Source organism: Ovis canadensis, chromosome 3 (genome assembly GCF_042477335.2).
Source record: "Ovis canadensis isolate MfBH-ARS-UI-01 breed Bighorn chromosome 3, ARS-UI_OviCan_v2, whole genome shotgun sequence".
NCBI classification, from domain to species: domain Eukaryota; kingdom Metazoa; phylum Chordata; class Mammalia; order Artiodactyla; family Bovidae; genus Ovis; species Ovis canadensis.
In genome coordinates this window covers 104,233,288-104,357,486 of record NC_091247.1, presented here as the reverse complement: position 1 = coordinate 104,357,486, position 124,199 = coordinate 104,233,288, and the positions used below count along the sequence as shown (strand labels likewise).

The 124,199-nt window shown below is 49.4% G+C and overlaps 4 protein-coding genes, 2 long non-coding RNA genes and 1 other non-coding gene across 9 annotated transcripts; 3 read left to right on the top strand and 4 right to left on the bottom strand.

The window, feature by feature from the left end:
* Positions 1-720: 720 nt before the first annotated feature.
* On the bottom strand, positions 721-9,378 carry LOC138437161 (uncharacterized). Its single transcript, XR_011255795.1, has 3 exons — positions 9,097-9,378; positions 1,674-1,757; positions 721-1,295 (listed from the first exon to the last, which is right to left on the bottom strand). It is a non-coding gene; the product is annotated as an uncharacterized lncRNA (long non-coding RNA).
* An 11,454-nt stretch (positions 9,379-20,832) lies between these two features.
* On the bottom strand, positions 20,833-41,207 carry STARD7 (StAR related lipid transfer domain containing 7). Its single transcript, XM_069583953.1, has 8 exons — positions 40,396-41,207; positions 31,998-32,206; positions 30,956-31,005; positions 29,622-29,732; positions 29,457-29,539; positions 28,953-29,052; positions 23,682-23,766; positions 20,833-22,705 (listed from the first exon to the last, which is right to left on the bottom strand). The coding sequence occupies exons 1-8, from the start codon at positions 40,722-40,724 to the stop codon at positions 22,521-22,523; spliced, it is 1,152 nt and encodes a 383-aa protein (XP_069440054.1). The 5' UTR covers positions 40,725-41,207; the 3' UTR covers positions 20,833-22,520.
* A 78-nt stretch (positions 41,208-41,285) lies between these two features.
* Positions 41,286-47,616, top strand: LOC138437160 (uncharacterized). Of its 2 annotated transcripts, none has more exons than XR_011255794.1 (3): positions 41,286-41,398; positions 43,013-43,150; positions 47,183-47,616. It is a non-coding gene; the product is annotated as an uncharacterized lncRNA (long non-coding RNA). The 2 variants fall into 2 exon arrangements; XR_011255793.1 differs by having other exon boundaries at positions 41,286-41,880.
* A 9,740-nt stretch (positions 47,617-57,356) lies between these two features.
* On the bottom strand, positions 57,357-70,154 carry TMEM127 (transmembrane protein 127). Of its 2 annotated transcripts, none has more exons than XM_069583951.1 (4): positions 69,934-70,154; positions 69,193-69,510; positions 60,446-60,610; positions 57,357-59,761 (listed from the first exon to the last, which is right to left on the bottom strand). In XM_069583951.1, the coding sequence occupies exons 2-4, from the start codon at positions 69,434-69,436 to the stop codon at positions 59,454-59,456; spliced, it is 717 nt and encodes a 238-aa protein (XP_069440052.1). In that variant the 5' UTR covers positions 69,437-69,510; positions 69,934-70,154; the 3' UTR covers positions 57,357-59,453. The 2 variants fall into 2 exon arrangements, with proteins under 2 accessions (XP_069440052.1, XP_069440053.1); XM_069583952.1 differs by having other exon boundaries at positions 69,193-69,506; positions 69,934-70,085.
* Positions 70,155-70,186: 32 nt separating this feature from the next.
* Positions 70,187-77,072, top strand: CIAO1 (cytosolic iron-sulfur assembly component 1). Its single transcript, XM_069583949.1, has 7 exons — positions 70,187-70,540; positions 71,454-71,602; positions 72,052-72,163; positions 72,274-72,362; positions 72,607-72,808; positions 73,880-73,967; positions 74,765-77,072. Exons 1-7 carry the CDS (start codon positions 70,402-70,404, stop codon positions 75,003-75,005), a joined length of 1,020 nt encoding a protein of 339 aa, XP_069440050.1. The 5' UTR covers positions 70,187-70,401; the 3' UTR covers positions 75,006-77,072.
* A 972-nt stretch (positions 77,073-78,044) lies between these two features.
* SNRNP200 (small nuclear ribonucleoprotein U5 subunit 200) lies at positions 78,045-104,192 on the bottom strand. Its single transcript, XM_069580600.1, has 45 exons — positions 103,576-104,192; positions 102,888-103,051; positions 101,200-101,371; positions 100,153-100,345; positions 99,619-99,674; positions 98,385-98,483; positions 97,605-97,757; positions 97,400-97,499; positions 97,035-97,171; positions 96,366-96,449; positions 96,095-96,268; positions 95,639-95,776; positions 95,273-95,428; positions 94,407-94,577; positions 93,200-93,393; positions 92,863-92,986; positions 91,731-91,880; positions 91,385-91,495; positions 90,473-90,604; positions 90,121-90,309; positions 89,625-89,822; positions 88,839-88,991; positions 88,646-88,726; positions 88,293-88,376; positions 87,584-87,690; positions 87,317-87,435; positions 86,883-87,037; positions 86,577-86,766; positions 86,231-86,404; positions 85,160-85,320; positions 84,665-84,892; positions 84,175-84,366; positions 83,915-84,093; positions 83,628-83,779; positions 82,677-82,785; positions 81,838-81,946; positions 81,162-81,351; positions 80,900-81,064; positions 80,606-80,727; positions 80,195-80,338; positions 79,926-80,102; positions 79,401-79,561; positions 79,238-79,319; positions 78,519-78,611; positions 78,045-78,436 (listed from the first exon to the last, which is right to left on the bottom strand). The coding sequence occupies exons 1-45, from the start codon at positions 103,618-103,620 to the stop codon at positions 78,293-78,295; spliced, it is 6,411 nt and encodes a 2,136-aa protein (XP_069436701.1). The 5' UTR covers positions 103,621-104,192; the 3' UTR covers positions 78,045-78,292.
* Positions 104,193-106,544: 2,352 nt separating this feature from the next.
* TRNAR-CCU (transfer RNA arginine (anticodon CCU)) lies at positions 106,545-106,617 on the top strand. The gene has a single exon. It is a non-coding gene; the product is annotated as a tRNA-Arg (tRNA).
* Positions 106,618-124,199: the final 17,582 nt, after the last annotated feature.

Below are 124,199 nucleotides of genomic sequence, written 5' to 3'. Positions count from 1 at the left end.
GCGGCGGGTGTCTTCCCCTTTGCAAAGAGCGCCGCAGGGCAGCCCCTTGAGGGCGCGCTGATGGGCAGACGCACTGAGTCACGCCACCCCAGTCTCAGCCGCCTCCTGGGGAAGGGCTCTCGTCCGGCTGTTGTGGGAACTGAATGAGCCACCATCCGAGAAAGCGATTTGGAAACTATGAAGGGCTGTCGCTGCGTAATAATGTAAATAATGAAGGGAGAGCAGGCTCCCGAGTGCGGGCGAGTGGGCTCCCTCTGCTCAGGCTCCCTTCTCTTCGGGGAAGTTGCAGTTACTTCTGCCGATACCCCAGTGGCCGGAGGTGGCCACCTGGACACACCGGACCGCCAGGAGGGCTTTGTCCATCCCGCGCAGACATGGGCTCAGCTAACACCCCAGACTTGTCAAAAACCTGATACCGGGCTTCCCTGGGACAGAGTCTGCCTGTCAAGGCAAGAGACCCGGGTTTGACCCCTGGTCTGGGAGGACCCTACGTGGCACGGAGAGGCTGAGCCTGTGCTCCAGGGCCTGGGGGCACAACCACTGAAGCCCTGTGCCCTGGAGCCAGTGCTCCACAGTGGGAGACCACCAGCGTGAGAAACTGCACGGCGAGAGAGCAGCCCCTGCTCGACTTGCTGGAGAAAAGCCGCGCAGCCATGAAGGCCCAGCACGGCGGCCCAGCACGGCCACAAACGCGCAAATAAATCAAGTGGTTACAACTGATACCGTTTAACATTCGTCCTAAGTTATAGAAAATTCTTAGAACAATACAAATAGAAAACCAGAAGCCTTCGTAACTCCGGCAAGCCTCACAGGGAACAGTGAAACTTGGGATCATCTCCGCGAAGGAGGAGCAGGATAAGGGAGCCCACAAGAACGGGCACGGTGCCGTGTTCTGGGGGCACCCATGTTTCCACGCAGCAAGAGAGAGATGCAGGGGCTTCCCTGGTGGTCCAGCGGCTAAGACTCCGTGCTTCCAGTGCGATGGGCATGGGCTCGACCACTGGTCGAGCTAAGATCGTGCATGCTATGTAGCAAAAAAAAAAAAAAAAGTAAAAAAGAAAGAGATACAGAAGCGAATGCATGCGTGCCTGCTCACTCTCTCTGTCGTGCCCGACTCTTTGTGACCCCACGGACTGTGGCCAGCCAGGCTCCTCTGTCTCTGGCATTTTTCAGGCAGGAATACTGGAATGGGTTGCTGTTTCCTCCTCCTCCAGGGGATCTTCCCGACCCAGAGATCCAACCTTCATCTCCTGTGTCTCCTGCATTGGTAGGCAGATGATTTATCACTGAGCCACCTGGGAAGCCCAGAGAAGAGAATAAATCATCATTATTTGCAGAAAATATGACACCTTGTCAGAAAATCCTAAGAGAATCATCTCACAAATACTGGGACCAAAAAGGGAAACCAATAAGGTAACTAGATACATGATCAGCATACAACAACTGTTTTTCTACACGCCAGACAAACCAGCGAGAAATTGTAACAGAATTTGGCCGTTCAAAATATTAACAAAAAACTGTAGGATACCTGGAACTGAGTCTAACGGGAATGTGTAAGACCTATATGAAGACAGCTATAAAATTTGGATGAAGGAGGTGATAAAGCTAATTATACAGATGATCACGTCATGCCCTGTAATAGGCATGTCTGACATAAAAATATTGGACCCTACCTGACTGGATCTGTGAATGATCACAACACAATCAAAATCACAAGATGTTCTCATGGGACCTAACAAGCTGGTTTTCATATTCACCTGAAAGAAAAATGTACAAAAATAGTGAAGAAAGTTTTAAAAATTAAAAGCAGAGAGGGGAGGACTTCTCTGGTGGTCCCATGGTTAAGACTCTAAGTTCCCAATGCAGGGGGCCTGGGTTCAATCCCTGGCAGGGAAACTAGGGTCCCACATGCCACATGGTATGACCAAGAAAGGGAAAAAAAAAGAACAGAGGTGGGAGACCTGTCTCACTTGATAGAAAAATAAACTAAAAAAGTCTAATGATTTTTAAAGAGTTGTTCTGGCCTCAGTTTAGTTCAATTCAGTCGCTCAGTCGTGTCCGACTCTTTGTGACCCCATGAATTGCAGCATGCCAGGCCTCCCTGTCCATCACCAACTCCCGGAGTTCACTCAGACTCACATCCATCAAGTCAGTGATGCCATCCAGCCATCTCATCCTCTGTTGTCCCCTTCTCCTCCTGCCCCCAATCCCTCCCAGCATCAGAGTCTTTTCCAATGAGTCAACTCTTCGCATGAGGTGGCCAAAGTACTGGAGTTTCAGCTTGAGCATCATTCCTTCCAAAGAAATCCCAGGGCTGATCTCCTTTAGGATGGACTGGTTGGATCTCCTTGCAGTCCAAGGGACTCTCAAGAGTCTTCAACACCACAATTGAAAAGCATCAATTCTTCAGCGCTCAGCTTTCTTCACAGTCCAACTCTCACATCCATACATGACCACTGGAAAAACCATAGCCTTGACTAGACGGACATTAGTTGGCAAAGTAATGTTTCTACTTTTGAATATGCTATCTAGGTTGGTCATAACTTTCCTTCCAAGGAGTAAGTGTCCTTTAGTTTCATGGCTGCAGTCACCATCTGCAGTGATTTTGAAGCCCAAAAATATAAAGTCTGCCACTGTTTCCATTGTTTCCCCATTTATTTCCCATGAAGTGATGGGACCAGATGCCATGATCTTCGTTTTCTGAATGTTGAGCTTTAAGCCAACTTTTTCACTCTCCTCTTTCACTTTCATCAAGAGGCTTTTTAGTTCCTCTTCACTTTCTGCCATAAGGGTGGTGTCATCTGCCAATCTGAGGTTATTGATATTTCTCCCGGCAATCTTGATTCCAGCTTGTGCTCCTTCCAACCCAGCATTTCTGCCTCTTGATGGAAGTGAAAGAGGAGAGTGAAAAAGTTGGCTTAAAGCTCAACATTCAGAAAACGAAGATCATGGCATCCGGTCCCATCACTTCATGGGAAATAGATGGAGAAACAATGGAAACAGTGGCAGACTTTATTTTTTGGGGCTCCAAAATCACTGCAGATGGTGATTGCAGCCATGAAATTAAAAGACACTTACTCCTTGGAAGGAAAGTTATGACCGACCTAGATAGCATATTCAAAAACAGAGACATTACTTTGCCAACAAAGGTCCATCTAGGCATAGTAATATACAAAAGGAACCAGTTAGAAATTCAAAGACCCAGTAATGATAAGGGCAACATTTCAAACCAACAGAGTGAAGACTGGCCTTTTTAACGTACAGCAAGAGTATATTGTTCATTAAAAAAAATTTTACCTATATCTCCTATCAGTCACAAATATATACTTCATGGGAAATAAACCATTTAAATAAGATCCAAAAATACAAGACTTAAGGAAAATATATACCACAATGTGTTTATAACTTGGGGTAAAAAAAAGCCTGAAGCAAAATTCAGAACACAAAAGCCACGTGTGAAAAAACCAAAAGATCTGACCTCATATTTACTAAAATTTTCTGTACAATTAAACTTTACCATAAATGAAGCTAAAGAGCAAGTGACAGACATGGAGAAAGTATTTGAAAAACAAATAACAGACAAAAGATTATTATTCATTCATTCATAGGCTAATTAGGCATGCATACTGTGGCCAGGCACTGTTCTGGACGCTGGAAATGCTGGCATGGAAAACGGCAGAACCAGTGCTCTCCTGGTTCTGACATTTTCTAGGGGGTGAGGAGGGACCGGCATGAGGAAACAGACATACAACAAGTCAGATGGTGGTTATGGAAAAAAATAATACAGGGAAGGAGAAAAGGGAGTGTGGGGAAGGCGAGGCACACGTCTTTATGTGAGCGTCTCCACAAGTGAGCAAGAACAGGCAAAGAACAGCAGCACAGGATTCTCAGACGAAGGGGACTTCCCCAGAGGCCCAGCGGCTGAGACACTGCACTCCCCATGCAGGGGCCCAGGCGTGATCCCGGGTCAGGGAACTAGGGCCCCCATGCCAAACTGACAGAGATCAAAGGTCTCATATGCCAAAACTAAGACCCTGCACAGCTAAATAATTTTTTTAATTTTTAAATAAAATTTTCAAAAATAAAATAAAGTAATTCAGGGGCTAAGAAGTGCAAATGCCCAAGAGGCATGAGAAACCCGCTGTCCCCACGGAAAGGGTGTCAGGGCACATTCTCCCACCCGCTTGGCACACATTCAGTGCTGGGAGTGGGGTGGGTAGACGAGTAACCTAGTGCCTTCTTGGGGGAGCACAGCTTGGTATTTTCAGAGGGTGACTGGGAAGAACCTATCCAAATGTGGGAAGCACATGCCCTTTGACTCCAACCCCTCTTCTGGATGTCACTCTGAAAAAAGAACTGTACAAAGATTTCCAGCTCAGCGAGTATTTATACTGGGTGAAGCGGGACACTCAGCTTGTATGATTGCTAAGCATTGAAAGACCAGTGAGGTTAATCTACCACAGTAATACGGAACAAGCTTCCAGGGACTTCCCTGGTGGTCTAATAATTGAGTCTGCCTTCCAATGTATGGGACATGGGTTCGATCCCTGGCCAGGGAGCCAGGATCCCACATGCCAGGGGGTAACTAAGACATCGTGCCACAACCAGAGCGCCCACTGGCTGCACAGAAAACCCTCACACGCCACAACGAAGAGATCTGTGGCCCACCACTAAACCTAACACAGCCAAGAATCAAATAAACAGGTAAGAAGGAGCAAGCTCCAAGACGACGTGAAACAAGTGAATTGCAAATGAAGGGTCATGCAACATGATACCATTTCTATAAAAAACGAGAAAGTCCTGTATGCTCTATGAACATAAATATGTACGAAACACTCTAGGAGCCAAAGTCTGGTTATAAACCAAGGAAAGGTGCTGAGCCACCAGGAGGCTGATGCGGCTTAGCAGGAGCCTCAGAGATGACACTCCCACGGCTGCCAAGTGGAGTGGTGGGTGGGGCAGTACGTGCTGGGGGGAGGCCCAGGGTTTGCTAGGGTTTGCCGGGGTATGCGGGAGTGGGCAAAGAGAATGCTGGTGTTAATGCTAGTGAGTGACCAGGCCAGAGAGGAGCCCGAAGGCCCTGAGCAGGCCAAGCAGGGAGACTCTGGCCACATGGGCAGAAAGAGGCCCCCGGTGACACTGAGCCACACAGCTCCGCGCCCTGTGAGGGCTGACCCTGCCTGGGATGCCTCTAACCTGCCTTCCAGACGCCTCTGAGCTCTCACCTCTTCCAGGAAGCCTTCCCAGATTCTCAGGCTAAACCCAGGGTCTCACAGAGCCGGGGCTCACTTCTGCCCTCCCAAAGCCTGGGCCTCCCTGGAATCAGCGTGGGCCCTGCAGCTTCACCTTCCCTGCTCCCTGCTCAGGCCTGGCCCTGGCGGGTCCTCCATCAGTGTGGGCTGGGGGGACCAGTGAGCTGTCTGCCCTGTTCTGCCTTCATTTTTGCTTTTACCATTGGATACCAGGCCTCCCTGGGGATCTAGGAGCCCTTGTTAAGACTGAATCCCCATCCCTCCACAGGGCAAGGCCCTGTCCTTTGCCCGCAGGCCCCCTACCCCCAGCCGAGGAGCCAGGTGGGCGGGGGAGGCCTGGCAGGGAGCAGGATGTGACCACTCCCACACAGCCCAGGCTCTTTTTCCGTGATCAGAACACAGTGCGCCAGGTGGCTGCTTTTGCTGGGAGCCACCTTGCTTCTCACAGCCCCCTCTCTGCTCACATCCTGTTTCCACCCGCTGACACCCGGGGCCCCAAGCACTGGGCCCCCACCCCCGCCTCCTGGGTTTTCACATCGCGTTTCCTGGGTTGCTCTAGGGGCACAGGGCCTCTCGTTTTCCCCTTCTGGGGGCTTGAGGGATTTTACACTTGATTTTGCTCTCCTGACAGTGTCCACTGTGGCAGGCTCAGCTGAGGACACGCCAAGGTGGAGGGGGTGGAGCCAGTGACCTTGGGCCAGGCCCTTCAATGACCCAAGCCCCACTTTCCTCAGCTACCAAGTGGGAATCCAAGGGGGTGACCTCACATGGAAAAGCCAGTGACAACAGGGCCGGCGGTGGGGGGGGGCGGTCCTGGCAACCCCAAGTCCTGTCTCCCCAGGGACAGGGGCCTCGTCCCCCACACCCACCCTGCACACACTTAGCGCACACCATTTGCTACTTTCCTGATGGCCCCAGATACCCACCCACACTGTACAGAACGTGGGATGAACAGAAGAGAAGGGAGAAGTCGGTGAAACATTGCCCCCAACCCATCTTGGTTCATTCTTAGGGTCCCTTCCTCTCTCTGGATGGGTCTTATGCAAAGCTCTTAGTGAGAAGGGGCAGAAAGGGAAACTCACTGCAGCTACAAGGCATGGAGGGGGCCCAGAGTGGCGTGTGGCCCCTCCTCAGGCAGCGTGGGGGCCCCTAACCCTCCTCCCCCTCTCTCATCCCTAGTCAGTCCTGCCAGCCCCACAGTGTGCCTGCAGTCTCCCCTCCTCCAGGGCAGGCCCGGGGGGCAGCCAGTCCTGAATGGGGACACAGCCCCTCACACCCTGCGTGGATAAGCCCTGCCCACCAGGTGCCCTCCAGCCCGCCCCACCCCTCCCCTTTCCCTCTGCCTCCCCCTCCCTGGAGGCAGAGCCACGTGACTCCACGCAGACAAAGAAATGTCACTTCTGGGTGAAGGCGGGACTTTCCAGTCTCGCCCTCTCTTCCTCTGCCTCTCCCTGGTGGAGATGTTCTCCGGCAGCGTCACCACACAAGGCAGTCTTCGAGGAGCCCAGCCTGTCTGTCACCATGTCATCTCCTGAGCAGCCAGGCAGCCGGCCACAGCTGGCGAGCTCACCATCCGCTTCCACTGGGACAAACCCACTCTGGGTGGCTTCCCTGCCCGATCCCTGCACTCCATCCCAGGGCAGGATCTATCCAATCCCTCTGCTTCCTGCCCCTGGCCACTGTGGCCTGGGGTGAAGGGGCTCCACCTGCCTGACCTGAGAGGCCCGTTCAGGACAACCCAACCTTCCCCTGTGGAAGGGCGGCTGCCGCTGGACCTAACTCCAACAGGCATCCCAAGCACCTCCTCTGCCATCAGGCTGACCTGGCCTGTGTGTGAGCGTCACACTCACACTGGGTGAGAGCCCACACACTCAGCTGCCCACTCACAGTGTCACTTATTATAACCGAAGTCTGTTCCTGTGTCTCCAGCACCTGCCCACACCTGTAGGAACCAAAGACCCTTGCTTCCGCCCCGCAGCACTGCGGGCCCAGCTGGCGCACTTCCGCCCCTGCAAAGCCCTGAACACCCTTCCCTCCTGGCCCTTCCAACTCCGACACCTGACAAGTCCTCATGTCCTCTTTATCCAACTCTCAGCCCTGGCAGCTAAGGGTTGCTGGAGAAAACCGCCACCAGGTCAGACTCAGGGGCCCCCAACCCCCGCGGCCCTCTGCTGATCCCTGGCCTCCTTGCTGCCATGCTGGTGACGTTTAGCACCTAGAGCTGGGAAACCAGGGTAGGAAATTTCAGGTCGGATCCCCATCCCACAGCCCTTACCTAACAGTAAATTGTTGCGGTTTAGTCGCTCAGCCGTGTCCGACCCTCTGCAACCCCATGGACTGTAGGCTTCCAGGCTCCTCTGTCCAAGGGATTTCCCAGGTAAGGATACTGGAGTGGGTTGCCATTTCCTTCTCCAGGGGATCTACATGTGTAAAATAAAACTCTAAAGCCAAGAGATGAATATGTAGGAGACATCTTTTTTACTTTGAGGGAGTAACGGTTTAAAAGTATAGATTATAGGTGAAAAAATTATAGATTCAACCACATAAAAATGAAAGCACTCAGGACTTCCCTGATGATTCAGTGGTTAGGGCTCAGCAATTCCACTGCCGTGGCCCCGGGTTCAATCCCTGATCAGGGAACTAAGATCTTGCAAGCTGCATGGCACAGCGAGAAAAAGAGACTTTTGTTTAATAAACAAGACCATTAACAGACGGGGGAGAAGTTGGGAGAAAGTATTTGCAATGTCTAAAACTGATAAGAATTGGAACTTCCCTGGCAGTCCAGTGGTTAAGATCACATCCAATGCAGGGGTTATGATAAGGGAATTAAGATCCCACGTGCTGTGTAGCACAAAGATAAAAATTAAAAAATAAAACTGACAAACTGAAATTGAATATAATATTTAATTTCATGAATAAAATAATCAATTAAGGAATTCTAATGTAGCATATACGAGGAATTTTTGCAAAGCAGGGAGAAAAATAGAGGAATTATAGAAAAATGTCAATAGAGAAATGTATACAGCCATGATTGGCAACTCATACAAGGGTAATCTGAATGGTTAACAAGTCTGTGAAGAAACACTTAAACTCTCTAGCAATTAGAGAAATCAAAAATAAAATGATGACACATTCTTTTACAGGTTGGCCAAAAAAATTAAAATCAAAATCAAAGTTAGATAATACCAATTGTTGGCAAGGATATAGGGAAAGCAATGTGGCAGGATTGAGTCAAAAGTATATCCTGTATTAACAAAATCTCTATGTATCTTTTCTCTCAAAAAAAAAAAGAAAGAAAGAAAGAAAGAAAAGGACAGAAAACAAAAGCCATAAAACCATTCCTATAAGGGGTATAGGATAGTGTGGAATAGAGTGGAGAGGAGGGAAAAAAGCAGGGAAAGAAGGGGAATGACATTCCCACTCTTCCTCATACGAAATATGAAATGAACATGAAGCATGGATCTATATGCAATAATACAGAACAAAAAATAATTGGAAATATACTCAGTGTCAAACATGACTCATACCACATACCTTATATAAAAATTAACCTGAGCAGATCACAATCCTAAATGTAAAAACCTGAAACCATAAAAAGTCTAGAAGAACACACGGGAGAACACCTCTGCATCCTTGCGTTAGGCAAAGGTTTCTTAGAACATAAGAGCATGAAATGCAAAAGAGAAAACTGATACACTGGGTTACAGCAACACTATAAACTTGTGTCTTCTTTCAGAGACACCATTACAAAAAACAAAAGGCCAGTCACAGACAAGGACAAAATATTCCCAACAAACGTATCAGACAAAGGACTCCATCTAAAATAAACAAATACACAGCTTACCAGTAAAGTGACAAATAATCCAATTAAAAGTGAGCAAAGGTTTTTGGTAGACATTCCTCCAAAGAAGATATGCAGATGGCCAATAAGCATTAGAAAGAATGCTCAACATCCTCAGTCACCGAGGTGAGGCACACCAGAACCACAATGAGATACCACATCGCACCCACCGGGATGGCTAACATTAAAAAACCATAACAAGTGCTGTTCAGCATGTGAAGAAATTGGAACTCTCAGAAGCTGCTAGTGGGAATACAAAATGGTACAGCTGCTTTCGGAAACCATTTGGTGGTTTCTCAAAAAGTTAAACATAGAATTACCGCATGACCCACCAATTCCACTACAAGGTACATACTCAGGAGAACTGTAAACATAGGTTCATACAAAAACTTGTACCTGGATGCTCATAACCCCATTGTTTATAAGAGCCAAAAAGTGAGAGGGGGGATATTCCAAGTGTCCAGCAGCTGATGAGCAGATAAATAAAATGCAGTATATCCATGAAGTGGAATACTACTCGGGCATAAGACGGAATGAAGGGACTTGCCTGGTGGTCCAGTGGCCAAGACCCCATACTCACAATGCAAAGGGCCCAGACTTGATTCCTGGGCGAGGAACTAGATCCCCCATGCCACAACTAACACCAGGCACAGCCAAATAAGCAAAGGAAAATAAATATTTTTTTAAAAAGGGAATGAGGTGCTGATTCATATGATAGCATAGCTGAAACTTGAAAACATTATGCTAAATGGAAGGAGCCAGTCACAAGATATCACATACTGTATGATTCCATTTATATAAAAGGTCCATTTGATATAGTAGACACAGGAAGTAGATTACTGATTGGTTGTCTGGGGTTGGGAGGAAGAGGATGGGGGAGTGCTTGCTAATGAGTCTGGGAATTTTTTTTGCAGGGTAATGAAAACATTTCGAGTTAAATAGTTGTGGCAGTTTCCACAACTTTGTGAATATGCTAAAAACCACTGAACTGTACTCATTAAAAGTGTGAATTTGATGATATAAGTATAATGATTCAATTATTAAAGGGAAAAAATAAATGTCTTACATTGCAAAAACTCCTATAGTGTAACAAGAAGACAAAAAACCCCCCAAAAAAATGAGCAAAAGATTTCAAATAGTACTTTAGAGAAGACTCATGGATGCCAGTAAACACATAAAGATGCTAAATATCATTACTTATTCAGTTCAGTTCAGTTCAGTCGTGTCTGACTCTTTGTGACCCTATGAACCACAGCACACCAGGCCTCCCTGTCCATCACCAACTCCCGAAGTCCACATGAAGCCACGTCCATCAGTTCGGTGATGCCATCCAACCATCTCATCCCCTTCTCCTCCTGCCCTCAATCTTTCCCAGCATCAGGGTCTTCTCAAGTGAGTCAGCTCTTCGCATCAGGTGGCCAAAGTATTGGAGTTTCAGCTTCAACATCAGTCCTTCCAATGAACACCCAGGACTGATCTCCTTTAGGATGGACTGGCTGGATGTCCTTGCAGTCCAAGGGACTCTCAAGAGTAAAGCATAATAAAAAGACTGGCCACAACAAGTGTTAGCAAGAAAATGGAGCAATTAGAATGCTTATACACTGCTGTTGGGAATATAAAATGTTACGACCACTTTGGACAATGGTCTGGTGGTTACCTAAGCATATTTAAACATGCAACTACCATTTGACTCAGCCATTCCTCTCCCAGGCATTTACCTAAAAAAAAAAAAAAAGGAAAACAAACCTTGAAAACATATTCACGCAAAGACTCGTACACAGGGAATTCCCTGGTGGTCCAGTGGCTAAGAATCTGCCTGCCAATGTAGGGGACACGGACTCCACCCCGGTTCAGGAATTGAGATCCCACATGCCTTGGGGCAACTAGGCCAGTGTGCCTCAGCGACTGAGCCCACGCACTTCCAGAGTCTGCATGCCGCAGCCGCTGAAGCCCATGCTCCACAACAAGAAAAGCCACCGCAACGAGAAGCCTGAGACCGCAGCTAGAGCGTAGCCCTCGCTTCCTGCAGCTGGAGAAAGCCCAGGCACAGGAACAAAGAGCCTCTGCGCCTCATCAAAGACTCACCACTGCCGACATTTTTTTCAAATTTTGAAGACTTGCACATAAATGTTTATAGCAGCTCTATTTGTAACAGCCAAAAACTGGGAGCAATCCAAATGTTCCTCAGCAGGTGAACAAACTGATCCATCCGTTCAATGAACTAATTCTCAGTAATTCAAAGAAATGAACCATTAATAAGTGCAACACAGACAAATCTCAGAATCATTATGGTGAATAAAAGGAAAAAGCAGTACTTACTGTATGATTTCATTTATGAAAAATCCTAGACAACATAGTCTACTTTATGGACACAGCAGGTCAGTGGTTGCTTGGGGATGGGGGAAGTAACAAGGGACACAAGGAAACTTTTGTGGATGATGATATATTCATTATCTTAATTGTGACAATGATGTCACAGGTGTATCAGTTCAATTTAGTCGCTCAGTCGTGTCCAACTCTTTGCGACCCCATGAGTCACAGCACACCAGGCCTCCGTGTCCATCACCAACTCCCAGAGTTCACTCAGACTCACGTCCATCGAGTCAGTGATGCCATCCAGCCATCTCATCCTCTGTCATCCCCTTGTTCTCCTGCCCCCAATCCCTCCCAGCATCACAGTCTTTTCCAATGAGTCAACTCTTTGCATGAGGTGGCCAAAGTACTGGAGTTTCAGCTTTAGCATCATTCCTTCCAAAGAAATCCCAGGGTTGATCTCCTTCAGAATGGACTGGTTGGATCTCCTTGCAGTCCAAGGGACTCTCAAGAGTCTTCTCCAACACCACAGTTCAAAAGCATCAATTCTTCAGCACTCAGCTTTCTTCACAGTCCAACTCTCACATCCATACATGACCACTGGAAAAACAATAACCTTGACTTTGTTGGCAAAGTAATGTCTCTGCTTTTGAATATGCTATCTAGGTTGGTCATAACTTTCCTTCCAAGGAGTAACCATCTTTTAATTTCATGGCTGCAATCACCATCTGCAGTGATTTTGGAGCCCCCAAAATAAAGTCTGCCACTGTTTTCACTGTTTCGCCATCTATTTCCCATGAAGTGATGGGACCAGATGCCATGATCTTAGTTTTCTGAATGTTGAGCTTTAAGCAGTTCACTGTACTTTGATTACATTTCAGTGAAGTGCCAGCAGGAGGAAATACGTAACGAAACAAAAACAGACCAGGTAAAGATGTCACAGACTGAAACACGTTTACCTTTTTTTTTTTTTAAAGGGTCTCACATTTATGTGATTTTTTAAATACAGATTTTTAGAACTATTATTTGGCTGTGTCAGGCCTTAGCGGCAGCAAGCAGGGTCTTCCTTGTGCCATGTGGGGTCTTTCGTTGCGGTCCACAGCCTCAGTGGTTGTAGCACACAGGCTTTAGTTGCCCCACAGCCTGTGGGATCTTAGTTCCCTGATCAGGAATCGAACCCATGTTCCCTGCAGTGGAAGTATACAGCCTTAATCCAGGGAAGTCCCTGGAATTTTTTTTTTTTTTTTTTTTTACATTTTCAATCCATTGTTGATTGATTCCATGGTTGCGGAACCCTGGCGATGTGGAGGACCAAGTGTAATGCCTAAATGAAAAATCAGGGTATGGTAATATAAGCCCATTATTTAGAGACCTGGAGGAAAATACCAACATAATCCGCTGTGAGAGATGAGCCTGGCTGTTCCTAGATAGAGGGAAATGGTAGGAGAGAGGTTTTCACAACAAACTTGGTAAGAACTATTTTTGATTCTTTATATATGCAAACAACCTACGAGTCCACTGATGGATTGATGGATAAGGAAGATGTGGTATATTCATACAATGGATTACGATTATTCAGCCATTACTGACATCATTCATCCATAAAGAAGAATGAAATCCTGCCATCTGCAATAACTTGAATGGACTTTGAAGGTGTTATGCTAGGTGAGATGTCAGATGGAGAAAGACAAATACCATACGGTCTCACTCATACATGGAAACTAAAAAAACAGCAACAAACTGACACAGAGAACAGCTTGCTGTTTATCAGAGGAGAGAGCCTGGGAGGCGGTGAAATGGGTAAAAGGGTCGTCTGGATGGTGACAGATCATTCTGGAGTACAGACAGATGTTGAACTACAATACTGTACACCTGAAACTTATACAATAAGGATTTCAAAAGCAAAAAAGAGAAGGATTATTTGACTTTTTAAACTATATGCATGAAAGCTTCAGATAAAACTACAAAAAATTATAATGTACAGATACAAGTAAGCAGGGAAGAGACACTGAACCTTTGACTTGTAAGGATTCTAGATAATTTTTCTTCATAGTTTCATGTATAAAATAAATTCAATACCTTTTTAGTCACATAGTTATTACTTTGGAAAATAAAAGAGTATGAAGGCAAAACCCAAAGCGTGTCAAGAATAGTCTGTGGGGGAAGGGGATAACTGGGAGGTTGGAATTGCCATATGCACACTGTTACACATAAAATGGATAACTGATAAGAACCTCCTGTATAGCATAGGGAACTCTATTCAATCTGCAATGAAAGAGTGGATATATGTATGTATATATGTATATATATATGACTGAATCAGTGTGCTCCAAAGTGGAAACTAATACACTGTAAATCAACTGTACTCCAATGAAAGTTTTTATTTATTCATTTATTTTTTTTTTCAATGAAAGTTTTTAAAAAGAACAGGCCACACAGAGGGGCAGACCCTTGGTCCTCGGTGCTGAGCTGTTTAATTCTGTCCACTCCAGTGCAGTGGCCATGTACAGGTATAAGAGTTGGACCACAAAGAAGGCTGAGCACCAAAGAACTGATGCTTTCAACCTGTGTGGTGCTGGAGAAGACTCTTGAGAGTTCCTTGGACTTCGAGGAGCTCCAACTAGTCAATCCTAAAGGAAACCAGTACTGAATATTCATTAGAAGGACTGATGCTGAAGCTCCAATACTTTGGCTACCTGATGCCACCTGAGCCGACTCACTGGCAAAAAACCCTGATGCTGGGAAAAAACGAGGGCAAGGGGAGAAGGAGGTGGCAGAGGATGAGATGGTTGGATGGCATCACTGACTCAACGGACGTAAGTCTGCACAAACTCAGGAAGATGATAGTGAAGAACACGGAAGGCTGGCGAGCTGCAGTTCACTGGGCTGGAAAGAGTTGGACAGGAACTTAGCGACTGAACAACTAGCAGTGGCGTCTGCCCGGCCGCTTCACAGTTCTTTTGAAAGTCACAGCACACAGCGGGCCTTCAGCAATTCCTTGCTAACTATCTCCACACCCTGCCTTCTTTCTAGGTGCAGAAAAACAGCGATCGCACAAGAATCACAACAGGAAATGCAGGAATGATGGCTGGAAGCTGGGACATCCAGCAGTTGGGCCCTCCATCAGCCTGCCCACCCGGCTGGGTCTGGGGGAGCCGAGCCTCCTCCTAGACTGGGATCAGGATTGGCCCCTCGAAGCAGAAAGGCTGGAGGGAGCCGGCAGCAAAGCTGAGCTCGGCCCCCTTTATCTGCCCTCCCCTCCCCCCCACCTTCCGTCTCTCCCGGGCACTCTCCCCCCGAGAGCTGGGGCCCTAAGCCCTCCTTCCTCCTCGGCCTCCTCTTCTCACCAACCTGCTGTGCACACCCACGCAGCCGTGCTTGTCTGACCCACTTCCTCTCTCCTTGATTCATAGGTCTTGATGCCAGTGAAGGCTCTGAGGAGGGGTGGGGATGCCCAAGGAGACCGCAGGGAACCTTCCGCGGTTTTGATGGGCTTCCAGCAGCCATGGGTGGCCTGAGCGCGAGCTCCAGCAGGCGGTGCAGCCCTGCCCCCTGCTGCCGCTACAGTGAAGTGCAGGGCAGGTGACCCAGGCCAGGCAGGGCAGTCACTCTGGACGCCCTAAGGGGCCATTGCTTTCCCATGGGTTGTGTTTAAGATTTCCTTTTCTTGGCGTGGACCACTTTAAAAGACTTGTTGAATTTGTTACAATATTGCTTCTGCTTTATGTTTTGGTTTTGTGGCCGAGAGGCACGTGGGACCTTATTTTCCTGACCAGGGATCAAACCCACACCCTGCCCGCACTGGAAGGGACTGGACAGTCAGGGAAGCCCCCGGAGGACCGCTGCTTTTGAAGTCATTCTGAAGTTGAGTTCTCTGCAATCTTCCCTTGTTTTGGGTTGAACTGCGGCCCCTCAAGGTTCCAATGTTGACGTCCTAACCCGCAGCACCAGGGAAGGTGATCCCCTGTGGAAATAGTGCCATTGAGATGTCCTCAGTTAGGTTAAGATGAGATCATACTGGAACAGAATGGGCCTGCCACCAATACAACCCGTGTCCTTACAAAAAGGGGAAATCTGGACCTGAACACACGCACAGGGAGGAGGGAACACGAACATGAGGGCCAAGCGAGGCGGGGGGTGGGAGGGTTGCATCTTCAAGCCCAAGGAGGCCAGAGAGGGCCGCTGACCACCGGGGCCCGGGAGAGGCTCACCCTCCTGACACCTTGCTCCCAGACTTCTGGCCTCTTGAGCTGGGAGGCCATGCCTTTCTTGTTGTTTAAGCCACTAGTTCATGATACCTTTTTTCTTTTTTTGAGGTTGGGGGCGGGTTAGGATTTTTTTTTTAGATTTACTAATTTTTTGGCTGCGGTGGGTCTTCGTTGCTATACACGGGCCTTCTTTAGTTGCGTGAGTGAGGACTATTCTCCAGGTGGGTGCACAGGCTTCTCATTGCGGTGGCTTCTCTTGCTGCGGAACACAGTCTCTAGGCCCTCGTGCTTCAACAGTTGCGGCACATGGGCTCAACTGACGCGCAGGCATGTGGGATCTTCCCGGACCAGGGATCGAACCGGTGTGCCTTGCACTGTAAGGCAGATTCTCAACCACCAGACCACCAGGGAAGCCCGATACTTTGCTTGTTTGCTTTGCTTTGGTTTCTTTGGCCACACTGCAAGGCATGCAGGACCTTAGTGCCGTGGGATCTTGTGAGAATAAACAAGGATGGCTCTAATTCTTTTGTGCGGCAAAGGGATCTCAGTTCACCAACCAGGGATCAAACTGGGGTCCTCTGCAGTGGAAGCATGGAGTCCTAACCACTGGCCTGCCAGGGATTTCCGTGGTACTTTGTTAGAGCAGCCTTAGCAAACTAGAATATCTCCTGCCATTATTGCCTTTTTAACAAAGTCCTGAGTCTTGGGAGTGACTGTAGCTCTATTTCAGCTATAAATTGGCAAAGCCTGCCAAATGCCCCCATTTCCGCTCACTCCTTCTTCCTCAGCAAAATGACCTCTGAATTTTTACTGGGCACATGGCTGCTCAAAGAATAGCCTACTTGTCAGCAGTGGGGCGTGGTCTTTGGCCTAAGTTCTGGTCCCCAGCCTGTAAGTAGAAATGGTGTGCCACCCTGGAAAGTGTCCTCAGGGAAAAGATGGTCTCTTTTGCCCCTGCTGCCTCCTGCTGGCAGAGCACAGCCACAGTGGCTGGAGGAGGAACGGGCCTACAGGCAGTGAGCGGAGGCAGCCCCCTGCTCGGGAAGAGACTCGCGCCATTCTGGACTCCTCCTTTTACGATGAGCACTGACAAACTGTAATACATTCAGAAGGATAACACAATACTCGGCCTCACCCTCCAGATTCTGACGTAACTGATTTCAACCCCCTGTGAGGCAGGAGCCTGGGTCTGGGAGGACCCACGGGACTCACGGGGAGTCACCGTGTCTGGACCAGCGACATTCAGAAAAGAATATCAACATCAGTCTTTTCCCTCAAACCTGAACATAATGCTAACTCATGTGCTCAGCAGTTTTAAGACATGATAAAATGTGTTAACCATAAAAACATCCACACACTACTGCTTTCAAACAACCATGCTCTTTTTAGGTGAGGTTAGGCTCTTTAAAAATTAGGCTTCCCTGGTGGCTCAGATGATAAAAGAATCTGTCTGCAATGCAGGAGATCCCCTGAAGAAGGGAATAGCAACCCACTCCCGTATTCCTGCCTGGAGAATTCTGTGGACAGAGGAGCCTGGGGGGCTACAGTCCATGGGGTCCCAAAGAGTTGGACACAACTGTGTGACTAACACTTTTCACTTTCAGGCTCTTTAAAAACAGATGATAAAGTTAGATCATTTATAAGTTATCTGTCTGAAAAAGTTTTTAAGTTCATCTGCGGACCAGAATCAACTAGAATGAGGTCATTAAAGCAGCTGTGTGTGTAGCCTGGGAGTTCCTTTGAAATGACACTCTTCCAAGTACTACTGAGGTTTATAAAAATAAGCACATTTTACATCAAAATCACTTCCATACAGAGCTCGTAATTTTTAAAATTTATTTATGGCTACACTGGGTCTTCATCGCTGCGCACAGGCTTCTCATTGCAGTGGCTTCTCTGGTTGTGGACCACGGGATCTAAGCACGAGGGCTTCAGGAGCTGTGGCCCACAGACTCAGTTGCTCCAAGGCATGTGAGACCTTCCCCAACCAGGGATCAAACCTGGGTCCCCCGCACTCGCCAGCGGATTCCCAACCACTGGACTACCAGGAAGTCCCTTTCTTTAATTTTTAAAGATACTTCTTAAGGCTATTTGTTAGAAATCAGAGTTCTCAGGTTTTGTGAAGGAGGTTTTCATTTTGAAAAGAATTTCCAAACTCCTGTCATACTACACTGGATTCAGAGACTAGTTTCTTTGCGAGTAGACATTTTTAGAAAATGCTACCTCACAAGGACCCCAAGAAAACTGCCCCACCTCTTCATATTAACCCATGTCTCACCCTAGTGGTGTACGTCCTGAAATTTCCAGAGGAGAAATTATATTTATTGCTTCTAATACTCATAGAAAGAGCACCATCAAACAACTGGTAACTGGATAATGGAGCTGACGGTAGGGCAAGACTAAAACCACATAAAATTGAACACAGGGGGATGAAAAGAAAGCCCACAATCCAGGTTCCAAGGTAAGTCAACAGCCCTGGGAAGGATTTGAACATGCCACCTATGAGAACTAGCCCAGTTTGAAGCCATTTGCCAGAGGAGTCTTTGTAGGGTCAAAATTAGGTCCACACCCTGGCTCTGTCACTTCCTGTGCGACTTTGAGCAGGGAAATTACTTAACCTCTGACGCCATTTCCTGCTTATAAAACAGGGACACCTACATCCTCGCAGAGCTGTCCTAGGTAGATTATAAGGGATCTTGCACGAAAGCATGGAGCACCGTGCTGGGCACAGCAGGTGCTCAGCAACCGTGCTATCCCAGCACAGCAGAAGCCAGCGGCGTGGCGAGGCAGGCGACAAGCTAACGGCACTTTAGCTTGTTAGTAGCGTGCAGACCAAGGGAGCTTCCGCCCATGCCGCGTCCTCTGGGCTGCGTGACGGCTGTCAGCGCCTGCAGTTCTGGGGCAAGTAGCCCGGGGTGGGGGCCAGCTATGGGAGTTCCCCAACAATTTGAAAACTACATTTCACTAAGGATTTCCCAGCGGGCGCGGTGGTAAAGAATCCGCCTGCCAGTGCAGAAGACACAAGAGACATGGGTTCAGTCCCTGGGTAGGGAAGATGCCCTGGAGGAGGAAATGGCAACCCTCTCCAGTATTCTTGCCTGGAGAATTTTCAAGGACAGAGGAGCCTGGGGGGTCTACAGCCCACAGGGTCACAAAAAGTTGGACGGGACTCAGCATGGGACAGGCAGGCACTAAATTATCTTAAGCACCCATGAAACTACATTACAAAGGGCAGACTGCCAACTTAGCTACTTAGCTGCTCTTGACAAATGCAACAGATACTTAACAGGATACTGATCTGGAGGGTGGGTTGCTAGAGTCATTTAGGGAGCAACCAAGAAAACTCTAATATGAACTATTAGATATTATGTACAACAGTTGATCTGTATGCTATCTGCAACGTAGTTTACACAGAGTATCTTTATTATTTAAAAAAAAGGCATGCTCAGGCGCTTCCCGGGCAGTCCAGTGGTTAGAACCCCATGCTTCCACTGCATGGGGCACAGGTTCAATCCCCGGTCCGGAAACTAAGACGCGGCATGCTGCACAGCAAGGCCAAAAAAAAACACCCATGCTCAAGTATTTAATGAAGTGTCTGCAATTTACTTTCAGATGGTCATGAAAAAGTGCTAGTCTAATCGGGCCACTGTAATGAAATGCCACAGACAAGAGTGACTTAGACAAGATTTCTCACAACTCCGGAGGCTCAACCACCGAGGCTGAGATGCTGGTCTATTCTGTCCCTGGTGAGAGCTCTCCAGCTTTTCATGCTCCTCACATGGTGGAGAGGGAGATCACCTTTGGCAGCAATTAGCATAAGGGGCACCAATCCCATCACGGGGACCCACCCTCATGACCTCATCTAAACTAATCACTTCCCAAAGACCTATCCCCATCACTGTTGAGGGTTAGGGCCCCGGCATGCACACACATTTTAGGACACAGTCCAGTCATAGCCAAGTGTATACAAGGAAGATAAAGCACACACTACGATCGGGCTACCAACCAGCAAAGGCAAGCGAAGGGTATACCAGGTTTTATTATTAGTTCTCTTTCAACTTTTCTGTATGTATAGAATCGTTCAAAATAAAAAGTTGAATTTTTAAAAACATTTTTTTGATGTGGACCATTTTCAAAGTCTCTAATGAATTGTTACAAAACTGCTTCTGCCTCTGTTTCATGTTTTTTGGTTATAAGGTGTGGGGGATCTTAGCTCCCCACCAGGCATCAAATCCACACGCCCTGCATTGGAAGGCAGAGTCGACCACTGGACCACCAGAGAAGTACCAGAAAGTTGGAGGAATTTTAAAGTTCTGGTGACATAAAGCCTCAGAAAAGCAGGCACATGAGCAAAGCCTTCAAGAAAATGAAGGGTTCTTCCGCGGGAGTTTTCCAGTGTTGCTTCAAGCTCAGGGCTTGACCCTTCAGTAGACAGGATGAGGCCCACTTGGCGTCAATGTAAAGAACTTCCTGAAAGCTGGAGCTGTCTGTCTGCTCTCAGTTAGGAACCCAACCGCTTCTCCGTGCAAGTGTTCATGCGTAGCCTGGACAGCGGGCAGGGTGCCAAGCAGGGCGCAGGCCAGCACCCAGCTCTGTACGTGAGCGTTGCAGAGGCCCACGTGTACCCACAGTCCATGCCCTCTAACAGGAGGCCTGCTAGCTGAGGGCTTCCCAGCACTGTGGAGGAGCCGCCGCGGTCTTGGGCGTGCATTCGTGTTCACCTCGTCTCCCACAGGCAACATCACACACACACTCAAAACTCATCGTGTGCTCGGAGTCTTCAATGGAGCTGTCACCCGCACCAACCTGCATCCCAGCAGAACCGCCTGTGACCTCACTTCCCACCACGCCCTGGGCTTTGGGGCCCACTGCCCCTCTTCGGCTCCAGGGCTCCAGACCCAGGCCAGAGGCCCTGACGCTCTTCTACCACTGCTCCCACCAAGTCCATCCTTTTAAAGCAGAGGGTGTGGGTTACCAGTGGACCCAGACAAGGAAGTGGAAATGGGTGGTTTGTTTTCAACTGCCAATCTGGTCACCTGGAAAGGCCTTACAGTCTATAGACAAGGTGGTGGGTGGTGTGCCAGTTACTGCCAGGGAAGACCGAACCTTGCTGCTTCCATATGCCAACTCTGCTGGCGGGAACACTCTTTCTGATCAGGAGAAATAACAAGCCCAGTATGCAAGACTTCCTTGACAAGGTACGTCCGAAGACACATTGTTTCATACCAATCCTTATGTATTTATTCACGCATTTGGTAAAAACGTCAGTCAGGAGTGAAATCATTACAATGACCTAAGTACTGTACAATCCAACACCAAGTGCAGAGTCAAACTGCCAAAAAGCACACGAGCAACGCAGAGCTCCTTTGCTCAAGTGTACTCACGGCACTCGCCCATTACCACCCGTCCCAACAGTCACAGGCGCTCAGTTCCAACGCAACCAGGGACTCATCCCTGGGGATGAGGAGGGAGACACAACCGATGAAGAGAAGCGGGACTGTCCGAGGCACCCCTCTGGTCTGCCAACGATGCAGAGACTGCAAGACCTCAAAGAGTGGGGCAGGCATTTCCTTGGCACAAAACTTAGGCCACAAAAAGGTTAAGGGGCTTAATCTCCGCTTTTGCTCCTCTTTCAGCAACACAAAAGGGTAGCAAGTGGGGGTGGGGGAAATCTAGTCATTCATATTCTAAGAAATAAGGGGGAGGAGGAGGATCTGAAGCCCTGAAGCCCATCCCGATGCTCCAAGTCAGACTGCAGTATGACCATAAGCCCCATTAGCCAGGCCAGGCTGATCCCATCTGATTGTGACTTTATCGGAACAGCGTGGTTTGCCTTAATTTTAGCTCAGAAGACGACGAAAAGTTTTTCACAGGGTCACATTAAGTCACATCCCCCTTATATGAGCATTTGGGACCGACTGCATCTGTCTGCTCACACAGCTTGTCTGTAGCTCTGAGAGCTTCCAGGGAGGTGCCCAACCCCCACCTCTCTGCCTTCAGCCTTCCAAGATGGCCTATTTGCAGGCATCAAATCAAACCCAAAGTGTAAAAATAATGCTTGAATCAAAACGGTGCTGTCTATACAGTCCAGACTATGGGAAAAAAATCCTATTCCATTCCCTAATTCCACCCCCCGTCTTTAACACAAAAGTTAAAAAAAACACAACACACAAAGCTAAACTGGATAATGTTTTGAGCATCTCCACTGATCCTATCAAAAACATTGATGACAGAGTCACTGTCTGACAGCGTTAGCTTCCCGGCGTTCTTGGCAAATGGGCTACAGGGGAGGCAGTGGCCCAGACGGACACAGCACATGAACACCGAAGAACTGGCTGACTCAGGGAAACTGCTTTGCGTGGGAACGGCAACGGGAGGCGGAGATCGACATTTCTTGGAACAAACTTTATGTCCCTAGAGACGGGAAGGTGAGGACAAGGCACTTACGCTGCCAAGCGACAGTTCACACCCCCCTTGACACCAGGACTGTGGCCCAGAGTGCCCCTGGCCACGACCCCTCACTGGAGACTCAACCATCCATGTAGTCCAGCTGGACCTTCAGAACCAAAGGAAACCCACCCAAAGTGCTGCAGAACCGAGGATGAGAACGGAATGTGGGCAGAGAAAGCAAAGGATGCTGTCCCCTCCGGCCTGAGGCAAGGCTGGCTCCAGAGGAGCTCCAGGAAACACCAGTTTCAAAACGCGCGGCCCAAGACTGTGACCAGGCCCTTTCGATGCCTCCTCCTTCTGTCCCGATACAGAGCAGCAGGGCTCTGAGCAGTACTGAATCAGCCCGCAGTGGTGGCCACAGCAGACCCCTTCAAACCCACCCTGTTTCACAGCAGAGGGCGTGATGACGCCGAGACAGGACTGGAACCCGCCTGGCCCCGCTTCCCCCAGGGCCTGTCAAGCGTACTCGATGCGGGCAGGCCCACAGCTGCCCTCACTCTTGCGCTCAGAAGATGGGGCGGCAGCTTTGGCCTCATTCCCCACTTCCAAAGGCTTAGATGAGATATAGTCCTTCACTTTGATCTCCATGTTCTTGGCTTTCAGAGTGGCCGTGTGCAGCTTCTCCAGGAAATCTGGCATGCCTGTTGGGAGAGAGGGCAATCTGGGTGGGCGAGCACACAAACCAGCAGGCTCACTATGTTTTCACTGTTCTAGTCACTCAGTCGTGTCTGACTCTTTGCAACCCCATGGACTGTAAGTCTGTCCGTGGGATTTCCAGGCAAGAACACTGGAGTGAGTTTCCGTTTCCCCATCTCCTTCTCTAGGGGATCTTCCAGACCAGGGATCAAGCCTGAGTCTCGGACTCTCTACCACTGAGCCACAGGCTCAAAGTGAGCAGGGCCTGCTTCTTTCCAGGTAGGAAGTCAGTGCCTCCTTATAGAGATCACAGCCTCGCTAATAAACAACCAACGTACAGGAAGTGAAAACCACCCAGGACCTCTGGGATCCTTTGAAAAGGGCTATTGATCAAGCCACCTAAGTCCCCAAAGGCTCTCTTTTATGTGATTCAAACATCACTTATCAGTGGCACAGCCAATTTTGCTGAAAAAATGTCGAACAGTAGAAATACCTAATCTCCTCTCCATTCCCCGCTGAAGGGTAAGACACCGCTTACAGAGAACAAGAGAGAAAATCTCATGAAGCTGTTTCTAAGGGAAGAGACTGGCCAGGAAAAATGCAATCACAGCAGTCACGTGCTGTTGCCTTTGTTAAGAAGGGTGGTGGCCCCTTTCTCCAGTGGACTGTCCTATAACCACATGTTTTAAGGCTTCCAACACGACCTAAGAAGAAAATTTGTAAATGCATTAATGTACACAGTGTGTATTAAGCAAACGTTCTTCGATTCACCTCTGGGCATAGGTTTCATTTTGGGACTCCAGAATGCTCATCCCTCCAAACTGCAGCCGGAGGCTTCACTACCTTCAAGACAGTATTCAACAATGAACTTGGAAGGCCTCCTGGGAGATAAGTGTTAACCTCCCTGAAGCCACTGAGAAGCTAGAGAAAAATGACACGTTCAGCCCAGATACCCAGCCCCGTGCACAAGCACCCACTCACCACTGGAAACCATCCAACTAACGCAGTAGCGAGGAAACACGGTCTGGGGGTTGTCACTATATGTCAGCAAGTAGTCAAAGCCGTTCTGGAAAAGAAAAACAGCAAAGATGAAGGTACCCAAATTAGCCCTCACAGCCTCCGTACCCAGTGCCACAGAATAACCAAGATCGGACTCTGGGGTGGAGAGCGACATTTTTTTTTTAACCCTGAGCAGAAAAGAGTTAACACTGAAGGCCTGAGAGGTTACTATCTAGTGAGGTTGGCCCAACGGTGTCCGGGAACTTGGTGCCTGCCTGACCCCGGTCAATAGTTAAGTACTCCAGGGCTCCCCGTGCCTCCTCTGTGCAAACAATGTGCTTCCTGCTGAGCCCCTGCTCTCCTGCTGTGGTCTGGGATTGTAGGACGTGCTAGGCCTGTGTTGGTGCCTGTGTGACCAGAGCCCAGTACGGACTTTGGGCGCCGAGTCTCCGCTGGGCTTCTCCAGGCAGAATCATCACACGTGTTGCTGCTTTTCTGTGGCTGGAAGAGGGTGTATTCCAAGAGCCCTCAGGGGACAGGGAGTGTGGGGAGCCCGCAGGGACTCCTCCAGACCCTGCCTGCATCTACCCCTTTTCATCCAGCTGTGCATCCTCCCATCTCGGGGATAAATCTTATCCGTGAGTACACTGTCAGCTGGGTCCTATGTGTCTTTCTAGTCAATCTTAGAATGTGGGGGTAGACCTCAACACCTACCCCACCATGTTTAAATATCTTAATCTCTATCGAAACGACATTAACTCTTACTATTATCACTATTAACACTAGCATCAAACATTTACATGGCACTTTCAACTACATGTGAGGAACTGCTTCAGCTCCTCACAACAATCCTATAATGTAGACGCTGCTAATCCCCATTTTACAGATGAGGAAACTGAGCACAAAAAGGCGAAGGGACTTTGCTCAAGCTCATCCACATATTCAACCAGAGCCAAGATGAACCCAGAATCCTGACCACAGGGCCAGGCACCCATTCTCGCTGACTCAGCCCTCTCACTGGTACTGAAGACAAAGATTAAGGAGATTTACAGGGGTCCTGATCCCCGGAGAGGTCTGAAGCAAATATGCTCCACCCAAAAGGTAAGAGAGAACCACTTTTAAAAACTTCTTATTAAATTTGTTATTGTTTCTGTTTTATGTTCTGGCTTTTTGGCTACAGGATCTTAGCTCTCCAGTCAGGGGTCAAACCCAAATCCCTTACACTGGAAGGCAAAATCTTAACCAACAGACTGCCACGGAGGCCCCAAGTTTGCACTTTTCAAAGCAGACTGGCCACAGCTGTAGACAGCAGCACTGTGACTCAAGCCTTTACACCAAAGCCCACCTTCTTCATTCCCTGGGTGAAATGCTGAGTCCTTTATGCACCTACTCAACAGCTCTCTGAACGTCTGCTATGTGTCCGGGCACCGTGCTAGGCACTATACGGGAAATAAGAACACGCCAGTCCTTGCCCTCGGGAGCTTGCAATTAATAGGATAGACAGGTGCTGTAACAGAGATACAGACTGGACACCACAGAAGTAAAGGGGAAGGAGAGGTGAAGCCTGCAGTGGGAACAGTGGCTGGGAGACTGTCTGAGCTAATACACATAAAAAACTTGAAATGATCCTTCCCATAAAACACTTGCACTGAAAAGTCGAAGTCCTCAGCTCTCACACACTACTGCCTGTACTGGAAAAAGTCAAAACCGAAAGCAGCTGCCATCAGGAAGAAGGAATTAAATGGGTAGAAAGAACAGGGATGTAAGCTAAATTCCTCTTGAGAGCGAACAGGCCCAGAAATATGAGAACTTCTAAACGCTGAAGAATGGTATTAAGACTCCTAGAAGCAATGCTCACTTTCAGATTCACACCTGAAACTATATAAGGTGAGCCTGAAATGCAGCACCAGGAGACAGGGGAATTTCCGAGATTAAGTCAGGACTCTGGCCAATAAGAGGGTCCTAGGCAAAAGTGACTGTAAAACAAACCAGATATGCCTAAACTTTTGAGTTGCTGATAGCATCTCTTTTTTCTTTTGGCCGTACCGCAGCACAGCACGCGGGACTGAACCCAGGCCTCTTGAATTGGAAGTATGAGTCTTAACCACTGGACCACCAGGCAAGCCCCATCATTCCTTTAAAAAATAAAAACTTTAACCTTTGGAGGACTGCTTGTTGAAAGAACCAATTCAATATTTTAAAAACTAGTAAAATGAAGGAAACAGATCAGCATCTTTCTTATTTCCCTTTCCTCTGTGAACTACAGGAAATCAGATAGTCAATGTATAAACTTTCAAGTACTGGCTTCCCTGGGGGCTCAGCTGGTCAAGAATCCGCCTGCAATGCAGGAAACCTGTGTTCGATCTCTGGGTTGGGAAGATCCCCTGGAGAAGGGAAGGCTACCCATTCCAGTATTTTGGCCTGGAGAATTCCATGGACTATATAGGCCATGGGGTTGCAAAGAGTTGGACATGACTGAGTGACTTTCAAGTATGTCATCTAATAAATGGAAATAAGCGAAGAAAGAATGAAGAGTTCATACAAATAGTATTTTGTAACTTCTAATAAAATAGTTGAGCTGAGTAATATTCATCAATCACCTCCAAATTCACAAAGAAAGGGATCAGAGCCTTGTCGTGGCGAAGGGGCTTGCTAACTCAGTGAAGCTATGAGCCACGCCATGCAGGGCCGCAAGACCGTCGGTTCACAGTGGAGAGTTCTGACAAAACGTGACCCACTGGAGGAGGGAACGGCAGAACACTCCAGTATACTTGCCGTGAGAACCCCGCGAACTGTATAAAAAGGCAGTATCAGACATTATGTGCCTTTCAATAAAGCAGTCTTGCTCCAAGCAAATAACCTAAATCTGTTCAAGCCTCTAGCTCTAAGTACCCACATACAGGGAACACAGGGGACAGAAAAACACGTTAGACGACACTATGAGAACATAACCAGCAAAATCCAGGACAAAGAAACTGCTTCTTCAATAAACACAATTCCAAGGGGGGAAAAAGGAGGGAGAACTCAAGATATAGATGCAAAGCTATGGTGTGAACACATTTCAGTATCTGGATCTCATCTGAAATCCGGATTCAAATAAATACAAAAAAATTCATGGATCATCAGGAAAGCCTGAACACTACAGATATTAGATATTAGGGAATACGACATTATGTTTTCAAAAAATCTCTCTTCTTTTTGAGATAAATACTAAAATATGTATAGAGGAATTCTTCGGTTCTTGTACAGCAAAACCAGAATCTGCTTCAAAAAAAATCAGGGTTGTGGGAAAGTGACCAGAAAGAGTGCAGATAAAACAAGTCTGGCCAAGAGTGTGGTCACGGCCGGAGTCGGAGGAGGACAGGGTCCGTGGTGTTACTCTCTCCACTTCTCCATCTTTCGTCTACATCTCAAATTTTCCGTGATAAAAAGAGAAACTGGGGAGTTCCATGCTGGCCCGGCAGTGAGCATTCCAGGCTTTCACTGCCGTGGCCTGGGTTCAATCCTGGTCAGAGAACTGAGGTCCAGCAGAGCCACAGAGCACCACACCCTAGCTCAGGATCTGCTTTCCATCTGGCAAATCCAAGCTCAGCTGCCTGGCTCTCAAGTATCTTCTAAACCCGGTCAAGGTACTCACCACTCCTCCCTGAACTCTGCCTTCCTCTCTAAGCACTGAGTCTCTCAACATCCAAGCGTCCCTCCTTCCTTCGCCTGTGGCTGAATTGTACACTCTTGTCTTCTACCTCCAGGGTCTGTCCTGTTTTCCTCTACCTAGAGGCTGCTTTTTTACAAGAACCAACTCAAGTCTTACCTTTCTCCTAAGAGCTTGTCACAACGTGCTACAATACTTACACAGATAATTCATACTGTTCCCCCACCTCAGCTGAAAGAAGCTATTTACTGGTACAACACACTCCGCTGGGGGCCCAACTCTGCCTTAGCTATTTCACGGTCAGGGTTTCCAAAGGCAGTAAGGCTGGGACTCGAGGCACTTTTTTCCCCCCAAATAGGAAATACAAGGACAAGGTTCAGATTTCGCAGCAACATCAAAGAAAAGCATGAGGCATAATTCTAACTCCCACAGTCCCCAGCCTGCCCAGCAAGAGCAACATTATTGCTTCTAATGCAAGGACTTTGAAACATGTTTAACTATACTTACTACACACTGGAAACAACACTTTCTACATTGCCAACCAAGTGCTTTCTCTCTCAGCCTCTCTCTCACATATACTTGTACATATGTAATCAAACAACAGTTCCATAACATATGCGTACATTCAGTTTTTATTTATTCCTTTTCAAGCACTAATTAAGGCTGTCTTCCACTGGCAGGTAGCAACTCATGGTTTGAACAACACTGCTCTATGGAACTTCACCAGTGGTCCACTGGTTAAGACTCTGAGCTTCCAATGTAGGAGTTTGATCCCTGGTGGTGAAGATCCCATGTGCAAAAAAAACCCCACATTGCTCTAAAACAGTACAAACGTCAGCATACAGCTCCCCGTAAACCACCACACTGACTGAGGAAAACCACGGTTTCTGTCACACTTAGAAGAGTCCCATTATATAGGTGGTGTAAATAAAACAGTTGCTGAAAACAAAAGCATGGCTAAGAGAACAGTCATACAGCTCCAAAACACAAGTAACTGATGGGGAGAAACAGTGATTTCAAAGTAAACAGGACTAAAAACAGCAACCACCACAATCAATATGTACGCTCAACAGAGGTTTGGCTAAAACATCAAAAACAAAACGCCACACTAAGCTGAAGAAAATATTCTTTGCAAAGAAAGGTCATAAAATGTTTGAGAGAGCAGACAGCATTGATAAGGAAACAGGAGTCCAGAAGCGTGTCACGTGTTCTGCCCACTGCGGGGAATTCTGACGGAACGGTCGCTCACTCTGGCTCCTCAGAATGCTGCCAACAAGCCTGTATGAGTCAGGGCCGCCGTCTTCTCATGACTGCCCCCCAGGTAACAGGAGCCAAGGGGTCATCACTACTTTGTCTCAAGGGTTTTCCAGGTACACCACTCCACAGGAGGGGTCCTGAAGTGTGGTTCCCAGGCCAGCAGCACCAGCCTCCCCTGGGAGCTTAAGACATGCAAATTCTCAGGCCACAGCCCAGCACTGTTTAAGCAAGCTCCAGTGGATCCGATGCAAGCCAAGCTGGAGATGCCCTCCCCAGTTCAGACAAAAGGCATTCCTTGAGAAAATCCCACTAACCCATCACATCCCAGATGATGTACGACTCACCTCATCAAATGACTTGTGTGGACGGATAACCATCTGGGACTCGTATGATCGGACCCTGACAAATTCCGGAGACTCTGGCACACTCGGGTGCTCCACAGCACTGGCAAGGAGAGAAGAGAGAGAGACTGAGGACTGTCTATACACAGGACCACCGGAGCTGGGGCCACGAAGTAAAGGCAGCCTCTTGACTTTTAAATGGCTACATCAGAAAAGTCACGAATGAACACACACCAGCTTCTAAAGACAGAGTGCGTTTCAGTGTTTCCTGCCTCAGCAGGCTTTGTGTTGAAGAGGACAGTGTCTCTTTAATTATCAGCATTAAGGAACCGAAGGATTACTTTGATGAAAGGTTTGCATCCCTTCAACCCTCTGAGACAGTCACATTCTCACTGGGACGCACGGCGCCCCGGCTTCACTCACAAGACAAGCAGACTCCCACCAGACACGTGTGAATGAAGGCCAAGCTGCAGGAACTCGGCAGGAGCCCCCGCTCAGCACACATACCGTGACACCAACACCATCACGTTGTTTTCCTCATCCACGCTGTACCGCCGAACGTACACATAATCCCGTGAGTACATCGGGTACTAAAGAAGAGGAGAGGTGGGAGGATCAGGGCTCTGTCTCATGTGGGCGCGATCAAAGCAAAACCAGAGGGACAATACTCACAGGAAAATGGGTCACCCAGTGAAGAACCTCAGAGCCACTGACCACATCCCTCTCAATCACTTCCAGCTTGATCACCAGGGCGTCCCACTTTTTCCTATATTCTGTATCCAGCTACAGAAAGAGCAAAGACCATGGAGACCCAAGAAATCCAAAACAAAGCTACAGAAGACTTCTCGGAAGAGCGGGCCTCTTACCCAAGAGCCTTCTGAAACAGTGATCTGACCTAAGGGCGGTGCCCAAGTGTCAAAGACACAGCTGTGTTACTACTACAGATGAGTCCTTTAATAAAATCCCTTCCTGTAGGCCAATCCCATTACTTTGAAAGTGAATCTTAAAAAAAACAAAAACCCACAAGTGTAAGAAAAAAATATTGTCATAGACATGTCTAGAGAAAATACAGTAGACAGTGATAGAAATTTGTAAGGGTGAATTAATTCCAAAAGGTTTTAAACAGACAGAAAGTCCAAAAGTACGGGCAGACACCTCACACAAATACCAGTTGCATTATTTTTAAAATCTCTAACATCACTAAGAACCAAGGAATCTCAAAGTAAGACACGTCATACACATTCAAATCAACAAAAATTCAATACAGATTGACAGAATTCAGTGCTTAGCAGAAAAGCGTGCACTTGTGTGTTAGCAGTGGGTATTGTAATCACCAAACTAGTTACCCGAAGTCCAGTAAAACATGAGAACTCCAGGAAGGAAAAAACAATTTTTGTAGAACTCCAGGTGATCCCAGCTCCCCTTTTCTGTATTTCCCCGCAAGGAAGAACAGTTTTGAACACATACTCTTATCTTTATTAAACAAACACCTTTACTATGGACAAGTTCCAGACTGCTAAGTCTTGACTGCATCTGTACACGGCAGGGGAAGGACACTGCTAAGCCAACAGGTAAAACTGGAATACAAAGATTCTATCAGAGTTGCATCAGTTAAATTTGCTGACTTTGTTATAATGGTACCATGGCTAGTTAGGAGAATATGTCCAGTTTTTTAGGAAATACACACTGAAGGGTTTTGGAATAAAGGGTATGTAACTTCCCCTCAAATTGTTTAGGGGGAAAAAACTATAAAGTCTTATAAAATATATTAAAGCACTCAAATCCTTCCTCTATTTGATCTTCCCAACAGTGAGCAGAACTGGCCTCATCCCCAGCAGGCAAACTGTAAGTCAAAGGCTCACCCAGAGGCTATCTGACGTGAAATGAGGGGCAGAGGGATGGACTGAAGCCAACATCTTGTAAGTCAGAGAAATCACTCATGTGGACGATGGCAAGAGGACTTCTAGGCTTAGCCACTCCTCATCTGGGAGGAGAAACGTTCTCACCTGAACATTGAAGAACTGCCGTGGTGTCACGTCCGTGTAGGTTCCGAACACTAGAACAGAGAACAAGCAAGGTTTGCCACACTCATCACCGGCTCTATTCCTATCACGTGACTGCATTCCAAAGGCAGAGTACTGACGTGCACATCTTAAAGGCAGATTCAGAAACCAGAAGTCACACCGGGGCAGCAAAGTATGGCAGAGACAGTCGTTAGCAGAGCGTAACAAAGACAAGGAGACGCTTGTCATCAGTGCAGTCGCTCAGTCGTGTCTGACTCTCCGCGACCCCATGAACCAGCACGCCAGGCCTCCCTGTCCATCACCAACTCCCGGAGTCCAACCGAACTCATGTCCATTGAGTTGGTGATGCCATCCAGCCAGCTCACCCTCTCTCGTCCCCTTCTCCTCCTGCCCTCAATCTTTCCCAGCATCAGGGTCTTTTCAAACGAGTCAGTTCTTTGCATCAGGTGGCCAAAGTACTGGAGTCTCAGCTTCAACATCAGTCTCTCCAATGAACACCCAAGACTGATCTCCTTTAGGATGGACTGGTTGGGTCTCCTTGCAGTCCAAGGGACTCTCAGGAGTCTTCTCCAACACCACAGTTCAAAAGCATCAATTCTTTGGCGCTCAGCCTTCTTTATAGTCCAACTCTCACATCCATACATGACCACTGGAAAAACCATAGCCTTGACTAGACAGACGTCTGTTGGCAAAGTAATAGCTCTGCTTTTCAATATCCTGTCTAGGTTGGTCATAACTTTCCTTCCAAGGAGTAAGCGTCTTTTAAATTCATGGCTGCGATCACCATCTGCAGTGATTTTGGAGCCCAGAAAAATAAAGTCAGCCACTGTGTCCACTGTTTCCCCGTCTATCTGCCATGAAGTGATGGGACCGGGTGCCATGATCCCTGTCATCAGGGAGAGGAAAAACAGCAGCACACCAGGGCAGTGCTCCCGGGACAAAACCAGAATGGAGAGTGTAAGAGAACAGAGTGCCGGGCACCTGCCGGGGCGAAACACAGCCCCAGCAGCCGGGCGGGACTCACCTCGGTACTGGTAAAGGTGGGTGCCTGAAATGGGACGCCGCCACAGCTTGAAGTGTTTCTTATCCATCACCATCTCCCACGGCTGCTCTTTGCCTCCTGAATCTTCAACCCCTTCTGTCTGGGATTTTGGTTCTGGGGGGTGGCGCTCAGCTCCAGAGCTCCGAAACATACCTGACATTTCCTCCAACCGTTTCATCTCATCAATGGATCTGGACAGGAGAAAAACAGGCATGGTGGGGTGGTTGGAGTCAGCCCTAAAAAATGAACTAGCCACACAAAGACTTACACAGAGCAGTGTGGGTTTGAAACAGTATAAAGTGTAGGGAATAAAAATACAAGTTCCTGAGTCTGAATCCCAGTCTAACATTCATCAATGAGAATATTAAATCACTTAACAATCCCTATTTCTTAACCTATAAATTGAGGATGATAATAGTACCTACACTTCAAAGGTTGATTATAAAAATTAAATTTACGTGTAAAGTGCTTAATACTAGCCATATAATTAGCCCTCACATTTTATGCCTATGAAATGTCATTTGATATCCTTTGCCAGGTTTTAAATTTGGTTGTCTTCCTATCACATTGTAAGAGTACCCACATATTTTTCCTGCTTTATTTTAAAGAGAGATAATTCACTTGCTATAAAAAATTCCACTTTTACTGTATGGATATATCCTATGGATATATCACACTTTGTTTACCCATTCATCAGCTGATGGACATGCGGGTATTTTCTATTTTTTGGCTATTATGCATAATACTGCTACAGATATCTGCATACACCTTGCATACAGATGAAAGCTTTCAGTTTCTTTGGTAAATTCCTAGGGGCAGATTTACTGGGTCTGGGAAACTAACTTTTTGAGCAAGTGCCAAATTATTTTCCAAAGCAGTTTTTCCATTTCTAAATTCACACCAGCAATGTACGAAGGTTCCAACGGCTTCACATCATTGCCAACACTTGTTAATGTCCATATTTGTGATTCCAGCAATCCTAGTGAGTATAATGACTAATGACGTTGAGCATATTTTTATGTGCTTATGGACTATTTGTGTATCTTCTTCGGAGAAAAGATCTATTGAAATCTTTGTTTTAAATTGGGTTGTCTTTACTGTCAAGTTTTATTTATTTATTTTTTTGAACAGAAGCAATGATTTATTGGTAATGGAAATGAGTGAAATATTGAAAGTCTCTGGCGAGAATCAAGCAATTATCCAGGAGCTGTAGATCTGACTGCAATATGGTCTTCCAGTGTCTTTTGTACCTTTAGTGGCTTTCTCCTTTTTTGCCAACTACTCGTTTGAAGTCATGCATATTTGTTGCCTGGACTGGAGTCCCAATAAAAGTAAAATATGAAATTCTTGTTGTTGGCAGGACATTTACATATGTAAGCTCTGCATGATTTGGCATGATAATGTTGAAGGGTCAAAATTAAATTATTTACAGGGAATACTGAAAGAGTATGAAAATCAAGATTACAATGGGCAGAATGTCACTGAAATTTTACTAAAATTCTAATTTTTACTGAGGAAAATCTTGGCAGTTATATTTTCTGATACTCCATCATTCATTCTATTCCTTAAAATGTTAAAAGAAAACAAAGGCACGCTGGAAATCAGTCCCCAAAACTACCCTGCGCTTGGCATGTTTTTTTAAGCTCGTCTCTGTATGTGTTCAGTAGCTTCAATCGTGTCCAACTCTCTGCAACCCCGTAGACTGTAGTCCACCAGGCTCCTCTGTCCATGGGAGTCTCCAGGCAAGAGCCCAGGAGTGGGCTGCCATGTCCTTCTCCATACTGTCAAGTTTTAAAAGTTCTTCATATATGCTGAACCAAAGTCTCCTGTTAAATATTTACAAATATTTTCTGACTTTGTGGGCTGTCTTTCCACTTTCTTAAGAGTAACTTTTGCTGTACAGAAGTTTTCAATTTTGATGAAATCAAATTAATCTATTTTTTCTTTGACTGTTCACATTCTTGGTGTTATATCTAAGAAACCACTGCCTAGTCCAGTATCTTAAGAACTTATGCCTATATTTTCTTCCACAAGTTTTAGTTTACATTTAGGTCTTTGACACATTTTAATTTTTGTGTAGAGTGTGAAGTATGGGGTGTAAATTCACTATTTCGCAAATGCATCTCCAGTTGTCCCAGCACCATTTAAAAAAAAAAAAACAAACACGGTTTTCCCTTTAATCTTTAAACAGCAGTTAGCAAAGCAAGACTGCTGGCTGACTCTGTCACTTTTACAATTCAAGACTGAAGATACCACCTACTGATATGTTCTGTCTGAAACGCCCTTTCTTACTCCTCTTTAACCTTCAAAACCCGCACAAAGGGATTTGCCTGGTGGTGCAGTGGCTAAGTCTCTGTGCTCCCAATGCCAAGGGACACAGTTCAATCCCCGGTCAGGGAACTAGGTCCCACATATGAGTTCGTATGGCACAACTAAAGATACCATGTGCCGTAACCGAGACACAGTGCAGTCAATAACTAAAAATATTAAAAAAAAAAAAAAAACCAAAAACATAAAGTTCAAGGTTAACTCCAAGAAAGGGGTAACCACACACATTTCCTTTTGTTCCTCTACAGAAGCATACGCACTATATTATAATTAATCTATCTTTATGCCTATCCTCCTTACTAGAATGGCTCCTAGCAAGCAACTGGTAAACATTACACACTCAGTAAGCGTTTGCAGAATAAACTGAGTAAAATAAATGTGCAGGGAGCAACTTCACTTTCACTTTTCACTCTCATGCATTGGAGAAGGAAATGGCAACCCACTCCGGTTTCTTGCCTGGAGAATCCCAGGGACAGAAGAGCCTGGTAGGCTGCCATCTCTGGGGTCACACAGAGTCGGACACGACTGAAGCGACTTAGCCGCAGCAGCAGGCCTCAATAATTCAAATTCTTATTAAAAGATTACATTAATACACTGCTTTAGAAGTCGAAAATTCAAAATCATACCAGTAACCCCCGATTAAAACTTTAGAGCCATCCAGACGGCAGTGCAGAGATCTGGGTTCTAGTCCCAGCTCTGCCAACTCAAGCTGTGATTTACAAGTCATTTTACCTCCAAAGGCTCCCCCGTTCCACCTGTAACATGAACACATTATTCCTTGAAGGTTTATTCCAATTCTCTGATTTTTTAACTTTGAACTTCAATGAAAAGTATTTATGTACGAGGACATTTGTGTTTTGACCTCCTGAAATCTTTTCCTACTGAGGAGAACCCCCAAATAGGTGAGATACAGCCCAGTCTCTTCTGCCCTAGCAGTGATCACGTTAACGCCTAATCCAATGAGGTTAATCAGAGGCTTCTGGTAAGTCTTGAGGAAATCACCCGAGGCACAAGACCTTTCAGATTTCCTCACTCATCTGGAGGGAGAAATGCAACTGATCTGGGGAAACAAAGCCAGCAACACTGCCCACAGCAAGGCATTCCTGTAGCGGGCCTTGGCTATCCTCCAAGCCAACTTGGGTCCTCTTTGGCCTTGCAGCAATGCTCTGTGTGTCCTAACACCTTTCTGATTAAACCCTTTTTGAAGAAAGTTAACCAGTATCAGTTTCTCTGTTTGCAACTGATAACCCTAGCCAGTCCATTTATATTGATGTTCTGATGAAAAATGTTTAACCATTTTTTTAAAGTTTCAATGTGAATTAAACATTGCAAAACAGGACTGACTGCTACCGTTGCAAAAACCATAGAGAAATAGGGAAGGAAATTTAGAGTAGGCAATAAGGTCTTACAGAGGAGAAAGCAAAAGTAAAGACACAGCTAGCTTTGGCTGTGAGAACAAGAATGCAGGCATCACGTAGACCAATCGTGGCCTGCTGAGGACTAGTAAAGCACCCTTCAACGAAAGTTAAGCTGGACTCTTGAATGTCCTTACCACATAATGAAGAGGGACAGGAACGTCTTGAGAAAAATACATCAGAGGCTCATAAAATTATATAGTAATATGGTTTTAAGAAAATTAAACTATATGACTACAGGCAATATTTTTAATGGCCTTCTAAGACTTAAAGTGGTATGGAGTTTCTGACCCACTGCTTAATCAGCCTCTTAAGATTAAAGGTCACTAGGTGACCCTGAAAAAATCATGAGACTGAGTCCCTAGAGGGGATAGCAATGTCCTGGGAAGGCATGACACTCACTCTTTGTACAGCACAATAAAAACGCTAGAAGAAGGCTGCATCATGAAAACGTCAGTGATCACTGTCCCAGGTTTAAGAATCTCAGAGGGGTCTCAATTTCTAAATGCTGACATGCATTTAGCACATGCAACATCATCAGCACAGTCACTATTATTTGTGTGAAGGAAAAAAAAACAAAACCTCTATGTATCCCATTATTCTGCTGTGTCAAATCTCATTTGGAGGGGATGGTTGCCTACACCTTGTTATCTAAGAGGCTTAAGTAACAAGGGAGAAGTAAGGACAAAAGAGATTAAACCCAGAATAGCAGCAGAACCAGATTAGTAAGAGGATCAAAGAAAGATAGTCAATGCCTTCCTTTCTTCAAAACAGTCATTTCAACATTTAAGAAAGGCTGTATGGAAAGCTATGGAAACTGAAGGCATAAAATCATGAAAACAGAAAAAGAAGTATAATTATATTAGGCTCATCTAGGGGAATCCTACCCTAAGTGTAGAGTTTAATATAAGGCCGCAAAATGACTCACATGAAGCCATTCCTGTAATGAGTAATTTACCAAAGTAACACTGCTGTGTTTCAATGATCCCCTCCTCAAATTCCCAACTTATTGGGAATTCCCAATAATTCTCAAATTACTGTCAAAGTTAAAGACCTTGAAGAACAACTGTCATGGGACAAACCCAGAAATGAGACATCAGTAGCTCCTTGCAATTCTGACCCAACTGGATAACCATCAGATAATGAAGACAATCTCAAAAAAAAAACAACACCTCAGCTTTTACATAGTTCTGATTATCTAAGAATGTATGAGAGTAAAAACATCCTTAAGTGACAGCGGGGGGGGGGGGGGGGGGGAGTCCCTTTAAGTCAAAAGGACTTTTTCTTGGTCATTATTTATCTAATTAATAGCACAGTGAAAAGTTTAAAGGCTGAAATAGGAAAATGGCCAATTTTCTTCATGCAACTTTACTGGTACATATTTATTCAAATTTCTAGAGCAATGAATTGTAAGTTTTTTTAAAAAGAAGAGGGAAATTAACGGAACATCTTCCGCTAGTCTTTCATATTTCTTAACTTGCTTTTCGTTCCTGTAATTTTTTTTAATGTTCCAAAATAAAAAAAAATTACTATTAATATTTTTCCATAAGATTTGCCCTGTGCTCACAGAATGCCAGTCAACAGCAAACACAGTGGTTAAAAGTTATTTGTCTGGTCATTTAATTAAAGTCAATCAGGTAAGAAAGCATTAAAATAAGCGTTAAAATACCTGATTTCTATAGCTGGACCATCAATGAGCACAATTTACTTCTTTCCTCAAATTTTTGTGCTGATTCTCAATTAATGAGTTCCTATTTAAGATGTTCACATTCAAAAAGGGAGCCTTACAGCCCACCACTGCGTAACAGCCGCCGTATCAGAATGAGTGTGTACCAGGACAAGCTGGTACAGAAATGGCACAGAAGAGCCAAAGGCTGTGATTTAGGGGCCATGGGACAATCACGCTCTTCTTCCACGAACAATGAAAGAAATGCACATGTCCCGAAGCACAGTGGACTCTGCTCATTCTGGAGGCCACCCAAAATCATCTAACCAGCGCCAACAGAATCTAAGATCTTCCAGCCTCAGCAGCGCATCCTGTAAAGCACCAAGCCTAAGCGCGGACGGGAAGGGAGTCTGGGGGGAGAATGGCTATGTGTATATATATGTCTGAGTCCCTTTGCTGTTCACCTGAAACTACCGCAACATTGTTAGTTGGCTATACCAATACGAAAGTTTAAAATATACATAAAAACCCCACCAAACCTAAAAAGGCTAACCGGTACCCAGAATATCTTATTCAATAAAATACTGGGAATTCCCTAGTAGTCCAGTAGTTAAGATCCATTGCTTTCATTGCCAAGGGCGTGGTTTGGATCCCCAGCCAGAAAACTAAGACCCAGCAAGCCGCACACAGTGCGCTCAGAATTAATTAATAATAAAATACAAATATGACAAGCTAGGAGAACAAAGACCTTTGAAATCACCGTACAACCTACATACAGTTGACAGCATATCACCTGCCACCCCCCCAATCAAGATAACATTTTTTAAAATCCTCAAAATGGACTTGAACAAACTTTAAGTATATGACTGAACTCAAGCATGAACTGGACATGGAGAGTTAAATGAGGGCCTTTACTGGAACAAGGCTGGAGAGGGTCAAAAAGGGCACCTTAAATGCTCTTACTGGCCTTTGTCTAAGCTTCTGTATTAACCCCAAGTGGGTTAATACAGAACAATACCTCTTTAGGAGCTGGATTAGAATCAAGTGCTTCAACTGTCTGATTTCTTTCTCCCACAGCGGGTAGTTGACTATGGACTCAAATGTTTACCACATCTATTTCTTATCCTATTTCTCCCCTCCAGCTCCTGGAAACGGGAGACCTACTGAACAGAGAGGTTCTAAAACATATCATCAATAAAAATACATGATGAAAAAGTATGAAACCTATCACCCGGGCCCCAACACTATTCAACTCCTATTCCCAACAGGGCACCCAGAGGCCCTTTCCTGGTCTTTCTTTCCCAAACCAAATCCAACTAGGAATTTTTCCCTCAAACTTCATGACTGTGGAACATGGGTATTCCATCATCATCAAAAAATTCCATCATCATCAAAAACAGAATGCAAATTCAAACAGTTGATTGGTAATTTTACAACTAAAAAGTTACCTTCCCATATTTCTCACACCTGAGAACAAAATACCCCAAAACACTAACAGAAACTAGGCAGATCACCTCTCATGCTTTGATACCTTCACGTTTTTGAGTAAGGTTGTTCATGGTTATGAGTTTAAAATGCATCTGTAAAACAGTCCTTTTTACTGCTAGGAAAATTATTACCAGCTCTAAAGATACACTTTGCATTTACCGACAACTCACAATGTTGCCTGGCATCTGGGTGCTACACTTCCAGACAGATCACAGTATTAACTTTACTGAAATATTTCCACTTTCGCCTAACCAAAAGTGTGAAATAACATAAGAGAAGACTAGAACAGACTTGTATCGGAATTTATCTGAGGTAGGGGGACTATCCGAGGTTCTTGAAATCAGTTTCAGAGTTCAGGGGGCAGAATATGTGGAGAGACACACATTTTTTGTTAAAATATATATATACACACAGCAACACTGTAAAGCAAGACCCAAAGCAAGGTTTCCTCATGATTTTACATGAAAACTGTAAGGGCTCAGTTTAGAACCATAGATTAACAAATTCAACTAATGGTACCATACTTCTCACAGAAGTTTTTGATGATGACAACGTGATTACAGAGCCTAAGAAAACTGTCGGAGTTCTAGTGGAAGTAGCAAGAAAAACTGACCTAATTCTTCCAGGTTAAACTGTGTGGGTTACTGGTTTGTCCCCGGAGGGCAGAATCTCCAGTCTCATAATCCTGCCATGAGTCACAATGACAGAAGCGCTCTCCTGGCATTTCTCACGAAATCCCATTTGGAACAATGTAACTTTGTAAATTGGTTATCTACATCCTCAGGTCCATTTTAAAACCTGTTTGGTTTTTGCACCTTCTGTGCATGGGTGCTTGCTCAGTAGTCCTAATCTCTGCGACCCCAGGCCCCTCTGTCCATGCAATTTTCCAGGCAAGAATACTGGAGTGGGTTGCCATTTCCTCCTCCAGGGGATCTTCCCCAACCAGGGATCGAACCCACGTCTCATGCATTGGCAGGCGGATCTTTTACCACTGTGCCACCTGGGCAGCCTTTGCATCTTCCTGAAAGAATGAAAGATTACGTGAGCAATAGCTTACATGTCTTCAATACCAACTTCCCACGTTATTTTTAATTAGTCAAAAAAAAAAAAAATTGGCCGCACCCTGCGGCATATGAGATTTTAGTTCCCTGACCAGGGATGGAACCTGCGCCTCCCTGAATTAGAAACGCATTCTTCTTAATCACTGGACCACCAGGGAAGTCCCCTAAACGTTATTTCTATAGTGGCACGCTCCCCCAAAGTCCCCCTCTCCACTAGCCTACACCTGCAGTTATTTCTAATTCAACAAATCAAGTTAACCCGCAGAGGCAATGTAGAACGTAACTTGCATCGTCACTTCCAGTACCACCCGGTCAACGGGAGACAGTGATCACCAAGGCCGGCCCCAGGTTTCAAGGTTTCCACCTCCCAGCCCCCCCGCCCCCACCCCAGAGAGGAAGCACGACCTCGCCACCAAGCCCACCTCTGCAACTCCTCCTCCCGGATCCTCTCCTCGTCCCACACGAACACGCCGGCGAGCGCCGCCATCAAAGCAGAGGCATGGCCCGGGCGTCCACGCAGCCGGCGCCAGAGGCGACCGAGGAGGACGCGGCGCGAGCTCTCCGAGTACAGGCGGCCGTAGAGCTGCGCGATCTGCTGCGCGCGCCGCACGCGCAGGCCCGTCACGAAGCGGCACTGATTGGCCAGCAGGGCGAGCAGGCCCCCACCCCGCGCGCCCGCGCGCCCGGCCGCCGCCGCCGCCGCGCCCACCAGCCAGGCGGCCAGGCCGGCCGGCGGCCTACGCGGGAACATGCCGCCCGCTCACCCCGCCGGGGCCCCGTGCACACGCCGCGCGCCCGGCGGAGCGCGACACCTCGCTCACGGCGCCAAAGGAACAAGGCCGGGAGGGTGCGGGCGCCCTCTCGCCGAGTCCTCCTAGTTGGCCGGCCCCGAAGTCGCCTCGCGGTCTAACAGGTCCTTCATCTCCCTCTGCAGCAACCGCTGGGGAGAAGTCTCCTTCAAGAGAGAGTCGGTCGAGGCACCGGCCGCGGCGTGGGCCCGCGACCACTGCAGCAGGCTCTCCGCGGTTCCGGCTGCAACGCTGGAGGGCCGACAGCGGGACAGCCCTTTCGGCCCCTGCCTCCTCGGCCTCCCCAGGCCGGCGCCAGGGGCCGGGGTACAGAGCGCGCGAAAAGCGAAGAAGCTGGCGCAGAGATCCCAAGCGTTCCGCGTTCACCACATGCGCGGCCAACTTGCACCCTACACCCAGTCTCCGCCTCCCGGCCCTGATTGGGCGCGGCCCTGACTCCGGGTTTTGATTGGTGGGTCCAGGTGCTCGTCACTGCCCCCTAGCGCGGCGAGCCTGGAACCCTCGCTAGCAAGGTAGGTGGCGCGGCGGCGAGAACTAGTCAAGGGCGGCTCGGAGAGTGACCGGCGGACCCCGCCGCCGCCGCCATCTTCCGGCCGCCCGACCCCGCCCCGCTAAGGTCGGTGGCCAGGTGCCGGTTAGAACCCGGCTCAGTGCCCTCTCGATTGTTTTAAGAGGCTTGCGATCGTCGCCTCTAATTTGAGTCTAGGGGGAGGGTGGGATCTTGGCTTTGCGTCCGCGAGGCTCTGGAGATATCCAGATTGGGGACTGGGGGCGGGACAGTGTAGACGCCTTTGGTGGATGGAGACCCTGCCGAGCCTTCCTCGGCCTCCCCGCTAGCCTTCCCGGAAGCGCTGAACGTGCCAAGACCGCTGAGCACCGACCCTCTCTCTGCGGCACCTCGACCGAGAGCGGGCCAGTGGGACATCCTTCGAGCCTAGGACACTGTCAGGAGAGCGCGTGGGCAGGTGACCCACCTCAGTGTGGAAATGCAGTAGCCCTTTCTAAAAGGGCAGCAGAATGGAGTTACTTGGGCCAGATGGCCCTGGTCGCTAAGTAGCTGTCCTTCAGTCTTTGACCCGAAGGTGACAGCGTGAGAAGGTAAACAAGGTTCCTAAAACCTACTTGGCACCACCCAAGAACAGCCTGGCTAAATGATCTTGAAGAGTACTAAATGACTATTCTGTGCAGAACCTCATTAAAGCGAAAGGGCTGGGTGTCCAGTAGGAAAACCTACACGAAATTGTTTTATTTTTTTTAACTTATTTTAAGCTTATATGTTACAGTACTGTAAAAGGAAGTCATTTAAAATTTAAAAAAAAAAAGAAGTCTTCATGTGAGACACTGCTCATTCCAAGGCAGTGAGTGCATTTAGAAATTTCACACTTAATGTACCTACATGAGCAGTTTTATGTGGTCTTAATAAAAGATATTTCTCCAAAAAGAAAAAAATTGCTTTACTGGGAGCTGAAATTTAGATCCATCCAGACTGTCTGCTTTTACTCTGGGGATTGTTACTGATGTTTATTTTCTGTTGAAATAAGGAGAAATGGGTATATAATAGAAAATGGTATTTGATGCTTTGTGGAGCCAAACTTTTCTCACTGGTGGTAGGATAGCTGGAAGCGGATGTGAGGGTGTATGGTTAGGCCACTCAGGATGGTGGTTCACCTCTCTGTGCATGCCGGGCGAGACCTACACCCTACTCACATGATTGACCTTCCTACACACCTCCTAGGTACTTGCCCCAGGCCCAAGCTAGTGATAGCTTATCAAAGGGGTGGTGAAGGGCACGTCCTTTTGCTGTTTTCCCTGAAACACCTGAAATCAGTTCCCCTGCACCTGGCCGTCTCCCCTTCTCTTCAACAGCAAAGCCTGCCGCCATGTCCTGCACTGCATTTCACAGTGTGGGGTGTCGCTTCAGGTCCTTGCTGGTGTAAGCTCCCCCATCCATTAAACCAATGATGTCTCTGTTGCTGACTCCGTGCTCTTCCGTTTGGAAGCTGGGCAAGCACAGAAGCCTTGTGGGTGCAGTCCAACAAAGGGGAAAGGCTGGATTTTCCTTCTCTCCGGCTTCCTTTGATTTAAAGGAGCTTAGGGCTTCTGCTTTTGTTCTTTTGGGTTTTTTTTTGGGGGGGGGTTGTTTTCTGTTTACCAAAATGAGTTCTCAGGAACACCAGCTGAACCACTCCGATCCAGCCATTTTTCCCCTTTGTTGCCTCTTTCTGCTCAGTACGTAAACACTGTCAAGATCACTGTGAAGAATGGGACCTGAACTCTTCCTTTTTCCAGACACCACCCGTCTCCTTCCTTTTGCAACTGTGGTTTGTTTTTGAAAGTGACGCCAAGCTGGACCCTGTGGGGCTCCCAGGTGAGTAGGCTTTTTTGGCCTTCAGCTTCTAGGACCTTCTCTGAGTTCCAAAGGGGAAAAGACTTGCTAATCAAGGGAGGAGCAGTCACAAAAGGACCTGGGGCAAAATTAAAGGGACCAGAGAGATTCACCAAGATTAGCAGACTGGACCACCTCAGACCTTGTGTTGTGTTCAGTTGCTAAGCCGTGTCCGACTCTTTATAACCCCACGTGGACTGCACCGTGCCAGGCTTCCCTGTCCTTCACTGTCTCCCCAAGTTTGCCCAAATTCATGCCTAATGAGTCAGGGATGCTATCTGACCATCTCATGCTCTGCCAGCCTCTTCTTTTGCCTTCAATCTTCCCTAGCACAGACCCTAATTTTGTCAGCAACCTCGCCCTTTTTGAAGCTTCCCGGAAGGATGGGAGACTGTTACTGCTTTGATCCCTATCACATTCTTTGCCTGACTGTATGGCCTCTCCCTGTTGGCCAGGGAGGGGAGCACAGTTCTTGAAGTGCCAGCCTACTGCGTTCCCCCTTTGCCTGGCAAAGTAATGAAGCCACTTTTCCCTTCTCCTCCCTGTAACTCTTTCTCCATATTTCTGTTTGGTCTTGGTGCACAGAGAGCCAAGATTTTGGCATCAAAAGGACGACATGAACATGCTTGCTGTCTCCATTGCTGTACCTACCTATCCATTCAGCTTTAGAAGTTTCAAAATCCATTTCTCTATACCATTTTCTCTACCACTTTGTTGTTCAGACCCTAACAGTACTCTCTAGCCTAACCTCTCTTCCAGTCCCTCAACAAACTTTGTTTTGCCTGTGTATTCCCAGAGCAACGTTGAAAAAATATATTCCCTTGGTATATTTTTGACTTGATCCAAAATTCTTCATCATTAGCTTGTCTTATATAAGTTAGGTTCTGCCTATTAGACCCACCAAAACATAAAGCTGAGTAGGCATAATAATCCATAGTAAGTGGTGCATCCAGAATTGGGATGCGAGGCCAGGGGCACAGTAAGCCACACAAGCAGATGACCTAGACCTCCGTGTCATCTAGCATTTCGGCACTGAAAACAGGAAGACACAGGGTACTACCTTCCAAAGAGTAACATAGCCGTTGAGGACACAACATAAACTGGTTAGAACTAACAAGATCCAACACAGCAGACAAGTCGACTTCCACTTGAGCCTCAGTGTACCCTCCTAATACATTAGCTAGATGACACACCCACAAGTGCCGTAACAGTTCCTAGGCCCAGCACAAAAGACCAAAAAGTGGGTGGTGACCCAATTCTGGGGCCCCTCTCCAGAAATAGTAGGAATAATCCTCCCACCTCATTAGCCTATGAAATTACCCAGCCCATAAAAACTACCCTTCCCCCCATATTTCAGGGCCTCTCAGCTGAGATGGCCCACCCTCCGGTCTATGGAGTATCTCGCTGAATAAGCCTGCTTTCACTTCACTATGACTCGATCTTGAATTCTTGCCTGCATGAAGCCAAAAACCCACCCTTGGCGGCCATCCCGAGGACTCGCCTGGTGTCTGGGACATGAGCACCCTTTCACCTACACCTTCTCTTTCCTGATACACATTGATGCCCCTCCCTCAGCCCTGCCTATGGCTGCGTAGAAGGTGGAGTCTCCTTATGACCATCTGACCAAGGAGGAAAAAAAGCAAAGCTTGGGCTTCTCTGGTAGTACAGGGGCTAAGGCTCTATGCTTCCACTGCAGGGAGCGCAGGTTTGACCCCCTGGTCCCAGAAGTTCCACATGCCACTTGATGCGGAAAAAAAAAAGCTTGATTTGCTTATAGGTCAAAGTGGTGTGTGGGGGCAAGCTGAAAAAGAACCGCAGCTGCACTGCAGCCCCACCCTAGGGTGATCTTGAAAGATGGTGCCAAGGGAAATTGTCCCAGTGAATAATCCCTCTCACACTTGGTGTAAACAGAAATGCAGGCAAGGCTGGAATATATGTGGACTTAAGGCACTAGCAATGACCTCAGCTACGCAGATGACACCACCCGTGTGTCAGAAAGCAAAGAGGAACTGAAGAGCCTCTTGATGAAAGTGAAAGAGGACAGTGAAAAAGCTGGCTCTTAAAATTCAACATTCAAAAAATGAAGATCATGGCAAATAGAGGGGGAAACAAGGGAAACTGTGACAGACTTTATTTTCTTGGGCTCCAAAATCACTGCAGATGGTGACTGCAGCCGTGAAATTAAAAGACGCTTGCTCCTTGGAAGAAAAGCTATGACCAACCTAGACAGCATATTAAAAAGCAGAGACATTGCTCTGCCAATGGAGGTCCGTCTAGTCAAAGCTATGGTTTTTCCAGTGGTCATGTATGGATGTTAGAGCTGGACTGTAAAGAAAGCTGAGAACCGAAGAATCGATGCTTTTGAACTGTGGTGTTGGAGAAGATTCTTGAGAGTCCCTTGGACTGCAAGGAGATCAAACCAGTCAATCCTAAAGGAAATCAGTCCTGAATATTCATTGGAAGAACTGATGTTGAAGCTGAAGCTTCAGTACTTTTGGCCACCTGATGTGAAGAACTGACTCATTGGAAAAGATCCTAAAGCTGGAAAAGATTGAAGGCAGGAGGAGAACGGGACAACAGAGGATGAGATGGTTGGATAGCATCACCAACTCAATGGACATGAGTTTGAGTAAGCTCCCGGAGTTGGTGAAGGACAGGGAAGCCTGGCATGCTGTGTAGTCCATGGGGTCGCAGAGTGGACAGGACCAAGCGACTGAACTGAACTGATGGTACTAGCGTGGCTTGGCTGGTTGCACAGGAGGAGCCCAGGAGGAGAAAGAAGACCAAGGACAAGAAGGTGTTGGATACAGGTATGTGGACGGATTATGTGTTAGGGCAAGAAGTGAGCAGATGCCCACCAGCGGGCACCTACCGTGCAAGAGGCAGTAAATAACCAAATAGAAAGAATGACTCACCGATCGAGATCAGCCAGATGCCGTGACCACCTCATTCTGACAATGAATGGAGTAGGCACAGGGGCAGGGATGGGAGCAACACGTGGACCCCAGAACACGGGCTCCCACTCACAAAGGCTGCTAAAGTTCCTGCCATTGCTGAACGTCCAGTCTACCAGCAACAAAATCAATGCTGAGCCCCTAGAATCAGTATTCCTCCTAGAACACAGTCAGCTGCTTGATGCCAAGTTGACTACAATAGATAACTTCCATCCTGGGAACTGGCCGCGATTCATTTTGATTGGAGTTGCTGTGTTCTGGGTATGGTCGGCCTTTTTTTGCCTGCCAGGTCTCAGCCAGCACCGCTATCTTGAGTGTTTACTGAGTGTCTGACACATTGTCACAGGGCCCCACATATCATCGAATCCAGACCAAAGGACCCACTGCACAGCCAAGGAGGTGTGTGACAGTGACACGCGACCATGGGCCTCACTGGCCCTGCTGCATTCTGTACCACCCAAAAGACACCAGCCTGAACAGAGAGGGAGTAGCCTGTGAGGGCAGAGCTGGGTGCCAGTGCAGAGATGCTGCCAACTAAGGGTGGAGCAGCGCCTTCCAGGACACAGCTGGCACTCTATCGGTCAGTCAGTATGGCGCTGTGTCCCAACAGGAAGGATAGAGAGGCTCAGGAACCAAGGGGTCGAAGCAGGAGTGGTTCCATTTCCCATTAATCCCATTATTCCACTCGGGTATTTATGTCAGCAGAACTCTGAACTTTGAGGATTTTGAGGTCCTCTTTCCCAAAGAGGAAGTATTTCCATCAGGAGATACAGCAAAAGTCCCATGGAACTCATTCACAGTTGGCACCAGGCACTTTGAGCCAAAGGACCAGCAGGCAAGAAGCAGTAGTCGCCGTCCTGACAGCAATGCCACATAGGCAAGTGCAGCAGCCGTGACCTAGAAAGGGCATGGTGACCAGGAGCTCAGCAGAGGTGCTTCCTGCCAGTGAGAAGAATAGGAAATGGGGAGTAGGGGAGGAAGACGATGAGTATTAGTTGGGGCCTCAAGCCCAGCTGCAGGGCTGTGGTTCGTCCCATTAACCATCCATTTCTGCTCCCAGAACTTACACAAATTGGGCCTGAGAGGCGTGAGGAGCAGCAGACGCGAGGATGCACGACCCGGGTTGTCCTTCATGGTGGAAGGTCTTCTGCCGCATGCTGCTGAGAAGGGGCTGGCTTCTAGCCCCCACTTATCAGCCCTCTCCAGGAATTCCCCTCAAGTGAAAGGAGAACTTCACCCAAAGTCACACCCTCCACCCTGGGGATAGCATGCATCCAATGACTGGCTGAAGCTGGAATATAAAGGCCTGGGCCCCTCACCCCAACTCAGGACAACTCAAAAAGCCATCCCAGGACTCCCCTGGAAGTCCAGTGGTTAAGAATCCACACTTCTATTGCAGGGGTCACAGGTTTGATCCCTGGGTCAAGGAACTAAGATCCTACAAGCTGTGGGTGTGGCCAAAAAGAAAATAAAATGGTGATTCCAGCTTCAGAACTCTGTGGTCAGCTAAGGTCTTTGTTAGAGCCCACCTTCTCCATCTGACAAAAGCTGCTTCCTCCCCTTCCTCCGTAGGTGTGAAACTCCCAATCCACATGCTAGTCTCTGTCTCCAAGCCTGCTGCCCAGGGAACCCTGCCTGAATCAGGCTCTGTCATGGAGCTCAGTAGAGTACACCTCTCCAGAGAGTGGGCTTCCTAGGTGGCTAAGTGGTAAAAGAATCCGCCTGCCAGTGCAGGAGACGCAGGAGATGCGGGTTCAATCCCTAGGTCAGGAAGATCCCCCGGAGAAGGTGATGGAAACCCACTCCAGTACTCTTGCTGGGAAATCCCGTGGGCAGAGGAGCCTGGTGGGCTACAGTCCGTGGGTCACAAAAGAGTCAGGTGATTGAGCACACACCACACACGGACGTCCTGAGAGCTGGTATGGGGAGTTAGGCCGTGGGCCCTCTCTCTGCCTGGCTGGGGCATTGAAACGCCCATCCAGCGGTCCTTCCGTGGTGTCCCTTAGCACACGCCCTTACCCCTGTTCTGTGCTTCCTTAGGGCCTGCAGGTTGCAGGTCCTAAACGGCATCATCCTAATTTCAGGATGTGGCAGAGAGACAGAAAGCACCTATTTATTGGCTTAGTGGTGGTGTGTGTGGAATTCAGTACACCTGAGGTTTAATGGACCCACTCTAAGTGGATTAGGGTTGTTGCTGTTCAGTCACTAAGTCTTGTCTGACTCTCTGCGACCCCACGGACTGCAGCACGCGAGGCTTCCCTGTCCTTCACCATCTCCTGGAGCTTGCTCAAACTCATGTGCATTGAGTCAGTGATGCCATCCAACCATCTCGTCCACTGTCGTCCCCTTCTCCTCCTGCCCTCAGTCTTTCCCAGCATCAGGGTCATTTCCAATGAGTCGGCTCTTCGCATCAGGTGGTCAAAGGATTGGAGCTTCAGCTTCAGCATCAGTCCTTCTAATGAATATTTCAGGGTTTATTTCCTTTAGGATGGACTGGTTTGATCTCCTTGCTGTCCAAGGGACTCTCAAGAGTCTTTCCCAGCACCACAATTGGAAAGCATCACTTCTTTGGCACTCAGCCTTCTATGGTCCAACTCTCATATCTGTACGTGACTACTGGAAAAACCATAGCTTTGACTAGAAGGACCTTTGTCCCAAAGTGATGTCTCTGCTTTTTACTACACTGTCCAGGTTTGTCATAGCTTTTCTTGCAAGGAGCAAGCGTCTTTTAATTTCATGGCTGCAGTCACCCTCTGCAGTGATTTTGGAACCCAAGAAAATAAAATCTGTCACTTTTCCCTCATCTGTTTGCCATGCAGTGATGGGACCAGATGCCAGGATCTTAGTTTTGAATCTTGAGTTTTAAACCAGATTTTTCACTCTCCTCTCTCACCCTCATCAAGAGGCTCTCAGTTCCTCTTCGCTTTCTGCCGTTAGAGTGGTATCATCTGCATATCTGAGGTTGTTGAAAGAGTTAGCTTTTTTTTTTAGGCTGTGCCGGGTCTCAGTTGCAGCATGCAGGATCATCAGTCTTCATGGCAGCATGCAGGATCTCTTAACTGTATCATATAGGATCTAATTCCCTGACTAGGCATGGAGCCCGGGCCCCCTGCATTGGGAACTCGGAGTCTTACCCACTGGACCACCAGGGAAGTTCCGAGGGTTAGCTCTGATGCCTGTGCTTTAGTCCCTTTCCCCCAAGAACTTGGAAATTAATTTGCTTGAATCTGATGCAACCCCTGGGCTCCAACTGTCAGGCCAAAAGATAGCAGTAATTACCTTCTTTCCCTTCAAAATGATGTGTAACCCAAAGCTCTATTCATCTACTATTTAGAATGGAGAGTGTTTACCGTATTCACCCACTTATTCATCAGTATGTGAAATCTTCTCAGGGCAGGCAATTTCCCCCTAATTCATAACCTAAAAGCAGTGCATGAAAGCATCTCTTTGTGTCATCAAGATGGGGCTGCACATGGAACTCTAAGACCAAAGACATCTCAGATCAACTCGTCCCAGAAGCACATCAAAATCCCTGAGGAGCATCATGCTCAGGCAACCTCCAGGAAGCCTTCCTTTGGAGCAAGCCCTCCCTGCCTCGTGGAGGCAAGAATCGCTCCCCTTTTCCCAGCTGGACCGTGGAGGGCTTGGAGCCCAGGCAGTGAAGTGGCACGTGACTCCTACTGCTGCCTGCCCTCCTAGCAACCCGTGCTTTTCTGGCTCAGCTCAGGTTGCCCTCATCGTCAGCCTGGCCCAGTTCACGGCGGGAAGAAACCCAACTACCGGGGCTGCTGCCCCTGGGAACAGACTGCTCACTGCAGTGTAGGGCTGGGATGGGACCAGAGGTGCACAACCGTGTGCAAGCAAGCCAAGACCGGAGTAGCCCAGCTGGAAGGCCAGCAGGAGAGCAGTCATTTAGGACCATGAGACAGAGAGGTGACTAGAAACTGCATCTTAGCTTCCCTGGTGGTCCACTGGCTAAGACTGCCCCCTCCCAGTGCAGGGGGCCCAGGGTTTGATCCCTGGTCGGGGAACTAGAGCCCACATGCTGCAACTGAGAGTTTGCACACCACAGCTAAAGGTCCTGCGTGCTGCAGCGGGGGCCTGGAGCAACCAAATAGGTAAATGTGAAAGACAGAAAGAAACTGCGTCGAAGAGTGCTGGCCTGAAGCCTCTCCAGTGCCTCCTGCTCGGAACCCAGTGCAGTTCAGTGCAGTTCAGTTCAGTCGCTCAGTCGTGTCCGACTCTTTGCGACCCCATGAATCGCAGCACGCCAGGCCTCCCTGTCCATCACCAACTCCCGGAGTTCACTCAGGCTCACGTCCATCAAGTCAGTGATGCCATCCAGCCATCTCATCCTCTGTCATCCCCTTCTCCTCCTGCCCCCAATCCCTCCCAGCATCAGAGTCTCTTCCAATGAGTCAACTCTTCGCATGAGGTGGCCAAAGTACTGGAATTTCAGCTTTAGCATCAGTCCTTCCAAAGAAATCCCAGGGCTGACCTCCTTCAGAATGGACTGGCTGGATCTCCTTGCAGTCCAAGGGACTCTCAAGAGTCTTCTCCAACACCACAGTTCAAAAGCATCAATTCTTCGGCGCTCAGCCTTCTTCACAGTCCAACTCTCACATCCATACATGACCACAGGAAAAACCATAGCCTTGACTAGACAGACCTTAGTTGGCAAAGTAATGTCTCTGCTTTTGAATATGCTATCTAGGTTGGTCATAACTTTTCTTCTAAGGAGTAAGCATCTTTTAATTTCATGGCTGCAGTCACCATCTGCAGTGATTTTGGAGCCCCCCAAAATAAAGTCTGACACTGTTTCCACTGTTTCCCCATCTATTTCCCATGAAGTGATGGGACCAGATGCCATGATCTTCATTTTCTGAATGTTGAGCTTTAAGCCAACTTTTTCACTCTCCACTTTCACTTTCATCAAGAGGCTTTTTACTTCCTTTTCACGAACCCAGTAGACCATCTTAAATACCACCTTCCATAAGGCCATTTCCACCTTAGGAAAACTTACCTGTTTATTTCCATGTGCAAGGAACTCCACTAGGGGTCATATTCCTGTCCTGTCTCTACCCCTTTATTTACCTTCAATGAAAGTAAAAGATGACCATTCTGAGGACTTCCCTGGCAGCCCAGTGGTTAAGACTCTGAGATTCCAATGCAGGGGGTTGAGTTTGATCCCTAGTCAAGGAACTAAGATCCCACATGCTGCACAGCACAGCCAAAAAAAAAAAATAAAGACAAATTTTCAAAGTCCGTAAAGCTGCCTGTTGTGGTGGAGGTATGGGGTAAAGAGGGGCACTGGGCATGCATCGGGCAGCCCACCCCTCCTTCGTCTTGGAAGTGAGCTGCCTGCATTGTACAGAACCCCACTGCTCTTGCTGACGAGGCTCTACCCTCCAGAGCTCAAGGGCCAGGGCAGGCTTTCTCTTGGTCTCCTGCTGCCCTGACTGAGTGGGTCAGTTAGCCTCATTACAGGATCTGTAGTAACAGCCCACTTAGCAAACAAACCTAAAACCATATCCTCCAACTCAGCCTCTCTACCAGTAATAAAGGAGATATTTTGGCCTCTGTTGGCCACTCCTTTATTCCTTAGACCCGCAGAGACACCTTAGTACAGCTTTCCTGACCCCATCATCTTGCCCTTCTCTGAATTCCCACTGCACTGTTTTGTTGTAACTCTAGAATGACCTTCCATCACTTGGGTTTCCCTTCCCTTCCCAGCTGAGAAGATCTCAGAGAAGACACTCGAGATCAGCTGGGGAAACAAAGATGAATAAGGTGAAAAGCTGGAGGCAGACACGGAAACAAACAATGAGGAGGCCATGTCATGAGGGTGCTCAAGGGGACTTTGGACAGGGGTGCTGAGGAATGGAGCCTGACCCTGCAGGGGAGGGAAAGTTCAGCATGCAGATCACCAGTTCAGCATCCTCTCCATTTCTGGGAACCACTGTGTCTCAGCTGCTCAGCCTCCATCCCACCTTCTCTTAGTGAGATACTTTGGTTTCCTTCTCATGGAACCACCCCTCCCTACCCCTCCTTCCTTTCATTCATATGATCCTATTCCCAGCATCGGGGCTTGACGAGTGACCCTCGACCAAGCCAGTCAGGGCATCCAGTCCTCCTGGCCAGGAGTGTGAACCCTGGTCCTGAAGCGTGAACCCTGAGACATTTGTAAATGGCAGGAAAGAAAAGCTCGCTGTGTCTTCAGCTGGACTTGGTGCTCGGAGGAATGCCTGAAGCTAGCCGGTCCCTGTATCACCATCAGGGAAAAGCCCGGCTGGGAAACGAGTGGGGCCGAGAGGGAGAGAGGTGGTCCAGAGAGCCCCCGTGGAGCCCCAAATTCACTGCATTACTTGACTTTCCTGGTCCTCAGCCAGTAAATTCCTTTCTTGCATGACCAATTTGAATTTTGAGTCATTTTTTCAACTTAGGTAATATCAGAAAAGAGGTTTCAACATGAAGAAGGAAAAACAAGTGTTGGCGAGAATGTGGAGACATTAGAAACTTCATATGTTGCTGATAGGAATATGAAATGGTGTGGCTACTTTAGAAAACAGCCTGGCAGTTCCTCAAAGTCTTCAGCAGGAGAGTCAGCGTGACCCAGCAGTTCCTCTCCTAGGCATGCATAAAGGAGGGCTGAGAACATGCTCACAGCAAGGCCTGGACAGAAATGTGCATGGCAGCACTATCTACAGTAGCCAAAACCAGAAACCTGGGTCCCTTGCCTGACTGATGGATAAGCCAAGCGTGGTGAGTAACTATGGTGGAACACTCGCCACACCAATCAGTGAAGGCGTGCCATATGTTACAACATGGATGAGCCTTGAAAACACTGTGCTGAGTGACAGAGTGAGTGAGTGAAGTCGCTCAGTCGTGTCCAACTCTTTGCAACCCCGTGGACTGTAGCCTGCCAGGTCCCTCCATCCATGGGATTTTCCCGACAAGCATACTGGAGTGCGTTGCCATCTCCTTCTCCAGGGGATCTTCCCGACCAGATACAGAAGGACACATAGCCCACTTACACTAAATGTCCAGAACAGGCAAATCCATTGAGACAGAAAAGAGATTAGTGGCTGTAAAGGGCTGGGGCAGGGACAGGAATGGGAAGTGACTGCTGATAGCCACAGGTTTCTCTGGGGGGGTGATAAAGATGTTCTGGAATTAGTGGTGATGATTGCATAACCTTGTGAATATATTAAAAAGTACCGAATTATACTTCACGAGGGTGCATTTCACGGTATGTGAATTATGTTGCCATTTAGTCACTTCAGTCATGTCCGACTCTTTGGGACTCCACAGACTGTAGCCCGCCAGGCTTCTCTGTCCATGGGATTCTCCAGGCAAGAATACTGGAGTGGGTTGCCATCCCCTTCTCCAGGGGATCACTCCGACCCAGGGATTGAACCCATGTCTCTTGCATCTCCTGCATTGGCAGGTGGATTCTTTATCACTGGGCCACCTGGGAAGTCAGGTGTGTTAATTTTATCTTAATAAAAATTAAATATGACAAGAATGTTGCCATTTGGTACATCTAGCTGAAAGGTATATGGGAATTCCTTGTCCCATCCTTGCAACTTTTCAGCAAGTGCACATTTTTTTTCAAAACAGGTTTGTTTTTTTTTAATGTACATTTTTTAAATGTACATACTTTTTTTTAAAGTACATTCAAAGTCATTCTGTCTTGATTCCCCCAGAGTGGATATAGAAGGTGGCACCTCCTTCTGAGGAAGCTGGAGATTAGGATGACAAGAACATTAAAGCTATTCAGTTCTGCTTCTCATTTACAGATAAGGAAACTGAGTCCCAGAGGGCAGTGCTGACTCTGTGCAACCCCATGGACTGTAGCCCACCAGGCTCTGTCCATGGACTTCTCCAGGCAAGAATACTGGTGTGGGTTGCCTTTCCCACCTCCAGGGGATCTTCCTGACCGAGGGATCAAACTCCAGGTCTCCGGCACTGCAAACAGATTCTTAAACTGTCTGAGCCACCAGGGAAACCCTTTTAAGGTCCCACATCTTTTTTTTTTAATTGGCTACAAGATGTGGCACGTGGGTCTCAGTTCCCTGGCCAGGGATGGAACCTGCACCCCCTGCAGTAGAAGGCAAAGCCTTAACCACTGGACTGCCGAGGAAGTCCCAAAGGTCACACATCTCCTTGGTAACTATCTCCTCACAGGATGCAGATTGTTATTGCATCCTTTTTTCTAGAGCTGTTTATTTTTCTCCCAGTCTTTCATCCATGTAGGATGCTTACCTTGACTCTCTCCAATTTCTCATCATCTTTCTGAAGTACGTAGGTCCCAGGTTAGGGGATGGAAACCCACCACACAGACATGTGTATTAGCTGTTGAACATGTGTCAAAGAAGGCATCATTCCTTCAGAATGGCATTTCAGGACCTCTGAGTTATTCACGCAGAAATGCACACAACCCGGTGACGCATGGTGTCAGCTCCCTGCCTGTGCCCTGGAGCCTGCTCCCTCCCCATCCCACTGGGGTGGGACTGGGGTGAGGTAGGTGGTTCCCCCAAACAGCTGGATGCAAGCAGGCAGTGTGTGTCTTCAGGGGTGCCAGGCACTACTCAAGCAGAGCACTGAGCTCAAAGTAGACAAGAACAAAGTTGGGAAAGTCAGAAGCCAGGTGGACCCAGGAGTGGAGCTGAAAGAACAGGGCAGAGCATCAGAGAGAAGGGAAAGTAACTTCCTGAGAACAGAGCCGGGGTGATCCAGGCCGTTGGCCTGTCTGAGTGTGGGCCAGCCTGATTTCAAGGCTCAGCCCTGTTCGAAGATGGGACGCACAGAACTTCTGCAAGAGAGCAGAGCTGGCTGGTGGCCACCTGTCGCAGTGTCCGTCAGGAGGGCTGGGGGCCAGGGGGCGGGGGCGATTCCAGGCATTTCATCTTGTGTAGGCTGGTGCCAGCAAGGGTCTCTTCCCTGGGGTAGGCCTCATACATGCCAACCAGCACTGTGGTGCCATTGCTGAACCCAAGATCCCAAATGTCACCATCCCCATCCAACCATTGGATAGAGCTCCAAACCCTCAGCCACACTGGAGGGGAAGGGCCATGATCTCGGATGGGCAAGAGAGACTCATCCTGGTCTTTAAACAAGAGGTTAGTGTGCACCTGCGGCTGCCGTCTTCACTGTCGTTGGAGGGAGACTGCCTGAGCACGGAGCAGAGGCATGGAGAGCAATCACACCTCCACGTCATTGTCTGAGTCCCCTCGCCACCAGCCCTGCTGGCTCAGATGGTAAAGAACCTGCCTGCAGTGCAGGAGACCCAGGTTCAATCCCTGGGTCGGGAAGATACCCTGGAGGAGGAAATGGCAACCCACTCCAGTACTCTTGTCTGGAGGATCCCTGGCAGACTACAGTCTGTGGGGTTGCAGAGTCGGACACGACTGAGCAACTAACACACACACAGTCACCAGCCACCTAGTCATCCAGCCAAGTCACCCTTCAGTTATGGAACCAACAAATTCCATTTAATTACGATGGCTCTGTGTTAAGGGTTTGGTATCTTGCAACCATGTTCTGACAATAAGGTTAACGTTCCAGACCCACACAGGCTGGGTCCAGCCACTAACCAGCCCCCTCTGTGGCCGTCTCAGAACACCAGCTCACTGTTCCCTAAAAGCCCTGTCCCTCTCTGCTGACTACCGCGTTCTCTCAGGAAAGCCTACCCATTCCTCAAGGACCATGTTAAGTGTCTCTGTCTCTACAAGCGCTTCTGTCTCAAGGCTGAGCCTACAGTCTCGAGGGGCATCCAGTGCCCCTTGCCAGGTTTCTGCCTTCCTGACAGCTGGGTAGGAGGGCCTTGGTGGGGACAGAAGCTTGTGACCCATTTAGTGGCTGAGACACCTGTGGGCAAGATGTCAGCTGGAAACTTTCTAGTTGAGTAAACTGCTCTCCCACAAGATGCAACAGCCTCTTCCTCTTGTCCCAAGTCCTCTCCTTGCTGCCCTTCACCTCACACACACAGCCTTCTAGCTGTGATGGGTCAGCAGGAACTGGGGCTCCCGTGTTCCCTACCCCGGGGGCCCTGCCTTTCAGGGTCCCGGCCTCCGCATGCTCTCAGATTCTCCCACTTGCCAGGCTGACCCTCCTTCCATCACCAGTCATTCAGATAAACCCTCTTTTCTCTTCACAAAATCCTCCCAGGGCTCCCACTGCTCCTGGCCCCTGCAATGGGCCCCCATGCCTTTCTGGCCTCTTCTCACCACATCCGGGCTGCCAGTTACTCCTCGGTGCTTTCCCTCAGCAGCAGTCCCCCCACCCCACTTCCAACACCCCCTCACACGAAGCTGCCTCATCCAGCCTCCCCTCTGGGCCGGCACTTCCCCAGCTGTCCATTAGTCACTTACTTGTCTTTCCAGGGACGAGTCCATCTCCTAGACTAAGAATGTAAAATCTTTGGTGAACGGCCTCTGAATGTCATCACATTTCACTCACGGAGACTAAACAGTGCTTTTTATGCAAAGCACCTTTCATTAAGTGTCTGAAATGCAATGAGAGAAGAACACATTCCCAGCTCCTGAGAGACATGTGTACTCTCCCCAGTAATAATAATAATAATACTAATAAAAAGGCCAAGTGGGCTGCTCCTTCCAGGGAGCCCTGAGCTCTGTCACTGTGATGCACACTGGGGCCCAGGTTCCAGCTGTCACTGTGAATGGATAAAGGGAACGTGGGGAGCCCTCAGGGATTTCCATGGCTTCTAAAGAACGTGCATCTTCCTCTGCAAGTCCTGGCCCTGAAGTCTGTGCACACAAGGGCTGGACTTGTGAAGCCATGCTCTTCTGCAGCTCACGGGGTATAGAGGGAAGGGCTCAGGGTCTGCAGTCAAGACCTGGGGGGAGGCATCCTTGGTTCCCAGCCTTGGAACCTCGGGGTGGAAGTTGTCAGGGTTAGAGGGCTGTTTAGGTGCGGACGCCTCGCACAGAGCACGCAGGTTCCAGTTCCCTCTAACCTTTTAAATACTGTGGCACACTTCCTCAATTTGTGTGTGTGTGTGTGTGTGTGTGGCCATGCCCCAGAGGATCTTAGCCTCCTGGCCAGGGACTGAACTTGGGCCCGCTGCCGTGGAAGCGTGGAGTCCCAGTCACTGGACCGCCAGGGAACTCCCTTCTGCAATTTCTCCTGCTTCTCCAGCAGGCAGGGAGCAAACCAAATTGGGGAAACTGGGACAGAAAAATGACAGGGAGCCATTGGCAACTGCATTCTTATTCGTGGTTTCTGGCTTTTTTGCTTTGTTTTGCTTTTTAATTTTTTTTTTCTAGGAAAAAAAAAAAAGAACACAACCAGGGGCATTTATATGACAACTATCAGTGTCAGGAGGGCAAGGGAAAAGAGAAAGAAAGGCTGGAGGCTTGGGGAGCGAATAAAAACTGGAATCTGAACCACGTGGAATGGCTCACAGGGTCCTGGGAGTGGGTCCTCGTGAGATGACCGGTCACTTTGGCATGCGTGTTCAGTGCCCGGTCTCCTGTCTGCCAGCTCAGACCCCCAGGGTCAGAGAGAGCTGTCCGCGCCCTGGAAATCTTCCAAAGACAAGCTCGCACGTTACAGCAAGATGAGACTGGTTTGAGCTGCATGGCTGTGCTTAGGTGTCACACATTCTTGCCTGAGAAGAGTCCAGAAGAGTCACCGTGGGACGCTTTGGCATCACACTGAGCCCCAGGAGGCCGCTCACTCAGGCACAGGCACGGCTTTCACCGCCCACACGGACATCTGTCCAGACCCCCTTGGGCAGCCTGGCCACGGAAGGACAAGGGGCATGACAGTCCCTTCGAGCCACAGGTCAACAATGGTGTCCGTTCTCCAGTCTTACTCTATGGCCTGTGAAGGACACGAAGATCTGTGTGCTTTTCTGCTCAACCCTGGACACTGATTCCCAAGAAGCGTGGCCATCTGGATCCGCACCGAAGCGCTCAGGTTTCTCCCACTTGATGCCCTAGGTCTCAGGGCAGAAAACTCAGCTGATCCAGGGCCATGTGTGGCAAACAGCACAGCCGGTGACGGCCAGGCAAGAAAGAGCTGGTAGCGCACTATGAGACCAGAGCACGTTCAAGAAGGGGAGGGGGTGTGCAGCAAGCCGCCGCCCCGAGTCACAGTCCAGGGGACCCGCCGAGCCTGAAGGACACAGGCAGGTCTGCTCATCTTGACCAGGCGGCTCCAACGCCTCAGGCGGCAGGGGTCCCCTGGTTGTGGTCCTATGTGGAGGGCAGTAGGCTTCCTGCCCTGCTGCAGCCCCTGTTTCTACACGGAGGCCAGGTTATGTCTCAGCGCTGCAGTTCTGAGGAGCACCACGCTGGCCAGCCAGCCAGGCCACAGTCCTCAGCCTGCCGCCGGGCAACGATGCAGCTCTGGGTCCCACAGGAAGGCCCCCAGGAGCCACGGTCACGGGGAGGGAGGGAGGGAGGGATGGAGGAGGGCTGCATTCTGCCAGGAGAGATTCAGGGAGCAGCGGCCAGGGACTGGAAGGGACAGCGGCCCCAAACACTGCAGGGCCGGAAGGAACAGGATCAACAGATGACGTTCTCGTCACTAGTTTAAAAAGAGAGTATTGGTGGTGCTGCTTGGCTGTTTTTCCCTTTTAAAACCACTCACATTTTAAGAGGTGATGGGGCTGGGGAGATGCGGCCCTTGTCACACTGGTCCTTTCCGGGCCTCAGGAGACCCACTGTCCCCACCGGGTCTCGGGGCACCAGCCAGGGATGGGGCGGGGCGGGCACGTGCTCTGCTTCCTGGAGGCCACCCCTTCTTCCCGCAAATACAGGACCCATGTGATGGGCAGTCCAAAGACTAAAGTGCAGAGAAATCCACAGAGCGGGCGGCCCCGTGCTGGGTTTTCCCAGAAGGGGCGGGAGAGGGGCTCAGTCCAGAGTTACCGCTGGGGCACATATGGGGACAGCTATGAGGCGAGCCTGCGGGGCATGGTCCCCTTTCCCTTGGGCTCCAGGGATGCTTCTTCCATCAGGGACTGTCCACTGTCAACAGCACCCCAGGGAAAACCTCAGCCTCAGAGATCAGGCCCACAAAGGGGGGAACGTGTATGACCGTCCCTGGTTGGTAATGACCAGTGACCGTGGAGGGAGAGGCAGGTTCAAGAGGGAAAAGAGTGTGTTATCTAAAGTCAGTGAACCCCAGGTTTCGAGAGCGGGGATCCAGGAACAGCCCTAAAGTAGAGCTTCTCCCGGGGAAGGTTGGTGGTGGTAGTCAGGATCCTACCAGTGAGACCTGCTGGGAAAAGGAGCACCTCTGGGTGGGGGCGGCGCTGTCGAGTGGGGAGGGCGGCCCAGGACCAAAGCCCACGGTGGGCACTAGGGTGTATAGGCCGGGGGCGGCTGGAACTGGTTGATGACCTCGTACTCTGCCGGGTAGGGCTCGTTCTCTTCCATCTCCGAGAGCAGCTCCAGCGCTTGCTCCTCCTCCTCTGTGGGGTAGTGGCGCAGGAGATTGGCCGCTGTGGCCAGGATGGAGGCCCCGCCAGCGCCAGCCACCAGGTAGAAGCTAACAGCAAAGGTGACGTAAACCTGGGACCCGTGGTACTTCTTATGTTGCTGCTGCTGGGCCAGGATGAGTTCGGAAGCCCAGTAAGAGAAGCCAATGACTGTGGCACACTGCAGGACTGGGGGGACAAGGGGAAAAGAGGGTTAGCAGGCACCCCGCAGCCTGGATGCTTGAGGAACCGGCTGCAGCCTTCCCACCCAAACCCAACTCTCAGAGGACCTGCCTGGCTCCACACCCTGTGCCGGGGAGCTTATATGGCCAGGGTGGGGGACAGAGGCCTGACCCTGCCCAGGCCGGCTAGATTCTCTCTGTCTTAAGAATTTGGAATTGGGCTACTAGGCCTGCTGGAGGTCACTGGATGCCTAAGAGGAATAGGTATCCGGAGTCAGTACTAACCCAAGTCAAATCAACACAGCAGCCCCGTCATGAGGGACGAGAGAAGCCTTTTACCAGCAGAGCAGCCTGGTCTACAGGAATGGGGAGGAGAGGGAATCTAAGACCATGCATTTTGGGGAGACACAGTGTTTCCTCTCTGGCTCCTTCTGGGCCCCATGAGCCCAGCCAAGCTTCAGATCCCGTTCTTGGAGAATGATGACAGTTCTTAGAAGTTCTAACATTTGCTCCCTCCAGCTCGGCCGAGTGGGTCTGCCCTGCCACCCCAGTGCTCTGTGAAAGGCCAGAGCTGGAACGAGCAATAGGACCTGTCTGCGCGTGGAAAGCCCTCGGTCCCCACTTGCAACTCCAGACAGGATGCCCCGGCCCCGTGGCAGTCGCTCCCGCACTGGAAGTGGCCTGGGCTTACCCGTGAGGATGTGGGCGAAGGCATAGCGACGGGTGATTTTCAGGGCGGGGTGCTTGGGCCCGAAGACATCCAGAAGGAACGCAGAGAGGCTGCACAGGATGCCCAGGAAGCAGAAGGCAGCAATGACCCGCAGGAGCAGGACTGTCTGGGGATTCATGCAGAAGTCTACAGGGGAAGAACCAAATCCTCAGGGCTCCCGGGAACACCCTGGGGCAGGAAGTCCCCACCTGGGAGGAGTTCTCCCCACACCACAGTCCAGGAGAGCTAGGAGAGGACCCAGGGGGGTCTGCAGAGAAGGGGGCGGACCCTCTATTAGCAGACAGGACCCCTGGGTCACTGCTCCCACGAGCCTCAAGTCCTCCCCACTCCCCATCGGGACCAGTCCAAGCGCAGCACCCCACTTCAGTGGAGAGTGGACCCTTGAGCAATACGAGGGTCCACTCATATGTGGATTGTTTCTCAAGAGTACTATATGATCAGAGTTGGTTAAATCTGAGATGTGGAATCACGGATCCAGAGGCCAACTATAAATTACATAAATCATACACAATTTTCAACTGCTGGGAGGGTCACCATTCCTAACCCCACTGTTGTTCAGGGTTAACTGTACTTGCCACGCTCTTCTAATCATCTTTAAAGACCCTGAGAATTAATGTGACACACTAACCCATTCTGCGAAAGCGTGCTTCCAGCTGGCAGGAGAAGCCCCTTGACTTCTGAGCTGAGACAGCCAAAGGGACAGGGCCAGAGTCCCACTTGAGTCCAATCTCTATCCAGTCACTCATTCGTCCCCCTTTTCACTCAAAAAGACACTGAAGGGACTTCCCTGTCTGTCTAGCAGTTAAGACTCTGTGCTTTCACTGCAGGGGGCAGGGGTTTGATCCCTAGTTAGGGAACTAAGATCCCACATGCCACACAGGGTGGCCAAAACAAGTACATAAATAAAAAAGAAGCTGAAGCAGTTTAGAGAACCAAAGAATTACAAGCGAGAACTAAATACGCGGGGAAAGCTGGTAGACTGGACCTCCTTTTATATAACCCAGAAATGGGAAAACTAAGAAGCAATCAGATTTATACCACAAAAGCATGAAAGGTTCGGAAACTGACAGCACCAAATACCTTCTAAAATGAGGGCAAAGCCTTTGGGGGCTGCTCGCTCTAGCAAAAACGAGGGAAGGGACCAAGAAAAAGGAAGACGCTAAAACAGGAGATCCAACGTTCAAAGAGTAAGGAGTCCCCAGGGTCCTGGTGAGAGACCCCAGGACGACAACCGCACACCAGACACAGCGAGCAACCTACATGTTCTTCTGGGACTTTAATATCGTTCTTGCTTTCTTTAAAAAAAAAATTTTTTTATTCCATCTAGACTGCACTGTCAGCTCCCTTTGATATCTACACAACTTGCTGTAGTTCTAGAGACAGACAGGATAAAGGCTGATCCGAAAAGAAATCATTTTAAGCTTTGATAAAAAGGAGAAAATGGGCCTTAACTTCCCCTATTTAGCCACCAGCAAGCTCTTCTTTTATTTAGACCTTGGATCACCAAAATGGATTTGGAAAATTTTGAAAAGGGCTGACGAGATTTACACTGTCCACTCCTTTCCTGAGTTTGGATCTCAGGCCAACAGGCTGTGGGATGGTGGTTATCCCGCTCAGGTGCACAGAGAAACAGCAGAGTGCTGGCTGAGAGCATGTGCCCAAGCTGCAGAGGATCTGAGCTCTTGGTTTGGAGCAGGGCCTGGGAATCTGAAATGCCACAAGCGGCACGGGCGGCTTGAGCCTTACAATCCAGGAAACACTGGATCCAAAGGAAGAGCTCAAAAGCTGGGGAGGGCACCTGAGCTCAGTCAAGCTGCCTCGAATCACCAGCCATTGACTAGCCTCATGGGGTCACCTGGACTGAGGCCTGGCCTCCCACACGGAAGAACCAGACCAGATACCCAGGGGCCCTGGGCCTTTGCGACAGCGCATACTTCTGCCTCAGGCACAGAATTCGCCAGGCAGATGTTGGCCGAGCCCACGTGACTCATATGCCTTGATCTGGCTTCAGGTCACCTGCCAAGCTGCCCTCAGAGCTATCTGTCACTCTCATGTCAGCTGACCATCTGTTTGGAGCCCACTCATCCAGCCTGGGTGATCGCCTGCTGCCAGGAGGCGGCCTGTGCCTAAGCTCTGCCAGCAACAAGGCCCAGCCTTCATTTAATCTGGCCCTGAGGGCCTGAAGGAGTCTAGAAGCCCACAGGGCCTCTCTGAAACAAAAGCTCCCAGAGACAGGCTGTGTCCTGGCTACACTGTGAACGTTGCTACAAGCTCTATGCCACAGTTCTGGGGGTCCACATAGCACACGGCAGGGACCCGGCAGGACGCAAGTATTCTTCTAGTGTCTCCAAGAATAACTTCTGAGCGGCAGGGTGGAAGGGTTTACATCACACTCTGCTCTGCAGCAGGCCGAGTTCAGATTCCTCCCACATTACTCAACATGGCCAGGCCCTCTGAGCGATGCTTTAATTGTGCTACTCGGTTTTAATTTAACAACTAGTTTTAACTGAAAAATGGAACACCCAAGGCTTCAGAGATCCTTTCTTTGGTGGCACAGTGACTACAGGATGTCCATATATTAGCATCCTTTTACAATGTCAAGGATCCTTTACACACGTCCAGGGGTCGTATGTTTCAGAATATCCTTATTTCAGTCACAAGGAAGACTTCCACAGATGCCCCTCCCAAGAGATAAACATCTTTTTTTTAAATTTAATTTTATTTTGGCCACACCACATGGCATGCAGGATCTTAGTTCCCCAACCAGGGATTGAATCCAAGCCCCCTCCAGTGGAAGTGCAGCGTCTTAACCCCTGGACCTCCAGGGAAGCTCTGAGAGACAACCTTGTTGGCAGTTTCTTGTGTTTCCCTCCAGGCATGCCTGCCTGTGCACATAGGTGCGGCAAATGTTATCTTGTTAAGCCTCACTCCACTCCAGGGGATTCATCATCTGGTTCAGCTGAGGACTCAGAGGCCCCAGGAGGTTGTGACTTCCTGCAGGTCACACACAGCACAGAGCTAGGCTCCAAACCAGTGTCAGGCTCCCTTGCACTGTGATGCTCACCATCACCAAGCACCAGAGTCAGCCGCTTTACATTTCCCCGGTGGAGCTAATCGATCAAATCCTGAAGAGCTGGATTTGAGTGAGAAGTCAAAAGGGACCGTGGATGCTGGCAGAGCCCCGTCAGCACCAGTGGCCGCTGAGCTCACTATGGAAACAGCTGGAGCGTGAAATCTCTTGTAGGCCAAAAAGGTTTGGGTTGTTAAGCGATAAATGGAGCTCCTCCTGGGAATTATTGGGCCAAACCTGTTGGGTGTGATCTAAGCTTCAGCAACCATCAGAGCTGGTATTTTAATTTAAAAAATACATATACTGTGTAATTTTATTTATTTATTTTTGGTTGCTCTGGGTCTTCATTGCCATGTGTGGGCTTTTCTCTGCTTGTAGCAAGCAGGGGCTACTTGAGTTGTGGCGCCTGGGCTTTTCTCATTGCAGAGCCTTCTCGTGTTGCAGGGCACGGGCCTAAGGCCTTGGGTTTCAGCAGATGCAGCTCCCGGGCTCCAGAGCGCAGGCTCAGTAGTTGTGGCACATGGCAGGTGGGATCTTCCCGGATCAGGGATCAGGTGGATTCTTTTCCACTGGGCCATCAGGGAAGGCCAGAGTCTTGACTCTTACAAGCAGAAGGCAGGGGACTTCCTTGGTGGCCCAGTGGCTAAGACCTCGAGCTCCCACCACAGGGGGCCTGGGTTCAGTTCCTGGTCAGGGAACTAGATCCCACATGCCACGACTTAAAAGACTTGCATGCTGCAACTAAGACCTGGTGCAGCCAAATAAAGAAATTTAAAAAAAAAAGCAGAAGACATATAAACTGGGCACCCAGTCTCAGTCCCACCACAGGTTACGCATCACCTCGAGCAAGTTGCCCTTCACATCTGCCTGCTCACCTGTCAATGGAAGCAATAACACCTGCGCCATCCGCACAGGGGCCCTTGAGGGCAGCCAGACCCCAAAGTGCCAGGAAGGAGCAGCCCCACTCCCTCTGTGCTGGGCGGCCACAGCAGTGTCTTCCTTGGCTGCCTTTCCTGCCAACACCAGGAACTGCCCCATCCACGCACCTCAGCCAGTGGGGGCTAGAGGATCAGCGCCACAGGGGTGATGACACAGCCCAGAGAAGGGGCTTTGCACCCACAGCTCAAATAGGTTTTGTTTTCACCTGACTGCCTTATGCCTTTCTCCACTCCAAAGTTCTGAGCAAACCTTCCGGGTCAAGGGGGAAAGCCAAATGGGAACTTCCCTTGGAGTAATGCTGATAGATATCCGAGAACCCTGCCCCACGTCCCCGGTGTGCTCTCAACAGAGGGTCTCAGAGCACACAGCAGAGACAGGCAGCGTTACGCCAGCCCTGCTTAGAACCCTGCTCAGGCTCTCCTGGGGTCGGGATCTCAATGTCTCTTTCTCTCCTCCCCTGCAATGAATATCTGCTTTGTTGAGAGGGCTGCCTAAGAGAAGCCCATCCTCAAATGCTGTGTGTATGTTATTTTATTTGTGAAGAGAAATGGCAGGTGGAGCTGAATTTAAATTCCACCAGCGCTGCACGCACTACGCCCTGATCAGACTGAACGCACCCGGTGCTCCAGTTGCGCTGTGGCCTGTTTACTTCGGTAACCATTGCTTGCCTGTCCCCTCCAGCGACTGGGGAAGAAGGCAGCTGCTGTGTAATAGGATCCCACAGACCTGACTTTGCCCAAGGTCACTGGTGAGTCACTGGGCTGGATTTGTTTGGAAGGCCCCTGCTCTTCCTGTCTACCTGCCCACGGCTCTCATCCCCTCCTGACCCAGAGAGGCAGCAGGCAGGAAGCCACTAGTGGCGTCTCGCCAGCTCCCTTCTGTTCCTTCTCCTATTCCCCCCTCACTGGCGTCCTTGAGTCAGTCCTTCCAGCATTCATCCACCCACTTTATACAGCTGCACCCTACTCTTGACTTTTTAGCTTCCAGACAAGACTTCTGACACAAGACTCCAAGAGGGCCCTCCAGTGCCAGGCCGGGTCGTCCCGCAGATCCCAAGGATCCTGGCCAAGCTGCCTGCAAGGACACGCCCCTACAGGATCTGGAAACGCCAGCTGCATTGGCCGCCACCCTTCAGACACGCCGGCCCTTCCCAGAAGGCCCTTGACCTTCCCATGGCTTGCTGTCAATCGTGATTCCCTCGACTTCACATCCTACACTCCCTTATTCTCCAGAGATGCTTCCTGAACCTGTGGTCCCTGCTGCCCCCTTGCTAGGCGCACTTGAGGGGCAGAGAGGGGTTGAGGCTCAGAAGGAATGGCTTCTGGGGGCCCCTTGTCCCAGGCTGAAGAGCTGTGTGAGAAGGGGGCAGCCCTGGGGAGCAGAGGAATTCCCAACAGGATCTTTTGAGCCGCGGCTTTTGTAAAAGCCTTCAGGGCTCTGGGAATGAGGAAGGATGATGGGCTTTGACTCAGCCCGGCAGTGAGAGGGGAAGAGGAATAAAAAGCGTAGTTTTGCTGGGCTTGTGAGGAAAAACTCGGCCAGAATGGGGAAGTAAGAGGCCCGGGACAGCTCGGATGGAGGAACAGTCTAGTGTGCACTGAGGCGCAGCGGTGAGGGTGGAGTCCGTGCCACTCGGAGCAGCTGGGTGCCCCTCAGCAAGAGACCAGCCTGGGCCCAAGACCTGCGAGTGTGTGTGCGTACGGCGGGGGTGAGGACAGTCACCTACCAAATAAAGAAGTCGTCTAGGTGACACCACAGCCAGGCATGAAGGGTGCTTAGCGCGATGCCCGGTACTCAGGCAAGGGGCCAAGAAACGGAAAGGCATCATGCCAAAGCCTGTTGGCCCGCTCCACTCCCCATCACCTGCAGAGACCTGGCAGGGTCTGCCCTCCCTCTGGAAGCGCCTACAGGCACGAGGCCTGTACCCCACAGCTCTGCCCTCTCCTGAGATGGGGAATAGCCAGGCTTCCACACTAGGATATCTGCTAGACCCTGAGGCCTGGCACAGCCCTACAGAGTAGCAAATGACTGAAGGCCCAGCAGGCACCCAAAAGCCAACTGGTACACAGAAGAAGGGGGCTTCCCTGGTGGACCAGAAGGTAAAGACTCCACCTGCAACGCAGGAGACCTGGGTTCAATCCCTGGGTTGGGAAGATCCCCTGGAGAAGGAAATGGCAACCCACTCCAGTATTCTTGCCTGGAGAATCCCAGGGATGGAGGAGCCTGGTCGGTTACAGTCCATGGGGTCACAAAAGAGTCGGACACGACTGAGCAACTAAGCACGGACAAAGAAGAAGAAGAGAAGCAATCAGGGACCTTCAGATCCTTTACCACCTTCTGTGACAGCTCACGAGGCAGCACTGTCAGCTTTGTTACAGGACACCAAGCGCTCCCAGCTTGCAATGGTGGAGGAGACCAAGGAAGACCAGGCTGAAACCATTCGTGGGCTGAGAGCCCTAAACACATGGACAGGCAGGCACCATGTGAAGGTGAAGGCGACCTGCCTTATAAAAGACAAAATCCAGCTTGGATAATTTCTCCGAAAAGGTAGATACGTGTGTGAACAAAGGAGAACAGAACCAAGAATTTATTTCTGATGTGCCTTTGACAAGGATGTGGGCCAAAGTGGGATAAGCCATCATGAGGCCGTTGCTTATGACAGCTGGAGGAAAGCAAACGTAAACGAGACGGCATCACTTCACACTGGTGCCAAAAGTGAGGTGCACTCAACCCTGCCATTCCCTGCTGTGTGCCCCTGCAGAGGTCATTTCACTTCTCCGAGACACAGTTTCCTGGACCTTTGGAATGAAGACATGGAATCAGATGGGCCCCTCCCTCCATTGCAGGAATTTTAGAAGCCTTCCTAGGAATAACCTGAAATAGAGCGGCATCATGAATTCCCTTTCAGCTTGGGGGCTTTCCAGGAAGCTAGCGGTAAAGAGTCCGCCTGCCACTGGAGAAGACGCAGGAGATTCGGGTTCGATCCCTGGGTCGGGAAGATTCCCTAGAGAAGGAAATGGCAACCCACCCCAGTATTCTTGAGGAGCCTGGCAGGCTACAGTCCATGGGGTTACAAAGAGTAGGACAAAACTGAGCATGCACGCACACTCCCGGTTTTGATACGACATCAAGCACTTGAAATACTGACCACCAAGGGCATCAGCTGCCAAGGTGTGGATGAAGCAGCCCAAAGTGGCAGCTGTGCCTCAAAGAAGGCAAGTTCTGAGGAGCGTGCTACCAGAAAAGTCACCCTGACTCGACTCAAGCTTGATGGGCTTTTTGCCACAGAGAAAGCTGCATAGCACGTGGTCTCCATCCAGTGGGTAAGTGTTAGTGTTAGTTGCTAAGTCGTGTCTCTCTGTGACCCCAGGAACTGTAGCCTGTGAGGCTTCTCTGTCCATGGTATTTCCCAGGCAGGAATACTGGAGCGGGCTGCCCTTTCCCTCTCCAGGGGATGTTCCCCATCTAGGAATTGAACCAGGGTCTCCTGGATTGCAGGTGGATTCTTTACCATCTGAGCCACCAGGGAAGCCCATAGGTCTTAGTGAGCCAACACAGTGAAAGTTATCATCACAGTGATATCTGGAAACAAACCAGAAGCCCCCATCCTGTTCTCTACAAAATCATCCAAAAGCTTTGAAAACTCAAGAGAAATGCAAACCAGCGAGAGAACTCTCAGAGAAAGATAACATTAGGCCACAGGACAGAGTTTTTCAGCCTTGACCTGCACAAGTGGTGTATGATCCAAGGCACTCAAAGAGAACTTGACCTTTTCACCAAACCCCAGGCAACATGAATCCTTAAACAGACAATGGGGCAACACACATCTGGAATGAATTACAGCCAGGAGTGGCACAAGGAGAAAACCTTCAGGAATGGTTCAAAAGGCCTTGGGGGTAATGAACTCTGCTGTTAATCAGGGTTGTTTGCAATCCACTGACCACTTTCCCTGTAAAAATCAGGCAGTGCAATACTGCCCCCACACCACACAGCCTGTACCTTCATCACCAGAGAGGAGGGCTGGGAAGGATGGGCTACAGACCTCCCCTGCATCCAGTAAAGATGATGGTCTGGTTCCTCTTTCTTCTGCTTCCCTGCCCAGGAAGCACCATAATGAACAAAGCAACCTTACCTCATTCCCTCACACTTGTGAGGGTTCCACGGGCCAAATTCCTATTGTTTTACTGAGGGTGGCAATGGAACTGACTTCTGGTTATTGAAAATACCGTAGACTCCCCTTTTCTCTAACAACAATCCAAAGACTGCAGAACTCACAAACATCTTTAAAATCTGGCCGTATTTTAAAGTTCCTTTTTCTCAAGCTGACCACCCCACCCCCCGACAAAAAAACAACAAAAAAAATCTTCCTGTATCTCGGGCTCCTTAGAAGGAGACAGGTAATTGTGATGCCTAGCACCCTTATCTTCTCTCTGATATACTGCGCCCTTCCCCCAGCAGAAGCCGAAAATAGCAGTCCAGATTACCATGGCGTTGAGGAGTGGGTGCTTGGCTGAATAACATCAGAATTAATAAGGGGCCGGACCCCAAACAGAGCCACCTGGTGGGCAAGAACATCAGGCAGCAATGGGCTGTTTCCTTCAACCAGGTGCCTACCCCAGGCTATCTCAGCTCCGGTCCGCACCCTGCCAAGGAGGCCCGGGCGCCTAGAAAGAAGAGGGCTGGCGCGCAGCGCCCTCACCTTTCAGCAGGTCCGGGTGCACGTAGCCTAGGACGTCGGAGACCCCCAGCTCTTGGCGGGAACAGGTGCCACCGTGGATGTGCAGCCAGGCAGGCTCGGCGAGCGCGGTGCACAGCGCGGTGATGGACAGGGCACCCGGCAGGGCCGAGGCCAGACTACGCTCCGGCTGCTTGGGCAGAGCGCTGCCTCCCGGGCTCCTCCGCCGGCGCCCGCCGGGCAGCCCTGCGCCTCCGGGGGCGTACATGTCCGGGGCCGCCCGCCGTCGCTCCGCGGTCGCTGCTGGTAGCCGCCGACCTCCGCGGGGCGCACAGAGCCTGCCTGTCCAGGGGGAGGAGAGCAACGTACTGGGTTCGTAGCAGGTGAGGCTGGAGGAAGGCGGTCAGGGCCGACCCCAGGGGATGGGGGTGGGACCAAGGGCCGAGCAGAGACTGGAGAGCTGCAGAGGTTCGGGGGGCGGGGACGGGGTCCCTGGAGTGGAGCTGCGGAGGTGCGGGACGAAGACCCAGAGAGGGCTGGGGGCCCGCTGGACCTCGGCAGAATACAGTAGGGAGAGGGGCTCGGGCGGAGGTATCCGTTACTGGTGGAAGAAAGAGCCGGACTCGGGGTCCTGGCCAGAAGGTGCCCAGGGGCGGAGGGCCAAGCTGGGCCGCAAGGATCGGGGAACCAGGATCTGGGAACGGCGCTCTGCGGTGCGATCCCTGCCCAGATACGACCCACCCCTCAGCGACTTCTGATCCTCACCAGTCAGCAGGCTTCAGTGCCGGTATGGCGTCGCTCCGTCCCGGTCACGGGCTCCTCAGTTACCCCGACCCGAGCGATCTCAGGGCCCAAACCCGCAACGCCCGGACAGACCCCGGCCCGATCCACTTCCGGCTTCCTCCACCTCTGACCCCGCCTCCTCCGGCTCCCCGCCCCGTTCCCAGCGCGCGACACAGCCCGGGCGCGCCGCCGGCTCCCTGCGCAAGGCCTCATGGGACTGGTAGTTCCAGGCCGTGCCGCGATGCTGTTCGTTGGAGGTGGACCCGCGGCTGGGGGAGTGGGGTGGGGAAAGAACGACTACAACTCCCAGAAGGCAGCGCAGCCGAAGCAGCGGGCGCTTCGTTTCCAGGGTGGACCCTGGCAGTCGGGCGCGAGGGGGTTTGCTCTGTGAGAACCGCTGTCGGAGCGGCTGGCTCTGCTCATTTTTGTCTCCTCCTGCGCCGGGCAGCCATGAAGGACTCGCTGGTGCTGCTTAGCCGTATCCTGGCGCACCCGGACTCCCGCTGCTGGTTCCTGGCCTGGAACCCCGCGGGAACCTTGCTGGCCTCGTGCGGTGGCGACCGCAGCGTCCGAATCTGGGGCAGGGAGGGTAAGCCCCGATCCGGCTGCACGACCCCTGCCGCCAAGGGGTCTCCTTGCGCTTGATGTGGGTGCCAGTCTCGGGGAGTACGCAGCCTGCGGGGCAGGCAGACCCTGGACGAGGGTCACGGGCCGAGGGAGAGGATGGAGGGGTTCTCTTCGAGTTGAACCTTAGCCACTTTGAGAATGGGTTTTCCGGTGAAGGAGTCAGCAACTACTAGAAGCTAAAATGTCAATAGTGAGTGAAGTGAAGTCGCTCAGTCGTCTCCGACTCTCTGCGACCCCATGGACTGTAGCCTTCCAGGCTCCTCTGTCCATGGGATTTTCCAGGCAAGAGTGCTGGAGTGGATTGCCATTTCCTTCTCCAATAGAGAGAGTCAATAGAGACTGAAACTGTTAGGGAAATTGTGATAGTTGCTGAGGCAGGAAAATGAGAAGAGAAGGAAGAAAGTAGGCTTCAAAATAATTTGCAACAGTTGAAGAAGTTTAAATTTTATCCCAAGGGCATTTACCAGGTGGCGACTGCCAACACAAGAGAGGCCAGTTGGATCCCTGAGTCAGGAAGATCCCTTGAAGGCGGGAATGGCTACCCACTCCAGTATTCTTGCCTGGAAAATGCCATGGACAGAGGAGCCTGGCAGGCTGTGGTCCATGGGGTCGCAAAGAGTGAGAGGTGACTGAAGTGACTTAGGGCGGTCGCGCGCACACGCACACACACATGTAGGTGCTCTTAACAATGTTAAATCAGGAGGGTGATTCCTCAGATTTGTTTCAGAAGGATGCCTCCAGCTTTCTGTAACTTTGCTGAGCTCCGCCTCCCAGCCGGGCTCTGATGCTGGACCCTGTTACCCAATGGCATGGCTCCTGCTTCAGTACATTCTTGTGGGCCCAGCTCCAGAACTTGACCTGTCCTCTGTTTTTAGGTGACAGCTGGGTCTGCAAATCTGTCCTTTGTGAAGGCCACCAGCGCACCGTGCGGAAGGTGGCCTGGTCTCCATGCGGAAATTACCTGGCCTCGGCCAGCTTTGATGCCACCACTTGCATTTGGAAGAAGAATGAGGATGACTTTGAGGTAAATAGATGGGACCAGGATTGTTGCCTGTTTGATCCCCAGGGCTGGTTTAGGAACTTTTTTTATTCTAGTGTTTATTTTTGGCTGTGCTGAGTCTCCGCTGCTTTGCGTGGGCCTTCTCCAGTTGTGGCAAGTGCAGGCTACTCTTTGTTGCGGTGCATGGGCTTCCTGTGGTGGCTTCTCTTGTTCTGGAGTGAAGGCTGCAGAGCTCCTGGGCTTCAGTAGTTGTGGTGGACGGGCTTGGTTGCTCCAGGGCATGCGGAGTCTTCCTGGGGACCAGTGTTGGAACCTGTGTGCGTTGCACTGGCAGTTTTGATTCTTAACCACTGGACCACCAGGGATGTTCCTGGTTTAGGAACCTGAGCCAGCCTGGGTCAGTGGGACTGGACTTGCAAGGACCACAGGGGTCTTAGCTGGCACTGATTCCTGTCCCTCTTCACTGTTCGCAGTGTGTAACCACTCTGGAGGGCCATGAAAATGAGGTCAAATCAGTGGCCTGGGCTCCGTCTGGCAACCTCCTTGCCACCTGCAGCCGAGACAAGAGTGTGTGGGTCTGGGAAGGTGAGTCCAGATCCCTCCAGGTGCACTGGAGAGCCTGCCACCCGATCTCCGCGCCCCGCCCTGTGTCCCTGACGGTCAGCTTGTGTGCCCCCTTCTTTTCTCCTCCACAGTTGATGAAGAGGATGAGTATGAGTGTGTCAGTGTCCTCAACTCCCACACACAGGATGTCAAGCATGTGGTTTGGCACCCGAGCCAGGAGGTAAGAGCCGGCTATCTCGGTGGGAAGTAATGTAACGTGGAGGGTTGTACCCAGCCGCCTTCTGCTCTTCAGCCTCAACCTGGCTTTCCCAGGAATCTCTGTCTGTGACCAGAAGATGTCAGTGAGTCCCTTTATAAAAGCACATCCCTGGGACTGTCCTGTCCCGGGAGGGAGAAGTCTTGGAACCGAAGACACTCCCGGGCCCTACACACACTTACTGCGCTGTCCTTGGCCTCCCCCACAGCTGCTGGCCTCCGCCAGCTATGACGACACAGTGAAGCTCTACCGGGAGGAAGAGGATGACTGGGTGTGCCGCGCCACCCTCGAAGGCCACGAGTCCACCGTGTGGAGCTTGGCCTTTGACCCCAGTGGCCAGCGCCTGGCGTCTTGCAGTGACGACCGCACCGTGCGCATCTGGCGCCAGTATCTTCCAGGCAACGAGCAAGGTGAGGGCCCAGCCTAGGAGCTAAAGACCCATCTCTGCTGAGGGGCTGAGACACATGGATGAGTCCCAGAAAGCTGGGCCCTTCATAAATGTGCATGGGAGGACTCCAGGGAGAGTGCTGGAAGAGTCCAGAGAGGCTCTGGGGAAGGGAGGCCGTTTCATCCAGACTGAAAGGAGTTTTTAACATAAGAAGAGACTTCTGTGACTTCCGCTGGTTAAGACTCCATGCTTCCAATGCAGGGGGCACTGGTTTGATCCCTGGTCAGGGAACTAAGCTCCCAGACATAGCCACAAAAGAAAAAACGGAAATTCTAGATGCAAAGACGACCACGTGAGCAAAGGCATTGAAAGTAAAGGCGGCCTAGGTTTACACCAGGAACAGGGATTTTCTTAGGGTAGATGGAGCATAGGGCATAAGGAGTTTGGAGAGAAATAAGGTAGGTTGGGCTGGGTAGCTGATGTTTAGTCACTAAGTCGTGTCCAACTCTTTGCAACTCAATGAACTGTAGCACATGAGACTTCCCTGTCCTTCACCATCTCCCAGAGCTTGCTGAAACTCATGTCCATTGAGTCAGTGATGCCATCCAGCCATCTCATCCTCTGTCGTCCCCTTCTCCTCCTGCCCTCAGTCTTTCCCAGTGTCAGGTCTTTTCCAGCGAGTCAGTTCTTCGCCTCAGGTGGCCAAAATACTGGAGCTTCACCTTCAGCATCAGTCTTTCCAATGACCATTCAGGGTTGATTTCCTTTAGGATTGACTGATTAGATCTCCTTGCTATCCAAAGGACTCTCGAGTCTTCTCCAAAAAGGCAGGATAAGTTGTCAGACATAGTGTGTAGCAAAAGGGATTTTGAGGAGCAGGACGTCTCCTTCTCAGAATCCTGCTGTGAAAATGCCAGTCTGGCTGCAGTGTCTAAGGCAGATCAGGGCAGATGGGGACAGAGGCGTGAGCATGAGGCCTCAGATGTGCGGATAGGGGAGGGCAAGTTAGGGTCTCTGCTGTGGTGGGGCAGGTTCTGCCTGAGGTGCCCAGGGCATGGATACGCCCAAGGCTCAAGAGAAGTCTGTCACACAGGGGTGGCGTGCAGCGGCTCCGAGGCCAGCTGGAAGTGTATCTGCACCTTGTCAGGCTTCCACTCCAGGACCATTTATGACGTCGCTTGGTAAGACCTCCACCCTACCCAACCATTCTAGAGATTTTCTGGAAGTCAGGGCGCTCTTTCATCTTTGGGAATACATGGGGATATAGAGCAGCCACCCTCATGTCATCAGATCAGGCTAGACTGTCTCCATGCTGGTTTAGCACTGGCTGGCCCAGGGTTCACAGGAGCAGGGGACAGACAGACCCAGGCTGAGGGTAGCTCCATACCATCCACAGCATCAAACCATTCAGAAATATGTATTCTTGAAACTGTGGCTTCATGGCTGGGGTTTTATGGTTTGGTAACACAACTTCTACCTTAGGGAGTCTAGGAAAGCCATACCATTCACATAGGAAAATCGGTCAGAGGGCAGTTCTTGTCCTGAGAATCTGTCCTTAGGAAATAACCCTAAATAACTGAAAAAGTTGACGTGCATCTAAGTTTTACTTATACTGTCAAACATTTGGAAATAGCAAAAATGGACTCAAGTAAAAGTATGGTAAAATTAAGTGACCTGTTGTATCAGTTTAAAAAAAACGGTCAGGAACACTTGATTTCAGGGCAACTGCTTGTGCCAAGTGAGAAAAGTACAGTTCAGTTCTATGTAGGTTTTTAGGTTAATGACGTGGAAAGAAACCTAGATGGCAGCACTTGAAGCTTGGGGTGATGTTTGCAGCTACATGTTTGTTAGAGAGGCTCTAGGCTGAGACTTGGAGCTGCGTCGAGTTTGGGACTAGAACCAGCCCCTCGCCCCTGACTTGCCAGGTGGGGAGGGAGGAGCCACCTGCACGCTCATGGCCGTTCCCCCCGCCCCCTAGGTGTCAGCTGACAGGGGCCCTGGCTACCGCCTGTGGGGATGACGCCATCCGCGTGTTTGAGGAGGATCCCGGCTCAGACCCGCAGCAGCCCACCTTCTCCCTGACAGCCCACGTGCCTCAGGCCCACTCCCAGGATGTCAACTGCGTGGCCTGGAACCCCAAGGAACGGGGGCTTCTGGCCTCCTGCAGTGACGATGGAGAGTTGGCCTTCTGGAAGTATCAGCCGTCTGAAGCCATCTGAGCCACTTTGGCTTTGGACAGAATTGTGCTTCCCCAGAAAACATCCTCAGACTTCCCCAGCACCCAAGAGGACCAGGAGGAGCATCCTTGACCTTCCTTTATTTGGCCCTCCTGCATTCAGACTTGGGGAGAGGCTCAGGGCCACCGGACCATTCACTCTTCCCCCTCCTTCACACGGAGCCCCTTGTAAAGAGCTGCAGAGCATCTGTGCGTTGCACTTCAGATTTTGCTTTAGGGCAGTGTTCAGTTTGAGAGCAGAGGTTAAGTATACTATTTATAATCATCATATCTTTATGTAGCTCAGCCCTTTCTGAGACTATAAGCTTTATAAAATTATCCAAGTCCCAAGTTCTATTTTATGTTATAGGGACATTCACAATTTAAAAGAATTTCATGGCGAGTCCTTCTCTGAAGTAGGCCCTGTCTTCCCATTTTCTGGGTAAATCCTTGAGTTTAAGACATGCAGTCAGTACTGAAATGAATTCCTTAATGTAGGTTTATTAGAATAAGAGACCCCTCTGCTTTCCCGTAGAAACGCTTGCATACCTTCTGTGCCAGGTGCTGTGGTGACAGCGAGGGAGTGCTGAGAAATAAATGGAGAGAATGTCAACCCCAGCAGGGAGTTACCGTTGGCCACAGGTCATACATTCTTGGTGGGGGTGAAAATTGGGTCTTGGGCGAGGGGCAAAAAAATCCTAAAGGGACAGTATGTGCCCTCTCAAGAACCACAGTACCTAAATACTCTGGTCTGTCCTGTTAGATTTCCATAGTGGAGGTAAGCAGCAGCCCCTTAGGGAAATAATGCTGAAGAGAGGTAGAGAAACACGGGCACAGGCCGGGGGCGCTGGGGTCTCAGGCTGTCCTCGGACAGGCACGGCCAAATGGGTTTGACTTGAGGACCATCCTCAAGGCCATGGCCTTTCATACCACAGAAATCATGACCTTAGATTCTGAAGACAGCTGGGGCAGTATCTAGAGCTGTGGTTCTCGAGATGTGCCTGCCACTGGGCTTCCCTAGAGTGCTTCAGGGCAGGCAGAGAGCTCAGCACCTCCAGAGCAAGGGGATGGCACCAGATGCTGCAGTTGCATCTCCACGCCTTGCCCTCAGTGAGAATACTGCCGACTCCACTGAGAAGCCTCCTCAGTAGAACCAGTACAAATAAATTGCATTAATCCCCACCCTTGGGCATACAGCACTCTGTCGGAAGCCGGCGTACAGTAGCCGTGCTGCGCGTGGAGGTGAGGCTGTCCTGAGGAAAAGCAGGTGTGCAGTTGCGTGCTCCATCAGCCGTGTCCACGGCGTAACCATTTCTACTTGGAAGAAGTAGCAAACTGTAGTGTTTAGACTTGGCTATTTGGGAGACATTTTCTGGGAGATGAATGGAATGAGCCTGTCACTTCAAGGGAAACTGATCGTGTTGCCAATGATAAACAAGCTTTCCAGCAAAAATTCAAATTTGTGAAAACTCGTATTGACATCAGGAGCTTGACATCTTCTCGATGCTTAGGCTTTTCTGCGGGGATTGGTGGTGATAGGAACACATGATTTATGATGAAGTGTATTAACATTTGAAAGATTTGCATAATTTTGTGAATGAGCATTTTCCAAATGACTAAGGCATGTTACAAAGACACTCGTGGGCAAGACTCCTTAAAAGTGTGAGAGGTAAGTGGGTTTTAATGCAAGTGTTGCTCTTGATAAGTATGCTCATTGATAAGGTTTCATACCCACATCACCTTTTAAGAAACTACCACCTGTGTAGTGACGTAGTTATCTCATAGCCCCTATTACCTGAGAAGCCTGTTTAGAAACTTCTTCCAACTTCCTACCTGTGTGAAGTCAGCTTTACATCAATTCACACAACAGGTTTTGGAAACAGCTGTGAGAATCCAACTGTCTTATTAAGCTGGACATGAAAGAGACTTACAAAAATGTAAAATGCTGTTCTCCCCGAATTTGTTTTTGAAGTTGTTCTTTATAAAATGTTAACATAATTAAGTTACTGTTATTTTAAAATGCGTTTACTCTAGTAAATAAACATCAGTGGCTATAACCCAAATGATAAAAGCTGTTTGGTTCATTTTTGTAGTGTAGAGGGGTCCTAAGACTAGAAAATTGCCAACCTAGGGAAATTACCCATCAGAATCATCTTCCAGTTTTATGCACATTTATTCCTAAAAAGGGGCTTTTCAGGTGGCTCAGTGGCAAAGAATACACTGGCCAATGCAGGAATTGTGGGTTTGACCCCTGGGTTGGGGGAGGAAATGGCTGCTGCTGCTGCTATGTCACTTCAGTCGTGTCCGACTCTGCGACCCCATAGACGGCAGCCCACCAGGCTCCCTCATCCCTGGGATTCTCCAGGTAAGAACACTGGAGTGGGTTGCCATTTCCTTCTCCAATGCATGAAAGTGAAAAGTGAAAGTGAAGTCGCTCAGTTGTGTCCGACTCTTAGCGACCCCATGGACTACAGCCCACCAGGCTCCTCCGTCCATGGGATTCTCCAGGCAAGAATACTGGAGTGGGTTGCCATTGCCTTCTCCAGGAAATGGCTACCCATTCCAGTATTCTTGCCTGGAGAATTTCACGGACAGAGGAGCCTGGAGAGCTACAGTCCATGGGGTCACAAGGAGTCAGACACGACTTAACACACACAAAACAATATTCCCAGAAAACAACTGAAGGCAAGAATCTAGAAGAAAATTTATAGATCTAAATCTTGCAACTGCTTTAAGCACCCAGCTGGCACTGCCTCCTTATGGGAGGGGACACTGCCGATCTTGAGAAAGCGCTAACCTGCTGGTTTCCACCAAAGTTCAGGGTTAGCTCTGCAGCGATGCCGGCACAGAAGGGCCCACAGGCAGTCCTGACAGCACAGGGCACCAACACTGCCCTCTGCTGGCTGAACGGGTGCAGCCCAACTGAAGAGCAGCCTCCGCCTCGAACTGGCGTTCACTCTTAAGCAAGCTCACAGGCTGAAAAACCAATCCTTCGATTGGGGAAAGGAAACTTTTAATTTGGAATCACTGCAAAGACACATGGTTTCTCCAAGTCATTTTATTAGAACATGTGACTCAAAAGGAACTACAAAGAACATGCCTCAAAATGCTGTACAGGGTTTGTGCTCGACACCTACAGACACTAGAGCCAGGGTGTGGATGGCAAGGGAGCCAGGGGAAAGCAGGAGGGCGGGGTGGGCCCAGATCTCCTCCACTGAGGTCCCATACGCTGCACACGCCCCTAACTCGGGCTCAGCGCTCCTCTCTGTGCAAGAGGGAATGCCTCTGGATTCAATCTGAGTCACTGTCTGTCTCTGCTTCTTTCACATCCACGCTGAATTTGTACTCCTGGTCACACCCCATGTAAGCGTCACTCATGAAATACAGGGTGTAGTTGTGGGCGCCAGTGGCCGGGGCCACGAAGTCGAGTTTCACCTGGAGAGAGCAAGCACAACTCAGGGCCCGCTCAGATACCTGCCCCCTCTCGCAACCCGCTGGGGCCAGCGGACACACTCACCTTGGCCTTCTGCTGCAGGGTCAGCCTCTTGATGGAGATGAGACTGTTGGACTTGGCGTCTCCGATCACCACCCACCAACCCTCTTCACGTTTCTGTAGTGACCAAAACCCAACAAAGTCAGTGTGTAAAACCTGATGGCTGTGACACCAGGCAAAAAGTTACAAAGACAGGAAACCAAAAAGCAAGCTTCCAGAATTTTCGTACCAAAAGACAACTGGATACAGGGTTTTAAACTAAGGCTTCTCATGTGGACTCAAGTTTTAAGCAGACAAGTGAACTCATGTGTTGGTTCTGGCTCACTTCCTTGTCCCAGAGTGCCTCCTCCCGCTTAGTGCCCAACACTAGGTCCAAGACTCCACTATCAGACATCTAGTCTTTGAGGCCGGCAGCTGTGAGTTCCTCAGAGACCCTTTTAGGTAAAAGGCAGCCATGTCAGAGGACAAGAACATGTCAACGTGAGGTGAGCCTGCCAGCAGGGTGGATCCAAAGTAGGCCTTGTGCCAGGACTTCCCTCAGGAGCCAGTCACCTGAATTGCCTCAAAGCAAGAAAACTAGACTTCCACAAAAAGCACTCACAGCCCCCAAATCAACCCCCAGCCTTGTGGCATCGTCACTGCTCTAGACCTCCCCACGCGGACGCCTAGGTGCCCACGCAGCACAGACCCTAGCCAGTGGCAGGGCCTCGAGGGGACCGCAGGAGGCCAGTCCCAGCACGTACCTGCGGGAAGAGAGGCGCGATCACAGGGCCCGTGACTTCCTCCTCCCGCTCCAGCTGCACCAGCACGACGACCGGCCCGCCACTGTGGGGAGACACCCGGGCCCATCACAGCTGTGCCCGCCGGGGCGCACCTGGGGCGGCGCACCTGGCCCGCGCGGCTCACCTGCGAATGGAGTCCTTGTCCACCACCTCGTAGGACAGCTCGATGTTGGGGTAGCGGTTACAGAAGCGGGCCACGTCCGCGATCTGGCTGTCCGACAGCTGGAGCAAGGCGTTGCGCTCTTCGTCCTCCATTTCCATGATGTCGAAAACACTCTCCACCCCCTGGGTGGGCATCAGAGAGGTCAGGGAAGGAGAAGGCAGAAGACCGCAGAGGAAACCGGCTCTGGTGACTCATCCTCGGCCAGGTGACTCCGTGAGTACTCTAAACTTCCCTCCCCAGTGACTCCAGGCCAGACTCCAGCCAATGGAGCGAGTCCACTGGCTCCACAGAGTGGCCATTTTTATTCCCATGCTATCAGATCATCCAAAGAACACAGCTCACAACAGTCAGGCTCCCTGGCGCCTTCTTGGGTAACACCTTCAGAGAAGCCAAAACGAGACACCTCCCCTCCCACAACCAACCCCAGTGCAGGATGCCTGGCCTCCAGACTTGGCCACCCAACACTGCGATGCAGGCCCAGCTCACCTTGTCTGTGCAACGTTTGATGTGCTCGGAGGTGAAGTGCGGCAGCTGTTTCAGGTAGGAGTCCTTGGACCACATGGCTTGGGTGGCCATCTGGGCCAGCTCCATGGCCGCCAGGGCCGGGCTGAGCCACCCGTTGCTGGAGAGGACGTCCACACAGGCCTGGATGAGCCGGATGGCCTGCAGAGGGCCCAGAGAGCAAGAGCAGGCGTGGGCACTGCTGCCACACGGGCCGCCCAGGCCTCCATGCCCGCGGCGCCCTGCCTCCATACCTTGCTGAGGATCTCCTCTGTATCCGACTGCAGCTCAGCACTCAGCTGCATGCGGGACAGGTGAGCCTGCAGAAGCAGGTTGGTCTTGACGTGCGGGTCGTTGAACTTAGGGTTATTCAGTTTGTGGGGGACCTTCTGGGCCAGCTGGAAAGCAGAAGAAAGAGCGGTTGGTGAAGAGACCCGCACTCAGGGCCAAAGCACCACCTGCCCCAGGCCCACAACCATTCCACGCTAAGGAGGAGACGACGGCTGTGGGTGGTGGGGGTTGAGATGTGTGTGGAGTGTGTGAGGGAGCTCGGGGCAGGGGAGTGGGAGTTTTCCTGACCCAAGAGCGGGATCCTGTGCTCTGGGTATGGGGGCCGAGTTTCACGCGGCTCGGAAGACGCACTCCAGAAGCCAAGACGCGCTCACCTGCCGCAGGAGGTTGTCCTCGTGGTGCCGGATGGGGATGTTCTCATACTCGGCCGCGTTGGAGATGATCTCGATGAGCCCTCGCACCTTGGTCTTGGCGTTCAGGGACATACTGAAGAGCTCTGAGAGAGGAAAGAAAGGACATTTGGAGGAGTCAAAGCAGGCAGAGGAGGAACAGAGTTAACTGCTGGGCTAGCCCGGCTCCACCCTGCAATGCGTCCCTCTGACAAGCACACGAGGCCCTGAAAGCCTCGTCATGTCGTCCCCGTGGCTGCAGGCCCTGCCGGCCCTCACCGATGGTGGTGTAATTGATGTAATAGTAGGCGGCGATCATGCCCAGGTTCAGGGGCGCCACATCCATCTCGTCCTCGACGCTGATGCACTTGGACTGCTCCAGGTCACTCAGGGTCTGCTCCACGAGCTCCGACAAGTGGTCAGACAGGTGACGATGGGAGATGCCTGTGAAGGTGACAGGTAAGCAGGGGTGTCCCGAGGAGACGGTGAATGAGGGCTGTGCCAACCACCAGAGGATGATGCGTGCAGTGCCGCCACCGACCCTGCAGGTTGTAGTAATTGGGGTTCTGCGTCATGCGGCGGTACAGGAAGGTCCAGGTGAGGTAGTCCACAGCATCCTGCTTGTTCTCAATGGTCTTGGTGACGATCTCGGCATTGAAGTGGTCATGCATACAGTGGTCCAGGTGAGACTCCACCGGCAAAGGCTCATACAAGAACTTCTTGAAGAAATCCTACGGGAAAGAATGTCAATGACGTTACAGTACACAGTCAATGACAGTACAGTCAGAGAAAGGCCAAGGGCAAATATGGCCGCCGTGCAACAGGCACGGCTCGTACGAAATGGAAGAAACCAGCTGCACAGACAAGGTGAGCTGGGTCTGGACCTGGAGAGCTGGGTATGTATGCCGGTTCCCCCTGGCATCACTGGTTATTTCTACCATGGAGGAAGGTACACTGAGCCCCAAGGGCTGAGCAAGGCATGAGGAAGACAGACCCAGCCAGAGGGTTAAGATCTCAATACACAGAGTCAACAGCAGTAACAAAAATCAAAGGCTACAAAATTCTACACAGGGAAAGGCTTGTTACAAAAGCAATGTGGAAAGAAAAGAAGACAGAGAGAACACGAGGAAGTAAGTAAAGACGCCTATGGAGAGAGAGATTAAAGAATCTGTTCCGAGGCCCAGGCTCGGAAGCCCGCGCCAGAGGCCGGGGCTGACCTTCTTGGAGCCCTGGCACATGATGACGCAGCGGCCCTCGTCATCCTGCAGAGGGCGGTTGGCGTGGCCCACCATCTGCAGAACGTCGTAGATGGGGTAATCTACGTACCTGGAGACAGAGAGAGAAGAGGACTCAGGACACTGCCTCCCTGAAAGTCGAAGAATAAAATGCAGATACAGGGAGACATGGAGAATCCCAGCAAACCTCTGTGAGTGTGCTCAGGCCCTAGTGTCACAGGTTATCTATACATCAGTTTAGTTTTCAAGTGTTAAGAGTCAGGACTTTGTTGCTCAGGGTCTGTGAACCAAAGGTGTTAATCCATCTAATGTGTGTGTGTGTCTGTTCCCTCATGTCCATCTCCTTGCAACCCCATGGACTACAGCCCGCCAGGCCCCTCTGTCCATGACATTTTCCAGGCAAGAACACTGGAGAGGGCCAACATGTCCTCTTCCAGGGGATCTTCCCGACCCAGGATGGAACCTGTGTCTCCTGCATTGGCAGGTGGGTTCTCCACTGCGCCACCTGGGAAGCCAACCCATCTAACGGCAATAGCCAGATGACTCCACATTAAAGCATTTCGTATGTCAGGCAGGCTCCCAGAGCTCACAGCCATATAGTTCATGAGTGATCAAGCCCACCCCACTCAAATCCAAACCTAGAAGCAGCTTCAAGCATCAGAAATAAGTCTGCACAAATAAAACCCTGGCTGGGGTGGAATCTCAGCTAGCTATTTATTTCCCTAACACCTTTTCTTCACAATAGTGACCTTCCGGATCTGCAGAGGTTACACTCATCTTAGGAGAGAGGGGCCCGTGAACGCACAGCACACTGGACTCACGCGTGGATCTTGCCGTTGTAGTACTGGGTGTCCATGATGATCACCAGGTGGGCGGCCACGTTCATGCCCCAGCAGAGACTCCGAGAAGCGACCACCACCTGGATGGCCCCTGAGCGGCAGAGGGGAGGAGCAGACTGAGCACAGGGCCCCCCGAGTGGGGCAGGACCCGCTGCCTCTGGGGCAAGCAGTGGCGCACCCTGCTCTACACTTCAGAACTCAGTGCAACGCTGGGCAGGGATAAGGTTTCAGGACTAAGAGGCTAACGCGGTACTACAGGAGGGTCTGCCTGTCACTGCTGCTCTGCTGGGGGGCTACCCTGCAGGAGACGAGGTCACCCTGGAACAGACCCCCGAGCCCAGAGAAAGTCAGGCTCACACTCCTGCCTGACAGGCAGGCTGTGCCGACTGGAACATGCTTCCACCAACTCAGCCACAGGCTGGCCAGTCCATGGCAGCAGATCGAGCTCTGAGGGTGCCCCACACGAGGCAGATTCAGGCCTCAGAGTGACAGCAAGTGATTCTGGTAGGAGCACTGCCACTGCGGCTCCCTAAGCACCGTCAAACTACTACTCTGCACGAAATGCCTAACGTCAACGAGACTCACCAGCACACAGCCACCCCAGGGAGACACAGAATGGGCTCCACCTCTAAAGCCCAACCACCCTGCTGAGTCTGCATCCATGGAAAATTAGGTCTAGAGGCCAAAGGCCCAGGTGTAAAAGCCCAGGTTCTAAAGGAGCACGACTTCATGTGCCCGCCTGCTTTCTCCTCTACCAAGTAGGTGGTTCCACCTTCATCTCAAGGACATTAAGTTCAAATAAAAGATGAGAAGCATTATGAGAATGACGGGTGTGCCTGCTGCCGAGAAACATCACCCACACGGGAAGCGTGCTCCACACCCTGCTGACCCCTGGAGCTGGTCTCACTCTGCTCCTCAAGGCCTGCTCTCTACCTGAGCTGAAGAGCTGCTCCACCAGGCGCCGCTCCAGGGGGCTCAGCCCCTCGTGCAGGTAGCCCACCCCGTTCAGCAGCGTCTCCTTGAGCGTGCTGTCACTGAGCTTCTCCAGGTATGGGATCAGGTCCTTCTCAGTGCAGTGCAGGAATCTGGGTGGCAGGAGCGCTGACTCAGCCCGGAGCAGGGCCACTCCCCCAGAGCCCCTCCCAGGGGTGCTCGCTCAGGACCCAGCCAGGCGGGGGCTGCCCCACCGCACACACGGCACCTGGCAGTGGGCCGCCCACCTCTGGCGCTGGATGTCGGCTGCGCATGTGGTGAGGATGTCGATGGCGGTGAGGCGCGTCTGCTTGCGGGAGGGCACGAAGACGATGACGGGCTTCTTGGGTGAGTGCTTGGTGATGGCGTGGTACACGGGCTTGGCCATGGACAGCAGGCGAGTCTGCGTGTGGCTGATGTTGAAGCCCTGAGGCCGGGGAGGGAGAGGTTAGGAGCCCGGGGAAGCTGGGCGGTGGGGCCGCGCGGGAGCCGGAAGCGTGGGCCCCACCTGGATGTGCAGCTCCAAGGGCACGGGGCGCACGTTCGGGTGGAAGTTGAAGGTGGAGGTGGCGCTGCAGCCCAGCCAGTGGGCCACATCCTTCGCGTTGGAGAGCGAGGAGCTGAGAGCCACGATGCGGATGGGCCGCTCGATCTGGGAGGAGATGTAGCGCATCCGGGAACAGATGACCTCCAGGACAGGCTGCGGAGAGGGGCGACTGATCACTGCAGGCCTGGGTGCTCCGGCCTCAGCCCTGAGCGCCTCCGTGGGCAGCCCAGCATCCTCGAGAGGATCTCCTAACTCCCCCTTCTGATGAGGGCTCTCCCATCTCTGGGGGCACCTCTCCCCAGCCAATCTCCACTAAGCTATGCTGGTCTCAAAAGCACCTACTAAAAAATCTCAGGTCCTCCTTTTGAGACAAGGGGACAAGCAGCAGCAGCCCCCATCTGTGGCGCACACAGGAGGCCCAAGGGCCGGGCCACGGCGAGGCCGGCCGTACCCCGTTCTCGCCCCCGATGAGGTGGACCTCGTCCACCACGAAGAGGCTGATGTTCTGCACGTTCTTGCGCTGCTTCCACCGCCGGGAGAGGATGTCCCACTTCTCGGGCGTGCTGATGATGATGTTGCCTTTGCCCAGGAGCTTCAGGTCCGTGCTGGTCTCCCCCGTCAGCAGCACCACCTTCTTGCTGAGCCTGTCCTGGAACTTCTCGTACCAGTCCATGTACACCTGGCAGAAAGACATCAGGGCTTCAGCATCAGCTCGTTCATCTGGAGAAAAACCCGAGAGGCCGAACACAGAGACCTGTCGCCCTTTAGATCTCAACCGACTACACCAAGTGACCGGAGAGCTTTCCTTTAGAGTGCAAACCGAGGAAGACGGCCCCCAGCAGGTAAAGCCTGGCCCCAGGCAGCGCTGCAAATTTTAGGGCTCTGAAAGACCTCAGTCTGGACTCGAGATGAGGACGGCTTCTGGGAAAACGCACACAGGACGCACCTGTTCGGCCAGGGCCTCCATGGGGGTGATGTAGACACAGCGGCCCTCCGAGTTCTGAAGCAGCATCCGCAGGATGGCAAACTCCGCACAGATGGTCTTCCCGCTGCCCGTGGGGGCCCCCACAAACACGTTGTCATCGCTGTTATACACTGTGTTGAACACTGAGAACCGACAGAAAGGCAGTGAGACCCCGAGGGAGGCTCGACGGAGGCCATGTGGGAAAACTCTGCCCACAGGTCCAGAGGCAGCCAGCAGGGGCGAGGGAATGGCACCCCCGCTGCAGGCAGGCCTGCGCCTTCTCTCCCTCTCACCTGCCTCTCCCAACACGAGGAGGAACGAGACCCCGGTAAGGAGCTCAGGTCTCCTGGAGGTCTGCCGGAGGACGCAGGAGCGAAGGAGGCCAGGGCTCCCTCCTCGCTTCTCCACCAGTCTTCTCAGCGACCAGGGTGCCAAATCGGAGGGGCCCGGCTCCCCACCTCTGGCCCTCCGAGCCCTGCCCACGCCTCCTGGGAAGCAGCTAATACAGAGAAGCTAAACATCTAACCCCAGCCCTCACACTGGATAAAGCCCAATCCCACTATTTACTAGGGTCTCCATTGGGGCGCCTCTCTCGTTCTCCATTCCTCACCCACAGAACAGGACCAAGACAGCAGTGTCTCCAAAAGAGAACCATGCGTAGCATCGGTGGGAGGAGGGAACCACTCGGGCTGCACCCAGCCCAGAGAACCTGAACACGGGGCATGCTCTGGGAACACAGCTGTCATTTCAAGCAGTGAAGCGGAGGTGGCCTCAAAGCCTTCCCACTCTGGCTCAATACTGGAACCTCCCAAGCCTTAAGACCTGCTCGACCAACCCTCTGCAGGGAGACGTACGATGACGTGAACCAAATCTAAGTCACCAAGGCCAGCTGAGGACAGAAAACGCCCTGGCTGCTCCACGGTTGACGCTGAGCTCCCACACCTGCCAAGCCCCTGGGCGCCCCCTCCCTCTCTTCCTGCAGAACCTACCTGTCTCCAGGGGACCTTTAAGTGTCCCCAAAGGAACTGCCCACCTGGAAATGCAAACACCTACCCTGAGTCTGGATGGGGTTGAAGAAAGGAAATTTATCCTGGTAGAGGCTCTCAAAGGCACTGTTTCTCAGGGCAGACACAGGCAAGGGCTGAAGGTCTAGCAGCTCAGTTGGGGGCGGGTACTTCTCTGGCAGGATCAGGTGCCGGAAAGAGACGGGCAGCTGGGTCTCACAAGCTGCCAGGAGAGAAACGCGAAGGGCTGAGTGCGCTGGAAACCCCAAGGCAGCTCGTGTGTCACTCTCCCCAGCTAAGGCCAGCCCAGCACAAGGGGCTAGATCTCTTCTAAGAACCCCAGGGGGAACCTGGCCCTGGGGACCCCACGGGTCCCGTGGAGCAGGCGTACTCACAAAGCCAGCGGTCAGACACCACACGGATGAAGTACTGAGGGGGCAGCGGCTCAAAGACGGGCACAAAGAACGTGATGAGGTGCTCGTCCTGGGCGTACTTGGCCTTGAGCAGGAAGTACTCGTGGTGCAGGATCACCTCGCTGTCCACGTCTTCCACAAGAATCCAGAAGGCCTCCGACGAACCGTGGACCTGCGCACCCAAGCACGAGGGACGGGAACATGAGCCGAGGGGTGGGCAAGGGGGACGCAGCCTCCCGCCCCGCCCGCCAGGCCCCGAGGCCGGCCCCCTGGCGCTCCCGGCCAGACCTTCTCGTCCCACTGGAAGTCGGGCGTGACGGTCAGCTCCACCTTCAGGGTGGAGCGCGTGATCGGCTGCAGGTGCACCGACAGCTCCAGCTTGGGGAAGAGGTGGACGTACTTGTGGATGGTCTTCCCCATCTTGGGCATGCGGATGAGCTCGCCTGCGAGGACACGAGGGCGCACACAGCTGCAGCCCAGCCGCATGGCCGGTCTGGCAAACCCAGCCCTGAGGGAAATGGGGGGGTTCCACTCCAGGCACGGGCTCTTCCCTCCACTCAGTGGGGCTCAGCGGATTCAAAACTCCGAGACCAAGGGCAAGGAGCCCAGCACTAATGGCACAAGACACGCAAGCGCAGGGCTTGGGGCCAGGAACAGGGAAGCGGGCGCAGGAAGACATCCGAGCTGTGCAGATGAGGAGGGAAAGACGGCTCCCCACACACCTATCTCATTGTGATTCAGGTCGTACAGACGCTCAAAGGGAAAGTTCTTCTTCTCAATCTTCTTCACAACCTCCTCAGGGAGTTTCCGGAACTGGCGCAGAGGGCACATGGACTGCCACCTGTCCAGGAAGGAAACGGGACCTTCTTGGTCTCAACTTCTACCCTGGTGCCCACATCACACATCAGGGTGTGCTCTAAGGCTCTCCCAGCAGGCCCTCAGCCTGAGGACCCCAGCCCAGGACCAGCTTCCAGCCCGCTGGGACTTACATGCGTTTGTCGATCATCTTGCAGAGGTTCAGGGTCTTATCTGTAAGCTGCGCCCAGCCTCGGTTCAGGACAATTTCAAAGATGGCCCGCATCAAGCGGCCAGCCGACTGGGGAAAGAGGAAGCATCTCCTCTGTTAAGTATCCACTGTCCCCAGACCTAATGAAGCCGCTCTACACACAGTGTAATCACCTCGAGCTCTGATGTAATCAGACACATCAACTCAAAAACCAAGGCCCCCAGAGATGCTCGGGGACACGACAGAAATGGGGCTCGAGCTCACAACCCAGTATCTAACATACTGTTCACTGAGTGACTTTACAGTTTTTGGCCCATTTAGCATTTAGGATTCTAGCAAGTGTAAAGATGCTAGTGACTTGCCCTGAGGAAAAGACAGAGTAGCTAACAAAGCCTTTGGCCATTTCTAGGTTTATTTAGGAGCCCAGCAGTTATAGTGGGAAGTGCGTCTCTGCAGAGAAGCAGACATGTGGAGCCTCTCAGATCTCTCTGATGGCCTCACCTTCCCAAGAGCTCAAGATGAGCAAAACAGAGTATCCACACCATGCACACAGCAGCCAACAAGCCAGCTGAGGCACAACTCAGCATTCTTCTCCCTCGCTAGTATCGGCCTCCTTTCTACCAGACACACACAGCACACAGGGGATCGTAACCTATCAGGGCAGTATCAGGGCAGTACAACCCCACCCTCACCTGAGTAACGTAGACCATGTCGGCCATCAGTGCAAAGCCCTCCAGCTTCAGCTGCGAGATGAAAGCCTGGAGAAGCACGTTGATCTGGAAAAAAGCAAGAAGGAGGGCAATCACTGAACCATCCAAGGTGAGTAACGTTGCTGCTCCGGGCCTCCGTGCCAGGTAAGATCTAAAGCTCTTCATCTACAGACACTGAGTAACTGATATTCCATGCAAAAAGAAGATGTGAGAAAGACGCAGAGACTGGGAGAAGGGAGCAAGTTACGAAGCACAAGCCCAAGTTCCAGGCTCATCTTTTAGAAGATGAGGAGAATCACCTGACTCTGTCCCGAGCAGAGAGGAGCTGGGCTCACCTTTGCACTGGGCTCCTCAATGCTCTCCTTAACGGGGATGGGCACCCTCTCCAGCAACTTCTGCAGCTCCAGTTTCTCCTCCTGCCACAAGCAGGACGCAGGTCAAGGAAAAGCCCAGAGATCAAGGAGAGAACCATCTGGCAACCTGGTGGTGAGCACCAGCTTCCCGCTTCCACATGCTGGGTGGACTCACCTCTCTCACAGTGATGTTCTTGAACTCTGAAGACAACGAGAAGACTCTGAAGAGCTCAATCTCGCTCAGGGTCGGCTTTAGAAGCTGGTTGTAAGTCTGCACCGTATCATTGGTGATGTAGTAGTGGCTGGCTATACGGCCCAGTTCTGTCACCTAAGAAGGAGGAAGACTCAATTCAAGGCCGATCGTTAACGAACAGTAACCTCTCACTGTGGACAAGAGAATGAACTCAGAGCAATACAAGTGCCTGGCTCGTGTGCGAGAAGAAAGAGGGCACAGGGATTTCCCTGGTGGTCCAGCGGCTAAGACGCTGAGCTCCCAATGCAGGGGGACTGGGTTCAGTCCCTGGTCAGGGAACTAGATCCTGCAAACCCCAGCTAAAAGATCCCCCGAGCCACAACTGAAAAGACGCTACATGCTGCAATGAAGAGCACAGATCCTGCGTGCTGCAGCCAAGACCTGGCACAGCCAAATAAATGTATTTATTTTTGAAGAAAGATGGCCCAATAAGCTGACCTACAGTGACCTGATGCCCACCGAGAAAAGAGAGCAGAATCACCTACCACAGCTCAAGATGTAGAAAGGAGGCACCAGCAGGTGGTACACCACTTTAGAAGCTCCTAAGTTCAAAGAGCACAGTCCAATACTGCCTGTTTTTCCGCCCTTCCAAGCAAAGGGTAAGTAGACAGGCAGGCCTCCAATCAAAAAAGGAAGCCGTCTGAAAGGCTGTCTCCAGGGGCTGCAACTTTCGTGGGGATCTGTGCCTCCCTCCCGGGGCCCACTCACCTGGAAGTTGCCCGTCTTCTTGTCGTACTTGACCAGGTTGTTCTTATCCAGCATCAAGGCAGCAGTGTGAACCAGATCCAGTCGGCGCTGGTCTAGCAGTGGGTCTCCCTTGAGGTCGTCGTGAGAGATGCCATAGAGGGTCGGGGACCGGAGCATTCGGATGTACAGGTAGGCGTAGCCCAGCCAGTTTACTGCATCCTATCAGAGACAGAACGCGGGTCTCTGCATGCAGAACTGATGTCCACATGAAAAGCTCCCGTGGAGGACTTCAGAATTAATTCCCAACTATGAAACTACGTCTTATGCTGCCTCATGAATGTTCATGATGTTTCGTTCTTTAAGAACACAGTCCTTACTGAGATTTTGGCAACAAGGGGAACCTGTCGCAGACCCGAGAAGCCTGAAAGCACGCTTACACGGAGGATGTGGCGCCCAGGGCTGGAGGGCCCGGGTGCCGACGCCCCGGCCCCTCTGGAAAAGGCCAGAGGCTGCCCACCTTTGCGTTCTGCACATTCCCCAGCACGACCTCGGCGTTGAGCATGTCGGGCAGCTTGGACACCATCTGGCTCTCAATGGGAAGCTGCTGGTTGAGCAGCGACAGGTAGTACTGCAGTTCCCCATGGGAGGTGATGAGGATGCCTTCGCCCTTGGTGTCGTACTGCGGCCGGCCTGCTCGTCCCAGCATCTGGGTGGAGACAGCAACCAGAGGGCCATGGCTCAGAGCTTCCAGCTCCTGACTCCAGGCTCCTACACCACAAACCTCACCCTCCACCTGCCACCTTTGGGGTATGCTGGCATCTTATACACAGCATGCTTTTCCCGTAAGAATAAACTCAGAAGCTCCATACTTGCAGGATGTCCAGCGCGCCTAGTTCAGTCCAGCGGCCCTTCTCCGGACTGTACACCTGGGTGCCTTTGATGATGACGGTGTGGGCAGGGAGATTCACACCCCAAGCCAGGGTTGCTGTGGAAACTAAAACCTACAGACCCAAGGCAAGGCAATAAGAAAATCAGACCTTGCCACCAAGGGTACCTATCCTCAACTTCTCTAGGCACCTGACTCAGGGCGTCTAGTAGGACTGAGGTTGGTCCCGTACTTGTCAATGAAACATCAGAGTGAAGAGGAAAGGAGTCTTTGGGTTCCTCATCTCTTCCAGAATCAACATTTCAAGGCTCTAGAGACACTTAAAGAGGCAGTAATGCAGACCTATCTGAATCAAGGTTGTGCTTAGTCACTCAGTCGTATCCAATTCTTTGTGACCCGATGGACTGCAGCCCGCCAGGCTCCTCTGTCCATGAGTTTCTCCAGGCAAGAATACTGAAGTGGGTTGCCATGCCCTCCACCAGGGGATCTTCCCAACTCAGGGACTGAACCCAGGTCTCCCACATTGTGGGTGGATTCTTTACCATCTGAGCCACCAGGGAAGCCCAAATCAAGGTTACTAGACAATTAAAACTACAGACTCTCCTGAGAGAAGGAATGAACAAGGTCCTGACTTTATGGGCCTTGTGTGACAGTATCTGGAGTCACCCACATCCTGGCTTTGCTGTGCTTCTCAGACGCTTTCCTAAACTTCCTCAGCTTCCCTCACGTATGATGGGAAGAGCTGGGAGAGGCGGTGTGAAGTTCCACTGACTGTACCTACCACAGCCCTCTGACCTGGGCCACCCGGGCCAGAAACAACAAAGCGCCAGGCATGAGCACGCGGCCCAGTGCCCAGCGTTTCCAGTCTCCTCGCCTGAGCTCTGCCCACCCTCACCTGGATGTGTTTATCCGCGAAGAGGTCCTCGACAAGTGTCCGGTCAACTCTGGTCATGCCCGCGTGATGGATAGCAAAGCCATAGGGCAGCAGGTCCTTCAGCTCCAGGTTCTGGGCAGAAGAGAAAGAACAGGTGAGGAAGTGAGCCTGCCAGAGGGGACTCTCCTGGAGAGGAAGCAAATCTCCTCAGCCAAGACGCTGCTCCTCGCACAGTCCACAGAGACACAGGCAGTCACACTCTGCCCCGTGAAGCAGTACCGCCAGGCAGCCCTGGAGGACGGCCCGGCCGATGCGGACTGAGCCAGCGACCGGGGAGGAATGAGGGACCCGGGCCTAACCCCCTCACCTTGCACTGCTCAGCTTCTGTCCGGAGAACCTCTGTGGAGGCCGAGCCCTCTCTCAGAAAGAGACCCAGCGTGTCCTTCTCCAGGCACATGTCCCGGATGGCCCTGGCCGTCTTCCCGGTCTCCTTCCGGGAGTGCACAAACACCAGCACCTGCAGAGGGGCCACAGTCAAGGGGCACCGCTCCAACAGCCACCCCCCACCCCCGGCCCGGGGAGTCAGCAGCAGGGAGCAGAGGCTGCACCACTAGCAGGCCAGAGACTGAGGTCTTGAAGTGGGGAGATGGCAGGAGCGCATGGAAGCCTAACGGAGCCCTCAAGACCCTAAGCAAACAAATCTGGCTCATGACGAGGACCCTGTTGCTAGGAAACCCAACTAACTCCTAACACTTTGTCTTTAATAACAAGTTTAAATATACTATAGATGAGAATTCAGGAGTCTCGATTAAAAATTTGTGTTCAGGTATCTGATGAGATTCTAAACAGTTAAGAAACATAACGGGCACTGGTCTATGTAAGTGGACTTAGTAGAAAACTAGCACCATTTGCAGGAAATAAAAGCCGTCCAAGTCTTTCTTGCCAAGGAAAGATTTGTCTCTTCCTCTAAATCCTTATGCTTCTTTCTTATGAGACAAAATACACAGTGTTCAACTAAAAAATTACATCACACTATCCAGCAAAATGCCCTTTCACTAAGTTTCCATTTTTATTTTGATTTTTAGAATATTTTTAGTGTAAGCCACTCAAATCTTTCATGGAAGAACCCCTGATGATCTAGATAGACTGCTTATCTGTGCATGGGGATTCCTTTTCTGGGCGTTTTATAATTACAGATTCAGCTTAATGGTTATAGGACTATTCATGTTTTATCTACTTCTTCAAGGCTGTTTTGCTAATTGGTAGTTTCTGAGACTAGCTCACTTCTTTAAGGTTGTCAAATTTAAGTGTAAGGCTATTCACAGTATTCCTTTAACAGCCTTTCAAATTCAAAGGTAAGGGATTCTGTAGTAATATCCCATTGCATTTCTGCTACTGGTGATTTGCTTTGTTTTTTTCTTTGTCTCTATCAGTGCTGCCCAATTATCAGTAAGTCAAAAATTCAAAGAGGTCAGGAGTGACAAGAAACCATGACAGACCTGATTTTTTCCAGCATGTTCCATGATTTTCTCATAGACAATTTCATTCATGATTTGGAAACGCTTGATGGCTTTCTTCTCCGTGATGCCCACATATGTCTGTTCTAGAGGCACTGGGCGGAAGCTAGAAGTTGAACAGTCAAATCAATAAGACTTTGGCACAAAGCACTGAATAAAAAGTCCTTTTCACTGCCAGGGAGTGACAGGCCTCTTTTAGGATTTGTACCACATCAAAACCAGGGCCATTCTAAAGCTCGAATCTAACAGAGCTCCTTGGCAGAGAAGCAAGACATCAGGAAGGCCACCCTGCTTAACTTCTTCCCGTCTCCTCTTTCACCTGTTGTCAAAGTAGAAGAGGCCCTTGGCAGGATCTACACGCAGAAAGGTGGCCACGTCTTCATAGTTGGGGAGGGTGGCGCTGAGGCCAATGAGGCGGACATCCTCCTGGGTCATCTCGATGTTCCGGATGGCCCTGGCCACCAGCGCTTCTAGGACAGGACCTCTGTCATCGTGGAGAAGATGGATCTCATCCTGAGGGATGGGAGGGCGGCAAATTACCTTTGGGACCAGAGAAATGAGGGCCCCTTTCCTGAGAGTAGTCCCGTTTTCCAAGTACATAACTACCATTGCAAATGAAGAGGACAAGAAAAGGGATCCCAAGCCAGGGGACCTCAAAGGATGAGACAGCATTCACCGTGAAACATCCCAGCAAACGTGCTCTGAGCATGAGCCGCTTTGCTCCAGTTCAGTGAACAATGCGTTACGGTCAGAGAAATCTGACACTTGGGTAAATGAATTCCTAGCTCACCTCAAAGATAGATTTCTTTACTAAAAATGAAGCTTCTGATGAGACCAAATTTGTATCAAATTAAGTTTCACCTCTAGGCAGTTATCTTTACCAAGAGCAAACAATATGATGTATCAAATAAAGAATAAAGGCGGTGCATCCCAAATCTCAGCAGGCATTCAAAGCATATGGAGACCTTACTGAAATGCAGACTGTATTTCAGTAGGTGGGAGCACGGCAAGGGACTTTGAATTTCTAACAAGACTTTGAGTAGCAGGCTCTAAGCAGGGGTCGGCCAACTTTTTCTTGAAGGCCAGAGAGTCAACATGTAAGGTCTCCTTTCTGCTTCCCGGAAAAACCTAAAGAAACTACTCTCAGACTGTCGCTCCTCCCTGGGGGCTTCTGAGTATTCAGAACACCGTATTCTGACTTCTACTCATTCCCTCTGAGAAGGGATTACTTATAAAGCCCTTTTAGTTCTGGGAATATGCAAGCAGCTTTCTAAATTGTCTGTTTACATTTATTTCAAAATATTTCAGATATAAAAAGCCACAAACGATACGGCAGACATCATGCCCCTGCTGGGAAGTGTTTCCACTTCGTGCAGACCCTCACTTCGCAGAAAGAGCAACGCTGACAGCAGCTGCCGTTACAAAGGCCAGTGACTGGGGACAGGCCCTGAGGAACCCAGCGTGAGAGCCCGGCAAGCCCTCCTTGCTGGGCGGTCTCCACAGCCGCACCAGGGCACCCTGCTCACCAGGATGACGAGCCGCACAAGCTGGGTGTAGGTGCGTTCCCCGCCCTTGCGGGTAATGATGTCCCACTTCTCGGGGGTGCAGACGATGATCTGGGTGGCGCTGATCTCCTCCTTACACAGCTGGTGGTCGCCAGTCAGCTCCGCAACGGTGATGCCATATGTGGCCAGGCGCTGGGTGAAGGAAAGGCACGTCAGGCAAGAATGCTGGGGGGCGGGGTGGGGGCCGGACTCCACAGTCTCTATGGAGTCTGAGTGCTGGGTGTTAGAGGCAGACATCGGCCCTTCAGAGAAATATCAAGTGTATGAGATCAGTGATATGAACGCTCATTTCTAAAACAAATCTGGACTTCCCTAGTGGTCCAGTGGTTTTGACTCTGTGGTTCCACTGCAGGGGGGCTAGGTTTGATCCTGGTCGGGGAACTAAGATCCCACATATCACACAGCATGGCCAAAAGATAAAAATTACTAACATTAAATAAAGATTATCTGGGAGCTCTACACACAAGAGGGGGAAATGGAAGCTTACAGAAAACAGACCTGGAGTAACATCAGGTCTGTTACCAAGCACTCATGTGAGCGTTTCATAAATATTCCAATAATGCAAATGAATCCAGCTGCAGAAAATGGCTAAGAGGAAGAGTAAAAAAATAGTAAACCCTTGTTAAAGCCCAAAATAGACCCAAGACTTTCTTACTTCATCAACACTCTATATGGGTCAAGCTCCACCTTTGAAGGAAGAAAAATACCACGTGAGGTGTTCTAGAAATGCAACAAGAATGTAAGGCGAGAAGCAGAGAAGCACCAGAGCTGTCCCCAGGACTTTGAGAGCTGCACCCAACACCTGGAGGGAAGTTCTACCCTCTTACCTTTCCAAAACTGCCCACCATCTCCTGCACCAGAGACCGCATGGGGGCGATGTAGATGATCTTGAAGTCGTCCACGTTGATGGTGCCGTCCATGTTAATGTGCTTCCCTATCTCTCGGAGCATACACATCAGGGCCACGTTGGTCTTCCCGGCACCCTAGAGATAGGGACCAGAAGGCCTGGTACCTAGTATACTCACTGCCCCAACTTCCAAGGGCTTATCACCAAAACAGAGTGTCCGGGGAATTTTATCTTACCATTTAACACCTCTTCCGCCAAAGGATACAAAATTAAGGCGTAAGGATGGAGAAGAACCTAAAACATATATCGCTCTCCACAAGAAAAAGGCAGGCAGGGCAGTGCTTACTGTAGGAGCGCAGAGCAGCAGATTTTCATCCGTCTCCAGGGCGGCACGGTAGAGCTTACTCTGGATCCGATTCAGCGTTTTGAAGCCCTCAAAGCCAGCCTGGGCATACTTGGGCAGCTTCTCCACTGGAAGAAGTTGCTAGAAAAAAGAAAGGTTGTGTGCATCATATTAGCAACATTCCTGAGCAGACCGTGCCTTTGCAAGATTATACTTCCTGGAAAGCTCTGTGTGTAACTCTCCTCTGAAGGTCAGACCAGAGAGACCAATACTGTCCCCTGGGCTCAAAATCAAAATGGGAAACCCGGCAGCAGCTTCCACCTCTGAAATAAACCTACAAGACAAGTAAAACCTACAAGACAAGTAAAACCTACAAGACAAGGCTACGCGGAATGGGTTGAAATACAAACTAGAAGGGAGGCCAAGTGAGCAAAAAACTAAGAACAGCAATTCCCTCACTTCTTCAGAGCCGAAGGGCTTGGGCTTCAGGGCAGGCACGTGCACCTCTTCATAGCCCTTGCGCTGGCGCCGGAAGGACCCGTCAGGAAGCTGGCAGCGTTTGTTGGCCATAAAGTGGCTCCCCTGGGTAAATACAAGGTCCTCCAAGTCCAGAACCTGCCGTGGAGCCAGTGCCTGGGAGTATGTGAAGAACAAGAACACACAGGAAGTGAGCAAGCTGCGCAAACGAGTCTCCACCCTCCACGGCCTTGGACATGACCCTGGTCCCTACCTCTCCGCCCTGGTCCAGATCCATGGTTTCCAGGTCAGTGTCCATCCGGGACTGACGTACTCGCTCTCTGCGGGACCGTTCCTCCTGGGGTGGGGAAGACAGAAACAATAGCAACAGTTCATCACCACCCCAGCTTCTTGTCCTTTTCAGTCCCTTAGCTGAACTTGACTCACAGGTACTGACTAGCAAGTCCTAAAACAGACAGATGGCCCTTTATGTTCAGACATCTGCCATGGGGACCACCAGAATGATGATATCGAACCACTTTCAAGGGACTATACATAGTCTAGAGGTCTCAAAAGTAAACATTCAACATCCAGCACCAAGGGCTACCCATGAGGGGCAGAGTGTGGGTTCTGTGTTCAGCAAACACGTGTTGTGTTACTGTGCTGTCGCAGACACGACTTATCATGTGAACAAAAAGAGGAAGATCCAGGTGCTGGTGATGACAGCAACTGGTCAGTGGTCTCTCAACCACACCAGCGTGAAGTCACTGGTTCCATTCTGCACAGATGACCACACTCAGAGCATCTGGAGAAATACGTCACTTCTTCAACTTCCTCCTTTAATAGGAATTTGGCTTTATGCTATAATCTTCTAACTGGTGTCTCTTTTCCAAAGCGAACACTCTAGCTCAGCAACTGGAGAGACAAACAACCCAGCCCTTACCCGGATCAGATCCTCCTTCTCCGTTTCGTGCAGCTGGTAGAGGAACTTGGACAGCTCTGGGTCAGCCTCCATCTTTCCCATGATCCTCTCCTTTTCAGCTTCACTCTGGGCACTGGCCAGCAAGGTACAGTACAAAACTGCCAACAACAAGAGGGAAAAAGGGAGATGAGATATAAAAACAACCTTCAACCTCGGGGTAGAAAGGAAAATAACCAAGTGGGCTGTGAGAGCAACACAACCTCCATCTCTCTCTCTCTCTCTCTCTCTCTCTCTCTCTCTCTCTCTCTCTCTCTCTCTCTCACACACACACACACACACACACACACACACACACACACAGGCAGAAGGGTCCACGATCTACTCACTCATCATCCTGTGCTGCCGCAACACCTTGATAAAATCGAAAGTGTTGAAACCGAGGAGCAGAACCAGCTGGTTCTCACACTCCCGGTCGTCGCTGGCCGTCTGCAGAGAGAAGGTAATACCACGATTAAGGCCACAGCCACCCGCTTCCTACACTGCCCCATCTCCTAAGCTACACGGGACACAAAAATGGAATCCTGGCCATACCTTCAAAATCTCCAACACCTCATCTGCTTTCTTCTGGGACACAATAGCATCATCGTAGAAGCGACTGAGCTGCCGCTGAAGCCAAAAGGCATCAATGTCCCGAGGGTGCAGATCCTTCTTCTTGGAACTCATCAGTTCCCCTGAGGCCACAAGCTGCGAAGGAACCAGGCACTGGGCTCACCCTGTTGCCCTCTGCCCCAAGCGCTTTCTCTCCGTCCTGCAATAAAGCTCTGCAGCCTACTCACAGCCTACCCTCTTCTGAGGGCTTTCTGATGAGAAGCACGGGATGGGGGGGAGCTCTGCTACATTGAATTCAGAAGCACACCAACCCAAGATTTCATCAACACATGCCTCTCAGAAGCAGGCTGCATCGACACACATACAATACGTGGGTAAAACAGACAGCTAGTGGGACGCTGCTGCCGAGCACAGGGAGTTCGCTCTGTGAGGGCCTAGAGGGGGTGGGAGGGGATGCAGGGTGGGAGCAAGGCTCAGGGAGGGGACATATGTGCACGTGTAGCTGATTCACGCTACTGTATAGCAGAAACGAATACAACGTTGTAAAGCGATTATCTTTCAATTAAAATAAATAAACCACTTACACGGCGGGGGGGAGTGACTGAAATCTTCCGAAAATCAAAACACTACACATTTATTACAGCTCACCCTATAAAAGGGTAGCTCAATAAACACTACCTAAGAGGACCAAGGTACGGGAAAAAGTGCTACACCCAGAATTCACCCGCACGGCGGCAACAGGCAAGAGTCATCTACACTCACATTAGCTGAGAGGGTGCAGCGCACCACGGCCTCATCCCCTTCCATGTCGTCATCAGATGCCTCTTCACGAACCTCCCCATACACATCTTCATCACCTTCCTGTGGAAAGAGCCCCAACCCCAGCGCATGATCTGAAGCTGATCCCGGCATCCCCAAAGAACCTCTCCCTTGCGTCTCACTTAAAAGTGCACTCCAGGGTTACAGCAAAGGCGTCTGCGGTGAAACCAAGCTTACCAGAAGCAGGGTCAGCCTCACCTCAGGGCACACTTAATGGAAGGATAACACAGAAGCACGCACGGGAAACCACACAGTGACCAGGAGTGTGGAGACCACACTCCACGTGCTCACCACTGTCTTTACTCACATTGTGCTGTGTACTGAGCACAGGGTCATGTTCAAAGCAAGTCCTTGATAATAAGCGTTTACTCTACGAATAAATGCTCTCAGCAACGCATTCTTTCAATTTGTTGCTACTTGAAATCATAAAATCCTGCTACTGCAGGAGGGGGCTTGGCAGTCTTCTGTTTCAATCATCTCATCTGACAGATGGAGACACTGAGGCAAAATGACCTCCCTGAGATCCAAGATCAAAACTCAGCCCTCTTGGCTCCCAGGTCAATGCTCCTTCCTGACTCTCCTGTGCAATCCCTTCAACCTGTCCTAGTTTATGACACTGCAAAGTCAGCATTAATGATCAGGAGCCAAACGCACCCCTGAGAACTCAAATGCAACTCTGCACATTTTTGTCCAGTATTCCACTGGTTCCTATTTTTATTTATAGTCAAGAAATCCTAATTAGATGGTAAACCTCAGTCGCTGCTGCAACTGTTACTGAAACAACCACGCACAAAACACAGGCACGTTTTTGGACAACGTGCACTTTAGAAACGGGCAGTAGTACTAAAAAGAAGAAAAGTAGCACAATACGGTGAAAAGGCACTAACGCGTGACAGCATATTCCGCAATGAAATATACACTGTACTTATTTTTTTTTGGCTGATCGACTTTGTTTATCGTCAATTATCATACAATTAATATAAGTTCAAATTTGCTTTACAGTATCAAAAGATAACCACAACAATTTCTCAGCAAAATACTATTGATGCCCAAGTCTGACATCCATACAACACCATAAAACTTATCTGGCTTAAGTTAGGTAGCTTCTTTACACTAGAAGTGGTCCCCTCACCATAACAATTTAAAAAAGACTAGTCTGAGTTTGTTGATCACTTACCTCCTCATCAGACTCAAACTGTACATTCACACCATATGTCTCATCAATGTTGTCGTCTGAAATAGTGAGGGATTAGAAAAAGACAACAAGGAACAGTTAGTGAAATGAGGCACTCGGGAGCTAATTTCCCCCCTAACTGCCTGACGTGCCTCCCCTCAGGACAGAGCTAAGGTCTAAAGACTCACAAATGGTCAACAACAGAGGGTCTTCTGCGCTGCCACCTTGAGGCTTGCTCCAACCTGCCAGCTTCAGACACAGCCCTGCCTCCTCAGCCACGTGCAGCCCACCCCCATCCAGGCGCTATCCAAGTTTTCTCCCACATCCCATACAATAAAAGGGTTTCAGAGTAAGAAATGGTGGCTGGAATCTAGGGATTCTGATCTCCACCAATCATAACTCCTCCAAAAACACCAAATAGGATATGGGACCCTTTTAAGGCATCTTTCAGCTGCTTTAATGACTGAGGCTAGAAGATCATGTTGAGGGGTCAACAAGCAGCCATGTAACACAGTCTGGACACCAAGAGCTCCTTACCCATATTCTGGATCTCCTTGTCTCCACCATAGTCTGTGATCTTTTTGCCCAAATTTACTAGCACATGGTATCTGGTATCATCTGTCTGACCGAGCAGCAGATCAATCTCCTTTCTCCTTTCCTTGTCCCGAAGCTTTTCATTCTTTAAAACAGCGAGAACTTCATCTGCTGCCCCACAAAGAATATCACGTGGCTGGAGGCAAAAGAAAAACAACTTAGACGAGACCAAGAACATGACTGATGGGCTTCACACAACAACAGGATGTGGAGAGCCATATGTCTCTTAAAGCCTGCATACCAGGTTCTGATTATTTTCACTAAAGTTAATGTAAAAATGCCACCAAGGGTCACACAATTGAAGGGAGACCCCTCTGCTTCAAAAAAAGATTACAATCAAAAAAAGAAGGGGGACTTCCTGGTGGTCGAGTGGTTGGGACTCCACACTTCCACAGCAAAGAGAAAGGGTTCAACCCCTGGCTGGGGAACTAAGATCCCACAAGCCGTACAACGTAGCAAAAAAATAATTTTTTTTTAAAAAAGACAGAGCTTGCACAGCCATCTGCCACATTCCTCTAGATGACAGAGGCACTTGGCAGTCCCGCCCTGGCCCACCGAGCTTTTGGTAATTCTTTCTCCTCACCTCCTCTAGCAACCACCTCACCAGAGTCTCTCGGAGACTCACAGAGAGCCTTAATCTAATCACAGACAATCTTAAGACTGTAGATTCCAAATACAGACTACCTGGGCTCATACCCTAGCTCTGCCAAACACTACTTCCATGACTTGGGAAAGTTACTTAAGTATCCTTTGCCGCACATCCCTCCAGCAAAATAAAAAATGAATATTAATAGCACCAGGTCAGAGTTAACAAGACTGAAAGAGAGAACACACAAAAAGTGCTACGTCACGTAAAGTGAACACCAGCCACTTCCGCATATTGGTATGGCCCACACAGGAAAAATCCACAAACAAGGTTCCTCTGGGGCCTCCTAGCTATGACTTCCTCCCTCTCCAAAAACGCGTGGCTCCACCCTCTGGCTGCCTTACCTGGTCCCCAAGGGCAGCCTGGATGAAACTCAGCAGCACTTCATAGGTCTCCCGGGTCTCCTTGGTCTTGGGCTTGTAGATGATGCCCACCATCTCGTCGATGCCCTCTGAGAGCAGAGTGTAACCCTTCATCTTGTTGATGTCGTGCCGGTCCTCATCACGCTTTCTTCGCCTAACAAACACACAGTATGACACTGAACAGGTAGAACCTTCCCTGTTAATGGTAAGGCAAGCCCACGCTCCCCTTCTCAGCTGCATGATTCACAGGCAGTATTTAAAACCACAAATGTGTGCCTCAGCAAATGATGCCCATCGGGCCTCAGTCACTTGCGGCAGTATCTCTACGGGAACACGGTAAGAGCAAGGGAATCCCGTCATCCTCTCACTAGATGCACTGCATGCTGAGACATCCCCCCCGTTCATTTAAAAAGACAACCCTTTCTACTTTGTATCACAACATTATATGATCGGATTTGACTAGTTTTCATCCCTCAGACACATCTTCCTTTCCCTGCCAGAGAACTGAAGCTCCAAAGGAATCTACTGCCATTGATTCCTGAAAAGAAGTCATACTCTGCAAAATGGAGGACCAATGATAAGTAACTCAACTCAAATGTAACTGCTTTAATCAAAACTGGACCTATGAATTTTTGAGACTTCATCATGGGACAGATGATGATCAGGCTCAAAGGATAACCATGAGATAAAGTTCAATGATTCTTTAAAGTCTGGAAAAATATCCCCCTTCCCCAAGGTAAAAAACCAACTAAAAAGCAAAACAAAACACCGGCCTTTCACGCTCAAATGGTAGTTTATAACAACAAAAGAAAAAGCAGACAACAGCAAGCCAAAGAAGTAGCGGAAAGTCAGTAATAGAAGGAAAGACTTACTCTGACAAGAGTTTACCAAGAGTCTTGAAAATACCATCAAGAAAATTAAGATCTCTCTATGGATGTTATGACCAACCTAGATAGTATATTCAAAAGCAGAGACATTACTTTGCCGACCAAGGTCCGTCTAGTCAAGGCTATGGTTTTTCCTGTGGTCATGTATGGATCTGAGAGTTGGACTGTGAAGGCTGAGCGCCAAAGAACTGATGCTTTTGAACTGTGGTGTTGGAGAAGACTCTTGAGAGTCCCTTGGACTGCAAGGAGATCCAACCAGTCCATTCTGCAGGAGATCAACCCTGGGATTTCCTTGGAAGGAATGATGCTAAAGCTGAAACTCCAGTACTTTGGGACCTCATGAGAAGAGTTGACTCAACGGAAAAGACTCTGATGCTGGGAGGGATTGGGGGCAGGAGGAGAAGGGAACAACCAAGGATGAGATGGCTGGGATGGCATCACCGACTCGATGGACGTGAGTCTGAGTGAACTCCAGGAGATGATGATGGACAGGGAGGCCTGGCGTGCTGCGATTCATGGGGTCGCAAAGAGTCGGACACAACTGAGCGGCTGATGGATGAGAAACACATGCTGGAAAAGGGTCTAAAAGCTGTTTTCCACTTCAGGTACACTTGTTAAGGCCAAAGAATCTTTCCATTCTTATGTTGTTATCTTCACTGAGTTGTCTTAATGCCACTGATGGCTCATCCTGCACCAAGCAATTCAGCAAAAGCACTGCTCAAATACCGAGGGAAAATGGATTCTGCATCTGAGGAAAAATCATTTTTTCCCTTTGATACTCACTTAGCTCTTCTTTCCTCTTGCATCTGTGGTTTGGTTCGTTGAGCCTTATCTCCCATCCGGGTGCCCTCCAGCTTCCCCACCAGAGACAGCACTTCTCCTGTGGGTTCATCCCGGCGGGTCCGGTCAATGAGAGAGCGATCAGCTTGGAGGACAAGATTCGAGTTCTGAAAAGACCACAATATTATTGAAGCTCTGAGGTAAGCAGGACTCAACTGTATCACAGGGATGCCAGCTGACAGCAAAGGAAGAATCTGAGCGACTAAGTGTCGATAATCACTAGTCGAAATAAAAAGATGTTTTCCTTGAGAAGCGCATCGTATGATCGCGCATGAGCAAAGGGCAAACAAAGCAATGTAACAATCACTGCTTCTAATACTGCTCGTAATAACTCCCACGTGGGAAAAGTGTCGGGCACGTTGGGGATGATACATGGAAGGGGGCGGGAAGAGCGCCGCCGGGACTGGGACAAACACTCTTCGCAGAGCTCTTGGCCCATGCCGGTAAGAGCTGAGCCCCAGTCACCAGTGGGGTCATTCACATCGCCGTGTACCCCCACCTTCGCCAGGTTCTGATTTCTCCTCTGCTTTCGCGGTTCTCGCGTTTACCTTTAGACTGAAACCCCCTTCCTCAGCCTCCCGCTCCCTATCAGACTCCCCCGCCCGGAGCCCTCTGCCGAGCCCATACGCACCGCTTTGTACTCGTACTGCAGGCTACGGGCGGTTACATCCGCCATGGCCGCGGCTGCTCAAGAGTCTCAGAACTCCGCTCCCAGGACCACACGCTAACAAACGGTGCCGGAACGAAGCAGGCGGGACGCACTTCGGCCGAAAGAGAGCGAGCAAGATGGTTTCCCTTCCACTTCCGGGTCGGACGCCGGAAGTGCAGGCGGGAAATAGACCGGGCGCTTGCGCTCCGGTTTGGGACCGGCGAATCCTGGTACCCTCGAACGATGGTTCCGGAACCACGGCCCGTACTCTCCTGGGCTCTGGCCTTCGGCTCCCAAAGACTTCCCACATCAAGCGAAACGTACGCCTGCTTAGCACCCTATCCTGTCCCAAGTGCTTTTTTAACCCCTTCTTCCTCTGGTAACAGTCCTATGAGCTATGCAGGCTAATGAGCCGGATTTCTGGCTGAGGGAACTCGCACCTTGCAAGAGACTGAACCGCGCGTGTGAGTGTGCGCGTGCGTGCGTATGTGTGTTATCTTCCTTTCGGTTTTTCCTCTGTATTAAACAATTGATAACAAAGCTCTGTTCCTCACCTACCCCCACCTAGAACCCATGCTTCCGCGACCTTCGTTCTGGGCACCCAGGCGACTCCCCTTTGCCCCTAAATGCTTGTCACGTTCTGCAGGAGGGCCCTTTCCAAGGCCCCAGGAACATCAGGGAAGGAAGTAGCTGCCCTCCCGCCGGGGCCAACTCGTCGAAGACAGTGACTTAATTTCTTCTCCAACAATGAAGCGCCCCGCACCCCCATCCCCCGCCATGGAGAGGGGCAAGAGGCACCTCTGCCCTCCTACCACTAGTCAACCAGTTCTACTCTGTAAAAAAGACCCTGATGCTGGGAAGGATTGAGGGCAGGAGGAGAAGGGTTAGCTACACAGGATGAGATGGTTCGACGGCATCACCCACTCAATGGACATGAGTGTGCGCAAACTCAGGGACATAGTGAAGTGTAAGGTCGGACCCCGGGGGCCACGATGGGCCGCCCCTCCGCTCCCTCCTGCCAGCGAGAAGGTCCCTAACGGAAGGATCCTCCCAGATCCCGGGGACCAATGACAGCACACTTCGCCGGCTAAAGCCGCCCCACCCCAGCCACGTAGGAGGACCTGTCAGCCCGCGACGCCTCGCCCTGGCGACCTATCCAAACCCCCATCCATCTAGCCTGACCATCCCTCGCAACTAGCGTACAAAAACCACCCGCATCACGGTCGGGCGCGGACTTCCTCGACCTGCCTCCTTCGGGTCCCGGAACCCCGCCCGGGAGCGCTTCGCCATTAAAAAGCCTGTTAGACACTCTTTTCAGGGTCCTGGTCGTCTTTTACCTAACATGAAGGATAGGGAAGCCTGGCACGCTGCTGTCCATGGGATCACAAAGAGTCAGACACGAAGAAGACTGAGTAAGAACAATTAAAGACTGAACAATAACAGTTACGTGGAATGGTGATGAAGAGCTGAATGGTTACTTAGAGCCTGTTTGCTTTTTTTAAAAATTGCTTTATTAACTACATTTTTTCATGCAAATGGGTGAAACTTTACTGTTGACAGATACTTAGATTGTGTGCTAAGGCAATCTCCAGTTAGAGGCTGGTAACACAGAACCCACCTGACACATGGAAATTACATAAGGGTCACAGAAAACAGATCAGTAAAGGCATTATCAGGACAATGCAAGGAAAAAGAACAACAGTGGGAGGAATCAGAGTGATAATCTCATGGAAATGGCAGGAGCCAGGGCATTAGGCAAAATTCATCAAGATGGTCACGGTGATTAGAGAGCGCCCCCAGGAGCATATGCAGACTATTCCTGAATTGCAGCTCCCAAAGTTTTCTCCTGATTTCTCTCATCTCTTCCATGAACACTTCCATATCATCTCCATCTCCACCCATCCCATTGTTGACCTGCCTGTTGGGTACGGCCCATCAGGCTGCCCAGGTGGCACTAGTGGTAAAGAACCCTCCTGCCAATTCAGGACACATAAGGGACATGAGTTCGATCCTTGGGTCAGGAAGATCCCCTGGAGGAGAGCATGGAAAGCCACTCCAGTGTTCTTGCCTGGAGAATCCCATGGACAGAGGAGCCTGGCAGGCTACGGTCCATAGGGTTGCAAAGAGTTGGACATGACAGCATGCTCGCACATTGGGAATTAGAGGCAAGTCTGCAAGCCTGTCCCCATCTGTGATTTCTTTCTGGCTCGTGGCCTTCACCCTCTCCCAAAGGGTGGCCTTCTCTCCATTCTGCACAGGCTGCTCCATTTCTCCGTTTCCCTGGTGGATATTTGCCATGATGAGATTTTTTTCCCCTTGGTTATTTTTCTGGGCCTATCTTCACTGTCTCCTGCTCCTTCCAATTCTTGCCTCAAGCGTGCTGCTATCACATTTAGTTTCGTAGACCTGCTCAGCTTGCCCCGGGGCCTGATGCCATCCCACTGTGTGCAGGGCAGTGCAGAGCTTGTACCCAGACAGGAATTGCCTGTTTGCTTTTGAAAAATGAATTAAAGGAGGCTTAAGGAATTTATCCTGAATGGCCATCTGGTGGGCCAAAATTGGACCCAAGGAGATACTTTGACTCCAATATTGGTGCCTTATTTAAAAATTGCGATAGTTCATACCATGTGGATTTCTGGGATCCAGGAAAGAGTCAGAATACCAGCCACATGAGACCCACATCCAGCAGCTGCCACCCTTAGTAGGTGCACATGCGTCTCTCACAGAACCTGTTTTCTTTCTCCTGAATCCCTCACTCCTTGGTGTTAGCTGCCTGGCCCCAGGAGGCAAGGAATTTGCAGCCCTGACTGTGTTGGTATATCTAACTAGGCCTTCCAAGGGACAGTCAGATCCTGTGACAGCTCTGCTCCTCAGCAGCTGTGTGACTTGTAGCTCCCTTGTCTCTTTAGGTGAGTGGCATTTTGTCATCCTTAAAATTCAGGCAAGGGCCTTCCCTGGTGGTCCAATGGCTAAGACTCTGCCCTCCTGATGCAGTGGGCCCAGGTTCGATCCCTGGACAGGGAACTGGATCACTAAGAATTTGAATGCCATAACTAAAAAAAAAAAATATCCCACATGCCGCAACTAAGACAGCCATTTGGAAACTCGCATATTGGATCATGGGGTGGCTCCTGAGCGAACTTTTTGGCCAACCCAATAAATGAATGGTTGTCGATAAGGTGGAAATAGAGTGAGGGAGATAGGTGCGGTGTAGGAGAGGATGCATGGTGGGTAACTGCTAATGGGAAAACAGTTTCTCGTTGTGATAAAAATATTGTAAAATGCAACTGTGGTGATTAGTGCACTTTTTTTTTTTTTTTTTTTTTTGGCCACACCATGTGCCATGTGTGATCTTAGTTCCCTGACCAGGGAATGAAAGTTGTTTTGAAAAAATTCAAAATAAATTTTAAATTTATTTGAAAAAGAAAGATTTTTTTGAAAAAATTTAAAAACAGAATTATTCCCAGGAAGCTGAAGGACCTGGAAGCACTCCGAAAGGCACACACCGTTGAGGGGATGTTAGTTAGCAAGTTGGCTCAGCTCTAGCCTTATTTCAGTTTGTGTGGGCCCCATTGTGTGGCCTCTCTCCAAAGATGACCTTCAGGATTCACTACTTCTTAAGCCCGAAACCAGACATAGGGTTACTCAGGCTCCTAGGCCCTGTATTTCTGCACCGTAAGACCTGTCACCTCATTTAGTTACCTCTGAAATATGTATATGTGCAGTAAACTCCATGAGCATTTGTGGGTACACAGAGAAAAATGAGATACAACTAGAAACCTTGAGAATCAGTCTTACAGGAAAAATTAAACCTGAGGAACTGCAAATAAAAAGCAGAATGCAGTCAGTGCCACAAGGGGGCGCTGGACAGTCAGCGCTCACTTCTGATTTAGGAGTCAGTGAGGCTTTGTATCCCAGGGACCGGGGAGCCTGGTGGGCTGCCGTCTATGGGGTCGCACAGAGTCGGACACCACTGAAGCGACTTAGCAGCAGCAGCAGAGGCTTTGTAGTTGTGATGTAAAAATGCCCACCAGGATTTCAGTAGAGACAGCGAGTGGGAAAGATTTCAGGGAGACACAGAGAAAGCAACAGCACAGAGGCAGAAAGACGGAGGCAAGTCCCAAGTGTTAACAGCTCGAGTCAGCTGCGTGGGCGCCTGCTCAGTTATGTCCAATTCTTTGTGACCCTGTGGACTGTAGCTCGGCAGGCTTTGTCCATGGGATTTCCCAGGCAAGAATACTGGAGTGGGTTGCCATTTCCTCCTCCAGGGGATCTTTCTGACCCAGGGGTCAAACCTGCATCTATTGCGTCTCCTGCATTGCAGGCAGATTCTTTACCTGCTAAGCCACTGAGGAATTCAGCTGAGTGCAGGGTAAATGTAAGGAATGGAACAATGAGACATAATTTGGGTGGTTCAAACACTGAGTGGCTTTGGAAATTAGTTTTTGTTGCAGACTTGATATTGTTTCATAGTGAGGTCAACCTAAAATTACAAGGCAAAATGGCATATGTGAAATTTATTCTGTGGTAAAGTCATTTCAACAAACTGAATCACAAGTAATAGCAAGCCGCTCAATACACTTCCCATGCTGTCAAAAGGTAAAGCAAGAAGCAGGATGTCCATTCCCACATAAATCTGCACTAGATGTATTTTCTGAATTATTTCTGAACTGCAGTTCCAGCAGTTTGCCAGATATTGGTGCAAGTGGAAAGAACAGTTCCATATTTCAAAATCCATTTAACTTTGTTGTTAACTTTTACTTGAGGATCTTCCAGGTAAACTCTAATGAGTGATTAATCTGCAGTGTAATGACATACTAAAAGTCAAATATCGAGATAAATCTAATTATATAAGAATGCTGCTGCTGCTGCTGCTGAGTCACTTCAGTCGTGTCTGACTCTGTGTGACCCCATGGACAGCAGCCCACCAGGCTCCTCTGTCCACGGAATTCTCTAGGCAAGAATACTGGAGTGGGTTGCCATTTTCTTCTCCATATAAAAATAAATATGCTCAATTAAAATCATAAATTGTGGATTAGTATCAATTAACAATCTTTATCTGTATTGAAAAATATTTTCAAAGAATTACTATGTACAACACAGGGAATATAGCTAATATTTTACAATAACTGTAAATGAAATGTTACCTTTAGAACTGAATCACTGTATCATACACCTGAAACATATAATACTGCACATCAACCACACCTCAACAGAAAAAGAAGCAATATGTAATATTTCATTACAGATCAGCACTTACAGATGAAATTTGCAATCAATTTGGATGATAGGGAACACTAACTTTGAGCCCCAGCTCATTGACATGTTTTTTATTTTAAATTCCATTATTCCATTCAGTTCAGTTGCTCAGTCGAGTCTGACTCTGCGACCTCATGGACTGCAGCACACAAGTCTTCCCTGTCCATCACCAACTCCTGGAGCTTGCTCACTCATGTCCATCGAGTCAGTTGTTTCCTCCTCTGTTATCCCCTTCTCCTCCTGCCTTCAATCTTTCCCAGCATCAGGGTCTTTTCCAATGAGTCAGTTCTTCGCATCAGGTGGCCAAAGTATTGGAGTTTCAGCTTCAGCATCAGTCCTTCCAATGAATATTCAGGACTAATCTCCTTTAGGATGGACTGGTTGGATCTCCTTCCAGTCCAAGGGATTCTCAAGAGTCTTCTCCAACACCACAGTTCAAAAACATCAATTCTTCAATGCTCAGCTTTCTTTATAGTCCAGCTCTCAGATCCATACATGACTACTGGAAAAACCGTAGCTTTAACTAGATGGACCTTTGTCGGCAAAGTAATGTCTCTTCTTTTTAGTATGCTGTCTAGGTTGGTCACAGCTTTTCTTCCAAGGAGCAAGTATCTTTTAATTTCATGGCTGCAGTCACCATCTGCAGTGATTTTGGAATCCAAGAAAATAAAATCTGTCACTGTTTCCATTGTTTCCCCATCTATTTCCCATGAAGTGGTGGGACAAGATGCCATGATCTTAGTTTTATAAATGTTGAGTTTTAAGCCAGCCTTTTCATACTCCTCTTTCACTTTCATCAAGAGGCTCTTTAGTTCCTCTTTACTTTCTGCCATAAGGATGATATTATCTGCATATCTAAAGTTATTGTTATTTCTCCTGGGAATCTTGATTCCAACTTATGCTTCATTCAGCTTGGCGTCTCGCATGATGTACTCTGCATACAAGTTAAATTAGCAGGGTGACAATATACAGCCTTGACGTACTCCTTTCCTGATTTGGAACCAGTCTATTGTTCCATGTCCAGTTCTAACTGTTGCTTCTTGACCTGTATACAGGTTTCTCAGGAAGCAGATAAGGTGGTCTGGAATTCCCATCTCTTGAAGAATTTTCCAGTTTGTTGTGATCCACACAGTCAAAGGCTTTGGTGTAATCAACACAACAGAAGTAGAGTTTTTCTGGAACTCTCTTGCTTTTTCTGTGGTCCAACAGATGTTGGCAATTTGATCTCCGATTCCTCTGCCTTTTTCTAAATCCAGCTTGAACATATGGAAGTTCACAGTTCATGTACTGTTGAGTCCTCTCGGAGAATTTTGAGCATTACTTTGCTAGCATGTGAGATGAGTGCAATTGAGTGGTAATTTGAACATTCTTTGGCACTGCCCTTCTTTGGGATTGAAATGAAAACTGACTTTCCAGTCCTGTGGTCACTGCTAAGTTTTCGAAATTTGCTGGCATATTGAGTGCAGCACTTTCACAGCATCATCTTTTAGGATTTGAAATAGCTCAACTGGAATTCCATCACCTCCACTAACTTTGTTCATGGTGATGCTTCCTAAGGCCCACTTGACTTCACATTCCAGGATGTCTGGCTCTAGGTGAGTGATTACACCATCATGGTTATCTGGGTCGTGAAGATCTTTTTTGTATAGTTCTTCTGTGTATTCTTGCCACCTTTTCTTAGTATCTTCTGATTCTGTTAGGTCCATACCATTTCTGTCCTTCATCGAGCCCATCTTTGTATGAAATGTTCCCTTGGTATCTCTAATTTTCTTGAAGAGATCTCTAGTATTTGCCATTCTATTGTTTTCCTTTATTTCTTTGCACTGATCACTGAGGAAGGCTTTCTCATTTCTCCTTGCTATTCTTTGGAACTCTGCATTCAGATGGGCATATCTTTCCTTTTCTCCTTTGCCTTTAGCTTTTCTTCTTTTCTCAGCTATTGTAAGGCCTCCTCAGACAACCATTTTGCCTTTTTGCATTTCTTTTTCTTGGGGATGGTCTTGATCACTGCTTCCTGTACAATGTTACGAACCTCCATCCATAATTCTTCAGGTATCTATCGGATCTAACCCCTTGAATCTAGTTGTCACTTCCACTGCATAATCATGGAATAATTCTTCCATTAGTAGGCCCATATTACCAAAAACAATGCACTTGATTATTTTTATTATGAACTTTATAGAAAATTTCGTGGAAATTTATTTTCTCTCTGATTATGTAAGCACTTAGATAATATTCTCCATTTTGCCTCTTGGCTAGCAACAGTAAAACATTTACCACCTGGTCATTTACAGAAAAAGTTAACTCACTTTTGCTTTTAAGCTTCAAAATATACACATTTCCCTAGAAATTTTTCAAGTTTTTATCTTTTTGTAAAAATAACACATGCTCATTGTAAATATATATAGAAGGAATAGAATAAAGAAGCTGCCCTCACACCCCCTGACCCAGAGATAAATGTTAGGGATTTTGGGAGTACCTTCCAGAAGTGATTTGTGCTAATATTTCCAAAAATCTGCCCTTCGGAACACCAGTTGCTCAAGATGACCCTCAAAAAAGAATGTGTATGATGTTTCTGGATAATATTTTAACAACTCATAAGTGCAAACCATGATAATTTTGAAAAGCTTGGAAAATATAGAGAAGTTTTAAAACATCAGTTGTTCTTTTAAAAAGTAAGTCCTGAAGCTGTGGTGTCAGGGTTCCCAGCGGGATTTGATGGTATCCTCATGCTGGGTAATTGAGAAGAATTTAAGAAAGGAACAAAAAGGGTGGGGATTTGGGGAAAGTTGCACGGGATAATGGGCTTCCCAGGTGGTGCTAGTGGTAAAGAACCTGCCTGCCAATACCGGAAACCTAAGAGACTTGGAGTCGATGCCTGGGTCGGGAAGATCGCCTGGAGGAGGGCATGGCAACACACTCAAGTATTCTTGCCTGGAGAATCCCATGAACAGAAGAGCCTGGCAGGCCACAGTCCATAGTGTTGAACACAGTCATGGACGACTAAAGTGACTTAGCATGCATGCGTGCAAGGGATGGCTATCGTTCCTGGAGCCAGCCCAGCTCTGGGTAAGGGTTAGGAGGGTGCAGTGATTTGTTACTAGAGCTTGAGAAGAGTAGTTACTTGGAGAAAATCTGATTTAAAAAAAATAAATGTGGCCTTCAGTTGAGAGGATGAAACTGTACCTCTGGGACCCCATAGGAAAAGAGCTGAGTTCTCTCAAGACTGATTTCTGACTGATGTTTCCTACTGGCCAAAACCAGTTGGAAGCCAGTGGACAGGCGAGTCTCTGATTTAATCCTTCAGGGCCAGTTCCCCAGGGCACAGAGCTGGAAGAGAAAGGTGAGAGAGGGTGGGCAGGGGCAGACAGAGAAGACGCACGTCACTGCCAAAGGCACCCAAGTTTGTCCCAAACAAGAGCCGGTCTGTGAATTTGCACTGCAACCCGCCACCTCAGCCACATACAGGCGAATGAAACCACACCCTACACCCTGTAGCTGAAGGTGGCAACAAGATAGAAACAAGATGATGCACCAGGAGCACCAAGCTTGTTTTGCAGAGTACCAGCTTCCCAGGTGGCGCTAGTGGCAAAGAACCCACCTGCCAACTCAGGTAGTGTAAGAGATCTGGGTTCGATACCTGGGTTGGGAAGATCCCCTGGAGAAGGGCATGGCCACCCACTCCAGTATCCTTGCCTCGACAATCCCATGGACAGAGTTGCCCGGGGGGCTACGATCCGTAGGGTCACAAAGAGTTGGACGCGACTGAAGTGACAGCTCACAGAGAAAGCTAAGCAAACAGCTTGCTGACAGCTCCTCCTGACAGCACCGTGCAGATGAGCTGAGGGCCTAGAATGACTGCTAGTGAACTTGGGGGGTCACAGGCCAAAAATCCACCATGTGTTATGCAGGAGGTGCTCCCTGCAAGCTGCATATGCAATCTGTGAAGAGGCTTAAAGGACCTGCATAGAGAACTGTTCTTTAAAGATTTTTTTATATGGACCATTTTAAAAGTCTGTATTGAATTTATTACAATATTGTTTCTGTTTTTTATGTTTTGGCTTTTTGGCTATGAGGCACGTGGGATCTGAGCTCCCTGACCAGGGATCCAGCCGTACCCCCTGCATTGGAAGGTGAAGTCTTAACCACTGGACCACCAGGGATGTCCCCGTAGAGAACTCTTGAAATTTACGTAGAAAGTTAAACGTACTTTCCACCAGTCATTTCCCAGCCCCCTCCATTTATAAGTTGCCACTTTCAGAATAAACATCCCAGTCACAAGGCATGGGAGAGACAGATCTGAACTTTGCCTCCTATCTCCCCGCTTGTTGTTGTTCAGTCACTAAGCGTGTTCAACACTTTGCAACCCCGTGGACTACAGAATGCCATGCTTCCCTGTCCTTCACTACCTCCCAGAGTTTGCTGACACTCATGTCCACTGAGTTGATGATGCTATCTAATCGTCTCATCCTCTGTTGCACTCTTCTTTTGCTTTCAATATTTCCCAGCGTTAAAGGCTTTCCCAGTGAGTTGGCTCTTCCCATCAGGTGTCCAAAGTACTGGAGCTTCAGCTTCAGCAGCAGTCCTTCCAATGAATATTCAAGGTTGACTTCCTTTAGGATGGACTGATTTCACTCCCTGCTTGGCTGCCCTGCAATAAAGCCTTTTTCTTTCAGCAAAAAAAAATTGCCCAATATGATATTTGGGCTTTCGTGTGCAGTGGGCAACAAGCCCAGTTACTCTGTTACACAAACACGTTTGAATCCACGATTTTTTTTTTTTTTTTTTTGCTGTGCTATGCAGTATGTGGGATTTTAGTTTCCTGACCAGGAATTGAACCCACACCCCCTAGATCGGAAACACAGAGACTTAACTATTGGACCACCAAGGAAGTCCCTGAATCCATTATGTTTAAGACCAGATTTGGGTTCACCGCCCTGCTGCTGCTGCTTAGTCATTTCAGTTGTGTCCTGTGGTCTGCAGACTGCCAGGGTCCTCTGTCCATAGGATTCTCTAGGCAAGAATACTGGAGTGGGTTGCCATGCACTCCTCCAGGGGGTCTTCCTGACCCAGGGATCAAACCTGGATCTCGTACATTGCAGGCAGATTCTTTACCGCTGAGCCACCAGGGAAGCCCAGTGTGCTGCTGTTCTTCTCTAAAGAGTCAGAATTCTTTGGAGGGTGACAGCACAATTTGTCAGGATATCCAAAACTGTGGGGGCAAGCCTAGAACATCTTGCTGATCTTTAAAAGTGAGGGAGCCATCAGTAGACTGTCTCAGATGACGTTAGAGAAAGTGCCAAGAGGCCGCACAAAGACTCCCACAGCTAGAGTGAACGGCAGATTATGTATGAAAAGATATGATAATGATCATATGATAATCATAATGATAATTATGATCATTGGGATAAGCTCAGCCACAGATCTATGAAGATTTTTTTAAATGATAAAGTTTTTGTAAAAAGGTCTTGTCATGAACCCATGTATCTGAAATATTGTTTACCAAAATTAATTCACTACATAAGTCTTATGCTTTGATCATCACACAATATGCCTATTAAAAACATAGAAAAATACTGTATATATGAAAAATAGAATGTAAATCTATATTAACATGGAAAATAAATCATAAAATATTAAATGGGGTGGTGTGTCTTGGTTGGATGGTGCTCAAAATGAATTTTCTAGATGGGAAAACAGTGGAAACAGTGACAGCCTTTATTTTGGGGGGCTCCAAAATTACTGCAGGTGGTGACTGCAGCCATGAAATTAAAAGACACTTGCTCCTTGGAAGAAAAGCTATGACCAACCTAGACAACATATTAAAAAGCAGAGAGACAATACTTTACCAACAAAGGTCTGTCTAGTCAAAGCTATGGTTTTTCTAGTAGTTGTGTATGGATGTGATAGTTGGACTATAAAGAAAGCTGAGCGCCAAAGAATTGATGCTTTTGAACTGTGGTGTTGGAGAAGACTCTTGAGAGTCCCTTGGACTGCAAGGAGTTCCAACCAGTCCATCCTAAAGGAGATTAGTCCTGGATGTTCATTGGAAGGAGTGATGCTGAAGCTGAAACTCCAATACTTTGGCCACCTCGTGAGAAGAACTGACTCATTGGAAAAGACCCTGATACTGGGAAAGACTGAAGGCGGGAGCAGAAGGGGACGACAGAGGATGAGATGGTTAGATGGCATCACCGACTGGATGGACTTGAGTTTGAGTAAACTCCGGGAGTTGGTGATGGACAGGGAGGCCTGGTGTGCTGCAGTCCATGGGATCATGAAGAGTCAGACATGACTGAGGGACTGAACTGAACTGAAAGAAACAGGTGCGCCTACGCTGGCCCTTGTAACCCTGGGCTTGATTTGTCTGCTTGGTTCCGGAGACTCAGGAAGGGGCTTCCTCCTCCGGGTCAGTGTTGGGGCTCCACGAGCACTCTCCCTTCAGCCCTTCACTGCCAACTGTGGCTCCTGCACTCTCCCAGGAGCCATCCCCCCACCTCTACACTCTCTCCGCGGAGTCTGCCCATCAGTACGTTGAGGTCACCTCGGGAGAGTATAGGGGCACACAGTGCCTGGGGCTCGTGGTTGAGAGAAGCTCGCAACCCCACCCCCCATCCTCCCCGCCCCAAGGTGTAGAGCCTGTAAATGAACGTCTGAGACAGTAGTTCCCAGAGTTGCACTTATGAGCAGAGTACTGTTGCAAGGGGAATGTTGGCACTTTCCTGGAACTCCAGCCCACCCCAGCCCCACCCCACCCATCACCCCCAGCCCAGTATTCTTGCCTGGAGAATTCTGTGGACAGAGGAGCCTGGTGGGCTACAGCCTAAAGGGTCTCAAAAAGTCAGACAGGACTGACTGCCTGACACTTGGCATGATCCGTTCTTCGCCCATGGATGCAGATTGGTGCGGCAGGAGAAAAGGAACAGAACCAAGACTCAGAGCCCTGTCTTGCTGCCTGTTGTCTGAGGCCTGAAAAGTTCCGACCCTCCCAGAGCCCCAGCTTCCTCATCTGATAAACACGATGATAAAACTCCTTTTCTCTTAAGGTTAGTGTGAGTAAAGGAGGAAACAGAACAGGCTCTATCTTGGAAGCAGGACTCCATCTTGGGCCGGACTCTGGACTTTGAGCTATATGCCCAGTAACTACGGAAACAACATACCAACTGGAAAACCAGGCCCCCGCAAGGAAGAGCCCCAGGGCTCTCTATAGCCTCAAAGAATACCCTAATTAATACCCAAATAGAATCATACATCCTATTATGCTTATTGGGGTATGACCACAAGCCTAGTGATAATTGTCCACTGTTAACTACCTAGGCTTAAGGCATATGAATCACAGGTTAACTTTGATTGTATCTTTCTTTTTCCTTTGCTCAGACTAGTTTCAGGGAATTTGGGGAGGTGGGTTTGGGCACGTACGCTTAGGGTATATAAGGTTTTCATAAAAACTGGTCGGGGTCCTGGGCTAAGAGGAGACTCTGCCTTGGGCGTGCCGGCGTAACAGACTGCACTCCACTATCTGCACTGTCCTTCTGAGTGAGTTTGTTTCCTGGAACGCGTGGCTACAACCTGAGGATTAAATAACCCCATATATGTAGAGCGCCTTGCTCAGGGAGTAGCCACCCACCCCTCCTGGGTGTTGGTATCTGTCATCCATATTCACATTGCAAAACATGGTACTTACCACAGAAAGCTGCACCTTGCTTAGTCGTGTGCGTGTGTGTGAATGGCACCCCACTCCAGTCCTCTTGCCTGGAGAATCCCGTGGACGGAGGAGCCTGGTGGGCTGCAGTCCATGGAGTCGCTAGGAGTCGTATAGACTGAGCGACTTCATTTTCACGCATTGGAGAAGGCAATGGCACCCCACTCCAGTGCTCTTGCCAGGAAAATCCCGTGGACGGAGGAGCCTGGTGGGCTGCAGTCCATGGGGTCACTAGGAGTCGGACACAATTGAGCAACTTCACTTTCACTTTTCACTTTCATGCATTGGAAAAGGAAATGGCAACTCACTCCAGTGTTCTTGCCTGGAGAATCCCAGGGATGGGGAGCCTGGTGGGCTGCTGTCTCTGGGGTCGCACAGAGTCGGACACGACTGAAGCGACTTAGCAGCAGCAGCAGCAGCAGCAGTGTGTCTGTGTGCTCCGTCGTGTCAGACTCTGTGACTCCACGGACGGCAGTCCGCCAGGCTCCTCTGTCCATGGAATTTTCCAGGCAATAATACTTGAGTGGGTTGCTATTTCCTTCTCCAGGGGATCTTCCCTACCCAAGGATCAAACCTGAATCTCTTGCGTCTCCTTCATTGGCAGGTGGATACCTAGAGAAGACCCACTAAGTTGTTGGTGTCACTAATGAAATTCTGGGACTCTTGAGGGCAAAGACTAAAATTAAGCTTAGTTCTATGCTGGTTTTGCAACAGCCGTGTCTTGGAATGAATGAATGGAATAAATGAATGACATTTATTCATTATCCCGAGTGTTCCAGCTATGAAGAATAGGAGATTGTTTGGATAGGTATCTTTGTGTTTTTATAGGCTTTTTGGAAGTTGGGGATAATTTACAGGAAACATGCCTAGGATCCACACAGAATCCTGACCAGGATGATGTAGAAATTGAGTCTATGGCTAAGAATTGGATAAGCAAATAAACATTTATTTTTTAATTTATTTACTAATTTATTTGGCTGCGCTGGATCTTAGATATGGCTTGTGGGGCATAGCTCCCTGACCAGGGATTGAGCCCAGGCCTCCTGCATTGGAAGCAAGGAGTCTTAATCACTGAAACCAGGGAGGTGTCTAAATAAACATTTGGATCTTAAATAAAATACTTGGTTTGGGCTATGGGTGGTACATCAAGGAAGCCAAGGAAAAATAATCATGATACAGTAAAAACCATTTTTTCTCAACCAGAGATTTCAAAAAAAACAATTTTTTCAACAGCTGCAAGGTTTTCATCGAACTAACCTCTTGTTATCATGAGCTGGAAGAGTTAGCTTGCTCTGGTGACAAACATTTTTCGAAGCTTGCTGTGCAGTCAAAGCCTGTGTGGACAGACTTGTACGTTGCTGATGCTGCTGAACATGGCGGGAAAGTCACAATTTGCAGCCTTGTTTCCAATCAGCCAGGAATGCCCTGAGAAGGGGGAGAATCACTAATAGAATGATTATAATCATTAAGAGAATAATCATTAATCATTAATAGAGGAGCTGCATGGAACGCACCTCCTGCTTCATCAGTCTGAATGGCATCTCGTCGCACACTGAACAGCAGGCTCTCTCCTCTCAGATGTAGCGCTTGCACTGCTGGGAGGACAGCAAATAGATGCTGACGATTAAATGGAGATTTCAGAAATATAAGCAGACTCTACTGATTCCAAGAAGCTGAGCACATCTATTGAAACTCTACGCTTAATTTCAAGAAGAGCAAACTCAGAAACCTTGCTGAATGAGTCACTTCCTGTCTCTCGCCCACCCGCGTTCACATATCAACAATAGACGTAGTTCTTATGTGACACCAGATGTCTGCTTGTTGTTTGGTTGAAATGATCAAATAAGTGAACGTTGGAAAGACACACTGGTGCAGAAAATGACCATACTTTAGCCTGTCGATATTCAAGGGTTTGGCTGTGAGTGTGAAGAGAGATCAGGTGAGGGGGTGTCATGACTTAGAAAAGAGTAGTGTTGGGACATGTTGAGAATATTTTATTTTTTTAACACATCAAGGATTACTTTTATTTAAAAACAAATATTTATATGTATGTATATGTTGCAGCCCTCAAGGAAAAATAACAAAGTCCCTTAATTGGAAATTCAGTGTAAACAGGTATACAATTTTAAACTATAAATTCATAGTTTTTTTCTTTCCTATTTAAATGATGTAAAAGCTTTTGTTCTCTTCAAAGGCATCTGTGTCTTGGAATTACAGTAACTTCTCAGTAATTTCTTCACTAGTCTGTTTCATGTAATATATGTTCACTGAAGAAATCTTAGAAAATGTTGTTGTTCAGTTGCCCAGTCATTTCTGATTCTTATTCAGTGACACTGATTCTGATTCAGTAACGCCATGGACTGTAGCACGCCGAACCTCCCTGACCCTCACTCTGTCCTGGAGTTTGCCCAAGTTCATGTCCGTTGCATCAGTGATGCCATCTAGCCATCTCATCCTCTGATACCCTCTTCTCCTGCCCTCAATCTTTCCCAGTATTAGGGTCTTTTCCAGTGAGTTTGCATCAGTTGACCAAAATATTGGAGCTTCCACTTCAGCATCAGTCCCTCCAAAGATTATTCAGGGCTTAGAAAATACAGGTAAGCAAAAGAAAGGAAACAAAAGCCACCCGCAACCCTACTACCCAAGAGAACCGCTGTCAGCATTTTGAAGTTGATGTAGGTCTGAAAGATGTTCGCACAGAGGCTGATGTGTGGTTAACAGTGCAGACTGTGGGGCCCAAGCCCTGCTCCTCAGTAATGAGGCATTGATTAAGCTATTTGGCTACTTTACATCTCGGTTTCTTTAGCTGTAAAATGGAGAAAATAATACTACCTTGCTCCAAGTGTTGATATGGGTAGGTGAGTTCCTCTTTCTAAAGCACTTAGAATAAGTGCTGGCACATGCCAGCCATATGGTAAAACAACATGCCTATTGCGTAATTTTCTTTTTCTCTTCTTTTTTTAAAACTGAAATAACAGGCAAAACAACCTAAGGTAGAAAAAAATCAAAGCAGTGATTCCCCCTGGGGACAGACACTGAATAAGAAGGGTATGAGGGTACTTTCTGGTGTAATGTATAATGTTTACACCTTGGTAGGCATTTGACTTGACACAGATATGTTAGTTTGTCTAAAGTCTGAAAATTTTACATTTTTAAGGTTTATGTATTTCATTATATGTAAATTTTATTTTAGATGAATAAGCACTGGAAGTAAATATTGAAATATGGTTAATGATATTCATGCTAAAGTATTTAGGGGAGAGTATACTGGTGTGGAGAAGGGGGCAGCAGAGGATGAGATGGTCAGATGGCATCACTGACTCAATGGACATGAATCTGAGCAAACTCCGGGAGACGGTGAAGGACAGAGGAGCCTGGCATGCTGCAGTCCATGGGGTTGCACAGAGTTGGACCTGATTTAGTGACCGAACAATGACAACAATACTGGCGTGTGTAATTTACTTTGAAATGCATCGAAAAATGAGGTAGACTGATGGATGGATAGAGGGTTGCACAGATGGATAGAAAAACAATGAAGCAAGTATACTAAAATGTTAGTGTTAGAATTGAAGTAGTGTTCATCGTAAAATTCTTTCAACTTTTGGTGTTTTTCACAATAAAAATTTTTATAATAATATATAAAGTATGGGGAAAAGAATATATAATACTGTGGTACTGTTTAACTTGCTCTTTTTGCTCTAAGATGTATCATGATAGTCCTCTGTTATTAGTCTTTTCTACAAATATAATCATTATAATATCATATTCTATAGATTAATGACATTAACTCAACCACTGTTATATATTTCAATCAATTCTGAATTCATTACAAAGCAGTGAGAAGAATGCTTCATAAATGAACTATCATTAATACCCTCAAAGACTTTTGAGAAAACATTTTATCCATGAAACTAAAATAAGACACCCTTAAAAAAATAAAGAGTCCTTGGTAGGGAGGGATAAACTAGGAGTCTGGGATTAACAGATCCACACTAGTATATATAAAACAAACAAAAAGAGCCTACTGTAGAGCATGCTGCTGCTGCCGCTGCTAAGTCGCTTCAGTCGTGTCCGACTCTGTGCGACCCCATAGACGGCAGCCCACCAGGCTCCCCCGTCCCTGGGATTCTCCAGGCAAGAACACTGGAGTGGGTTGCCGTTTCCTTCGCCAGTGCATGAAAATGAAAAGTGAAAGTGAAGTCGCTCAGTCGGGGCTGACTCTTAGCGACCCCATTGCCTGCAGCCTACCAGGCTCCTCCGTCCACGGGACTCTCCAGGCAAGAGTACTGGAGTGGGGTGCCATTGCCTTCTCCAACTGTAGAGCATAGGGAACTATATTCAATATCTTGTAATAACCTATAAAGAATATATATGTATGTTTATGTCTATATATATGGGGCTTCTCTGGTGGCCCAGTGATCTCGAGATACATTGATTAGAGATCATACATAAGTAGTAAATTTCTAAAGAAAAGCAAAAGAATAGCTAACATAAAATTCAGGGAAGTGGTTGCTTTCGGTAGGGGGATGGTAGGAGGAACCATTGGGCCCCCACGGGGTTTCTGAGGTGCCAGGGTGATGGGCATATAGGTGTATAATCTCTTTTCCTGTTTCTTTGGTACTTTGGTCTCAGGCAGCAGTTTGTATTCCAAACCTTCCTGAAGCCTGCCCTCAGCTGTGTGTCTGCCTCTGAGAAGAGCTTGGTGATCCCCATCACACCGGGCCCAGTCATGCCGATATTGTGTCCATGCTTGTTGGCTTGCTAAAGAGTTGGCTGGGGACTTCCCTGGCGGTCCAGTGGTTAGGACTCTGAGCTTCCATTGCAGGGCGTGCGGGTTCTATCCCTGGTCAGGGAACTAAAATGCTGCACAGCAAGGCTGAAATAATAATAATAGCCGGTTGGATACACAGTTGGGAAAATTATGGTGCCTGGGGAAAAAAAAGTGATTAGAACTTGGGACTGCTCCGAACCAGCAGTCTGTGCTGGGGGGGGGATTAATAGGCAAGAATTGGAGCTGCCGAGTTGAAACCAAAATCAGACTCTAGAGAGAAAGTTGGGCAGGAGTGCAGTACAGGTTTCTTTCTTTCTTTCTTTCTTTTTTTTGGCCATAGAAATTGCAGGGGATGGCATGGTCCGGACTGGGAAGCCTAACAGAGAATCTACCCAGTATAAGGAGGAGATAAGCTGGTCATGAAGAGTCTCTCCTTCATCTGTGGCGGGAGTCAGTCCTCAAAATGGCAAGTCACCCCCCACCTGGCTTGGGATGGATCTGCCATGGAGTCAGTATTGTTCCAATGCCAAGCCATGCCTTGACACATGACTGCCTTAGCAGGGGTCTACATTTACGCATAGTTATGATATTATCTCATTTTAAAATGAGCATATGGAAACCTGCAGGCCAAGATGAATTCTCAGTCCCTACAAATCAGCCACCTGGTGAGGTGGGGCTGCATAGTCAGCCTCACAATGCATTCCGGCACAGCCACCCAACCTACAGCCACCCTGCTAGACACACCAAATGCCTGCAACCCGTTATCTTTGTGAGTGCTAGAATGTGGGGAAGAGCCGACAGTCGTTCAGAACCAGGTGGACTGAGGCATTCCTTGAGAAACCGGTGATTAGGACTCAGTGTTTTCACTGCAGAGACCCAACTCCTGGTCGGGAGCCAGGATCCCACAAACGGCTCAGTATGGAGGAAAAAAATAAAGGAAAAACCAAGTGTGTTGTGTCGAAGGGCCATCAGGTTTCATAGGGCCATTTGGGATAAGAAAAGAAGGATATGACAAAGAATGAGACAGTCTTCCTGTGTTTATGTTACAAACTGCCTCCAAATACAGCGTTCCATAGATGCTTTCGAGAAACAATGCTTCCTGCACTGTTCCAGGCGCCCAGCAGGCCTATGGAGTAGGTAAAACTACGCTGTTACACAGACAATGCACCCGAGGCCCAGAGTCACTAAGAACTTACCCAGATTGCACAGCTAGTAAGGGGTGAAATTTGGATTTGAACCTAGGCAGTCTGACACAAGACTCCATGCTTAAAAAAAATTTTTTTTTAATTTATTTTTGGCTGCGCTGGTCTCTGCTGCTGTGTGCAGGCTTTCTCTAGTTGCAGTGAGCAGGGGGCTTCTCTTGGGTTGAGCACAGGCTCTAGGCACCTGGGTCTTCAGTAGTCGCAGCACGCAGGCTCAGTAGTTGCGGCTTGAAGGCTCTGGAGCACAGGCTCAGTAATTGTGATACATGGGCTAAGTTGCCTCCCTGCTAGGATGTGGGATCTTCCTGGACTAGGTATTGAACCTGCGTCCCCTGCATTGCAAGGTGGATTCTTAACCTCTGGGCCACCAGGAAAGCCCAAGACTCCATGCTTTTAATCACTGCAAGTTGCCTCTTGGTTAAAACAAGGGCATTGACTCTTAAGGTGAAGACTCGGAAGAGAACAAATCTTTCTTAGAAAGATACACCAAGTGAAAGGGTTAGAAAATCAATTTTGCCTCTACATATCTAAACCATATATTTATATATACGTTATATACAAATGTTATGTGTAATGTTTATGCATTATATATAAATATATTACATATATAATGTATATTTATATGTATATGTATAAAATCTGTCTGGTTTACTGGTACAGCCCTGGAACCTAGTACAGTGACTGGCACATAGGAGACAATATATTTTGCTAAATGAAGATGTGAGTGAAGGAATAAAGTAGTTCAAGGTGCTCATTAATGGGTGAATGGGTGTTCTAGGCAAAGAGGGAGATACCATTTATTGAGTCTCTTCTCCTTGTAGAAGGGAATCAATAAATAATAAATGTCCTTGGGAATCAATAAGTGTCCTTGTAGGACACTGTGTTTTCTGAAGTCACTTGATTTAACCTCACTCTAACTGTATAAGGTGTATGTTCAATTCCGGGTCAAGACCCATTTCACCATCCAACATGCAAGTTACCAAAGGGCTTTTGGGTAACCCAGAACTCCTCTTTACCAGCCCCCAGAGTTTGGGGCTCCCTGGTGTTTCAATGCCATTTCCAGCATTCCATGATCCCTGCCCATGGTCCCTCCATCAGACACCCCTAGTCTCCTGCCCCGCCTCCTGCGATAGCCTCCCAGCTGCACTCCCTGTCTCTGGTTCCCCACCCCGACCCTTCCACTATCCATCCAAGTATCACCTTCCCCATAACTAGCTCTGCCAGGAAACCCCTCTAAAGAGCATTTGGAGTGAGATGGCCTGGCAAGGGAGGCCAGGCAAGTCAGTTATCTTCTCTGGGCCTCAGTTTCTTCCTTGGTATAATGGGGAAAAATCAATATATTTCATAGGACTTTGTGGGAATTAAATGAGATAATGTATGCTAAAATGGTACTTTGCAAATGCTTGCCAAAGGCATGATACATAGTATGGTTTCATTTTTGCTTAATCTAAATGTTGGTCCTTCTAATCAAACACCTGCTCTAAAGTTCCTCCCAAACCAGAAATCTGCTCTGACTTCCCATTGTCTGCTGGGTGTGCTTAGTTGCTCAGTCGTGTCTGACTCTGTAGCCCGCCAGGCTCCTCTGCTCATGGAATTTTCTGGGTAAGAATACTGGAATGGGATGCCATTTCCTACTCCAGGGGATCTTCCTAACCCAGAGATCAAACCTGCA

Bases quoted from the DNA above. Each gene is read 5' to 3' on its own strand.
- STARD7 (XM_069583953.1), bottom strand. From the start codon at position 40,724: ATGTTCCCGCGTAGGCCGCCGGCCGGCCTGGCCGCCTGGCTGGTGGGC. The intron at 32,207-40,395 runs GTGGGCTTGGTG...TCTCCTGTCCAG, and splicing joins CGGGAGGAGGAGTTGCAGAG to ATCCATTGATGAGATGAAAC. The intron at 31,006-31,997 runs GTGAGTCCCGCC...TCTCTGTTCTAG, and splicing joins CCACCTTTACCAGTACCGAG to TGTTCGGAACCTACACGGAC.
- CIAO1 (XM_069583949.1), top strand. From the start codon at position 70,402: ATGAAGGACTCGCTGGTGCTGCTTAGCCGTATCCTGGCGCACCCGGAC. The intron at 72,363-72,606 runs GTAAGAGCCGGC...CCTCCCCCACAG, and splicing joins TTTGGCACCCGAGCCAGGAG to CTGCTGGCCTCCGCCAGCTA. The intron at 73,968-74,764 runs GTAAGACCTCCA...CCCGCCCCCTAG, and splicing joins ACCATTTATGACGTCGCTTG to GTGTCAGCTGACAGGGGCCC.
- TMEM127 (XM_069583951.1), bottom strand. From the start codon at position 69,436: ATGTACGCCCCCGGAGGCGCAGGGCTGCCCGGCGGGCGCCGGCGGAGG. The intron at 60,611-69,192 runs GTGAGGGCGCTG...CTTCCCCTGTAG, and splicing joins GCACCCGGACCTGCTGAAAG to ACTTCTGCATGAATCCCCAG. The intron at 59,762-60,445 runs GTAAGCCCAGGC...TTGTCCCCCCAG, and splicing joins CTTCGCCCACATCCTCACGG to TCCTGCAGTGTGCCACAGTC.
- SNRNP200 (XM_069580600.1), bottom strand. From the start codon at position 103,620: ATGGCGGATGTAACCGCCCGTAGCCTGCAGTACGAGTACAAAGCG. The intron at 99,675-100,152 runs GTAAGGAGCTCT...TCACTATTTCAG, and splicing joins CAAGGAGATCCAGAATATGG to ACGACAACATTGATGAGACA. The intron at 84,893-85,159 runs GTGCGTCCTGTG...TCTTTCTGCCAG, and splicing joins TGGAGGCCCTGGCCGAACAG to GTGTACATGGACTGGTACGA.